Below are 144,179 nucleotides of genomic sequence, written 5' to 3'. Positions count from 1 at the left end.
GGTACTCACTCAGGCACAAATTCACAGAGTCTCTGGTAAACCAAACGGCTGGATGGACGGGTCCCGCAGCCGGCTGCAGTGTCTTTGCTCTCCCTGTACAGGTTGATGGTGGCTGTCTTTCCCTGCACCTGTGTAGAATGTGTTGACTCCGATGGTTTCCCAACGGTAGTCCGCTCCCCGGCGTATAGGTACCGAAAGAGTCCGTTTTGCCCGCAGGCGCTGGCCCTTGGATCTCTAGCCTATTGCGGTGGCTGTGTATCCTCACGGTGTGGACTGTTGCCTTCTGTCGGGTCTTGGGTGTTAGGAAACCCCTGGGGTTCCGGTCACTCTCGGATTTGACCGTTGTCGGCGGCTCCAAGCCTAGTCGGGGTCCGATGGCCCTGCCTTTGTGCTTAGCTTCACTCTGCTCCCCGGTTCGGTACCGGCGGGCCACCGCCCAACCCCGGTCCTACGGTTCCACAGAGGTCCACTAACTCCTGCAGACGGCCACCATCGTCTGCCGACCTTGCTGTTTGTGTCTGGGTCCCTACCCAGACACTGACAGTTCCTGTCCTCTCACTTTCAACTCCAACTCCAAAAACTCTGACTAACTGCTTTTTCCCGCCTCCAGGCCTGTGAACTCCTCGGTGCGTGGGGCCAACCACCTGGCTCCGCCCCACCTGGTGTGGACATCAGACCCTGGAGGGAGGCAACAAGGGTTCTGTTTGACTGGTGTTAACTATCCAGGGGAAGGGGGTGTGTGTGATGTTATGTCTGTGACTACCTGGCTAGTCCAGGGTGTCACATTCCCCCTTGTTGAAATGCAGACCGTCAGCGGGCTGCCCGTCCATCACCGGTTTTATTTTTCTGCAAAATAGAAATTTAACATGGGAAAACATTTAAACATTAGCATATTTTTCATTCTTCCCTTACTGGAGGCTCGGCACTTTAACGTTGCAAACATATGAAAAACATTTTTAATAATAATGGACGGGTTCATGTTCTTTCGCTCTCCCACCCAAGCAACCTACACCTTGATGCTGCCCCTAAGAAATGGGCAGCACCCCTCTTTCCCAGTCCGGAAGCAGGAACTCGGTTCCAGGTCACCCAAGCGGGAACGGGTACGGTGTCTCGCACCCGGCTGTCATTTCAGGGGACCCCACGTCCAGGTGGACCCCTGACCCCCGGAGGATGGCCACCGGTCCTGGTGGTGGCCGGACCCCAGCCTACTCTGCTGCGGGTCCTTCCTCCAATCTGCCTCTCCGGAGGCAGTAACGGAACACAGCCCAGCAAATTATTTACAAGACCACAAGTTCGTGGTTGGCCTGCAAGTTCTCGGCCTTGTCTCTGGAAGGGCTAGTGGAAACACATAAAGTCGCTACGGGGACAACTTGTTTGCAATGGACGGTAAAAGCAACTTGTTGGAAATCAGGTTACGAACTCGGATGATTAATATTCATTCATTCAGCTATTTACACAAGCAACATGCTGCACCCCTAGATGGTAGTTTCCCGATACCTAAGCGGGGGCCTACCTAGGTTGGGACGTGTGGACCTTCGGGGGACAATGTCGCTAGTAGCGGGCGATGGGATAGTGGAGACCATCGGTTCCTCCTCCCGTATGGCAGGTATGGCAGTTGGAGACCTACGGGGGCTTGGTATAGGTGCATCCCTGGGCACTGGTTCAAGCGGTTCACTGGCGGTTATTTCCGTTTCCATTTCTTCCACGGGTTGTGGGAACATTATCACCGGAACAATCACCGCGCCGTTCTGCATAGGCCAGTCTGCTGGAAAGTCACCCATCACTGTGTGGATCACCTCTTTTTCTTTCTCCCCGTTCGGTATGGGAACCGGAACTTCGTTTGCCATTCTCAATGGGGGTGGGCACCTCTTCAGGTGGTCCCTGGAAACTGTAGCCGAGGTCTTCCCCTGGTCGCGGCTAATTAGATAAGTCTTCTCGTTCTCCCATTTGTTGGGCTGTATGACGTGCGGGGTCTTCTCCCACTGATCATCAAGCTTGTGGGTTCTTCTCTTCCGTTTCAGCACTACATCTCCGGGCTCGAAGGGAACGGCTAGAGCCCGCCTGTTGAACCACTGTTCTTATTTTTCTCGACTCTGACGCAGATTCCTTTCCACATATTCTTGGATCCATCGGTACTGCGCTTGCCGCCGGGTATCCCAGTCTGCAGTCGAAGGGAGGGCCTCTGGAACTTCCAAGTCCATTTCCAGGTCCACCGGGAGCCGGTCCGGTCGGGCTCTCATCAGTTATGCCGGTGTGCATTTGGTAGAACCACAGGGGATGTTATTGTACATGTCTATCAGGTCAGGCAGCTTCTCCGGCCACAGGTTCCGCTCTTCTAACGGTAGTATCTTGAGGAGATCCAGAACCAGATGGTTCATCTTCTCACACATCCCATTAGTCTGGGCATGGTATGGCGTGGCCCTGATCTTCTTGCAACCGTATAATTGGCAGAACTCTTGAAACACCTCTGCTTCGAAGGCCGGACCCTGGTCTGTAAGCACCCTTTCCGGGTATCCGTGCGGTCGACAAAAGTAGGCTTGGAATGCCCTAGCTGCAGTACGGCCAGTCAGATCTTTGACTGGAACAACCACCATGAATCTTGAGTAGTGGTCCACGATGGTCAAGGCATAGGTGTACCCACTTCGGCTAGGTGTGAGCTTGACGTGGTCCAGGGCGACCAACTCCAGCGGTTGATGGGTAATGATTGGTCGTAGAGGGGCCTTCTGGCTGGCTTCGTTCCTTCTTCTCAGTGTACAGGGACCACACTCTTGGCACCAGGCCTCTACAGACTCCCGCATCCCACTCCAATAGAACCGCTCTGTCAGCAACATCTCTAGCTTCTTCCAGCCGAAATGCCCGGCGCCATCGTGATAGGCCTGTGGGACTGTGGGCACGCTGGCCTGAGGAACCACCAGCTGGCGAACCTTCTCGTGAGTCTTCGGGTTGATCAGCTCCCTATACAGCTTCCCTTCGTGCAGGTGCAGCCGGGCTCGTTCTTTCCACAGCCGCTGGGCCTCAGAGGGAGCTGCAGGATCCATTCTGGAGGAGCCCTGCTCAATCATGGTCTTGACCAGCTGGACGGCAGGCGCTTGGTCTTGGGCTTCTTGCCATCCCTGACTGGGTAGTGGGTCCAGATTCGCCTGTTGCTGTTTGACATATAGTTTTTCGACCGGTGGCCGATGGAACGCGGGCAACTCGATTTCTTCAAGGTCATCGTCTTCTGGCCCCTCATCCGGCAGGTGGGGCATCCGGGATAACGCGTCCGCGTTGGTGTTCTTGCGGCCGGCTCTGTATTTGATAGTGAAGTCATAGTTAGATAGTCTAGCCACCCACCATTGTTCCTGAGCGCCTAGCTTGGCCGTGTCCAGATGGGTCAACGGATTATTGTCCGTGTAGGCAGTGAATTTTGCCGCTGCGAGGTAATGTCGGAACCTCTCGGTGATTGCCCACACCAGGGCCAGGAACTCAAGCTTGAAGGAGCTGTAATTTTCGGGGTTCCTTTCTGTGGGTCTGGAGTTTTCTGCTGGCGTAGGCGATCACCTTTTCTCTCCCGTCCTGGACCTGGGACAGGACTGCTCCCAAGCCCACATTGCTGGCATCGGTGTAGAGGACGAACGGGAGGCTGTAGTCGGGGTACGCCAGGATTTCTTCTCCTGTCAAGGCCGTCTTCAGCTGGTGAAAGGACTCTTCATGCTTCTCCTCCCACACCAACGGGGGTCCAGGGGCCCTGCCACCCTTGGTCTGTCCCACGAGAATGTCTTGCATAGGTGTAGCCATCTTCGTGTATCCCTTGATGAAGCGGCGATAATAGCCCACCAGGCCCAGGAACTGTCTCATCTCTCTCACTGTGGTCGGCCTCGGCCCGTCCTGGATAGCAGTGATCTTCTCGGGATCTGTGGCGACACCTTCTGCGCTTACCACGTGTCCGAGGTACTATACACTAGACTTCAGTAGGTGGCACTTGGAGGGCTTCAGCTTCATCCCATACTTGGCAAGGGACGCGAACACTTCAGCCAGGTGCTCTAGGTGGGCCTCGTACGTCTGGGAGTATACGATCACATCATCTAGATACAGCAAGACAGTTTCGAAATTGAGATGTCCCAGGCAACACTCCATGAGCCGTTGGAAGGTTCCAGGGGCATTGCACAGCCCAAACGGCATGCTGTTGAACTCGCAGAGTCCCATGGGTGTGGCGAATTCAGTCTTCTCTCGGTCCTCTGGTGTGACCGCCACCTGCCAGTACCCGCTGGTAAGGTCAAGGGTAGAGAAGAAGTTAGCAGTTCTCAGCGCAGCTAGCGACTCTTCGATACAGGGGAGAGGATAGGCATCTTTATGCATTATCTGGTTGATCTTCCGGTAATCCACACACATTCTCATGGTGCCATCCTTCTTCTTCACCAGCACCAGTGGGGCTGCCCAGGGACTAAAACTATCCCGAATGACCCCTGCCTCCTTCATGTTCCTCAACATGTCCTTGGCGCATTGATAGTGTGCTGGCGGGATGGGCCTATACCTTTCTTTGATGGGTGGATGCATGCCTGTAGGGATATGGTGTTGAACCCCTTTAATCCTCCCGAAATCTAATGGGTGCTTGCTGAAAACCTCTTCGTACTCCTGTACTACCCTGTATACCCCCTCTTTGTGATGCGTGGGTGTGGCTTCAGTGCCTACATGCAGTTCCAGGCACCACTCCTCTAACGGTTCGGGGGGGTATATGGTTACTGGCGGGGGGTGCTGAGGTAGGAGGGGCAGCTTCATGAATGGTGTGAGGGTCTAGGGTAAGCAGCTTGGCAAGAGTAGCATAACGGGGAAGCCTAACTTCTTCCTCCCCACAATTCAGCACTCTCACAGGCACTCTCCCCTTTTTGACGTCAACCACCCCTCTGGCTGCCATTACCGTGGGCCAGTGCTCAGAAGGCGTGGGCTCCACCATCGCCGGGTAGTCGCGCCCCTGTGGACCTACTGCTGCCCTGCACCAAATCATCATCTCGCTTTTTGGTGGCACCACCAAGGGGGCCACATCCATCAACCTTACTCCACCAATCTCTCCACCCCTCGAATTCACTTGTTGCCGATATAGGAGGGCCCGGATCTCACGCTGCACAACCCTTTGTCGGCCCCCTCCTGCTGTGGCGGCCAACTGCTGCAACAAACTCAGCACCTCACTCATACAATGCTCCATCATATTAGTCCCTAGAATTACTTTTGGGTTATGGTCACTGGGTTCATTCATCACCACAATCATTCCTTGGTGTTTTAGCTCCGCACGTCCCACGGTCAGGGTCACTTGTTTGTATCCCACCTGGGTCATGGGGAGTCCATTGGCCGCGACAAGGGTCAGGCTATCATCAGGGGGAGCAAGTTCACCAGTACCCCAATACTGCTGGTACAATGTATATGGCATAGTGGTTAACTGTGATCCTGTGTCCAATAGGGCCATGAGCGGGATGCCATCCACCGCCAGAGGGATGATGGGGCGAGCTCCAACGTACCGGTCTCGCCAATCAGGGGGGCCATTGGGTTCTACTCCTGAGGATTGGCCCTTGGCCCCAGGGGTTGCTCGTTTAACGGGCATCGCCTAGAGAAGTGGCCAGGCTTGCTGCACCTGTAACAAATAGGAGGCCCATACCGTGAGTCGTTGGTCCTTCTCCGCTGCATCCAGGGGACGTCCTCCGGGCTGTCGGCGAGCTGGATCTTCCCTGGGGGCTTGACTCTCGCTGGAAGCTGGAGTGCGGCGAGGATCTTGGCGAGGTCTCCATCCATGCGGCGGACCTGGGCAGCCAGTTCCTCCATCATCCCGACAGGCGCTGCAGGGGCCGGTAGACCTGGGAGATGAGGTGCCACCGAGATGGGAGCAGTTTCAGCTGGCCATGGGGCTGCCTCAGGAGCGTCTGGTGTTGGGGCTTGCTGGCCCGCTCTTTCAATACTGCAAAGTCCAGATTGGGGTGTTCCAGGGCCCACAGCCGTAGCTGCTTGCGGTCTTCCGTGGACCCCAGCACTTGCAAGAATTGTTCTACTAGCATCTTATTGCTGTCCACATCGTTAATAGTGTCCACCCGCTTCAGCGTACGGAGGGCTGTTTGCAGGCGCAAGGCATAGTCTGTTATATTATCCGCAGGCCGCTGTCGCCACTGATAAAACTGCATCCGCAACTCCGCTTCCGTGCGGGTCTCAAAAGCGGTTTGGAGTTTCTCAAAAATGGTAGTCACAGAGGCCCGGTCCGCGTCGGTCCAGGTCTCCGTCTCCTGCTCAGCCGCGCCGGTTAGCTGCCCTAGCACTACCGCCGCCCGTTGCTTGTCAGTCAAGGGATACAAATTGAGGACTGGGCTAATCTTTTTCCGGAACACCTGCAAAGCATCAGGCTTCCCATCGTACTGCGGTAGCCAGGTAGCACCAGGCACATAGGGCAGGGAGGACGGCATTACCTGGGCGACCGCTGGACCCGCGGCCTCCCCTGCTCTTGCGCCCGGAGCAAGGGCTGCCCCATTTCCATCTGCGGGCGCCGCTGCGGCTGCGACCGCCACTCCTCCAGCGGTTCCGTCGGGCGCAGACATCTTTATCCCGTCCCCCCTTGGTTCTTTCTAGCACTTCCCTCTTCAGGGGGTGCGGCATCACTTTCGCGCCTTCCCTGATCGGGGAAGACGCTCGAGCGGAAAATCTTCGCGCCAAAGATGGCGGAACTTCAAATTTTTCAGCCGGACGCCGCTGGCAGGGACTGCAAGGCGCACTTCTACTGGTAGGTAGATCGGTTCTATCCTGTTCGTGACGCCAAATTGTCGCGGGCGGAGGGGCCGCGCTCGCTACGCTCGGGTCCGCGGCTGCTGCTGCTGCTCGGTGGCTCGAGCGGTGGGCCGGACCCGGAGACTCGAGCAGCGCTCCTCGCCCATGAGTGAAAAGGGGGTGGTTTGTTTTGGGAGATAGTTCGTGACGCCACCCATGGGTCAGGGTGATAATGGGCACCACCGCTGCTGGTGACGGGGATCCCGGGAGCGATGGCAGGAAGCAGCTAGGATATTGTCCCCTACGTGGGTAGGGCTTGGTGATCCCGGGGCCCGGTTGTGGAACGGGGAGGCTGGATAGCTGGGGTGCAGGGTTGCAGGGGCAGCGCGGCGCGATGCCGGATGGCACTGTGGTACTCACTCAGGCACAAATTCACAGAGTCTCTGGTAAACCAAACGGCTGGATGGACGGGTCCCGCAGCCGGCTGCAGTGCCTTTGCTCTCCCCGGACAGGTTGATGGTGGCTGTCTTTTCCTGCACCTGTGTAGAATGTGTTGACTCCGATGGTTTCCCAACGGTAGTCCGCTCCCCGGCGTATAGGTACCAAAGGAGCCCGTTTTGCCCACAGGCGCTGGCCCTTGGATCTCTGGCCTATGGCGGTTGTTGTGTATCCTCACGGTGTGGACTGTTGCCTTCTGTCCGGTCTTGGATGTTAGGAAACCCCTGGAGTTCCGGTCACTCTCGGATTTGACCGTTGTCGGCGGCTCCAAGCCTAGTCGGGGTCCTATGGCCCTGCCTTTGTGCTTAGCTTCACTCAGCTCCCCGGTTCGGTACCGGTGGGCCACCGCCCGACCCCGATCCTACGGTTCCGCAGAGGTCCACTAACTCCTGCAGATGGCCACCACCGTCTGCCGACCTTGCTGTTTGTGTCTGGGTCCTTACCCAGACACCGACAGTTTCTGTTCTCTCACTTTCAACTCCAACTCCAAAAACTCTAACTGCTTTTTCCCGCCTCCAGGCCTGTGAACTCCTCGGTGGGTGGGGCCAACCGCCTGGCTCCTCCCCACCTGGTGTGGACATTAGACCCTGGAGGGAGGCAACAAGGGTTCTGTTTGACTGGTGTTAACTATCCAGGGGAAGGAGGTGTGTGTGATGTTATGTCTGTGACTATGTTGCGGGCGGGGAGGAGGGTGTCAGCACACCGCGCTCACCCCTTCTGCTCGGGTCCGGCTGCTCAGTGGTGGCTCGAGCCGTAGGCCGGATCCCGGGGGTTTCTCGAGCGGCGCTCCTCGCCCGTGAGTGCAATGGGATTTGGAGTGTTGGGATAATGTCCGTGACGCCACCCACGGTTGTGGTGATGTGTAGCACCACCGCTGCTCGATGCGGGGATCCCGGGGATGGTGAAGGGGAGCAGCTAGGTGTTGTGTTGCCCCTCCGTGGGTAGGGGTTGGTGATCCCGGGGCCCGGTGATGGCTTGGGAGGTGCAGGGCCTGGTGGGCGCAGGGACGCGGGGGCAGCGCTGTGCCTTGCGGCACGGTGGTACTCACTCAGCCTGAGACGTGGACACAGTTTTTACGGTAAACCAAACGGCTGGTAAGACGGTCCCACGGACGGCTGCACCTGCTTTCCCGGTAGGTGACGGTGATGTCCCTCTTCCTTGCACCTGTGTGTACGGTTGGTTGCGATGGGTCCCCACCGGTAACCCGCTCCCCGGCTTCAAGCTGGGCCGGAGGAGCACTACTCTTTGCCCGCAGGCGCTGGCCCTCAGAGACTGGTGCCCTGGCGGTGGCGGTGTCTCTGCTGTACAGGTTGAGCTTTTGCCTTCAATCGGGACTTGGTTGTTGGGGGAATCTACGTCCCCTTCACTGACGGATTCGGCAAATTTGGCGACTCCTAGCCTTGCCGGGGTCCGAGAGGCCCCCGCCCTGGTGCTGACTGTCCTTCGGAACACTGCTCCAGACCACCGGGCACACAGCCGACGGGGTCCTTCCAGGAACGTCCGAACGGTCCCCCTCCAGACAGTCACCGCCGTTGCTGACCTTGCTGGCTTGCCCTGCACACAGCTGGACCTTCAGGCTTTCCTCTCACTGTCACCACTCTTGCTTTCCTCCTTTACCACTTTTCTTTCTTTACTTTCACTTAGTTGTTTACTCCTGGCTAGCCCTCAGCTAGACTTCACTCTTGCCCTCCCCGGGCTAATCTGCCTGGTACTTCCTGCCTCCAGAGCTGTGATCTCCTTGGTGGGCGGAGCCAACTGCCTGGCCCACCCCCTGGTGTGAATCATCAGCCTCTGGAGGAAGGCAACAAGGATTTTTGGTTCAGCTTAGGTGTGCCTACCTGGGATGTGGGGTGTGGTGGTGTGTGACCTGTGTCCCCTGGCTTGCCCAGGGCGACACATTCCCCCTTAGCAAAATGCAGACCGTCCGCGGGCTGCCGTCCTACACCGGTTTTATTTTCTGTAAAAAGAGATAACAGGGTTAAACATAACATATGACATTTTTAATAATCTTCCCTTAACGGGAGGCACTTTTACTTTAACGTTTCAAACGGTTTACGGTCACGGTTTCCGCTCTCTCCCACCCAAGTAACCTGGCCCTGATGCTGCCCCTAAAGCCCAGGCAGCACCCCTTGACCCACAGTCCAGCACACGGTACCCGAGCGGGATCTGTCCTTTCCCTCCAGAGGGTAGCCACCGGTTCCTTTGGTGGCTGGGCCCTAGCCTGCTCTGCTCAGGGCCCTCCCTCTAACCTGCCTCTCCGGAGGCGGCCTGCGGAAAACGGTAACGGTAAACAACATATTTACAAGCCACTAACGTCTGTGGTTGCCCTGCAAGTTCACGGGCTTGTCCATGGATAGTTCCCATGCAAAACTTTTAAACGGTCCCCACGGGGACAACGGTGCCGGCTCCGGCCGGTTGCAAATCACACGGTGAATCAGGTGAAACTTCGGTTATCATCTTTTCATATCATTTTTCAAAACTTTTCAAACTTTCAAACAACAAGCACTCTTTACATTCCCTGACCCCTTTTACTCACAGAACGGTCTCCCGGTACCTAAGTGGAGGTCTACCTAGGTTGGAACGGGTGGACCTTCGGGGCCCGGTGTCAGTGGTGCTAGACAGTGGGGTAGAGGGAACAATCGGTTCCTCCTCCCGGCTATAGTGTGGGGCAGGCGGGGGCGTAGGGGAGCTGGGTACAGGTTCATCCCTGGGCACTGGCACTGGTTCTGGCTCACGGTTAACCGCTTCCACTACTTCTTCATCCACGGGTTGTGGGAACAGTATCACTGGAAGAATCACCGCGCCGTTCTGTGTAGGCCAGTTTGCTGGGAAGTCACCCATTACCGTGTGGATTACCTCTGCTGCCTTCTCCGCTGGTGGAGGAACCGGTACTTCAGCCTCCGCCTTCAACGCTGGGGGGCACCTTTTTAGATGGTCCCGGGAAACGGTGGCCAGGGTGCCCCCTTGGTCACGACTGATCTGGTAGGCCTTCCCATCTTCCCATTCTGTGGGTTGTATGACATAAGGGACTTGCTCCCACTGATCATCCAGCTTGTGGGCTTTCCTCTTCCGTTTCAGCACTACATCTCCTGGCTGGAAAGGACCCGCGGATGCCTTCTGATTGAACCGGTGCTCCTGCTGTTCTCGACTTCGACTGAGGTTTTTCTCCACATACTCCTGGATTTGCCGGTATTGTGCTCTCCTCCGACTTCCCCACTCCACCGTCGAAGGGAGTGCTTCGGGGGCCTCCAACCCCATCTCCAGATCCACTGGCAGGCGGCCAGGCCGAGCCCTCATCAGATACGCTGGGGTGCACTTCGTCGAGCTAGAGGGGATATTATTGTACATGTCGACCAGGTCGGGTAACTTTTCCGGCCACAGGTTCCGTTCTTCCAGTGGTAGCGTCTTGAGAAGCCCCAGGACCAAGTGGTTCATTTTCTCACACATGCCATTGGTTTGGGCGTGGTACGGAGTGGTCCGGATTTTCTTGCAGCCATACAACTGACAGAATTCGTGGAACACCTCTGCTTCAAAGGCCGGGCCCTGGTCAGTCAGCACCTTTTCGGGGTACCCATGGGGTCGGCAAAAATAAGCCTGGAACGCTCGAGCAGCGGTTCGACCAGTCAGGTCCTTAACGGGGACTACCACCATAAATCTTGAGTAGTGGTCTACCATGGTCAATGCATAGGTGTACCCACTTCGGCTAGGGGTGAGCTTGACATGGTCTAGGGCGACCAATTCCAGCGGCTGATGGGTGACTATTGGATGTAAGGGTGCCCTGTGGCTAGTCTCGTCCTTTCTCCTTAGCGTACAAGGACCGCACTCTCGGCACCAGGCTTCCACCGATTCACGCATCCCACTCCAATAGAACCGCTCCCTCAACAGCATCTCCAGCTTCTTCCACCCGAAGTGGCCAGCACCATCATGGTATGCTCGCAGGACAGTAGCGACGTCAGCTTGAGGAATGACCAACTGGCATATTTTCTCATGGGTCTTCGGGTTGACCAGCTCACGGTACAGCCTCCCTTGGTGTAGGTAAAGCCGTTTCCGTTCCTTCCACAAGCGTTGGGCTTCGGCTGGAGCGGCAGGGTCTATTCCCGTAGCACCTTGTTCCACCAGAGTCTTGACAAGGCGAACAGCCGGCGCTTGGTCCTGGGCTTCCTGCCACTCTTGACTGGGCCGTGGATCCAGATCCACTCGTTGCTGATGTACCTGTACCCTCGCAGTAGGCGGCTGGTGAAACGCAGGCAACTCGATCTCCTCGAGGTCGTCATCCTCGCACCCCTCTTCTGACAAATGGGGCATTCGGGAGAGTGCATCCGCATTGATGTTGACGCGACCGGCCCGGTACTTTATGGTGAAATCATAATTGGCTAGGCGGGCTACCCACCGCTACTCCAGCGCGCCCAACTTGGCCGTGTTCAAGTGAGTCAGCGGATTGTTGTCCGTAAACGCGGTGAATGTTGCTGCCGCCAAGTAGTGGCGGAACCGCTCCGTGATAGCCCACACCAATGCCAATAGCTCGAGCTTGAAGGAGCTGTAGTTCTCAGGGTTCCTTTCGGTCGGCCGGAGTTTTCGGCTAGCATAGGCGATCACCTTCTCCTTTCCATCCTGGACCTGGGATAGGACCGCTCCTAGCCCCACGTTACTGGCGTCCGTGTGGAGGATGAACGGGCGCCCATAATCAGGGTATGCCAGGACCTCTTCTCCGGTCAAGGCCGCCTTCAGCTGGCAAAAGGACTCCTCATGCTTGTCCTCCCACGACAGTGGGGCTCCAACGGGTCTACCACCTTTGGTCTGTCCCACGAGGAGGTCTTGCATGGGGGCCGCCATCTTCGTGTATCCCTTGATAAAGCGCCGGTAGTACCCCACCAGGCCCAGGAACTGCCTTACTTCCCTCACCGTGGTTGGCCTCGGCCAGCTCTGGATGGCAGTAATCTTCTCAGGGTCAGGGGCAACACCATCTGCACTCACCACGTGCCCCAGGTACTGCACTCTGGGTTTCAGCAGGTGACACTTAGAGGGCTTCAATTTCATCCCATACTTGGCAAGGGACGCGAACACCTCGGCCAGGTGCTCCAGATGGGCTTCGTACGTCTGGGAATAAACAATCACATCATCCAAGTACACCAGGACGGTCTCGAAGTTTAGATGTCCCAGACAGCACTCCATCAGCCGTTGGAAGGTTCCTGGGGCGTTGCACAGCCCGAACGGCATACTATTGAATTCGCAGAGCCCCATCGGGGTGGTGAAGGCGGTTTTCTCCCGATCTTCTGGGGCCACGGCCACTTGCCAGTATCCGCTGGTGAGGTCAAGGGTCGAGAAGTAGTTTGCAGTTCTCAGCGCAGCCAAAGACTCTTCAATCCGAGGTAATGGATAGGCATCTTTATGGGTTATCTGGTTGATCTTCCGGTAGTCCACACACATCCGCATGGTACCATCCTTCTTGACCAGTACCAACGGAGCGGCCCAGGGACTACAGCTGTCCCTAATAACCCCTGCCTCCTTCATATTCCTCAACATATCCTTGGCACACTGGTAATGTGCAGGGGGAATAGGTCTATACCTCTCTTTGATAGGGGGATGTTCACCGGTGGGGATGTGGTGTTGGACCCCCTTAATCCGCCCAAAGTCTAGGGGGTGCTTACTAAAAACCTGTTCATACTCCTGCACCACCCTGTATACCCCTGCCCTGTGATGTGTAGGGGTGTCATCAGTGCCTACATGTAGCTCTTGATGCCACTCCTTTGTCTCCCCCTGGTGTGGGGAAGTGCTGGTGGGAGGTGGGAGTGTGGATGGACTGGCTTCATGGATAGTGTGAGGGTCCAGGGTGAGCAGCTTGGCAATGGTGGCATACCGGGGAAGCCTGACTTCTTCCTCTCCACAGTTCAGCACTCTCACAGGCACTCTCCCTTTCTTCACATCCACCACCCCTCGGGCGGCCATTACAGTGGGCCAGTGCTTGGAAGGCAGGGGCTCCATCATTGCAGGGTAGTCACGCCCCTGAGACCCTACTGCTGCCCTACACCAGATCATCATCTCACTCCTAGGGGGCACAGTCAATGGAGCAACATCCATCACTCTCACTCCACCAATCTCCCCTCCTGTTGAGCTTACATGCTGGCGGTACATCAGGGCTCGGATCTCACGCTGCACAGCCCTCTGCCGGCTCCCTGCCGCTGTGGCGGCCAGCTGTTGTAATAGGGTTAACACATCATCCATGCAGTGCTCCATCACATTGGTTCCCAGCACTATTTTCGGGTTATGATCACTGGGTTCGTTCATGATCACAATCATACCCTGGTGTTGCAGTTCGGCTTGCCCCACTGTCATAGCCACTTGTTTATACCCCACCTGGGTCAATGGAAGTCCATTAGCGGCAATCAACGTTATACTATTGTCTGGGGGCGCCAGCTCGTCTACGGCCCAATACCGCTGGTACAACGTATACGGTATGGTAGTTACCTGTGATCCAGTGTCCAAAAGAGCCATCACTGGTATGCCGTCCACAGCCACGGGGATGATAGGACGGGCCCCGATATATCGGTCCCGCCAGTCCGGGGGGCCACGATGTTCTACTCCTGAGGATTGGCCCGGGGCCCCAGGGGTTGCTCGTTTAACGGGCACTGTCGGAAGTAATGACCCGGCTTACGGCACTTGTAGCAGATTGGGGGTCTGCTCCGCGGATTGTTAGCACTTTTCCGCTGCATCCAGGGAACATCCTCGGGACTGTCAGCAAGCTGTATCTGTGCTGGAGGCTGAGGCCTGGTCAGAAGTTGTAGTGCAGCCAGGATTTTGGCAAGGTCTCCATCCATGCGACGGACCTGGGCTGCCAGTTCTTCCACTGTGCTGCTCGGGGCTGCAGGTGTTGGAGAGGTTGGTTTGGCTGAGGCCGCCACAACGGGAGCCGTCTCGACGGGCCACGGGGCGGGTTCCAGAACCTCGGTTGCTGGGGGCTGTAGTGCTTTAATGGCCCGCTCCTTCAACACAGCAAAGTCCACATCAGGGTGCTCCAGGGCCCACAGCCTGAGTTGTTTACGATCCTCAGGGGACCTCATCCCCTGCGCAAATTGCTCCACTAACATCTTGTTGCTATCCGCCTCATTAATAGGGTTCGCCCGCTTCAGCGTGCGGAGGGCGGTCTGCAGACGTAGAGCATAGTCCCGAATGCTATCCCCAGCTCGTTGCCGGCACTGGTTAAACTGCATCCTCAGCTCAGCTTCAGTCCGGGTCTCGAAGGCAGTCTGTAGCTTCTCAAAGATGGTGGCTACAGAGAGCCGGTCCCCCTCGGCCCAGGTCTCCGCTTCCTGCTCCGCCGCACCGGTTAACTGACCTAGCACTATCGCTGCACGTTGCTTATCCGTCAGGGGGTACAGCTCTAGCAACGGGTTAAGCTTTTTCCGGAAGGCCTGTAGGGCATCCGGTTTCCCGTCATACTGCGGTAGCCAGGCAGCTCCGGGCGCATAGGGCAAGGAGAACGGCATGACCTGAGCGAGCGCGGGGGCCGCGGCACCTCCCGCCGGTACCTGGGCAGGTCCATTCCCATCCGCGGGTGCCGCTGCGGCTGCGACCACCGCTCCTCCAGCGGCTCCGTCGGGCGCAGACATCTTGTTTCCGTCCCCCTTAGCTCTTTCCGGCCCCTCCCTTCTCGGGGCGGGGTTTTGGCCTTCGCGCCTCTACTGCTCGAGAAGACGCTCGAGCGGGAACTTTTCGCGCCAAAGATGGTGGCTTCTGAAATTTTTCTGCCGGATACCTCCGGCGGTAACAAGGCGCACCTCTACCAGACGGCAGAGCGGTAAGATCCTGTTCGTGACGCCAAGTTGTCGCGGGCGGGGAGGAGGGTGTCAGCACACCGCGCTCACCCCTTCTGCTCGGGTCCGGCTGCTCAGTGGTGGCTCGAGCCGTAGGCCGGATCCCGGGGGTTTCTCGAGCGGTGCTCCTCGCCCGTGAGTGAAAGGGGATTTGGAGTGTTGGGATAATGTCCGTGACGCCACCCAAGGTTGTGGTGATGTGTAGCACCACCGCTGCTCGATGCGGGGATCCCGGGGATGGTGAAGGGGAGCAGCTAGGTGTTGTGTTGCCCCTCCGTGGGTAGGGGTTGGTGATCCCGGGGCCCGGTGATGACTTGGGAGGTGCAGGGCCTGGTGGGCGCAGGGACGCGGGGGCAGCGCTGTGCCTTGCGGCACGGTGGTACTCACTCAGCCTGAGACGTGGACACAGTTTTTACGGTAAACCAAACGGCTGGTAAGACGGTCCCACGGACGGCTGCACCTGCTTTCCCGGTAGGTGACGGTGATGTCCCTCTTCCTTGCACCTGTGTGTACGGTTGGTTGCGATGGGTCCCCACCGGTAACCCGCTCCCCGGCTTCAAGCTGGGCCGGAGGAGCACTACTCTTTGCCCGCAGGCGCTGGCCCTCAGAGACTGGTGCCCTGGCGGTGGCCGGTGTCTCTGCTGTACAGGTTGAGCTTTTGCCTTCAATCGGGACTTGGTTGTTGGGGGAATCTACGTCCCCTTCACTGACGGATTCGGCAAATTTGGCGACTCCTAGCCTTGCCGGGGTCCGAGAGGCCCCCGCCCTGGTGCTGACTGTCCTTCGGAACACTGCTCCAGACCACCGGGCACACAGCCGACGGGGTCCTTCCAGGAACGTCCGAACGGTCCCCCTCCAGACAGTCACCGCCGTTGCTGACCTTGCTGGCTTGCCCTGCACAAAGCTGGACCTTCAGGCTTTCCTCTCACTGTCACCACTCTTGCTTTCCTCCTTTACCACTTTTCTTTCTTTACTTTCACTTAGTTGTTTACTCCTGGCTAGCCCTCAGCTAGACTTCACTCTTGCCCTCCCCGGGCTAATCTGCCTGGTACTTCCTGCCTCCAGAGCTGTGATCTCCTTGGTGGGCGGAGCCAACCGCCTGGCCCACCCCCTGGTGTGAATCATCAGCCTCTGGAGGAAGGCAACAAGGATTTTTGGTTCAGCTTAGGTGTGCCTACCTGGGATGTGGGGTGTGGTGGTGTGTGACCTGTGTCCCCTGGCTTGCCCAGGGCGACACAACTACCTGGCTAGTCCAGGGCGTCACAGAGTAACGTCTGTCAGGGATCTGGGTAGGAGCCCGGATACCCTGTGGCCAGGAGGCAGACGGTGGTGGCCGCCTGCAGGAGCCGGGAAGACAGCCGGTGGAACCGTCAGGGACCGGAACAGGGTAGTGGCCTGCCGGTACCAAACCGGGGAACCGAACGGAAACCGGAGCACCAGGAGGTCTACTCAGACCCAGTACGAGGTCCAGAAGCCACTGGACCGAGTCGAATTCACTGATTGGGGTCTGGACCTTAGGTTCTTTCCCACCCAAGTCCCAACTGAAGGCAACAGCCCAACGAGGGGGATAGAAAGCCACCGCCCAGGCATAGAGATCCCACGGGCCAGCGTCTGCGGGCAAAGGGGCTCCCCGACATCCACTAGCCGGGCAGCGGACTCCCGTTCCTGAAGCGAAGGAAGTCAGCATTCTACTACAGAGGTGCAGGAGAAAGGCGGGAACCACCAACCTGAGTAAGGGGCAAAGCGCAGCCGGCTGCGGGCACCGACCACCATCCTTTAGGTTTACCAGAGACTCCGGTGTATCTGTCATAGTTTATTTGCCTTATGGCCACGCACCGCACCGCACCATCCTGCCCGCACCTCTTTCTCGCCCCAATCGAGTCCCCGGGGCCACCAACCCCTGCCCACGGAGGGGATCAACACCAAGCTGCATAACACCATCCCTGGGAGCCTAGCCAACGGCAGCGGTGGTGCCGACTCACTCACCACAAACCGTGGGTGGCGTCACGAACTTAACCCCCAAACAACCGCAGCCCCCGGCCGTGAACCTCCCCACCGAACACCACCCCTCACGTAGCGCCTGGATCCCTTCAAAGCGACGTGACCCCCCGGGTCCGGGAGGAGCTCAAGCCACCCACCGACGAGCACGGATCCGAGTGGCTCTGCAGCTGGCCGAGCCCCGGGGCAGTACAAAGGCACCTTTCCTAATGGGAGCGTGCTTTAAATACATAGTGTCTCTCAGCTATAGGCTGAGAGGCATTTCCTAGACATAGCACGCTGTCCCTTTAGTGGAGGGCCGGTGTGTTTGCGCTTCTTAGGTTCACTTCTGGGAATCCTGTATGGTATGTACAGAGCCTGGGAGGTGAAGGAGGCAGCAGCACACATAGATGGCTGGGGGAGTGCAGGGGAGGATGTGACCTGACTGGGGCGTTTAGTCAGCGTCTCTGCAGAGACGCCGGCGCTACATTCTGAAAGCAAAAAGAGATCAAACCTGACTCAAGATGGATGTCTCTAATAATGTGGCCATCCGATGAATGTTTATACTTGGTGGAGAGGAAAGGATAAAGCTGATCATAGACACTAGATGTTGTCTGGATCTTCTCACAATTTTCCGGTAATGGAAACTGCTGGTTCCAACAGGTTGGATTATACAGGAGACCTGCAGCTCTGTGACATCTACAGTTGTCAGTTTTGATCATGTTTATTTATGATCTTTTCTGTTCTGAATCATTTCACGCGACTTCTCCATCTGTCTGTGACTTTTACAATATCCGTTTCAGGGTGAAGATCTGACAGATATTAATACTACAGAGACATATGTGAGGGGTGATGAGTGGTGTAAAGAAGAGATTCCCACAGATAACAGAAATGATGAGTATAACCTGAAAAACAATAACCCCCAATGTCAGGGTTATCACCATCTCTACTTCCTTTCAATGACTTATATTAAAATCTATCTCTTTATTCATATACATTAAAAATTCCTCAAACCAAGACAAACAAACAACAATACTTATAAAGTGAAAGTTTAAGAAGGTGTCTAAATCACTTTACTTAAGACAGTTGAGAGGTGGAAGGTAGAGGAAATACAATACTCTTAGGGGCACTTTGCACACTACGACATCGCAGGTGCGATGTCGGTGGGGTCAAATTGAAAATGACGTACTTCCGGCATCGCATGCGACTTCGTAGTGTGTAAAGGCTCGATGATACGATTAACGAGCGCAAAAGCGTCGTAATCGTATCATCGGTGCAGCGTCGGCGAAATCCATAATTCCGCTGACGCAACGGTCCGATGTTGTTCCTCGCTCCTGCGGCAGCACACATCGCTGTGTGTGAAGTCGCAGGAGCGAGGAACATCTCCTACCGGCGTCACCGCGGCTTCCGTAGGATATGCGGAAGGAAGGAGGTGGGCGGGATGTTTACATCCCGCTTATCTCCGCCTCTCCGCTCCTATTGGCCGCCTGCCGTGTGACGTCGCAGTGACGCCGCACGACCCGCCCCCTTAATAAGGAGGCGGGTCGCCGGCCAGAGCGACGGTCGCAGGATAGGTGAGTCCATGTGAAGCTGCCGTAGCGATAATGTTCGCTACGGCAGCTATCACAAGGATATCGCAGCTGCGACGGGGGCGGGGACTATCGCGTTCGGCATCGCAGCATCAGCTTGCGATGTCGCAGTGTGCAAAGCCCGCCTTAGGCTAAGCATTAATGCTAGAGGGGGACAAATGGAAATATAATCATGTCCTTAATCTTACCCTCACAAGGACTTCCCCTGCCTGTCAATGGAGTGTATCCTAACTTGACCGATGCCCCCATTCCTCGGTGGCTCGCCCTTGTGTATCCCTTCTCTATCCCTCTCAAACAATAATCATAAAAAGTCTCTATAGTGAAAAAGACCACCTAGATCTCTGACACCTGGTTCATATGATACATACACATTTACAATATTTCCCAGTATAAGCTATCCCTCAATCGTCTCACTCCTGCCTGGCAATGGAGTACACCCTTATTTTTCCGGTGCCCCCATTCCTCGGCGGCTGGCCCTATAAAAAGCCCTATAGGTCTGGTTATTAGCCACCAGGAAATAGTCAATAGAGATCTTTTTTTCTCAATATTTACAACAATAAGGCTTTGCACTTATCTGGAAATTCTGAGGTGCCTAGAGAATATTCAAATTTTCATATCATGAATTCCTTAAGGTCTCATCTCATCTCAACGCGTTTCACTCCATATGAATAACCAACGGAGCTCATCAGGAGATTTTTACTTTTTCAAAATGGCATAATAGCCTTAGATGTTATGATCTCCAGGGATCAGAGCGGTGTGACACCTAGGTGAAACCTTGTTCATCTGATCTGAACCCCATAGAGAACCTGTGGTCCCTCATAAAATGTGAGAGGGAAAACAGTACACCTCTCGGAACAGTGTCTGGGAGGCTGTGGTGGCTGCTGCACGCAATGTTGATCGTAAACAGATCAAGCAACTGACAGAATCTATGGATGGTAGGCTGTTGAGTGTCATCATAAAGAAAGGTGGCTATATTGGTCACTAATTTTTTGGGTTTTGTTTTTGCATGTCACAAATGTTTATTTCTACACTAGAAGGTGGCCCGATTCCACGCATCGGGTATTCTAGAGTTTACGTATTGTGTAGTTAATGTATGATTTTTGTTATATATATATATATATATATATATATATATATATATATGTTGTTGTGTGTAGTTACCAAGTGTTTGTGTAGGGCGCTGTACATGTTCTGGGTGTTGTCTGGGTGTGGCGGGGGGTGAGAGCGGTGTTGTTTGTGTGTTGCGTTGTTTGTAGAGCGCTGTGTCTGTAGCGTTGTGTGTGTGTTGCGCGGTTTGTGTGGGTGTGGGGTGTGTGTGTGTGTTTTGGGGGGAGGTATGTTTTGTGCAATGTGTGTGTTGTGCGGTATGTGCGTATATTTGTGTGTGCCACGGTGTTTGTGTGTCGGGTGTTGTGTGTGTGCGGCGTTGTCTGTGTGTGTGGGTGTCTGTGTAGGGAAGTGTTTGTGGTTCCCAGTGTGTGTGTGGTGTGTTGTGCAGTGCGTGTGTGGCGGTGTGTGTGTTTTGGGGGGAGGTGTGCACCCCCCATCGTGCTCCATCCCCCATGCTGCGCACCCCCATCGTGCTCCATCCCCCATGCTGCGCACTCCCCATTGTGCTCCATCCCCCATGCTGCGCACTCCCCATTGTGCTCCATCCCACATGCTGCGCACTCCCCATCGTGCTCCATCCCCCATGCTGCGCACTCCCAAAGGTGCTCCATCCCCCATGCTGCGCACTCCCAAACGTGCTCCATCCCCCATGCTGCGCACTCCCCATCGTGCTCCATCCCCCATGCTGCGCACTCCCCATCGTGCTCCATCCCCCATGCTGCGCACTCCCAAACGTGCTCCATCCCCCATGCTGCGCACCCCCCATCGTGCTCCATCCCCCATGCTGCGCACTCCCCATTGTGCTCCATCCCCCATGCTGCGCACTTCCCATTGTGCTCCATCCACCATGCTGCGCACTCCCGATCGTGCTCCATCCCCCATGCTGCGCACTCCCCATCGTGCTCCATCCCCCATGCTGCGCACTGCCCATCGTGCTCTATCCCCCATGCTGCGCACTCCCCATCGTGCTCCATCCCCCATGCTGCGCACTCCCCATCGTGCTCCATCCCCCATGCTGCGCACCCCCCATCGTGCTCCATCCCCCATGCTGCGCACCCCCCATCGTGCTCCATCCCCCATGCTGCGCACTCCCCATCGTGCTCCATCCCCCATGCTGCGCACTCCCCATGGTGCTCCATCCCCCATGCTGCGCACTCCCCATCGTGCTCCATCCCCCATGCTGCGCACTCCCCATCGTGCTCCATCCCCCATGCTGCGCACTCCCCATCGTGCTCCATCCCCCATGCTGCGCACTCCCCATCGTGCTCCATCCCCCATGCTGCGGACTCCCCATCGTGCTCCATCCCCCATGCTGCGCACACCCCATCGTGCTCCATCCCCCATGCTGCGCACCCCCCATCGTGCTCCATCCCCCATGCTACGCACTCCCCATCATGCTCCATCCCCCATGCTGCGCACTCCCCATCGTGCTCCATCCCCCATGCTGCGCACTCCCCATCGTGCTCCATCCCCCATGCTGCGCACCCCCATCGTGCTCCATCCCCCATGCTGCGCACTCCCCATCGTGCTCCATCCCCCATGCTGCGCACTCCCCATCGTGCTCCATCCCCCATGCTGCGCACTCCCCATCGTGCTCCATCCCCCATGCTGTGCACCCCCCATCGTGCTCCACAGTCACACATCAGACAATATACACGCACACACTGATTGCATACACTCACACACACACCCCACTTCTCCCTGTGCCCACCGGTGGGCAGTCCCAGCAGCTGTGCTGCACGCCGTGCTCCTCTGCCGACACTCACAGATCCGATCGCATACACTCACACACACACACACTTACACATCAGAACACACGCACACACACACGATCGCATACACGCACACACACACTGACAAATATCGCACATACGCGCTCACACTCACAACATCCGGAGATACCACATGCTTCTGGCCATGTGATCTTCTGGCAGGTCCTGGAAGTTCACTGCACGCACAGTATCGCCGCCGAGAAGCAAGCGATATCACGGGATGTTGTGAGTGTGTGGATGCGATCTGATGTGTGTGTGTGAGGTGTGTGTGAGAGTGAGTGTGATCTGATGTGTATGCGTGTGTGTGTGTTCCGCCGCTGCAGGACCTTGATGCGCTCACCTGGGAGCCGGTGTACGCTGGTAACCATGCTACAATATTACTCGATGTGTTCCATGGTTAGCAGCGTACCCCGCCCCCCGCTCGCACGGGAGCCCACACCAGTGTACACCGACGTACGGTGAGGTGGGCTCCCGGGGGTACAGCACTCACCTGGGAGTCGATTCGGGGAATGCGTGCGGGGGGCGGGGCCAGAGCGAGCGTGCAATGCGTGAGGGGGCGGGGCGTGGCCGAGTTGCCAATGCGTGCAGGGGGCCGGGGCAAGAGGCCAATCCTTGTGAGGGGGCGGAGCCGACGCGAGGGGCCAATCTGTGTGGGGGGGCGGGGCCATGGCGAGCCCAGCGGCCAATCCGCTGTTTGTCACTGTAAGGACACAATTTTGGAGCAAGACAGACAGACAGACAGAATAAGGCAGTTATATATATAGATTTTGTGCAGTTATATTGGTTTACCTGGTGAAAGTGAACAAGTGAGATGGGAATATATTTGGTTTTTATTAAGTTGTCTAATAATTCTGCACAGTAACAGTTGCCTGCACAAACAGATATCCTCCTAAGATAGCCAAATCTAAGAAAAACCCACTCCAACTTCCAATAATATTAAGCTTTGATATTTATGAGTTTTTTGGGTTGATTGAGAACATAGTTATTGATCAATATTAAAAAAATCCTCTAAAATACAACTTGCCTAATAAGTCTGCACACAGTGTATACAAGTATCTACAGACATTGTACACACACGTCTCTGTTTTATACTCACACCTCGTACACACACGGCTCTGCTCTGTACACATCATACACACGCAGTTCCGCTCCGTACACCTCGTACACATACGGCTCCGCTCCGTACACACGTCAGACACACACGGCTCTACTACATCCACACTGTAAACCCCTCCTGACCCCACACATAACCTTCCCCTCATCCAGCCCCATGACACCTAGCACAGCAGAGTCCTGCACACACTGAGGAGCTGATCATGTGACCCCCCTGACTCCTCCCCTCCATGTGACATCATCACAGGTCCTGGAAGAACAGAGCAGCCATATACGCCTATTAACCAAGCTGGTTACGCCCACTAACCTGGAAGGAGCCCATACATTTTAGCCTCTACCATATATCTAGTGTGCGGCTCTGCAGGAGGAGGTATGTGGAGATTCCCCATTACTGGGCGCAGGTGGCATTAACCCCCTCAGTGCTGCGTTCACACTCCAGGAGACAGAACGTGTTCCCGTCTCAGTTGGTATATCAGGAGATCTGCCTGTATTGGTGTGATGAGGCAGGCAGGGGCAGCAGACCGGTGAACAATCCAAGAATCTTTATGATCACGTGGAGAATATTCCAACAACCATAGATGTAATTCATCAGAGTCTGTAACACAGCAACATGAACAAATCTGGGGATGCTGCCTGGAAGGCCCCCTTCACACGTCCGTGATACACGTGCGTGTTTGGTCCGTTTCCGTATATACCGGAGACACGGCCAAACGTGCACCAATGTTAATCTATGATTGTGGTCACACGTCCGTTATTTCATTATGTCCGTGTGTGCGTGTCCGTGATCCGTATGTGTTTGCGTTTGGCACGGATGCATGTCCGTTATCTGCACGGAGCACGCACACGTGGACACAATGAAAGTCTATGGGTATGTGCACACACGTTAGTAAACACGTATGCATATACCTATAGTCCGTGTCCGTTTGGTGTTTTTATTTCTAGTGATGTCGGCTATTCTTTCTATTTCTGTGTATGTCGGTCAATCTCCCTGAGTCCGTCGGTCAGTCTCTCTGTCTCTCTGTCGGTCAGTTTCCCCCCCTCTCTCATACTTACCGTTCCCCGATCTCCGGCGCAGCGCTGCACGGCATTCACACTGCTGCGGCGGCTTTTACTATTTTGAAAAAGCCGGCCGCCCATTAAACAATCTCGTATTCCCTGCTTTCCCCGCCCACCGGCGCCTATGATTGGTTACAGTGAGACACGCCCCCACGCTGAGTGACAGGTGTCACACTGCACCCAATCACAGCAGCCGGTGGGCGTGTCTATACTGTGCAGTAAAATAAATAAATAAATAATTAAAAAAAAACGGCGTGCGGTTCCCCCCAATTTTAATACCAGCCAGATAAAGCCATACGGCTGAAGGCTGGTATTCTCAGGATGGGGAGCTCCACATTATGGGGAGCCCCCCACCCTAACAATATCAGTCAGCAGCCGCCCAGAATTGCCGCATACATTATATGCGACAGTTCTGGGGCTGTACCCGGCTCTTCCCGATTTGCCCTGGTGCCGTTGGCAAATCGGGGTAATAAGGAGTTATTGGCAGCCCATAGCTGCCAATAAGTCCTAGATTAATCATGTCAGGCGTCTATGAGACACCTTCCATGATTAATCTGTAAGTTACAGTAAAAAAACACACACACCCGAAAAAATCCTTTATTGGAAATAAAAAACACACACAAATTCCCTCATTACCAATTTATTAACCCCGACAAACCCTCCATGTCCGGCGTACTCCACGGACCTCCAGCGTCGCGTCCAGCTCTGCTGCATGGAGGTGACAGGAGCAGCAGAAGACACCGCCGCTCCGGTCACCTCCACACAGCAAATGAGGTGAGTAGCGCGATCAGCTGCTGTCACTGAGGTTACCCGCGGCCACCGCTGGATCCAGCGGTGGCCGCGAGTTACCTGACTGACAGCAGCTGATCGCGCTACTCACCTCATTTGCTGTGTGGAGGTGACCGGAGCGGCGGTGTCTTCTGCTGCTCCTGTCACCTCCATGCAGCAGAGCTGGACGCGACGCTGGAGGTCCGTGGAGTACGCCGGACATGGAGGGTTTGTCGGGGTTAATAAATTGGTAATGAGGGAATGTGTTTGTGTTTTTTATTTCTAATAAATGATTTTTTCTGGTGTGTGTTTTTTTACTGTAACTTACAGATTAATCATGGAAGGTGTCTCATAGACGCCTGACATGATTAATCTAGGACTTATTGGCAGCTATGGGCTGCCAATAACTCCTTATTACCCCGATTTGCCAACGGCACCAGGGCAAATCGGGAAGAGCCGGGTACAGCCCCAGAACTGTCGCATATAATGTATGCGGCAATTCTGGGCGGCTGCTGACTGATATTGTTAGGGTGGGGGGCTCCCCATAACGTGGAGCTCCCCATCCTGAGAATACCAGCCTTCAGCCGTATGGCTTTATCTGGCTGGCTTTTAAATTGGGGGGAACCGCACGCCGTTTTTTTTTAATTATTTATTTATTTATTTTACTGCACAGTATAGACACGCCCACCGGCTGCTGTGATTGGGTGCAGTGTGACACCTGTCACTCAGCGTGGGGGCGTGTCTCACTGTAACCAATCATAGGCACCGGTGTGCGGGGAAAGCAGGGAATAGGAGATTGTTTAATGAGCGGCCGGCTTTTTCAAAATAGTAAAAGCCGCCGCAGCCGTGTGAATGCCGTGCAGCACCGGTGATCGGGGATCGGTGAGTATGAGAGAGGGGGGGACACTTCAGTCAATCGGGGGATTAGCGGTCACCGGTGAATCCTTCACAGGTGACCGCTAATCAGTACTCGACACAGACAGAGCCGCGGTATGAGGATGAAGTCGGGTGAAGTTCACCCGAGTTCATTCTCATCGCGCAACTCTGTCTGCTGTCAGCCGACATTTATAAACGACATTGTGCATCACACACACGGACATTACACACGGACATTACACGTACACATACACGTTAATTCCACACGCACACACGGACGTTCTGCACACAAACACAGCTAGCATACGCAATTCACACAGGTGCCACACGGACCATAAAAACGGACACAAAAACGGGACACGGACCCGAAAAACGGCCCGTAACACACGTGCGTGTTTTTCACGGACGTGTGAAGGGGGCCTAAGGCTGCTTTCACACATCCGTTTTTTTGCAGTGCGGTTCAATCCGGCTGAAAAACCTATGCAACGGATGCGACGAAAAAAACGGATCCGTTGCATGAGTTTTTCCATGCGGCCCGTCCGTTTTTTGACAGATGCGGCTTGATACTGAGCATGCACAGTGCAAAAAAACGCATCCGGCGTCCGGTTGCGGTTTTTGCCGCATCCGGCGATCATAGGCTTGCATTGTAAATCGCGCGGGATTCGGTGAGATGCGGTTTTTTCACTGCACGAAAAAACGTGCCAGGCAACGTTCCATCCGGCCGCCGCATGGGCTAAATATGCCGCATCCGGCAAAAAACGGACGCAATGCAAGGCCATGCGGCACAATACGGCGCTAATGCAAGTCTATGCAGGAAAAAAAACGCAACCGGAGGCAAAAAAAAAACGGTTGCGTTTTTTCTGCAAAGCGCCGTGTTGTGCCGCTCAGCAAAAAACGGATGTGTGAAAGCAGCCTAATCTGATGCCAAGGAAAATAAGACACTGGTCTTTAGAGTAGCTCCTTAAAGGGGTATTCCCATCTCCAATATCCTATGCTAATATGTAGCAGATGTAATAATAATAATAATAATAATAATAATATCAGCAAATACCTCCAATTAGAAATGTAGTAAAGTTCTCCTGATTCACTGTGTTGCTTATCTCATGTTCAGGGCATTACAGGACATTGGGCATCTATGACCACTAGCAACTAAGTAACTGTGACTATATGTGTGATCGTAACCATGGATACCTAAGGTCCTGCAATGCCCTTAACATGAGGTAATCAACATACCTAATCAGAAGAACTATACTACATCTCTAATTGGTGGTATTAGCTAATATTTTTATTATTACACCTACTACATATTAGGATAGGATCTTGGAGATAGGAATATCCTTTTAAATCCAGCAGAATGGTCAAGACAGTGCAAAACTTGAAAAAGTAGAACTCCAATAGTCCAATTGGTAGCAGAGGGATCTGGCTGCAGGAACAAATACTAGCCATTCCAAGACACAACACCAACAACAACCCCCTTTCTACCTCTCTTGGTATTAGTCCCCTTTGTTGGCAGAGGTGATCACACCCCAACCCTTTAACACCTGTTACATTCAATTGAAAGTGTGGTAGAAGGTCACTGAAGTACTGACTGTCGCAGAGTTGTGCATCAGGGAAAACCCTGCACACAGAATCAAACAGGCACACGTGTCCTATCAGATATGGGACAGGGAATCCTAATGGAGGCCTCACTACGTTATGGTTCATGGAGGATGACTGGGGGTAAACACTGCTACAACTGGATTAGATTGCGTCACTTGTCTCATGAAGCTGCTTGCTGCTCTCTTACTGTACAGTCTCTACTTGTGACCCGGAGTTTTGCACAAGCTTCACAGACTGTCATGGCGGCATGGGGCTCTGTTCAAATTTAAGATCCTGACACGCCGCTTCATGGTTTCTCTGGTGTCTGGGATCAATACAGGCAGACTTGGGCATCGACCTGCTGTGTGCTGATAAATAGGCAGGCTAGACAAAGTTAACCTCTGCTGGTCTGCTTGCGCCTTTGATGATCATATGTTGTGTGGAGGCCTATCACATCTGCTCCTCTCCTATTTATGCTGCTTGAATCTTTCCAACCATGCCAGCTATAGTTTGTTCTTTGTTGGTCTGTGAGATGTGGTGTCCCAGACTTTCTGGAAATAGTAGTGCTTATTGCTTGGTGCAGTTGGGGAGTTTACCCCTGTTGTTTTGTAGCTTCCTTCCTGCTCTTGTTTTTCCTCTTGAATCTCTTATTGTCTTAACGTGTGTGTGTGTGTGTGTGTGTGTGTGCTGACAGAGGTTTGGTTTTCCATTGTCTGTCTTTTACTGTGAGTTTCATCACACTCCCGTCTCGTCCCTCCCTGGGGAGGGGCCAATAAGATCAGGACTGGTCAGGAGCAGGGCAGTGAAGGAGATTTCGGCATCTCCACCATCAGGAGTATCCCTGAGATTAGGGATAGCATATGGCTCCCTAGCTTGAGGGACAGCTTAGGAGCGCCAGTTCCTCTCTATCCCATAGTCTTCGTGACACTATAATGGCCGTCGTCCGCTCTATGTTGTCACTTTCAGGGTATATTAATGTTCTATCATTATCTGTTACTAAAGTCCCGATTCTGCCATCCTGATCTCTGTGGATGTTCCTGCACTTTATGGCTTTACAGATCATTAATAATATCATATGTGGAAACAAGAGTTAAAAATAGCACTTCAATATAATATCCTTGAAAACCACAATCTTTAAGTCCCAGAACAAGTTCCTGAAGAAAAGAAGAGAACCATGAACTAATATTAAAGTAGTATATATTTAACAGGTGAAAACATATCGCTAAAAAATACAAAGAAGATAGGCACACAGTATGAGATTGGTATAAATATAGTATTGACTAAATATATAAGCGTAGTATGATTAGGGTAAAATAATATTAGTTGTGGACATGCATAGTCAGCCATTTCCCATCATAACAATAACCTGTTCAGCCTTCATTGTGTAATGTAGCTAACAATAAGGGTCACAATTTAATAAGGATAACAATACCTTTTTGAAAGTCAATCTACCACTATATCAGGCACTGTGTCCCTTTATAACTTTGTGGCTTATTTTTCTGAAATATTTAAAGGGAACCTGCCACCAGTTTTTTTTAGTATTAACCCAAAGGTATCACCTTCTGCAGCTCCTCGGCTGCATTCTATGAAGGTGCACCTTGTTCCTGACTCCCCTTGCAAACCCCAGACATAACTTGGACATACTCTTTTTCAGCACCTGTGTCCCCCTCCTACACCTGTTTGCTGTCCTCCTTTGATGATTGATGCGCCTGACGCCTCTGTTATCATCCACGAACTGGGCTGAATCTCGCGCCTGCGCATAGAATGCAGCCCAGGAGCTACAGAAGGTGATACTTTTGGGTCAATACTGAAGAAAACGGTGACAGGTTCCCTCTAATGAAGATTCAGATATATTACATTTTCCTTTTAGATTAGTTCTGTGTCTTTGTAGTTGGACTGGAGGTATTCTGTGATAAATCTCTGTGTGTGACTATAGTTGGATTGTGTGTTATACCGGGGGAAGGACGGGGACAGGACTGGATGTAGTGATCGGTAACAGCTCTGGAGATTTCTTACATGGGATCTTTCTGATGTTACATTATCATCTTCTCTCCATTCAGGTCCCTACAATATCTGATCCTCTCGGAGATCTTCTATATAAGAGAATTTTCCTGATTGAGCCGTCAAGAATGGATAGGGACAGGGACAAGATGGCGGAGAGGATATTACACCTCACCCTAGAGATCCTCTTCCATCTTACTGGAAAGGTGAGAGATTCTAATGACGTCACATTACATCATTCTTATCTATGGGAATAACAGATGCACAGAACTGGAGAGGTGAGGACTCTGGAAATGTCTGTAGTGAGATTTATTAATGTGTTTCTCCATAACCAGGATTACACAGTAGTGAAGACCTCTGGTGAGCGCTGTCAGGACCCTCTGTCTGAGGGATGGGGAAGACCCCTGAGCCCAATCACAGGACCTTCACCTCATGCCCTGATACATGAGGACATCAATGACCAGAAGATCCTAGAACTCACCTACAAGATGATTGAGCTGCTGACTGGAGAGGTGACACTGCTGGGAATGCTGGGACATTATACAGTAACACTATGAAGGGATTGGGGGATGACGGTATCATTGTATGTGTCAGGTTCCTATAAGGTGTCAGGATGTCACCATCTATTTCTCCATGGAGGAGTGGGAGTATTTAGAAGGACATAAAGATCTGTACCAGGACGTCATGATGGAGGATCCCCAGCCCCTCACATCACCAGGTAATAGACAGGACTAAATACACACGGCCTATAATTATCTGTATGTAAGGAATTAATTCAGTCCCTGTATGTGTTTCTTCCAGTTCTATCCAGTGAGAGGACAACACCAGAGAGATGTCCCCGTCCTCTTCTTCCACAGGACTGTAAACAAGAAAATCCCGATGTTCCTCAGGATCATCAGGTAGATGGAGAGAAGGTGTCATGAAATCTCCCTATGATGTGTTGACGGCTGTGAAGGTCTTGTGCTCAGTCTTAATTTATCCACCAGTATTATACACTGAACAGACAATTTATTAGAGTCGGTGACCCTTTCCCAATTGAAACTTGTTTTTGTATGGAAATTAGACCTCTGACCCCGCAGTACAGCAGAAAATTAAGTGATTTTTTTGTATGAATCCACATTTGAATATGAAGATTGATTAATTTGAGAGTCTTCAAATAAGGAAAATGTTTGATTAGCTGGCCATGATCAGTATATAAAAACTGCTAACGTTTTCAGGGTTTTTTACTTGTAGCGGTTACAAGAGTATTCTAAGAATATTGTAATCGAAGAAAAACATTCAATGAAAATGAAAGGGAAACCTTAGAATGTAAATATCTCGTTGAAGAAGATATTGAGACTCGTTCCGAGAACAAGTATTGCACAGTCATGTCATGAAAAATACAGTACAGCATTATTCAATGCTGGTGTCCAACTAATGTGTGATGCACTTGTGGCTTTGCACCTATGGGTTACAGCAGCACATGATGATTTCTAGTGCCATTGCTGTCAAAAGGAAATAGAAAGAAAACTAACTAGGCAAAAGAGAGCAAAAATGATCTCGTGGAGCAATGTAAACACATTGCTTGGTTAAATGAATGCAGAATTGTGTTGCTCAGAATCTGGGATAAGCAGCATGAGTAATCTATGTACCCTTCCAATCAGGTGTCAAGATTGAAGGATGGTGGAGTAACATAATAATAATAATTAATAATAATAATTTTATTTATTATTATTATCAGGTGTCAAGATTGAAGGATGGTGGAGTAACAGTGTGGGAAATGTTTTTGAGTACACCATAGGTCCTTTAACATCTGTGGATGGATGTTTGGACACTAGGACTTAAAGGGAACCTGTCACCAGTTTTATGGCCTATAAGCTGCGGCCATCACCAGTGGGCTCTTATATACAGCATTCTAACATGCTGTATATAAGAGCGCAGGCCGCTGTGAGAACATAAAAAACACTTTATAATACTCACCTAAACCGGTCGATGTGGTGCTGGTTGGCCCGGTGGGCGGCGCTGTTCTCCGAGACCGACGCCTCTTCTCTCGGCCATCTTGCTCTTCCGTCTTCTGAAGCCTGTGTGCATGACGCGTCCACTTCATACACACTCGCCGGCACTGAGGTCCTGCGCAGGCGCACTACAATACTTCAGACCTCAGTGCCGGCGAGTGTGTATGACGTGGACGCGTCATGCACACAGGCTTCAGAAGAGCCCACTGGTGGTGGCCGCAGCTTATAGGCCATAAAACTGGTGACCGGTTCCCTTTAAGTAGGCATTATGGAAGAGCGAGATCATCCCTTTATGGCAGCTGTTTACCCTATTGCAGAGGGACAATGTACCATGTCATAATGGGCTTATAATTTATTTTTGCTTTTTTGACCTGCACAGTCTCCAGATCTTAGTCCTATAGAGCATCCCTGGGACTAGGCTGGAACGCCTTGTTCAGAGCTTGTCAGTACCTCCATCTAATTGGACAATATTCCTACAGAACAAGCTCAACACCTAGTGGAATCTTTAATATGTTTTCAGAAGACCAAGAAAATCCAAAAAAATACTTGGGTGTCTCCAATAAAGTGGCCATTTAGTGTATGTTTCATACTTGGTGGAGTTGACAGGATAAAGCTGATCATAGACATTAGATGTTGTGTGGATCTTCTCACAATTTTCTTGTTTTGGAGTCTACTGTTTAGAATTAGGAGCCGACAGGTTGGTTGTACAGGAGACCTTCAGCTCTGTGTTAACTACAGCTATTATGTAATTTGTGGTCATCATGTCAATTTATAATCTTTTCTGTCTGTGATTTTTATATTTGTTTCAGGGTGAAGATCTGACCCATGTTAATACTACAGAGACATATGTGAGGGGTGATGAGTGGTGTAAAGAGGAGATACCTATAGATAATCAAACAGGTGAGCAGTATCCAAAAATGTAAATTCTAATAGGTCAGTAGCTTGTGAAATATATGTTGAATATTTTAGGGTTTGTTCATCCAATTTTTTGGATGTGGATTTTACTCTTAAAGAATCACTTCCATCAAAGTTTGTATCCTCTTAGTATAATGCAATCATCATATTATATAGCACTACGTACTTAGATTTGTTCATTTTGCCATTCTATACAGTTAATGCCTGTTTTCCCTTACGTCTGTGACATAACATGATTAAAATCTGACTAGCTGATTCCTTCTAAGCTTTTTGTAGAAACAGAGAGTCAATTTATACTGACTGAGACAAGAGTCACTGCCAACGTCAATGGCAGGGCGGAGGAGGGGAGCAGGTGGGTCAGGAGTTTTGGCGAGAATGATTCATGCAGGGACAAGAGACTTCCTGTTTTTACATAAAGCAGAGAAAAGAAGAATTTACTGGGCAGAAAGGCAAAATGATCAATTGTAAGTATACAGTGCCATGTAATATGATGATTAAGTGTATGAGAGCCAGAATGATGCTCTCACAGACTTATATTGAAGAGTGATCTCAGCTTGCTCTATGAAAACTGGAGTGATCCAAGCAGGTCACAAGCTGCCGGACATCGACTGAAGCGACGCTGAAAACAGATGAAGACATCAGATGGTCAGTATAATACTAGGGAAAAAAATCATTTAGAAAAGTACGCTAGGTGACTGATTACAATTCAAAAACCTGTATTGTATATGCAAAAGAGGTTTAAATCAACGGACAAGCGTACAACAATGAAGTGAGCAGGAGATTATACAGCACAGCAATATATGCCAGTAAGTAGAATCACTTCATAGTTTTCATAAGTGGGTGACAATAATTATACAAGCAATGGTTAGTTTACACACAATGCAACTGCCTTCTGCAAGAGAGGAGGGATAATGATATTATATATTCCAGGCATAAATAATCCACATGAATCTGACCCCACGATATCAGTATCTATATCAAAGACCTGAGGTATATATTGTATACTGCAATCTAATAACTGAACTAAATTTAAAAAAGAAAGTTTTAAACAAGTTAATGAAATCCCTCTATTAAATGACAGTCAGAATGTTTAGTAAAAGTCAGGCTCATGGAAGACCCAAAGGTTATGTTCCTAGGTCCATAGAAAATACTATATGGCCAGTACCATCGTACATAGGGGATGGACTCCCATAGCCTGTCTTAAAAGGTACTATACTGAAAAAAAACATAGTTCAAAGGGTAATAAATACCTGATAAGGTGCTGTAAGGCCCCTCACTCCCGACGCGTGTTTCAGCGTGCTGCCTTCTTCCAGGGGAGAATGGTGGACACGATTCTTTGAATACTATGAAGTGATTCTACTTACCTGCATATATTGCTGTTCTGTATAATCTCCTACTCACTTCATTGTTGTACACGTGTCCATTGATTTTAAATTATTTTGCATAGACAATAAAGGTTTTTGAATTTTAATCAGTTGCTTAGCGTACTCATCTATAGAATTTATCTTGGTCTGTGCTGACTATTTTGTCCTGCATTATAATTTGGCTTTTGCCAAATTAGTGCTGTGTACAAGAGCTCAGTGATGGTGGCCGCACCTTATAGTCGCCAAATCTGGTGACAGGTTCCCTTTAATATTATTGCTTAATATTGAGCAGAATTAATATTATAAACTAATGTTATTAATAATAATATTAATAATGCGCAGGATAATTTCATTAATTGGTCCAGTTCTCCCCAAATTAAGTGTCTCTCAAATGGCTCTTCATGAAATGTAATTTCACACCTCTGATTTACATGAATCTAATTGGTGACATCTGATTGGTGTCTGGTGTCTGTTTTGTCACCCATTACCCTACTTCAACACAATGCAAGTTTGACAAACTAATGTGCTGCCGTGGCAGCAAGGGGCTTTTCGAAGCCTCTCATCGCCGTCATCTTGGTCCTTCTAAGAAGTACATCCTATGGCTGTGGTTCATGTAAGAATTTTATTTTCACTTTATAATGCAATACTAATGTACTGCAGTATCCAGTATAAGCGATTGTAAGTTAATTTATATGTAAAATATGTATAAATTCCAAATCCCCCCCCAAAACTAAATAAAAAGATAAGCATATTTGGTGTATGTTCTATCGAAATACAACATTATTTAACTGGTATTGTAAGTAATACTTTGGCATCCCATTAGTTCGCCAAACTTTCTTTGTGGGGAAGGAGGGCAATGGGCAACAAAACAGACACCAATCAGACATCCATCGGGACCATTTCAATACCTGTTGTTTGTCACAGTTTTGCCACTATTTTAATTGAAAATTTAAATTTACTACAAATTGTAAGATCATTTATATAGAAATGTTATTAAATATTAAAATATACTCTTGAGGCTATAATATTTAAAAAATTCTATTGTTTATATTTGATAGATCACTATACCAAGTGTTCACAGAAGTATCCAATATTTTCATACCTTAAAGCAGATGATCAAGATATCACACCAGATACATGTAAAGAGCATGCCTCTATCCCAGATATACCTTCAGCCCTTAACAGTAAAGATCTAACATTTCATCCTTTACATCAGCTCCAATCTTCTGATTCATTACAGACTGTTGAGCAAAATAAAAATAACAGAAGAGATGGTGAACATCAACGAGCTCTCACAGGGGAGAAGCCATATTCATGTTTAGATTGTGGGAAACTTTTTAGCTTTAAATCAAGTCTCATTACACATCAGATAACTCACACAGGGGAGAAGCCATTTTCATGTACAGAATGTGGAAAATGTTTTACAAATAAATCAAATCTTGTTAAACATCAAAGAATTCACACATTTGAGAAACTGTTTTCATGTACAGAGTGTGATAAATGTTTTACAGAGAAATCAGTTCTTGTTGCACATCAGAGAATTCACACAGGGGAAAAGCCATTTTCATGTTCAGAATGTGGGAAATGTTTTAATCAGAAATCTATTCTTGTAAGACATCAGAGAACCCACACGGGAGAGAAGCCATTTTCATGTCCAGAATGTGGGAAATGTTTTTCACAGAAATCAAATCTTGTTGAACATCAAAGAATTCACACAGGGAAAAGCCATTTTCATGTTTAGATGAGGAAATGTTTTACAAAAATTCAAATGGTTTACAAATCAGGGAAATATTATTTTCGTATTCAGAATGTGAGCAATATTCTAAGAAATCTAATCCACCTAAATGTGAGAATATTCATCTTGGGACAAGTCATTTTTAAGAAATGTTTTACACATAAATCAATTATTGTTGCCCATCAGAGAATTCACTGAATTTATTTTCATAGTTATAATCTTCTTTTAAGGATAAATAATAAAAGAAAAAAATACACCATTACAAAGTATAGTCATTTGTAATAAATAATGACAAACAAAAGTATGCAATTACCAATAAAAATCCATTATCGATAAGAAAATAGAATTGCACTGAAAGGACACTTAATTAGAGACCATGGAGGAGTGAGAGTATTTAGAAGGACACAAAGATCTGTACAAGGACGTCATGATGGAGGTTCCCCAGCCCCTCACGTCACCAGGTAACAGACAGGACTAAATACACACGGCCTATACAGTGGTACCTCGCTTAAGGAGTAACCCTCTTAACGAGAATTTCGCTTAACAAGCAAAGCTTTCTGTAAATTTGTAACCCGCTTTACGAGAAAGCTTTGCTGTACGAGCGAAATTCTCACCGCTCACACTTCCGGTTTCGTCCATCCACCACACTCTGACCCGCACTTGCAGTCCACACAAACACACACATGTACGCACAAACATACATAAACACACACGCACATACAGTATTATGCTCACCTTACCTTCCGTTCCACCGCCAGTCTCATGGTTCTTGTAGTTCCCAGGTACATCGCGACGTCCTCGCGGCGAACTACAAGACCCAGGAGGCTTGCGATGGAACAGAAGGTAAGGTGAACATATAATATAACATAATATGTTTACCTTTCGTTTCATCGCCGGCCTCCTGGGTGCTGTAGTGCGCCGCTCCGCTCCAGTCCACGCTGTGTATCTGCATCCATAGCGACGAGGGAGGAACTTCCTGTCATCGCTAATGAAAGGCAGAGCGCTGGCCAATCAGAGGCAAGCGGCTCTGCCTTTGACGTCAGCGCTCTGGCCGGGAACTTCCTGTCTCGTCGTTATGGTAACGCGTTACACAGCCCGGCCCCATACCAGAGAACAGCAAGTCCCAGGAGACCGGCGATGGAACGGAAGGTAAGGTGAGCATATAATATGTGTGTGTGCGTGCGTGCATGTGTGTTTGTGTGAGTTTGTGTCTGTTTGTGTGTGTTTGTGCATGTGTGGAATGATAGAATAGGGGACCAGGATGGGACATTTTAGAAGTTGTGGAACGGATCGTCAGCATTGCAATGATTTCCTATGGGAAATCTTGCTCTGCTGAACGAGTACCTTGATTAACAAGCACAGTCCCAGAACGGATTGTTCTCGTTAAAGGGAACCTGTCATCATAAATTTAGCTATAAAGCTAAAAGTTCCCCCCTCTGCAGCTCCTGGGCTGCATTCTAGGAAGCTTCCTATAGATTTTGTGTCACCTTTTATCCCAAAATAAACACTTTATAAACTGGTACCTTTTCGTATGTAAATTTCTTAATTTTCCATGTGGGCGGGCTGTCTGATTTACGTTGCTGTTCCTCCATCATATTGACGCCGCCCCCGAACGCTGAACTTGAAAGTTCAGGACACCGCCCCTGGGTGCCCGTGGTCCAGCGCATGCGCTGTTCCACTGTAGCGGTGCCGTGCACTGTGTGCACGTGCGACCGCTGTGACGCTTTGCGCGGGCACGAGGTTATGGGCGGCGCTGTTAGTGTCATCAGTAAGTGCCGCCCATAACCTCGTGACCGCACTTTCCCCTATTACTCCAGCGTTATGCGCAAGCGCTGGAGGAATGATGCCCGGACGTCCCCTCCTTCCCATCATGCTCAGCACGAGGTCACGAGGTTATGGGCGGCACTTACTGATGACACTAACAGCGCCGCCCATAACCTCGTGACCGCCCTTTCACCTATTCCTCCAGCGTTATGCGCAAGCGCTGGAGGAATGATGCCCGGACGTCCCCTCCTTCCCATCATGCTCAGCACGAGGTTATGGGCGGCACTTACTGATGACACTAACAGCGCCGCCCATAACCTCGTGCCCGCGCAAAGCGTCACAGCGGTCGCACGTGCACACAGTGCACGGCACCGCTACAATGGAACAGCGCATGCGCTGGACCACGGGCACCCAGGGGCGGTGTCCTGAACTTTCAAATTCAGCGTTCGGGGGCGGCGTCAATATGATGGAGGAACAGCAACGTACATCAGACAGCCCGCCCACATGGAAAATGAAGAAATTTACATACGAAAAGGTACCAGTTTATAAAGTGTTTATTTTGGGATAAAAGGTGACACAAAATCTATAGGAAGCTTCCTAGAATGCAGCCCAGGAGCTGCAGAGGGGGGAACTTTTTTAGCTTTATAGCTAAATTTCTGATGACCGGTTCCCTTTAAGCAAGGTACCACTGTATAAGGTATTTAGTTAACAATATTTTGATTTAAAAAAAAAAAAAAAAGCATAAAAGCTATCCCAGTGTGACAAAGTGTACCCAATTGTGATGGTCCTATCCTGTTCTAGTATTAAAACCTTACCTTGTGTCAGTTGACCTCAATATAGATAAGGGCAGAGCAGTATAAAGGCACAGCAATTAAGACACCTGCCTAGATGAGCTTTATAGATGAAATGCCTAGCTAATAAAGGGGGCCACTCCCCTGTTTTTACAAAGTACAAGAAATTACAGCAAAACCAAAGAAATTACCTGGAGCGTAAGTTGGTATATGTCCAATGTGTAAGAGGACATTCACACTATGGTCATTTCACAGACAAAACCCAAGAAGAAAAAAACTAAATGAGCATATACAGTGGCATAGAAAAGTTGAGAAAGTTGAAGATGAAATGATCTCTAAAAGGCATATAGTTAAAGATGACACATTTCCTCTGTATATGTGTGTGTGTATGTGTGTGTATATAGATGACACATTTTCTCTGTATATGTGTATATGTATGTGTGTGTGTATGTATATATATATTGTGGGTATGGAAAGTATTGAGACCCCTTTAAATTTTTCACTATTTGTTTCATTGCAGCCATTTGGTAAATTCAAAAAAGTTCATTTTTTTCTCATTAATGTACTCTGCACCCCATCTTGACAGAAAAAAACCCCAGAAATGTAGAAATTTTTGCAAATTTTTTTAAACAAGAAAAACTGAAATATCACATGGTCATAAGTATTCAGACCCTTTGCTCAGGCACTCATATTTAAAGGCCGCTTTACACGCTGCGACATCGCTAAAGCAATCTCGTTGGGGTTACGGAATTTGTGACACACATCCGGTCGCTTTAGCGATGCCGTTGCGTGTAACACCTTTGAGCGATTTTGCATCGTTGCAAAAACGTGCAAAATCGCTCATCGGTGACATGGGGGTCCATTCTCGAATATCGTTGCTGCGCTAGTAACGATGTTGTTCATGCGGCAGCACACATCGGTACGTGTGACACCGCAGGAACAAGGAACCTCTCCTTACCTGCCTCCCGCCCGCAATGCGGAAGGAAGGAGGTGGGCGGGATGTTCATCCCGCTCATCTCCGCCCCTCCGCTTCTATTGGGCGGCGGTTCAGTGACGCAACTGTGACGCTGAACGAACCGCCCCCTTAGAAAGGAGGCAGTTCGCCGGTCACAGCGATGTCGCAGGGCAGGTAAGTAGTGTGACGGGTCTGGGCGATGTTGTGCGCCATGGGCAGCGATTTGCCCATGTCGCACAACCTTAAGTCACATGCTATCCATTTCCTTGTGATCTTCCTTGAGATAGTTCTACGCCTTCATTGGAGTCCAGCTGTGTTTAATTAAACTGATAGGACTTGATTTGGAAAATTATTGAATGTTCTCAGTGAGAGGAAAAAAATGATTTGATTTGGAAAGGCACACACCTGTCTATATAAGACCTCACAGCTCACAGTGCATGTCAGACTGAGAATCATCAGACTAACAGAGGTCAAAGGAACTGCCCAATGAACTCAGAGACAGAGTTTTGGCAAGGCACAGCTCTGGCCAAGTTTACAAAAGAATTTCTGCAGTACTTAAGGTTCCTAAGACAACAGTGGCCTCCATAATCCTTAAATGGAAGAAGATTGGGACCACCAGAACTCTTCTTTACCTCTCTCATCAAGACTCTTCAGGTTTTTGAAGAACCCCAAGATCACTGTGGCTGAGCTCCAGAGATGCAGTAGGGAGATGAGAGAAAGGTCTACAAAGTCAACTATCACTGCAGCCCTACAACAGTCGGGCCATTATGGCAGAGTGGTCCGACTGGAGCATCTCCTCAGTGCAAGACATATGAAAGCCCGCATAGAGTTTGCAAAAAAAACATATGAAGGACTCCCAGACTATGAGAAACAAGATTCTCTGGTCTGATGAGACAAAGATAGAACTTTTTGGTGATAATTCTAAGTGGTATGTCTGGACAAAACTAAGCACTGCTCATCACCTGCCCAATACAATCCCAACAGTGAAACATGGTGGTGGCAGCATCTTGCTATGGGGGTGTTTTACAGCTGCAGGGACAGGACGACTGGTTGCTATTGAAGAAAAGATGAATGCGGCCAAGTACAGAGATATCCTATAAGCAAACCTCTTCCAGAGTGCTCTGGACCTCAGACTTGGCCGAAGGTTCACCTTCCAACAAGACAATGACCCTAAGCACACAGTTAAAATAACAAAGGAGTGAGTTCAGAACAACTCTGTGACCATTCTTGACTGGCCTAGCCAGAGCCCTGACGTAAACCCAATTGAGCATCTCTGGAGAGACCTGAAAATGACTATCCACCAACGTTCACCATCCAACCTGACAGAACTGGAGAGGATCTGCAAGAAAGAATGGCAGAGGATCCTCAAATCCAGGTGTGAAAAACTTGTTTTCATCATCAAGACTAGACTGTACTAGCCCAAAGGGGTACTTCTACTCAATACTGAGCAAAGGGTCTGAATACTTATGACCATGTGATATTTCAGTTTTTCTTGTTTAAAAAAAAATTGCAAAAATTTCTACATTTCTGTTTTGTTTTTTTTGTCAAGATGGGGTGCAGAGTGTACATTAATAAATAAAAAATGAACTTTTTGAATTTACCAAATGGCTGCAATGAAACAAAGTGAAAAATGTAAAGGGGTCTGAAAAATTTCCGTACCCACTGTATGTATGTATGTACGTGTGTGTGTGTGTGTGTATATATATATATATATATATATATATATATATATCAGTGCCTACAAGTAGTATTCAACCCCCTGCAGATTTAGCAGGTTTACACATTCGGAATTAACTTGGCATTGTGACATTTGGACTGTAGATCAGCCTGGAAGTGTGAAATGCACTGCAGCAAAAAAGAATGTTATTTCTTTTTTTATTTTTTTTTTTAAATTGTGAAAAGTTTATTCAGAGGGTCATTTATTATTCAACCCCTGAAACCACAAGAATTCTGTTTGGTTCCCCTAAAGTATTAAGAAGTATTTCAGGCACAAAGAACAATGAGCTTCACATGTTTGGATTAATTATCTCTTTTTCCAGCCTTTTCTGACTAATTAAGACCCTCCCCAAACTTGTGAACAGCACTCATACTTGGTCAACATGGGAAAGACAAAGGAGCATTCCAAGGCCATCAGAGACAAGATCGTGGAGGGTCACAAGGCTGGCAAGGGGTACAAAACCCTTTCCAAGGAGTTGGGCCTACCTGTCTCCACTGTAGGGAGCATCATCCGGAAGTGGAAGGCTTATGGAACTACTGTTAGCCTTCCACGGCCTGGACAGCTTTTGAAAGTTTCCACCCGTGCCGAGGCCAGGCTTGTCCGAAGAGTCAAGGCTAACCCAAGGACAACAAGGAAGGAGCTCTGGGAAGATCTCATGGCAGTGGGGACATTGGTTTCACTCAATACCATAAGTAACGTACTCCACCGCAATGGTCTCCGTTCGAGACGAGCCCGTAAGGTACCTTTACTTTCAAAGCGTCATGTCAAGGCTCGTCTACAGTTTGCTCATGATCACTTGGAGGACTCTGAGACAGACTGGTTCAAGGTTCTCTGGTCTGATGAGACCAAGATCGAGATCTTTGGTGCCAACCACACACGTGACGTTTGGAGACTGGATGGCACTGCATACGACCCCAAGAATACCATCCCTACAGTCAAGCATGGTGGTGGCAGCATCATGCTGTGGGGCTGTTTCTCAGCCAAGGGGCCTGGCCATCTGGTCCGCATCCATGGGAAGATGGATAGCACAGCCTACCTGGAGATTTTGGCCAAGAACCTCCGCTCCTCCAACGAGGATCTTAAGATGGGTCGTCATTTCATCTTCCAACAAGACAACGACCCAAAGCACACAGCCAAGAAAACCAAGGCCTGGTTCAAGAGGGAAAAAATCAAGGTGTTGCAGTGGCCTAGTCAGTCTCCTGACCTTAACCCAATTGAAAACTTGTGGAAGGAGCTCAAGATTAAAGTCCACATGAGACACCCAAAGAACCTAGATAACTTGGAGAAGATCTGCATGGAGGAGTGGGCCAAGATAACTCCAGAGACCTGTGCCGGCCTGATCAGGTCTTATAAAAGACGATTATTAGCTGTAATTTCAAACCAGGGTTATTCCACAAAATATTAAACCTAGGGGTTGAATAATAATTGACCCACACTTTTATGTTGAAAATTTATTAAAATTTAACTGAGCAACATAACTTGTTGGTTTGTAAGATTTATGCATCTGTTAATAAATCCTGCTCTTGTTTGAAGTTTGCAGGCTCTAACTTATTTGCATCTTATCAAACCTGCCAAATCTGCAGGGGGTTGAAGACTACTTGTAGGCACTGTGTATATATATGTGTATATATATATGTGTGTATATATATATATATATATATATATATATATATATATATATATATATATATATATATATATATATTCATGTTTTACATTTTTTTTAAGTTAACAAAAAAAAAGAAACTGGGCACTGCAAAAGTTTGTGCACCCTGCATTGTTAATACCTAGTAGCACCCCCTTGGGCATCATTTATCACAGCTTGTAAACGCTTTTTGTAGCCAATCAAGGGTATTTCACATACTGTTTGAGGGATTTTCATCCATTGTTACTTGAAAAATTCTTCCATTCCTGTGAGATTCTCAGGTCGTCTTGCATGCACTGCTCTTTTGAGGTCTGGCCACAGATTTTCAATGATGTTCAGATCAGGGGACAGTGAAGATCATTGTAAACCTTGAGCTTGCACCTTTTGAGGTAGTCTATTGTCGATTTTGACTTGTGTTTAGGATCATTATCCATTTATAGAAGCCATAGTCACATGACGTGTTGTCACAAAGGTCCTTAAGCAGTCTTCTCTTCAGTATCTAAATGCTGGGGCCCCTAGGAGAATCTGCGCCCTATGAAATTGTCTACTTTGCACTCCTTTCTACCTAATGCCAGTCCTGTATATCATCCTGTCTCCTGTTCAGTTCTTTTAGACTCCTGCCAGAGATCTTTGGTCATGTGACTGAAGTCACCATAGGTCCTTACACAATCTTAAAGTGAATCTGTCACCACATTTTTGCCACCTAATCTAAGAGCAGCATAAGGGCAGAGACCCCGATTCCAGTGGTGTGTCACTTACTAGGATGCTTAGTGTTGTTTTCATAAAATGACTGTTTAATCAGCAGTAGTGGACTACTTGGCATGCTTCTAGGTAGTGCAACATATTCATGAGCTCTCTATAACTGTTAGGCGGGCATTACATGTTGAGACATCGGTAACGATATATCGTCGGGGTCACGTCGTTAGTGACGCACATCCGGTGCCGTTACCGACATCGCAGCGTGTAAACCCTAGGAGCGACGATCACCGATCGCAAAAATGTCAAAAATCGTTGATCAGTGACACGTTGCTCCTTTTTATAATATCGCTGCTGCTGCCGGTACGATGTTGTTCCTCGTTCCTGCAGCACCACACATCGCTGTGTGTGAAGCCGCAGGAACGACAAACATCTCCTTACCTGCATCCCGCCAGCAATGCGAAAGGAAGAAGGTGGGCTGGATGTCATGTCCCGCTCATCTCCGCCCCTCCGCTTCTATTGGCAGGCCGCTTAGTGACGTCGCGGTGACGTCGCTGTGACGCTGAACGCACCTCCCCCTTGAAGGAGGGATTGTTCGGCGGTCACAGCGACGTCGCCGACCAGGTATGTGCGTGTGAAGCTGCCGTAGCGATAATGTTCGCTACGGCAGCAATTACCACATATCGCATGTGCGACGGGGAGCGATGTCGCAGCGTGTAAAGCCCGCCTTAGACTTGCAGCAGAGAAAACATTGATTTTATCAAAATGACAGCAAACAGCTCAGCAAGTGACACATCGCTGGAATCAGGATCTCTGTCTCTAAATTATGCTGCTCTCAGATGAGGTAGCAAAAACATGGTGACAGATGTCCCTATAACCTAGTAACTTTGGGGTCCCTAAGAGAGTGGAGTCCCTAAGGCCTCCAACACACATCCGTGCCACCGGTACGTGTTTGGTACGTTTTTGCACGTACCGGCGGCACAGAGACACGTAGACCAATGCTACCCTATGGTAGCAGGCACACACACGTAAAAACACATGGAACGTGTGTCCTTGTCGTTTGTACGTGTGTGTGTTTTCCAACACGCTCGACATGTCCGTTTTTCGCCGGCATTACGCAGGCACGGACCCGCTAAAGTCAATGGGTCCGTGCCTGCACGGACGGCACACGTAGCATGTCCGTGTGCTACACGTACCGTCCGTGTGCGTTTTTTTTGTGAGCGATGTCGGTCAATCTATTTTTTATGTGGCTGTCAGTCAATATCCCTTTTTTTTGTCAATATTTCTTTGTTGGTCGGTCTGTATCTCCCCCTGTCTCATACATACCGATCCCCGATCACCAGCACGGCGATGAACAGCTGTGCAAAAGCTACGGCGGCTCTAACTATTTTGAAAATGCCGGCCGCTCATTATTCAATCTATTATTCCCTGCTTCCCCCGCCCACAGGCGCCTATGATTGGTTGCAGTCAGACACGCCCCCATGCTGAGTGACAGCTGTCTCACTGCAACCAATCACAGCAGCCAGTGGGTGGGTCTATATTGTGTAGTAAAATAAATAAATAATTAAAAAAATGGCGTGCGGTCCCCCCCAATTTTGATACCAGCCATGGTAAAGTCACACGGCTGAAGGCTGGTATTCTCAGGATGGTGAGACCCACGTTATGGGGAGCCCATCACCCTAACAATATCAGCCAGCAGCCGCCAGGAAAAGCCGCATTCATTAGATGCGACAGTCCCGGGACTCTACCCGACTCTTCCTGAATTGCCCTGGTGCGGTGGCAATTGGGGTAATAAGGAGTTAATGGCAGCACCCCATAGCTGCCACTAACTCCTAGGTTAAACATGGCAGCCGTCTCTCCAAGATAACTTCCAAGTTTAACCTGTTAATAAAATTAAATAAACACACATTCAAAAAATCCTTTATTTAGAATAATTAAAACAAATAAACATCCTTGTTAACCAATTTAATAAAACCAAAAAACCCATCCAGGTCCGCCGTAGTCCATGGATGTCCCACGACGCTCTCAGCTCTGCTACATGAAGGTGACAGGAGCGGCCACACACAATGACCGCTCTCTATCACCTCCAAGCAGCAACTGAAGTGAGCCGCGCGATCACCGATGATGTCAGTCAGGTTACTCGCGGCCACCACTGAATCCTCCACCTGTGACAGCGATTCGTGTTCATCACAATTGATGATAAAAAATGGCCAAACGGCCAGTACTTAGCCACACTCAGCAGCTCATTGCCTGACGCATTAATATGTTATTATTACAGTCGGTAAAACTACCTCACTGGAGGACCGTTTTTGTTTTATTTGTGGATGACAGTATTAGAATATGAGTACTGGATCTTATTATAGTGTATTTCTTTGTCGCTCCATTGGGAGACCCAGACAATTGGGTGTATAGCTATGCCTCCGGAGGCCACACAAAGCATTACACTAAAAGTGTAAAGCCCCTCCCCTTCTGCCTATACACCCCCCATGCATCACGGGCTCCTCAGTTTTCATGCTTTGTGCGAAGGAGGCTGACATCCACGCATAGCTCCACAGCTTAGTCAGCAGCAGCTGCTGACTATGTCGGTTGGAAGAAAAGAGGGCCCATAACAGGGCCCCCAGCATGCTCCCTTCTCACCCCACTTTGTCGGCGGTGTTGTTAAGGTTGAGGTACCCATTGCGGGTACACGGCAGGAGCCACATGCTGTTTTCCTTCCCCATCCCTTATGGGCTCTGGGTGAAGTGGGATCCGAATCGGTCTCCAGGCACGGGGACCGTGCTCCCTCCGCAGCCCCTGGGGTATCTGCTGGACAGGAGCCGGGTATCGTCAGGGACAAGGCCCTGCTACTGTGAGGTACTCTGTCCCCGTGGGGACCGCGCATGGAGCGCTTGTGCCATACACATTACAGCACTGCTGGGTGTGTTAGTGCTCAGGGACTACCGTGCATGGAGCGCTTGTGCCATACACATTACAGCACTGCTGGGTGTGTTAGTGCGCCGGGGACTACCGCGCATGGAGCGCTTGTGCCATACACATTGCAGCACTGCTGGGTGTGTTAGTGCGCCGGGGACTACCGCGCGGCCGCGCTTATTGCCGGCCGCGCTTATAACTTTAGTCCCCGGCTTCTGCGGCCTAGTGTCGTATATTCCCGCCCACAGGCCTGCCAGTCAGGGGAAGGGCGGGACGCTGCACAGATCGTCAGCGCCGAGGGCTGGAGCATACATTAGTATCCTCCTCCCTCCTCACTCAGTACACTGGGGCACTGGATTCCCGCACTTTTCTTGGGCACGCCCACGGTCCCCTCCTCCCCACAGAACGCCGGCAGCCATTCCTGTCAGCGATTCAGACGCTGGAGAGGAGAGACATCACAGGGAGACCCAGGCAGGGATTCTGGTGATCACACAACCGCTCTGTGCGGTCGGTAAGCAGCACCTGCGGTGCTGGCCCCACTGAGTGCCGAAGTGTATATATATATATATATAGGCTTATAGGCTATACATTTGCACTGTACGGTCGCTCTGTTGATTTTTGGCTATATACCCTCCTGGATTGTTCTCAGAGGAGACAACAGCATGTCGTCCGCAAAAAGCAAGGGTGCCAAAGCACAGGCGTACTTTGCAACCTGTACCTCATGTGCAGCTATACTACCGGCAGGTTCCACTGACCCTCATTGTGTGCAATGCTCGGCCCCTGTGGCACTTACTCAGCCGGAGCCTCTGCTACAGGTGGCCCAGGTGGAACCACCTGCTCCCACTGTCCAGGTGACAGGGACGGAGTTTGCAGCTTTTGCTGACAAAATGTCTGAGAGTATGGATAGATGGTCTTCTAAAATACTAGAAGCCTTACAGTCCAGACCGGTGATTCAGGTCCCGGGCACTGTTCAGTCTCTGACCCCAGGTCCCCCTCAATTGGAACAGCAAAGGGACCCTGGGGTGACCCATAGGTCCCAGGGTGAGGTCTCTGACACGGACCGCAGTCCCAGGCCGCTTAAGCGGGCTCGCTGGGAAATTCCCTCCACCTCATCACACTGTTCAGGGTCTCAGCACGAGGACTCTCTGGAGGATGAAGCGGAGGTAACAGATCAGGATTCTGATACTGAAGCCGCTCTCAACCTAGATACACCTGAAGGTGACGCCGTTGTGAATGATCTAATAGCGACCATCAATCAGGTGTTGGATATTTCTCCCCCAGCTCCTCCAATTGAGGAGTCAGCTTCTCAGGAGAAATTCCGTTTCAGGTTTCCCAAGCGTACATTGAGTACGTTTCTGGATCACTCTGACTTCAGGGAGGCAGTCCAGAAAAACCGGGATTGTCCAGACAAGCGTTTTTCCAAGCGCCTTAAGGATACACGTTATCCCTTCCCCCCTGATGTTGTCAAGGGCTGGACTCAGTGTCCTAAGGTGGATCCTCCAATCTCCAGACTGGCGGCTAGATCCATAGTTGCAGTGGAAGATGGGGCTTCACTCAAAGATGCCACTGACAGACAGATGGAATTATGGTTAAAATCCATCTATGAAGCTATCGGCGCGTCTTTTGCTCCAGCATTCGCAGCCGTATGGGCTCTCCAAGCTATCTCAGCTTGTCAGGCGCAGATTAATACAGTCACTCGTACATCTGCCCCGCAAGTCGGGTCCTTAACCTCTCAGGCGTCGGCGTTTGCGTCCTACGCCATTAATGCTATCCTGGACTCTGCGAGCCGTACGGCGGTAGCATCCGCCAATTCGGTGGTAGTCCGCAGGGCCATGTGGCTACGAGAATGGAAGGCAGACTCTGCTTCCAAAAAGTTCTTAACCGGTTTGCCATTGTCTGGCGACCGCTTGTTTGGTGAGCGATTGGATGAAATCATTAAACAATCCAAGGGAAAGGACTCATCCTTACCCCAGTCCAAACCAAACAGACCTCAACCACGGAAGGTACAATCGAGGTTTCGGTCCTTTCGGCCCGCGGGCAGGTCTCAATTCGCCTCGTCCAAAAGGCCTCAGAAAGATCAGAGGAACGCCGATTCATGGCGGTCTAAGTCACGTCCTAAAAAGACCGCCGGAGGCACCGCTCCCAAGGCGGCCTCCTCATGACTCTCGGCCTCCTCAAACCGCATCCTCGGTCGGTGGCAGGCTCTCCCGCTTTGGCGGCGCCTGGCTGCCACAGGTAAAAGACCGATGGGTGAGAGACATTCTATCTCACGGTTACAGGATAGAGTTCAGCTCTCGTCCTCCGACTCGTTTCTTCAGAACTTCTCCGCCCCCCGAGAGGGCCGCGGCTCTTCTGCAGGCGGTGTGCACTCTGAAGGCGGAAGGAGTGGTGATCCCTGTTCCTCTTCAGCAACGGGGTCACGGTTTTTACTCCAACTTGTTCGTGGTGCCAAAAAAGGACGGATCCTTCCGTCCGGTTCTGGACCTAAAACTGCTCAACAGGCATGTAAAAACCAGGCGATTCCGGATGGAATCGCTCCGCTCCGTCGTCGCCTCAATGTCCCAAGGAGATTTCCTGGCATCAATCGACATCAAAGATGCTTATCTCCACGTACCGATTGCACCATAGCATCAGCGCTTCCTGCGCTTCGCCATAGGAGACGAACACCTTCAGTTTGTGGCACTGCCTTTTGGCCTGGCGACAGCCCCATGGGTCTTCACCAAGGTTATGGCAACAGTGGTGGCAATCCTACACTCTCAGGGACACTCGGTGATCCCTTACTTAGACGATCTGCTTGTCAAGGCACCCTCTCAAGGGGCATGCCAACACAGCCTGAACATTGCTCTGGAAACTCTCCAGAGTTTCGGGTGGATCATCAATTTTCCAAAGTCAAATCTGACACCGGCCCAATCTCTGACATATCTTGGCATGGAGTTTCATACTCTCTCAGCGATAGTGAAGCTTCCGCTGAACAAGCAGCGTTCACTACAGACAGGGGTGCAATCTCTCCTTCAAGGCCAGTCACACCCCCTGAGGCGCCTCATGCACTTCCTAGGGAAGATGGTAGCAGCAATGGAAGCAGTCCCTTTTGCGCAGTTTCATCTGCGTCCTCTTCAATGGGACATTCTCCGCAAATGGGACAGGAAGTCGACGTCCCTCGACAGGAACGTCTCCCTTTCGCGGGCAGCCAAAGCTTCCCTTCAGTGGTGGCTTCTCCCCACTGCTCTGTCGAAGGGGAAATCCTTCCTGCCCCCATCCTGGGCGGTGGTCACGACGGACGCGAGCCTGTCAGGGTGGGGAGCGGTCTTTCTCCACCACAGGGCTCAGGGTACTTGGACTCAGACAGAGTCCTCCCTTCAGATCAATGTTCTGGAGATAAGGGCAGTGTATCTTGCCCTAAAGGCGTTCCAGCCGTGGCTGGAAGGCAAACAGATCCGAATTCAGTCGGACAACTCCACAGCGGTGGCATACATCACCACCAAGGCGGGACACGCAGTCGGCAAGCCTTCCAGGAAGTCCGGCGGATTCTACTGTGGGTGGAAGCCACGGCCTCCACCATATCCGCAGTTCACATCCCGGGCGTAGAAAACTGGGAAGCAGACTTTCTCAGTCGCCAGGGCATGGACGCAGGGGAATGGTCCCTTCACCCGGACGTGTTTCAGGAGATCTGTTGCCGCTGGGGCATGCCGGACGTCGACCTAATGGCGTCCCGGCACAACAACAAGGTCCCGACATTCATGGCACGGTCTCAAGATCACAGAGCTCTGGCGGCAGACGCCTTAGTTCAGGATTGGTCGCAGTTTCAACTCCCTTATGTGTTTCCTCCTCTGGCACTGTTGCCCAGAGTGTTACGCAAGATCAGGGCCGACTGCCGCCGCGCCATCCTCGTCGCTCCAGACTGGCCGAGGAGGTCGTGGTACCCGGATCTGTGGCATCTCACGGTCGGCCAACCGTGGGCACTACCAGACCGACCAGACTTGCTATCTCAAGGGCCGTTTTTCCATCTGAATTCTGCGGCCCTCAACCTGACTGTGTGGCCATTGAGTCCTGGATCCTAGCGTCTTCAGGGTTATCTCAAGAGGTCATTGCCACTATGAGACAGGCTAGGAAACCAACGTCCGCCAAGATCTACCACAGGACGTGGAAGATATTCCTGTCGTGGTGCTCTGCTCAGGGGTTTTCTCCCTGGCCATTTGCCTTGCCCACTTTTCTGTCCTTCCTTCAATCTGGATTGGAAAAGGGTTTGTCGCTCGGCTCCCTTAAGGGACAAGTCTCTGCGCTCTCTGTGTTTTTTCAGAAGCGCCTAGCCAGACTTCCACAGGTACGCACGTTCCTGCAGGGGGTTTGTCACATCGTCCCTCCTTACAAGCGTCCGTTAGAGCCTTGGGATCTGAACAGGGTGCTGATGACTCTTCAGAAACCACCGTTCGAGCCAATGAGAGATATTTCTCTCTCACGCCTTTCGCAGAAAGTGGTCTTCCTAGTAGCAGTCACTTCACTTCGGAGAGTGTCCGAACTGGCAGCGTTGTCGTGCAAAGCCCCTTTCCTGGTGTTTCACCAGGACAAGGTGGTTCTGCGTCCGGTTCCGGAATTTCTCCCTAAGGTGGTATCCCCCTTTCATCTCAATCAGGATATCTCCTTACCCTCTTTTTGTCCTCATCCAGTTCACCAATGTGAAAAGGATTTGCACTTGTTAGATCTGGTGAGAGCACTCAGATTCTACATTTCTCGTACGGCGCCCCTGCGCCGCTCGGAGGCACTCTTTGTCCTTGTCGCTGGCCAGCGTAAAGGGTCACAAGCTTCCAAATCAACCCTAGCTCGGTGGATCAAGGAACCGATTCTCGAAGCTTATCGTTCCTCGGGGCTTCCGGTTCCCTCAGGGCTGAAGGCCCATTCTACCAGAGCAGTGGGTGCGTCCTGGGCTTTGCGGCACCAGGCTACGGCTCAGCAGGTGTGTCAGGCAGCTACCTGGTCGAGCCTGCACACTTTCACGAAACACTATCAGGTGCATACCTATGCTTCGGCAGATGCCAGCCTAGGTAGGCGAGTCCTTCAGGCGGCGGTTGCCCACCTGTAGGACGGAGCCGTTTGCGGCTCCATTATGAGGTATTATTTACCCACCCAGGGACTGCTTTTGGACGTCCCAATTGTCTGGGTCTCCCAATGGAGCGACAAAGAAGAAGGGAATTTTGTTTACTTACCGTAAATTCCTTTTCTTCTAGCTCCAATTGGGAGACCCAGCACCCACCCCTGTTCCCTTCGGGCTGTTGTTCTTTGTGTACACATGTTGTTCATGTTGAATGGTTTCAGTTCTCCGATATTCCTTCGGATTGAATTTACTTTAAACCAATTTATAATTTTTTCCTCCTTCTTGCTTTTGCACCAAAACTGAGGAGCCCGTGATGCACGGGGGGTGTATAGGCAGAAGGGGAGGGGCTTTGCACTTCTAGTGTAATGCTTTGTGTGGCCTCCGGAGGCATAGCTATACACCCAATTGTCTGGGTCTCCTAATTGGAGCTAGAAGAAAAGGAATTTACGGTAAGTAAACAAAATTCCCTTCTTTCCCTGATTCTGTGGATAGTGTGGCTACTATATTAATTATGTGTATTGATATTACAATGTGTCTAATTATGGACAGCCCCTGATGAACCTCCAATTGATTGCTCTGGGGGAGAAACGCGTCGGGCAATGAGCTGCTGAGTGTGGCTAAGTACTGGCCATTTGGCCGTTTTTTATCATCAATTGTGATGAACAGAACATTTATATTATATAGGTTGCATACACATAGGGAGGATGGTTATGCTGCCACGACCCTACTAAAATGACTATTGAGTCACAACGATTTACACCCCTAATCCATTATTTCCAGTGATTATTATGATCTACAAAAACTGTCTTGAAAGTAAATACACTTTTTTGTGGATATGATATAAGGAAATTCTAATGGGAAATAATAACTGATCTAGATGGATGTGGTGGTATCACTTTGGATTTTGTAAGGCCCTCAAGTAGACTAGCAGCACCTATAGATATCAATATAGGGTCACGAGGGCCAGTCCTCGTTGAGCAGGGGCGCCATTGCGTTATACATAGGGTGCCAACCTCCGCGGTCAGGAAGGGAGATATTAGGGAATTTTGGCCCGGGGCCCCGTCTCCTGAGGTGTATGCTATAAACAACCTGGTTTTATCTGCACTTTTTGAATTATTTTGTTTAAAATAAAGTTTGATATTTTATGGGTTTCTTTTCTTCTTGGTGGTTTTGTCTTGAATACCCCTTGATGTATTTATGTGAGGTTTTTTTCAATTACATTGGTCCCTTGAAAAAAGGCAGCTACATATTAAAGAGCTGTAGTTCATAAACCCTTAAGGGGGCTTTAAACCCTGCGACATCACTAGCATCGGCTAGCGATGTCGAGCGCGATAGCACCCGCCCACGTCGTACGTGCGATATTGTGTGATCGCAGCCATAGCGAACATTATCGCTACGGCAGCGTCACACGCACATACCTGCTCTGCAACGTTGCTCTGGCCGGCAAACCGCCCCCTTTCTAAGGGGGCGGTTCGTGCGGCGTCACAGCGACGGCACGCATCCAATAGAAGCGGAAGGGCGGAAATGAGCGGGACGTAACATCCCCCCCACCTCCTTCCTTCCACATTGCCGGTGGAGGCAGGTAAGGAGATGTTCATCGATCCTGTGGGTCACACACAGCGATGTGTGCTGCCGCAGGAACGAGGAACAACATCGTTAATAAACAAAAAACTATTTTTTGTTTCAGGACGACCTCTCCGCGGCAAACGATTTTGGCCGCTTTTGCGATCGTTTAAGGTCGCTCAAAAGTGTCACACACTACGATATCGTTAAAGAAGCCGGATGTGCATCACAAACACCGTGACCCCGACGATAATTCATTAACGATATCATAGCGTGTATAGCCCGCTTTACTCCAATTAGGATGTGAATACCTCACATTAAGGCTGAGAGTCTGCACTTTAAGTCCATTTTGATATAAAACTACAGTGCCTTGCGAAAGTATTCGGCTGCCTTGAATTTTTCAACCTTTCCCCACATTTCAGGCTTCAAACATAAAGATAAAAATGTTAATGTTATGGTGAAGAATCAACAACAAGTGGGACACAATTGTGAAGTTTAATGAAATGTATTGCTTATTTTAATCTTTTTATAAAAAAAAAATAATTGAAAAGTGGGGCGTGCAATATTATCAGTCCCTTTTACTTTCAGTGCAGCAAACTCACTCCAGAAGTTCATTGAGGATCTCTGAATAATGCAATGTTGTCCTAAATGACTGAAGATGATAAATATAAGCCACCTGTGTGTAATCAAGTCTCTGTATAAATGCACCTGCTCTGTGATAGTTTGTGTTCTGTTTAGGCTGGTTTCACACTACGTCTTTTTAACATCCGTTGAAAACGTTATTTTAGCGGAAGTACGGATCCTGCTTTTACAGCAAATAACGTATGCAAACGCATCTGTTATTTTGCAGGATCCTGCACTGGATGTTTAGGGGCGGGCATTGGAGTCATGTGATCGGGAGTGAGGGGAACTAGACTGGGAGGAGGCTTCTGACAGCTGCAGACGCTGGTAACCAAGGTAAACATCGGCCTTGGATACCCGATATTTATCTTGGTTACGAGTGTCTGCAGCTGCTAGGAGCAGGGCTGCCTGCACACGTAACCAACGTAAACATCGGGTAACTAAGAGAAGTGGTTACGCGATATTTACCTTGGTTACGAGTGTCCGCAGCTCTCAGGCGGGGAGAGAGGAAGGGAGGGGAGGAAGGGGGAAAGACATAGAGAGAGAGAGGGTGAGGGAGGAGGAGAGACAGATCACACGAGACTGGTTCTGGGCATGCTCAGTACTTTCTGGGCATGCTCAGTACAAAAGCAGGATCCTGTCTATCAGCACGCCAGCGTTCACCTGCGTTCACGTGCTGTTTAGTCAGGATCCAGCAATTTGCAGTATTTGGACGGAGCTCAAAAACGCTACAAGTAGCGTTTTTGAAACATGTTAAAAAACTGCAAGTCACTGGATCCTCACTATAACGCAGGCAAACGCAGGTGAACGGATGTTAACGCGAGTCCATTGCAAATGCATTGAAATGAAAACGCATTTGCACTGGATCCGCTTGTCCGCTAAAAAAACGTTTTCAACGGATGTTAAAAAGACGTAGTGTGAAACCAGCCTTAAAGTTCAGATAACATCATGAAAACCGAGGAACACAACAGGCAGGTCCGTGATACTGTTGTGGAGAAGTTTAATGCCGGATTTGGTTACAAAAAGATTTCCAATACTTTAAACATCCCAAGTAGCACTGTGCAAGCTATCATATTGAAATGGAAGGAGTATCATATCACTGCAAATCTACCAAGACCTGGCCATCCATCCAAATTTTCATCTCAAACAAGGAGAAGACTGATCAGAGATGCAGCCAAGAGGCCCATGATCACTCTGGATGAACTGCAGAGATCTACAGCTGATGTGGGAGAGTCTGTCCATAGGACAACAATCAGTCGTACACTGCACAAATCTGGCCTTTATGGAAGAGTGGCAAGGAGAAAGCCATTTCTCAAAGATATCCATAAAAAGTGTCGTTTAATGTTTGCCACAAGCCACCTGAGAGACACACAAAAAGTTGAAGAATGCGCTCTGGTCAGATGAAATCAAAATCAAACTATTTGGGCACAATGCCAAACGATGTTTGTTTGGTGTAAAAAGCAACAATGATCCCAAACATAAAGCAAAATCTACAATGGAATAGTTCACAAATAAACATATCCAGGTGTTAGTATGGCCAATTCAAAGTCCAGACCTGAATCCAATCGAGAATCTGTGGAAAGAGCTGAAAACTGCTGTTCACAAACGCTCTCCATCCAACCTCACTCAGCTCGAGTTATTTGCAAAGAAAGAATGGGCAAGAATTTCAATCTCTCGATACGCAAAACTGATAGACACATACCCCAAGCGACTTGCAGCTGTAATCGCAGCAAAAGGTGGTGCAACAAAGTATTAACTTAAAGGGGACTAATAATATTGCACGCCCCTCTATTCAGTTATTTTTTTTTTTAAAAAAAAAGTTTAAAATAAGCAATAAATTACGTTCAACTTCACAATTGTGTCCCACTTGTTGTTGATTCTTCACCATAACATACATTTTTTTATCTTTATGTTTGAAGTCTGAAATGTGGGAAAAGGTTGAAAAATTCAAGGGAGCCGAATACTTTCGCAAGGCACTGTATCTTTCATATGTTTTAGTAAACAGCTAAAATGCCAAAACTTGTGTCATTGTCCAAATATTTCTGGATGTAACTGTACTGAGTAAAGTCAGTGACCTGAAGTGAAGTCACTGACATTGCTGAGATCAGGTTACCTGTTATCACAGGTGAAGAACTGTGGGAACCTCCAGCTGTGACTGCAAATAACCTGAGTGACATCACCGCTCATCGCGTGGCTCATTCATTCTCTACCTGAAGTTCACAGCAAGCGGTCATGTTCTATGGCCACGCGCTGTGCCTTCAGATGTAGCAGAGCTGGAATTGTCGTGGGACCTTGTGCGGATTACGTTGGACCTGGGCGGTTTTGGGGTTAATAAATTGGTGAAAGAGGGTGTTTTTTATATTTTATTTCAAATAAAGGATTTTTTGGGTGTTTTGTGTTTATTTCTTTTCCCTCACAAATCAGTAAAGGGGGGGTCTCCTAGATGCCTCTCAGTACTAATCTAGGGCTTAGTGGCAGCCGTGGGCTTTTATTAACCCCTTATTACCCCGATTGCCACTGCACCAGGGTAATTGGTGCGAGCCGGGTAAAGTGCAGGGTTGTCACATGTTATGGGTGCGACAATTGTGGACGACTGCATGGTGATATTTTTAGGCTGGGGGGCTCAATAAGCTTGGGTCTCCCCAGCCTGAGAATACTAGCTCCAGCTGTTGGGTTTTATTATGGCTGGGTATCAAAATTAGGGGGGACCGCACGCTGTTTTTTAAATTATTTCAATAATAATAAAAAAGCAGCATGCAGTTACTCTTATTTTGATACACAGCCAAGATAAGCACATGACTGGGGACTGCAACCTGTAGCTGTATGCTTTAGCTGTGCTGGGTATCATGATACATGGGGATACTACGCCAATTTATTTATTTTTATACCACGATAGTGAAACGCAGACAGCATCTGTGATCGCAAGCAGTCAGAGGCTGTCAGACAGGCTGGGGGCGCATCTGACTGCAGCCAATCATAGACACCAGGACTGCCGGTGGGCGGGGGGAGCAGTGAATATGCTTGAAGGTAAATGAGCAGCCCTGGAAGAAGAGTGAGCGGCCTGAAAGCAGTTACAGCTGCGCTGGAGACTCGGTAAGTATGCTCTAATCCCCCTATCTCTTCTACCACCATTTTTAAGCACCAAATTCTGGTCCCCATACAATTATATGGGGACCGGCGTCTGGTCAGATGTCCAGAATAACTTCCGGACCGGAATCGTGAGTTTTATTTTGTTTTGTTTTTTTTAAGTCCAGTTAGTCTCACTCATCCCGGATATCTGCAAGTTCGCCCATCACTAGAAATGAATTATAGAGATTCAATTCGATTAACCAGTTGTGCAAGAAATGTCTTGGTTTCCTATTCTTATCTGGGAATCAAGTTTTTCACGTGGGATCAAGTTGAAGTCTCCAAAAAATAAGAAGCTTCGGTAAGTTCGTTATTATTACTTTGACATAAAATGATAATATTTCTCCCTTCAGCAATGATAATTTGGTCAATTTCCTGAAAGTTAGTGGTGTTTTGTTTTAGCACCAGAGCGACCCCTGGTTTCTTTTTGGTATTGCTGACAAAATGAATGTGGGGAAAGTTGGGATTGTCATTTGTCTTGTGTGGAGACACGGGGGTCAGTAGGTGCTCTCGTCTTCTGATCCGGCCGCCTTTAGAAAGACCGCATGACCCAGAGCTCATCCCAACTGAGCGCCCGACCTCCTTAACCGTGGACGGAAAACTACTCAGACAACACAGGTTGAGGGAATCACAATATTAAGACTATATTGGATCCCCAAACAATTAACAGCATATGGCACATAACCAGCAAAACCACAGAATGTAATCGGCAACAGTTTCTCACCCTTCCGCTGGCTCACCAGGGAATAGAATGTCCGTGCCTCAGAGCTTCCAGGGCTACTTACTCCAAACCAGCAGCACCCCGCTTTCACCGGGCACCCACCGAGAACGGAATAACGCCGAATTTAGGAAGCTGGCTGAGGACCGTAAAGCCTGTAGTCAGGTGACTGGATTGTCCCAAGCTGGATTCCTTCCTTAGGTAGTCCTTGATATTTCAGCCAAATCCTTGCATTCGATGCTGCAGTCCATGTAGTATTATAGTCCAAGTTTGGTTATGGCTTGCCAATTGGATCCGCAGATTCTAGATTGGTATCATATAGCAAGAGTCTAGCCGGGCAATGGACAGTCCTCCTTCTTATACCCCTGACCTCTCCATTCAGACCATTGGGGTCTTCATGATTGGTGGATAAGACTGGGCTCTTATTGGTTAGATTTCAAGCCGTATACAAAATATCCCTAGTAGTAATGGTCTCTGGCAGAGACTAGGCAGAGACAACTATGTTACATCGCATCTAGCAATACACATAGTAATACAATGGGAGGTTCGCATAATTGATTTGTCTGGGTATCTGACCTTCACTGGCTAAGGCAATTACATGAGAAAACAAGAACTTTAACACTAGATTCCTAAAGGCCCCGTCACACTAAGCAACATCGCTAGCAACATCGCTGCTAACGAACAACTTTTGTGACGTTGCTAGCGATGTTGCTGTGTGTGACATCCAGCAACAACCTGGCCCCTGCTGTGAGGTCGTTGGTTGTTGCTGAATGTCCTGGGCCATTTTTTAGTTGTTGCTGTCCCGCTGTGAAGCACAGATCGCTGTGTGTGACAGCGAGACAGCAACAACTAAATGTGCAGGCAGCAGGAGCCGGCTTCTGCGGAGGCTGGTAACCACAGTAAACACCGGGTAACCAAGAAGCCCTGTCCTTGGTTACCCGATATTTACCTTTGATACCAGCCTCCGCCGCTCTCACTGTCAGTGCCGGCTCCTGCTCTGTGCACATGTAGCTGCAGGACACATCGGGTTAATTAACCCGATGTGTGCTGTAGCTAGGAGAGCAAGGAGCCAGTGCTAAGCATTGTGCGCTGCTCCCTGCTCTGTGCACATGTAGCTGCAGTACACATCGGGTAATTAACCCGATGTGTGCTGTAACTAGGAGAGCAAGGAGCCAGCGCTCAGTGTGCGCTGCTCCCTGCTCTGTGCACATTTAGCTGCAGCACACATCGGGTAATTAACCCCATGTGTGCTGTAGCTAGGAGAGCAAGGAGCCAGCGCTAAGCATTGTGCGCTGCTCCCTGCTCTGTGCACATGTAGCTGCAGTACACATCGGGTAATTAACCCGATGTGTGCTGTAACTAGGAGAGCAAGGAGCCAGCGCTTAGTGTGCGCTGCTCCCTGCTCTGTGCACATTTAGCTGCAGTACACATCGGGTAATTAACCTGGCAGAGATCTAGTGTGAGGTTTCCACAATCAGTGATGGTTTGGGGAGCCATGTCATCTGCTGGTGTAGGTCCACTGTGTTTTATCAAGGTCCACTGTTTTTATTTCTACCAGGAACTTTTAGAGCACTTCATGCTTCCCTCTGCCAACAAGCTTTTTGGATATGGAAATTTAATTTTCCAGAAGGACCTGGCACCTGTCCACACTGCCAAAAGTACCAATACCTGGTTTAATAACCACAGTATCACTGTGCTTGATTGGCTAGCAAACTCGTCTGACCTAAACCCCATAGAGAATCTATAGAGTATTGTCAAGAGGCAAATGAGAGACACCAGACCAAACAATGTGGACGAACTGAAGGCTGCTATCAAAGCAACCTGGGCTTCTATAACATCTCAGCAGTTCCACAGGCTGATCGCCTCCATGCCACGCCACATTGATGCAGTAAATCATGCAAAAGGAGCCTCCACCAAGCATTGAGTGCATTTACTGTATATACTTTTTAAAAGGCAACAACATTTCTGAGTTTAAAATCATTTTTTTCAGTTGGTCTTATATAATATTCTAATTTTCTGAGATAATGACTTTTGGGTTTTTATTGGCTGTAAGCCATAATCATCACCTTTAACAGAAATAAACATTTAAAATAGATCACTCTGTAATGACTCTATATAATATACTGTATGTGCTTTCCCTTTTTGCATTGAATTACTGAAATAAATTAACTTTTTGACGATATTCTAATTTGAGATGCACTTGTACATTCTATTTTGTAAGAATATCACTCTTAGTTGCCATTAGTGTAGTGAAAGCTGCTGGAGAAGGGTTAGTGTATTACCGGCATCTAGGCATTAATTCTAGCCTTAAAAACTTTCTGCTGCTCTGTTAACCCCAAAGTCTTCTTCAGGGCTAATTCAAATTTATTCTATTTTTGCATTCCTTGTTGCTGTTACTTTAATCAAAAATCCTTTTTAAGGGTTAATTCAAATCTATTCTATTCTTTATTAATACAGCTCTTAGCTGCAATTAGTGTAGGGAGAGCTGCTAGAGAAGGGATAATATATTTAGAAACATGTAGGCAGGGATTCTAGCCTTACAGACCTTGCTGTTGCTACATAAAATATCTACTCTATTCTATAATATTACCATTTGTTATGTTCACGGGAATGGATCCACTGTGCTCGGCAGACACTTCGATGACAAAAAGGGTTATTTACAGGGGAGAATATTTGTGACGCCACCTACGGTGTGCGGTAATAAGGAATACCGCCGCTGCCGTATGGGAGTGCCGGGGCTGATGGTGTTGGGGCAGCCTGGTGGTGATTCCCTCCGCAGCTAGGGGCCCCAGGACTCGGTAGGGAATAGGTAGGAACAGTCTATATTGATATAGGGCTGGCAGGGCGCTGGGGAGCCGGGGTACTCATTCAGGTGTGATGACGCATTCGGTGGACACAGACTCTGAGGTAAACAAAGTCTCTTGGTACCGCTGCACTCGGTGACAGCACGTCCGGTGGTCCCTTTCAGTGATTCTGTGGTGGACTGGAGCCTTCCTCCATACACAGTGTACTGTGTATGTCCCTGGCCCCGTTGGCTTGAAACCTTCGGGTCCCGTCCCTCTTTTTACTGGGGACCTGCCCTTAGCAGCTGGCACGTGGGATTTTCTGTGACTGCTCTGTGTGGGAAGTCCTATCCCTCCGTTGTGTTGACACCGCTAATCTCTGAGCCGTTGCAGATAGCATGTGAAGCTACTTCCCGCTGCAAGTTAATTGCAGGGTTGCGTGAAGCTACCTCCTGACTTAGGGGCCTGTCCCCCACTGTGTGCTCGGCCCCCAGACCTGTTACTGTGGATCCTATGGCTGACGGACCTCTTGACCCGTCCAGCCCTGTCCTCCAGTTCCCCGCAACTGGTTCTCCATCTCCTCAGGCACAGGCCACTGTCTGCGACCCAGCCAGACTCTCCTCAGGGAGCTCTTAATCCCCATGTCTTCTCTCTCTGACAGTTACTACCAACTGTCTAACCGACTCCTCCCAAAAGCCTGTCTGACTCATAGGTGGGCGGTTCCTTTCCCAGCTGGAACCACGGCCCCGGTGTGCCTGACAAGTGTAGTGTTTGGGTGACTAGGATTTGTGCTGTTGGTACAGAATCACTGTTGCGGACCCCAGAACCAAGGAGGGTGGGCCCTGCACCAAGGATAGAGAATAGTGCAGTTCCCTGTGACACCCTGGACTAGTCCAGGGGCGTCACATAGACACAGGGAACGGGACCTGACAACTAGCAATGTGTCTCTAGCAATAGACTACGTAGCCTAGGCACCTCCCATAAGGGGAGGATGCCTTAAATAGTAGTAGTGACTCTCAACCATAGGCTGATGGGCATTTCTGGGTTAGGGCATGTAGGATTGGTGCATGTGCTTCAAGTGCACTTCAAGGAGATTTATGCGGTATGTGCAAGCCCTAGGAGACGGAGGCAGGAACAGAATCAGGTGCCACCACTGAGAGCCCAGGATGGGGAGTGTGCAGGCGTGTCCACCGGGAGGGGGGCAGGACAGTGGGAGTAACAACATTATACCGCTCTTATCTGCATGTAGTGTAGAGCAAGCAGCTAGAGAAGGGATACTGTATTAGATGCAGCTAGGCAGGGATTATTGCCTTACATTCTGTGAAGATCGAAGGTTGTGGGTTATATTAATTACCTAGGCAGGTTAACAATGTATCAATTTTTATTTCTTCTACACACAGTCTTACAGCAACCATAGTCCTTATGCTCCTCTAAATTATGGGTATCATGACCATTGCATGGGTATCTATCTCCAATATCTATATTTCATTTATGGGCATCAGGACAGGGCATCACAGCACCAACTACTGATAAAACGTAAACACCAAATTATTGGCCCAATCACAGTAGTGCCCTCACGAAGAAGCCCTAGGCGAAACGGCTGTCAGGGTATTTGTCCTTTCCATCCGCTTCCAGTATGGTTTTTGGCAGTCAGGCATCTGTTCCTAATTGACTGCTTGTGTATTTTGCTCTCTCCTTCCTGCATCTTCCTGGCTGGTAATTTTTCCATGTATTTTACTACCCAGTACCTCTCTTTTGGACAGGATTATCTCTTTATGAATTGTGCTATCACTACCCTCTTATTTATATATTCCCTCTGGGCATTCTTATCTTTGTTTATGCGGGCAAGTGAACTTTAATCCTTATTTTTAACATAATTTCTGTCCACAAGGAAGTTACATCTGAAATGAGTTCTATAACATGTACTGGCTTGTGAATTTTTGCTGCATTGATGGGAGAGTGCAATATTAATTTATTTATTGTCATTCTGAGGTTTTTTAAACCACTGTTTGTTCATGTTTCCTGGGGCTGTGCAATTACTTTCTCTGGGATAGTGCAATACTTTATGGGAGATTTTCTTGCATGGAGCATGTCATTCAATCCCTCCCTTTCTTTGATGCACATTTATAAGTGAAGATCAGTGGTTCATCTGTGATGCACACTGTGAGATAGCGGGGCCATTGATATGTGACGGACGGTACGTATCTCCCAGAATGCGTACAGAAACATATTAGAGCCCTACATAGTGGTCAGTCCAGTAACCTCCAGGCCGGGTTATGCAGGTGGCTCATGTCCACAGTTCTCATTTAAAAGCTCTTTGTAAAGCCTGGGTGGGGCAGAGCCTGTTTTGTAAGCTGCAGAGCAGGAAACTGAAGAGAGTTCAGGCCTGTGTGGAACTATAACACAGGTCTGTGGACCCCCGGGAATAGCAAAACGGAGTATAGTAAGACCGTCTCCTACGGCAAGCAGTGCCTGTGTGACGGGGAACCGTATGGACTGTGAGTAACCCGGCTGTGTTCCGGATGACTTTTCCTGTACAGCGAGGACAATAAAACTGTTTGGATCAGACTGTTTTGGGTCACTGCCTCATTGTCGTCCTGGGGGACCCCCAGCCCGCTACATTATGGTGGAGAATGCGGGCATGGAGCATTGAGGCATACCCCACCGCTGCACCAGCTGAAGTCTGTGACGGCTCTGCATGTCCATAATTAGGCCGGCTACGCTACAGTATAAACCGGCTGATAACATGGAGGAGCTTCTGCGGCAGTTGGTAACAATTCAGCAAAAGCAACAGGAGCAATTGGGTCTGTTCCAGCAGCAGCACCAGGAATCCCAGCGGCAGCATCAGGAATCCCGGCGGCAGCATCAGGAGACCCAGCGACAACAACAAGAGGCAAATGCATTGCTACGGCAGAAGATTGCGGCCCTGCGTGAGACACCGGCAGCAACTGACTCCGACCGACGGGTGCCCCGGGACAGGGTTCGCTCTGCCCTGCGGAAACTAAGCCTGGAGGATGACGTGGAGGTTTTTCTTACGGTTTTTGAGCGCACAGCGGAGCAGGAAAAACTACCGACAGACCAGTGGGCGGAAGTGGTGGCTCCGTTCCTGATAGGGGACTCCCAGAAAGCCTACTTCGACCTCAGCCGGGATGATGTCCTGGACTACAAGAAATTGAAAGGTGAGATCCTTGCACGTCTGGGGGTCAATACCTACGTGAGGGCTCAGCGAGTGTTTTCATGGGCCTATGTGGAGACCTGTCCAGCCAGGTCTCAGGCATATGACTTACTACAACTGGTTAAAAAGTGGTTACAGCCGGAGGTGTTGTCTCCAGCCCAGATGGTGGAAAGGGTGGTGGTCGACCGGTTGGTGCGGACTCTGCCAGTCGCTATTCAACGTTGGGTGGGGCAAGGAGACCCGGGTAACCTGGACCAGATGGTGAGTTTAGTTGAGCGATATACCTCCAGTTGGTCACAGCGGTCTGAAAACTGGAGTGGTTAAAGAACACACTCTTCACTCTCTTAGGCGAGGTAAACTGATGTTTTTCTGCCAAAGAGAGTTGCTCCTCTGACACTGGCGGATTGAGATCCAGCACAGAATTAATAGAAGCAATCAAATCACTAAGATCTGAGTCACCCTCAGAGAAATCGATGGGATACATAGCCTCCGAGCCCCCAGTGAGGGCATCCTCCTCATCTTGAGAGTCAGCTCTTGAGACAGAGCCGTGGGATGGGGATGGGGAGGGGAAGGAAACCCTGCGCCTTCTCGAAGGACGGGGTCTGGGATCAGATGATGAATCCTCCGTGAGCTCCGATGGACGGAGGTCAGAAGATAGGAGTCCTCTGTCAAGAGTATTAGAGGCACCCTGTGAGGGGGGCTGATGCATATTCATCAAAGTCCTGGACAAAAGCCCCATGGACTCAGCAAATGACTGGGATATGGACCTAGAAAAGGACTCTACCCAGGCCGGGGGTTCAATCACAGGTGCAGCAGCAGCCTGAGAGACCACTGGGAGTGAAACTCCAGGCTGTGGCACCGCCAAGTTAGAGCAGACATCACAATGTGGATAGGTGCTCGGCTCAGGCAGCAGGAGCTTACATGCAGTGCATGCAGAATAAGCTTTGGAGCCTTGCTCCTTGTGTGAGACATGCTGCTGGAGTGGGGGCTTTGCAGAGAATGAACCCCAGGGAGAATATACAGAGGTCCACAACCGGAGACTGGCTGTGGCTTACCAGACCGCTGAGCGCGGTGTTGTGTACCCTCCAGATCCCGAAGCCCGGTCCCCCAGTCGCAGCACCTCAGCAGAGGTGCAGAATGCAGGATGTCCCAGAGCAGAGTGAACTCTGCCTGAGAAGAGGGCGTTCCTATAAAAGAGCGGGAACTGGAGGGCTATAGAGACCTGCAGGGAAGGAGGGACGCCCCAGCAGTGGGGAGTGTCCCTCCCCTGTGTAGAACGGCCGCTGGGAGGAGCCGAACCTGTCCCTCTGCATGAGTGACATGCGAGGGCAGGAAAATGAAACTAGGCCTCCGGCGAAGCCGGGGCCTAAATTTAAGCGGCGAGGCCGACAAGCAGGCACCATCGGCGTGGTTCTCAGGCAAAAGCTAGAGAACCCGCCGGAAAAGTTAAAACAATCACATACAGCATACTCTCCCCTTACAATAAAGAACCGGGACCCCCAACATAAACGTCTCAGGTACTTAGCTGCTGAGACGCAGGGCCATGTCCCTGGGGATGAGTGCTCCGGTCCAACAGAATCCTCAAGGGGCTGTGGATGGAGACCGGACTCCTGCCAGGCATGGAGACCGTGCTGGCTCCCACTTCAAGCCAGAGCCCAGAAGGGATGGTGAAGGAGCACGGCATGTAAGGCTGCAGCCTTGTAAATCAACCTTAACAACACCGCCGACACAGTGGGGTGAGAAGGGACATGCCGGGAGTCCAGACATGGACCCGCTTTTCTTCAAACTCTTTCCAAAAGTCAAACAAATCAGATGAGAATGCATGTGTGGATGTATGCCTCCTGACACAAAGCAATAAACTGGCTAGGACTGGCTACCAGGGGGTGTATAAGCTCAGAGGGAGGAGCTACACTTTTAAATGTAGTACTTTGTGTGTCCTCCGGAGGCAGAAGCTAAACACCCATGGTCTCGGTCTCCCAATACGGAACTATAAGAAAAAGAATTTACGGTAAGTAACAAAATTCTCTTTTTTGGATAACGTAGCAGCAGAAAAGTCTTTTAAGGATAGAATTTCTGCCTACATGCCTCTAATACACTATTCCTTCTTCAGCAGCTAGCCCTACACTAAATCTAGAATGGCTTCTTATGTGATGTAGCCGGCCAATCACAGTAATGCCAGTGACCAACATGGCTACGCCATTACCATGATTGGCGGGCAATATTAAGCGACTGAAAAAAAGCTACAAAATATGTGGGGCATGGCGCCCGAGCACAAGGATACTCGATCGAGTATCGACCCTGCTGAGCACCACAATGCTCAATCAAGTACTGAGCAGTACCGAGTATGCTTGCTCACCACTACATATTACAGCTCCTCTTGTCTTCCTACATGTAATATACACACAGCTTCACTCATAGCACTGCTCTGTACACGTCGTATAAATGCAGCTCTGCTCTGGTACACACACAGGTGAGCTCCGTACATGTACACAAGGCTCCGCTCCGTACATGTGTACCGCCCCGCGCTCGGCTGCAGCCGAGCCACTCGGATCCGGGCTCGTCGGTGGGTGGCTCGAGCACCTCCGGACCCGGGGTCATGTCGCTCTGAAAGGATGCTGGCGCTACGTAGGGGGTCGATAGGTAGGTTTACGGTCGGGGCCGTGGTTTGGGTTAAGTTCATGACGCCACCCACGGGTTGTGGTGAATGTAGACACCACCGCTGCTGTTTACTAGGCCCCCGGGGACGGTGTTGCGCAGCCAGGTGTTGACCCCTCCGTGGTTAGGGGGTTGATGGTTCCGGGGCCCGGTTGTGAGGGTGCAGACGGATTGGTGTGGTGCGGGGCGGTGCGCGGCCCGAGGGCACAGTTGTACTCACTCTGACAGATACACCAGAGTCTCTGGTAAACCAAAAAGATGGTGGTCAGTGCCCGCAGCCGGCTGTGTCTGGTCCCGCACCCGGTTTGGTGGTCCCCGCCTTTCTCCTGCACCTTGTTTTGTAGCTGTGGACTGCCTGCGCTTCAGCGACTGGAGTCCGCTCCCCGGCTGTGTGTGTGTCAGGAGAGCCCGTTTGCCCGCAGACACTGGCCCGTGGGATCTCTCTGCCTGAGCGGTGGCTTTCTATCCCCCTCGTTGGGCTGTTGTCTTCAGTCGGGACTTGGTTGGGAAAGGACCTAAAGTTCAGACCTTAATCAGTGAATTAACGTAGTCCGGTAGATTCGGGACCTCGTTTCAGGGTCTGAGTACCCCCCTCTGTGCTCCGGTTTGTAGTCGGTTCCCCGGTTCGGTACCGGCGGGCCACTGCCTTGTCCCGATCCCTTACTGTTCCACCAGGTCGTCTTCCCGACTCCTGCAGGCGGCGACCACCGTCTGCCTCTTGGCCAAAGGGTGTCCAGGCTACGACCCAGACCCCTGTCAAACTTTTACTCCTCTCAACTCCTCTCTCTTTCACCTCCAAAACTAATCTGCCCTGTGTTTCCAGCCTCAGGCTATCCGAACTCCTCGGTGGGCGTGTCCAACCACCTGGCTCCGCCCCAACCGCCTGGCTCCGCCCCCTGGTGTGAACGTGAAGACCCGAGAGGGGTGACCAAGGTTTTTAGGTTGGCTGCTGTTACCTTTTTAGGGGGATGGGTGTTTGTGCAAAGGCCTGTCTATGACTACCTGGCTAGTCCAGGGCGTCACACATGTAGTACACACGCGGCTCCGCTCTGTACATATCATACACACACAACTCTGCTCTGTACACGTCCTACACAAGCGGCTGCACTCCGTACATGTCGTATACATGTGACTTTGCTCCGTATACATGGTACATACAGTACATGGCTTTGCTCCGTACATGTCACACACACACTTCTCAGCACCATAAAGGTCACACACATGGCTCCTCTCCATACACGTTGTACACACACGGCTCCACACGTCATACACACACGGCTCCGCTCTGTACACGTCGTACACACACACACACACGGCTCCGCTCCGTACACATCGTACACACACGGCTCTGCTACATCCACACTGTAAACCCCTCCTGACCGCACACATAACCTTCCCCTCACCCAGCCCCATGACAACCAGCACAGCACAGTCCTGCATACACTGAGGAGCTGACCATGTGACCCCTGACTCCTCCCCTCCATGTGACATCATCACAGGTCCTGTAAGCACAGAGCAGCCATATATCTAGTGTGCGGCTCTGCAGGTGGAGGTATGTGGAGATTCCCCATTACTGGGCGCAGGTGATGTTATTTTAGTTGCTGTAATTCCTACAGAAGCCGTTATTAATTGTAGAAATCCCCATTCAGCAGACAGAGACGAGCAGACACCTCACTGTGGGTTTTCATAGGCTAAGTCTGAGATTTAACACCATAGTAAGGTCATATGCACACGGCGTCTTATAAGGGTACGTCCACACGATCCGTGTTTGCAGCATGTTTTTTTTTTTTTTTTTTTTGCAAAACGCTGCGTTGTACAGTATAAGCACAGTCAATGGGATTTATGGAAATCAAATCCCATGCCCACTGTGCTTCTTTTTTCCGCAGCGTAAACTGATATGTGGCGCTATTTCTCAAGCCACAGCATGTTAATTTATGCTTGAAGAAATACGATTGTTCACATATGGGACAACACCGCAGAAGGCAGTAGCACCCATAACCCTGATCAGGGAGGGATGACACTGGCGCTTACCCATCTCATCTGGATTGCCCTGGTACTGTGGCAATGGCTGAAATATAAGGGGTTTGTCAAAAAATCACAGCTGTCATCAAGCCCAAGGTTAGTAATGGGGAGGGGTCTATGAGATCTCCGTTATTACTAATCTTGTAAGTAAAAATAAATAAACACAATACACTGAGACGAATGCTTTGTTTAAAAAAAACAAACAAAAAACACCCTCTTTCTTTAATTTATTAACTCCCCAAAACACCTCTGCAGGTCTGACATAATTCACAGACACAACTCCTCACAACAATCCCAGGTCTGCTACATCTGAGGTCGCAGTCCAAGGTCACATTGAAAAACGTGCCCGATCACTGCGGCATCAGTGACACACTGACAAAGCCACAGCTGTGAGAGCGGTGACGTCAGTGAGTTCACCTCCGGTCACAGCTGGCGGTTCAAACAATACCCTAGCTGTGACCTCAGGCGAACGCCGTAAACTCAGCTCAGATGAACTCACCTGAGATTAACTCAATGCTCATTACTGGCTTCGGCTATGTGCGCACATTGAGTTTGGTTTCAGAAAGTCTGTTTCTCCTGTCAGAAAAACGCATCAAAATATGTGATGCATTCCACAACTCATTTGCCCAGCCTAAAGGCCGCTTTACATGCAACGACATCGCTAACGCGATGTCTTTGGGGTCACGTATTTCGTGACGCACATCCGGCCTTGTTAGCGACGTCGTTGCGTGTGACCCGTACGAGCGTTTGCTAACGAGCAAAAAAAATCACCTTATCGTTGCTTGTTGACATGCTGTCCAGTTCCCAAATATCGCTGCTGCTATAGGTACGATGTTGTTCGTCGCTCCTGCGGCAGCACACATCGCTGTGTGACACCGCAGGAACGAGGAACCTCACCTTACCTGCGTCTGCCGGCAATGAGGAAGGAAGGAGATGGGCGGGATGTTACGTCTCGCTCATCTCCGCCCCTCCGCTTCTATTCAGCGGCCGCTTAGTGACGTCGCTGTGACGTCGAACGAACCGCCCCCTTAGAAAGGAGGCGGTTCGCCGGTCACAGCGACGTCACTAGGCAGGTAAGTAGTGTGACGGGTGTTAGCGATGTTGTGCACCACAGGCAACGATTTGCCTGTGATGCACAACTGATGAGGGAGGGTACGCATGCTAGCGATCTCGCTAGCGAGATCGCAGCGTGTAAAGCGGCCTTAAGAAGTATAGTCAACCAACGAGCCTCATAAGCTGGAACAGCAGCCACTGCCGATTATCACGCTGTGACATAAGGTCACACAAAAGCAGTGTAAAAGTCTGGTGGAAAGCATGCCAAGAAGCATGAAAGCTGCGACTAAAAATCATGGTTATTCCACAAAATATTGATTTCTGAACTCTTCCTGAGTTAAAACATTATTAGTATTGTTGTTACTAAATGATAATGAACTTGTTTTCTTTGCATTATTTCAGGTCTGAAAAGCAATGGATTTTTTTCTCTTCATTTTTGCCAGAGCTGTAGATAAGGATATCAACGCTGTAGTCAAATAGATGCCAAAGCATTGACCAGCATAGCCAATGAAAGCCGGAACAGGAGAACTACCTCCATAAGATATTCAGCTCCTGTTCCAGTCCATTAAAAGACAGAGAATACGACATGTTAATGTTCTGTCTCCTCATATGTTTCCACTTATCTGCAGGAATTGCATTATAACTTGGGATTATTAATAATGTTAAATCATCATCTTCCCATTCAGGTCCCTACAATATCGGATCCTCTCAATGAAGATCTTCTATATAAAAGAATTCTCCTGATTGCCCCGTGAAGGATGGAAAGAGACAGGGACAAGATGGTGGAGAGGATATTACACCTCACCCTAGAGATCCTCTTCCGGCTTACTGGAGAGGTGAGAGATTCTGATGACGTCACATTACATCATTCCTATCTATGGGAATAACAGATGGACAGAACTGGAGAGGTGAGGACTCTGGAAATGTCTGGAGTGAGATTTATTAATGTGTCTCTCCATATCCAGGATTACACAGTAGTGAAAAAGACCTCTAGTGACCGCTGTCAGGCCCCGGTGTCTGAGGGATGGGGAAGACACCTGAGCCCAATCACGGGGCCTCCACCTCACCCCCTGATACATGAGGACATCAATGTCCAGAAGATCCTAGAACTCACCTACAAGATGATTGAGCTGCTGACTGGAGAGGTGACACTGCTGGGAATGCTGGGACATTATACAGTAACGCTATGAAGGGATCGGGGGATGACGGTATCATTGTATGTGTCAGGTTCCTATAAGGTGTCAGGATGTCACCGTCTATTTCTCCATGGAGGAGTGGGAGTATTTAGAAGGACACAAAGATCTGTACAAGGATGTCATGATGGAGGATCCCCAGCCCCTCACATCACCAGGTAATAGACAGGACTAAATACACACGGCCTATAATTATCTGTATGAATGAATTCAGTCCCTGTATGTGTTTCCTCCAGTTCTATCCAGTAAGAGGACAACACCAGAGAGATGTCCCCGTCCTCTTCTCCCACAGGACTATAAACAAGAAAATCCTCTGGATCATCAGGTAGATGGAGAGAAGGTGTCATGAAATCTCCCTTATGATGTGTAGACGGCTGTGAATGTCTTGTGCTAAGTCTTGTTTTATCCACCAGGATTATACACTGATTGGCCACTTTGTGGCCAATATGTGGGGAATAAAACCATGGAAGAAGAACCGTGCTGCTGCAGACAAATGTAGATCCAAGACACTGAATAATGTTTGAAATGTGGTTTATTTCTCCATGTTTCAAAGTGAATTCCCACTTCTTCAGGAAACCCACCGATTACTAATCGCACTTCTTCTTTCATGGTTTTATTCTGGTTCCAGTACTTCTCGTTTGGCCTTAGGACATGTGAATTCTGTTGCAGCTGCACTACGCCTGTATCACTGGTTGTGTGTCAGACAACCACACAGTGAGCGACCAACCTTCTTGGTCTCTTCACTGTTTTTTAGGTAACACCCTATTGAGCTTGTATATCCACAGTTGAAAAAAGAGAAAAACTAGCTCACCGATTTCAGAAGTCCGGAGAATTCACTGCGTCCGCACGGAAAAAGCCCTGCCAGAATTGAAGAAAGAAGTTATCCATCGGACAGGTAGATAAAAATGAATTCTTTATTTTATACCTTTAAAAGTATAAATGCAACTACCACGGACATGGATACCACGACTAAGACATAAGTTATTGTCGAAATGCGTTGGCTTTTTTATATCTTGGCATAATCTGTTGGTGCTGTAGCTGCATTTATACGTTTAATTGTATGAAATAAAGAATTCATGTTTATCTACCCTGCCTGTGTGCTGGATAACTTCTTTCTTGGTGTCTATCCAGAGTAACCTGTCAGTACTTTGCCATTAATTAGCATTGTTTTTTAGCACCATGCTAATCAGATATTCATATTTTAGTATAATGTCATGATCAGATTGTTGATTTTTTTTTTTACTATATTATGTTCCGATATTAGTTTATTATTAATACTAGTTTGTTGCTGACATTTCATATAACTAAATACACTATGTATTGATTGATACAACTACTTTACATCACAAAAGTGAGTACACCCCACATATTATTGTAAATATTTTCTTATATCTTTTCATGGGACAACATTGAAGATCTGACACTTTGATACAATTTACAGTAGTCAGTGTGCAGCTTGTATAAGGGTATGTGGCCATAATCAGGACTCACTGCATCCTGGATGCAGCAGGTCCTGACCTACGGGGTCGCGAGTCTCCTCCGCAGGAGAAGGCAGGAGACCGCAGCTGCTCGTACCCACGATCAGGGTTCGGTGCGCTGCGGTCTCCTGCTTCTGTTCTTCCTACGGAGGACGCATGCGAATCCGAAGTAAACAATTGACATGCTGCGGTCTGGAAAGTTGCACCGCAGGTCAGTGTTTGCTGTGGAAAAAACAAGCACAGTGGGCACGGGATTTCTAGAAATGCCGTCCACTGTGCTTGTGCTGTACACCGCAGAGTTTTGGATGTGACGCATGGTGCGTCCAAAACGCTGCAAACACTAATCGTGGGCACGCACCCTAACAGTGTAAATTTAGTGTTCTGTAAATAACTCACCACACAGCTATTAATATCTAAACCGCTGGCAACAAAAGTGAGTACATCTATAAGTGAAAATAGGCAGATTGTGCCCAAAGTGTCAATATTTTGTGTGGCCACCATTATTTTAAAGCATTGCCTTAACTCTCTTGGGCATGGAGTTCACTAGAGCTTCACAGGAGCCACTGGATCCTCTTCCATGATGACTTCACGGAGTTAGTGGATGTTAGAGACCTTGCAACTCTTCCACCTTCTGTTTGAGGAGGCACTAGAGATACTGAATAGGGTTTAGTGATTTCTGAGTAAAAATAATGTTCGTCGGCACTTATACATAGTCAATACAGAACTTATGGTAAGCTAATAAGTAGCACACAAGGAATGATATTTGTCAAGTATTGACCAATATATGTGGTCAGCCAAAAAAAACATGTTATATTTCATTCATGTAGAGCAGAAAAATATGCGGCACTCGCCACTGGTTCTGTTTAAAAATTGCATTTTATTAGAACATCATGTGCAGGATGTGGAATAAAAGGAGGGTTAGCTGTTTTGCACGTGACCACGCTTCTTCAGGCTCACAAAAACATTTGAAAGGAAGTCTGCTTATATAGCAGGTCTCCAATCAATACAACACAGGTGTAAAAATTCAGAATGAACATGCAGAAAAATACCATTACAAATAATCATATGTATAAACTGCAAAATAAAACAATCATAACACCATTACTTATGAAAAAGAGGTTTCCAGCGCCAGGAATAAGTTAAAAATCCTTTTTTATTGAAAATAAGGTAATAAAAATCCAGCAGATACCATAATAGATGTCAGAAAGATGGCAGAACAACGCGTTTCGACGCTTCAGGTCTTAGTCATGTTCAGAACATGACTAAGACCTGAAGCGTCGAAACGCGTTGTTCTGCCATCTTTCTGACATCTATTATGGTATCTGCTGGATTTTTATTACCTTATTTTCAATAAAAAAGGATTTTTAACTTATTCCTGGCGCTGGAAACCTCTTTTTCTATTTTCAATTGGATGGTTACCGAGCCTCATTCCCTGCGCAGGATCCCTGACTGCAACCAGCAGGTCAGTCCTTGGTGAGCTGGACTCTCCCTTATCTTCCTGACCTTCCTGACCATTACTTATGTTTACAAGAGAAAAGGACAATTATCCTAAAGGTCCAAGAGATTCTGTTTTTTGAGTAAGGGGAAATTCTTTGTTAAGAAGAGAGTTATGTGGGTGCCTGATTTGATTGGTTTTAATCAATACATATTATTTATTGCTTGCTTTGTTTTTGTAGGATCAATTATGGATTTATACAGTAAACCTGCAGATAACTGATAACTTCTGCCGTCACGTCATTTTTGGTCCTCATAGTCATTTATGATTTTTATTCTTCTTATTTTGACTTCTCCATCTGTGACTTTTACAATATTTGTCAGGGTGAAGAACTGACCCATATTATTACTACAGAGACATATGTGAGCGGTGATGAGTGGTGTAAAGAGGAGAATCCTACAGATGACTACCCAGGTGAGTAGTGACCACTAAATGCCATGTACAGTCACATCATTGCTGATACAAATACGTGTTGTGTTTTTAAATGTACGTTACATATACGTTTTATCTTCTCAAAAATTTTAGCTTCACAAAATCTCAGTGCCCAAATTTGAACTGACGCTTTTGAGAATAGCAATAGTGTGGCACCCTGGACAAGCTAGGGGCCACAGAGAACAACACCCACACACCCCACACTCCCGGTCAGGCACACCGAAGTCAGACACAAACCCTTGTTGCCTTCCTCCAGGGGCTGATGTTCACACCAGGGGGGTGGGCCAGGCGGTTGGCCCCGCCCACCGAGGAGTTCACAGTCCTGGAGGCGGGAAAAGCAGTCTAGATTAGTTTTGGAGGTGAAAGTGGAAGGAAGGAAAGTGGTAGTGGAGCAACTAACTGACAGCGTCCGGGTGTGCGGCCCGGGCGGTACAGCAAGGTTGGCAGACGGTGGTGACCATCTGTAGGAGTGGCCTATCGGAGTCTACCGTAAGGACCGTGGACGGGCGGTGGCCCGGCGGTACCGGACCGGTACACAAAGAGAAGTCAGCACCATCTGGCAGGGGCTTACGGACCCCGGCAAGGCTAGGAGTCGCCGTGAATTTGCCAAATCCGTCAGCGAAGGGAACCTCCTGGGTTTCCCAGCAGCCAAGTCCCGACAGAAGCCAACAGTCCAACCGTGAGAGGGAAACACAGCCACCGCCAAGGCTACCGTTCCCAGGGCCAGAGCCTGCGGGCAAAAGGGGCTCCTCCAGCCCATATCCAAGCTGGGGAGTGGGTTACCGGTGGGAACCCATTGGAACCGTTTACAGTACATAGGTGCAGGGAAAGGCAGTCACCACCAACCTGCCGGGAGAAACAACACTGCAGCCGTCTGTGGGACCCGTCCATCCAGCCGTGTGTTTTACCGAGAACTGTTTCCTCATCATTGGCTGAGTGAGTACCACCGTCCCCCGCGACCCTGCACCTCACCAGGCCCTGTAACCCACCTGTCATCCATCCCTACCCCATCACCGGGCCCCGGGACAACCAACCCCCTACCCATGGAGGGGAGAACTAACAACAAAGCTGCTCCCTGTCACCGCTCCCGGGATCCCCGTCTAGAGCAGCGGTGGTGTTATCAATATCACCACAACCGTGGGTGGCGTCACGGACAATAACCAAATCCCCACAATCAAATCCCCTTTTCACTCACGGGCGAGGAGCGCCGCTCGAGTCCCCGGGATCCGGCCCACCGCTCGAGCCACCACCGAGCAGCGGCAGCCGCAGCAGCAGCGGCCGGACCCAAGCAGTGGGAGAGCGCAGCGTCCCCTCCTCCGCCCGCGACAACTGCAAGCTGATCTCCGTATATTATGATCTGGACGGACAGACGGGATTGCGGAAGTCGATTACTGGTCACAGCAGAGGTGCATCAGTCACTGCTATGATCAATGATTGGGTGAAGCATTCAAACGTTTGGCCAGAGATGGAAGCCCGCGGGGTACTGGAGCAGAGCTGAATTTAAAGAGGAGCATCAGGGAATCAATAAGATGAGTATGCATCATTATTTTATTCTGGATTAAAGATTTTTCAGTCCGTGAAATAACAGTTTTTAACTCTTCACAATCTTTAGGCCCTTGAATTCAGGATCAGTGATATGGGTCTAAGAGAAATTTAATAACCAATAAAGATAGTAAGAGGCCAGCATGTATTCAAGTTGGTCCACCTGTGCATCGCACATGTGGTGAACAAGGACACATTTAAAATACACTCATTTGAATTTCTTGAATCCAATTTCTCTATATCCAACCGCGAGTTCTTCCAATATATTCAGATAAAACATTTAGCACTATTGCTTTATGGTTACATAGTTACATAGGTTGAAAAAACACCTGGATCCATCTAGTTCAACCTTCCTCCTTCAATTATACACTGTGTGCAGAATTATTAGGCAAATGAGTATTTTGATCACATGATACTTTTTATACATGTTGTCCTACTCTAAGCTGTATAGGCTTGAGAGCCAACTACCAATTAAATAAATCAGGTGATGTGCATCTCTGTAATGAGGTGGGATGTGGTGTAATGACATCAACACCCTATATAAGGTGTGCTTAATTATTAGGTAACTTCCTTTCCTTTGGCAAAATGGGTCACAAGAGAGTTTTGACGGGCTCTGAAAAGTCCAAAATTGTGAGATGTCTTGCAGAAGGATGCAGCAGTCTTGAAATTGCCAAACTTTTGAAGCGTGATCACTGAACAATCAAGCGTTTCATGGCAAATAGCCAACAGGTTCGCAAGAAGCGTGTTGGGCAAAAAAGGCGCAAAATAACTGCCCATGAATTGAAGAAAATCAAGCGTGAAGCTGCCAAGATGCCATTTGCCACCAGTTTGGCCATATTTCAGAGCTGCAGCGTTACTGGAGTATCAAAAATCACAAGGTGTGCCATACTCAGGGACATGGCCAAGGTAAGGAAGGCTGAAAAACAACCACCTTTGAACAAGAAACATAAGAAAAAAACGTCAACACTGCGCCAAGAAATATCTTAAGACTGATTTTTCAAAGGTTTTATGGAATGATGAAATGAAAGTGACTCTTGATGGGCCAGATGGATGGGCCACAGGCTGGATCAGTAATGGGAAGAGAGCTCCACTGCGACTCAGACACCAGCAAGGTGGAGGTGGGGTACTGGTATGGCCAGATATCCTCAAAGATGACTTATTGGTCTTCCATCACATGCATCCAACTACTCCACAGCGTGGCTGGCCAGTAAAGGTCTATAAGATGAAAAAATAATGACATAGCCCCCTTGTTCACCTGATCTGAACCCCATAGAGAACCTGTGGTCCCTCACAAAATGTGAGATGTACAGGGAGGGAAAACAGTACACCTCTCGGAACAGTGTCTGGGAGGCTTGGTGGCTGCTGCACGCAATGTTGATCGTAAACAGATCAAGCAAGTGACAGAATCTATGGATGGTAGACTGTTGAGTGTCATCAGGAAGAAAGGTGGCTATATTGGTCACTCATTTTTTTGGGTTTTGTTTTTGCATGTCAGAAATGTTTATTTCTAAATTTTGTGCAGTTATGTTGGTTTACCTGGTGTAAATAAACAAGTGAGATGGGAATATGTTTGGTTTTTATTAAGTGGCCTAATAATTCTCCACAGTAATAGTTACCTAAGTTAGTAATAGATGTCCATCTAAGATAGCCAAATCTAAAAAAAAAACCACTCCAACTTTCAAAAATATTAAGTTTTGATATTTATGAGTCTTTTGGGTTGATTGAGAACATAGTTATTGATCAATAATAAAAAAAATCCTCTAAAATACAACTTGCCTAATAATTCTGCACACGGTGTACATTTTGTCATTAAGTCATTTATAACCAGCAATGTTGTATGTACTGAGGAAATCATCCAGCCCTTTTTAAAAAGCTGTTATAGTATCTGCCATTACTACCTTTTGTGGTAGGGCATTCCACAGTCTTGACTGCTCTAACTGTAAAGATCCCTTTTTTATTTAGCTGCCAGAATAACTTTTCTTCTACCTGCAGTGAGTGCCCCCCTGGTCCTTAGTATTGTCTTTTAAAGGAATAAGTTATGTGCCAGTCCTTTATATTGACCACACATGTATTTATACATATAAATGAGATCTTCTCCAAGACGTCTTTTTTTTTTAAGCTAAATAAAGCCAAGTTTCTCAACCTCTCATCATATGGGAGGCCTTCCATTCCTTGTAGTAGTCTAGTTGCCGCCTTTAAACTAACTCCAAAAGGGGCTTTACACGCAGCGATATCGCTAGTGTCGTCCCGCCCCCGTTGTTTGTGCGTCACGGGCAAACCGCTGCCCGTGGCGCACAATATCGTTAGGAGCTGTCACACGGACTTACCTGCCTAGCGATGTCGCTGTGGCCAGCGAACCTCCTGCTTTCTAAGGGGGCGGTTCGTGCAGCATCACAGTGGCGTCACAGTGGCCGCCCAATGGAAGCGGAGGGGCGGAGATGAGCGTCCGTAACATCCCGCCCACCTCCTTCCTCATTGCCGGCGGCCGCAGGTAAGCTGTAGTTCATCGTTCCCGAGGTGTCACACATAGCGATATGTGCTGCCTCGGGAACGACAAACAACCTGTGTCCTCAACAGTCAACGATTTTTTGAAAACGAACGACGTGTCAATGATGGACGATTTGGTGAGTATTTTCCATCGTTAGCGGCTGCTCGTTGGTGTCACACGCAACAACGTCGCTAACGATGCCGGATGTGGGTCATGGAATCCGTGACCCTGGCAAATTATCGTTAGATACGTCATTGCGTGTAACGGGGCCTTAACTTCTGTATTTCCTTTTTAACATGTGGAGCCCAATTCTGGATCCCATGTTCTAGATGTGGCCTTACAAATGATTTTTAGAGGAGTAACAATATGTTGGGCTTACGGGATCTAATCTCTCTTTTTATACACCCTAAAATCTTGTTTGCTTTAGCAGCTGCTGCCTGACATTGAGTGCTGCTGCTCAGCTTATTTCTAACCAGAATACCCAAGTCCTTCTCCTGTTCTGTAGTCCCGAGTTTAATTCAATTTAATGTATACGCAGTTATAGGATCACTCCGTCCTAGGTGTATTACTTTACATTTATCAACATCATTTATCAACTGCTGCCAGGGCTAATAAAATAATGGGATGTATTAAAAGAGGTATAAGTGTTCATGAAAAAAATATAGTTCTACCTCTGTACAAGTCACTAGTGCGACCGCACTTAGAATACTGTGTACAATTCTGGTCACCGATATATAAGAAGGACATAGCTGAACTGGAGAGGGTGCAGAGAAGAGCCACCAAGATTATTAGAGGAATGGGTGGGCTGCAATACCAAGACAGGTTATTAAACTTGGGGTTATTTAGTTTGGAAAAACGAAGGCTTAGGGGGGATCTAATCACAATGTATAAATATATGAGGGGACAGTACAGAGACCTTTCCAAAGATCTCTTTACACCTAGGCCTGCGACTGGAACACGGGGGCATCCGCTACGTCTTGAGGAAAGAAGGTGTAATCATAATCACAGACGAGGATTCTTTACTGTACGAGCAGTGAGACTATGGAGCTCTCTGCCGCATGATGTTGTAATGAGTGATTCACTACTAACATTTAAGCAGAGCCTGGATGCCTTTCTTGAAAAATTTAATATTACCAGTTATGTATATTAGATTTTATGACAGGGTATTGATCCAGGGAACTAGTCTGATTGCCGGATGTGGAGTCAGGAAGGACATTTTTTCTCCATTGGAACTTGTTTGCCACATTGGGGTTTTTTTGCCTTCCTCTGGATCAACATGTTAGGCTACGGGTTGAACTAGATGGACTTAGAGTCTCCCTTCAACCTTAAAACCTATGATACTATGATACTATGAACATTAAATCTTGTCTGCCCATTCTGCCTGAAGATTCTATGTCCCACTGTATGTCTGGATAGTTGAAATCCCCCATAATAAGGTCCCGATTATTATTTGTTGACTTTTCAATTTGTTGCAGCATTTCATTCTCTACCTGTTCTAGTATGTTAGGAGGCTTAAGCTGGTGTCACACTAAACGACAGCGACAACGACGTCGCTGTTACGTCACCATTTTCGGTGACGTAACAGCGACCTTGTAAGTCGCTGTTATGATCGCTGCTTAGCTGTCAAACACAGCAGAAGCAGCGATCATAAGGTCGCTGTGCTACATGTTCAGAGAGCAGGGAGCCGCGCTTAGCGCTGGCTCCTTGCTCTCCTGCAGCACACATCGGGTTAATTAACCCGATGTGTGCTGCAGCTACATGTCACAGTTCAGAGAGCAGGGAGCCGCGCTTAGCGCTGGCTCCTTGCTCTCCTGCAGCACACATCGGGTTAATTAACCCGATGTGTGCTGCAGCTACATGTCACAGTGCAGAGAGCAGGGAGCCGCGCGCACTGCTTAGCGCTGGCTCCTTGCTCTCCTTGCTACAGTATGCATCGGGTTAATTACCCGATGCATACTGCAGCCACATGTCACAGTGCAGGAGCCGGCACTGGCAGCAAGAGCGGAGGCTGGTAACCAGCGTAAACATCGGGTAACCAGGGAAAGGTCTTCCCTTGGTTACCCGATGTTTACGCTGGTTACAGCTTACCGCAGCTGCCAGTGCCGGCTCCTGATCGCTTCATTTCGTCGCTCTCTCGCTGTCACACACAGCGATGTGTGTGTCACAGCGGGAGAGTGACGACCAAAAAATGAAGCTGGACATTCAGCAACGACCGGCGACCTCACAGCAGGGGCCAGGTCGTTGCTGGATGTCACACACAGCGACAGCGACGGGACGTCGCTGCAACGTCACAGAAAATGGTGACGTAGCAGCGACGTCGTTGTCGTCGTCGTTATGTGTGACACCAGCTTTAGGCTTAGGAGGCTTATAGGAGCTTTCCATTATTCCCCTCCCCATTTACATTTTCCCATACTGACTCTACATTTTCACAGGTCCCCCCTACGTGGTCATTGAGTACAGGTCTTAAGTTAGATTTAACAAATATACACACTCCTCAGACTTCTTGCATTTGCCAAGAGACATTTAATACTTAACACATTCCTTACTCCTTGCCTCCCTACATACCTTCCATGTCTCAGCCCGCCCAAAAACTTCATTGACCCCTACTGTCTCACTGTCTCTATCTGCTCTATCTATCCCCTTATTTGCTCTACTACTCTCCCTTCCCCCAGATCCTAGTTTAAAAGCTCCTCCATCCGTCTGACCATTTTCTCCACCCGGCATAGCCGCACCCTCCCCATTGAGATGCAGCCTGTCCCTACTGTAGAGCTTGTAGCCGACTGTGAAGTCAGCTCAGTTTTCCATGAACCCAAACCCTTCTTTCCTGCACCAATTTCTAAGCCACAGATTCATCTTCCTAAGCTCCCGCTGTCTTTCTAGTGACGCTTTTGGCACCGGTAGTATTTCTGAAAACACCAACTTGGAGGTCCTGGACTTCAGCTTCTTTCCTAGTTCCCTGTAATCATTTTTAAGGACCTTCCACCTGCCTCCAACTTTGTCATTGGTACCAATGTGCACCATGACCACTAGGTTTTCCCCAGTCCCACCCAGCAATCTGTCTATCCGATCCGCAATATGCCAAACCCAAGAACCCGGCAGACAACACAGTGTTTGGCATTCATGATCTTGGCGACAAATGACCCTGTCTGTCCACCTAATTATAGAGTCCCCTATCACCAACATCTGTTTGGCTTTTGCTGCACTCCTATTTCCCTCCTTCCTACAGCAGTCGTTTTCCTGGTTGAAAAGCTTTGTAGGAGAGGCCCGTCAACAAAAGGGTTAATATCAGATATCTATAGGTTAATTAATTCCCCTCAAATCAATCCTTTTAAAAAAAAAAATGTGGCTAGGTGGAAGTCTTTCCTGGGGAGGGAGCTTTCCGCCCATACACGGCAGTATATTTGGGATAAGGCGGCTAAAACCTCCTTATGTACCTCAGATAAGGAGAATCAATATAGGATCATGATGTTTTGGTATCATACCCCAGAGTTCCTAAATAAGTTAAATCCTCAACTCCCGAGTGTATGCTGGCGTTGTGGTTGTTAGTTGGGTCACACGTTCACATATTTTGGACCTGCCCCAGGCTGTCCAAGTTTTGCAACTCAGTGAAAAGGCTGATACAAGAGGTGCTTTTTGTGGAGGTGGAGCTGGATCCAGCAATCTACCTTCTTAATGTCACTGCTAGAGGGTTGGGGAAGAATTAAGCTAAATTGTTACTACACGTTCTAACAGCAGCCACATGCATGATTGCTCTCCATTGGAAAAAGTCCAATCCCCTGCCCTATCTAACTTACTACGGGACTTACTTATAGCATTTCTGAGATTCGCAAAATGGAATATTTGACGGCACTGCTGAATGCTACAGTTGATCGTTTTAAAAGTACCTGGGCTCCCTAGGCTTGCTCATCACTAAAGGCAATTTATTTAGGTGTCAAAGAAATTGACCTCTGATGCCACTTCGAATCTGTAGCCATTATTGATGACCAAACCTGAACGGAAAAGTTTGGCATTCGTACCGGACACCTAGTATCTGTGTCTCGAACACGGACTTCTCAGGGAATTCCGTGTTCAAGTTCAGAGGCTGAACAGTTTGTTTTTTTATTATTAAGGGCTGGGGAGGGCAGGGAAATCAGTGAAAAGGTAGGAAACGGTGCTCAGGAACTGTAAAGAACAGCTATTCACATTTGCAGGGTACTTACTACGACTCTGATCAGAGCGGTGGCTTAACTCCATGCCGGGCGTTGAGCCTCAACTCCGATGTGAGCTGTTGTCAGTACCTGATAAATGTTAATAACATGTTGTTTACTGTTCCTATTCATTTGAGCACCATTTCACTGATTTACCTGCCATCCCAGCCTTAATTTTTTTTTTTTTTTAAATGACATGGGGTCCCCCCTATTTTGATAACCAGCTAAAGTAGCAGCTGCGGGCTGGTATCAGGCTGGGAAGGGGCCAAAATACATGGCCCCTCCCTGCCTGATAATATCAGCCCTCAGCTGTCCGCTTTACCTTGGGTGGTTATCAAAAATAGAGGGAACCCCACGTCTTAAACAAATAAGTAATTGAAAAAAAAAACGGCATGAGGTCCCCCTATTTTTTTTATAGACAGCCAAGGTAATGGAAACAGCTGGGGGCTTATATTATGAGGGTGGGAAGGCCTATGGTTAATTGGCCCTTACCAGCTTACATATACCAGCCTGCAGCAACCCCAGAAATAACGTATCACATTAGATGCGCCAATTCTGGCGCTTTGTCCGGCTCTTCACGATTGCCCTGGTGCGGTGGCAATCGAGGTAATTTTTTGGGGTTGATATCAGCTGTGAATTGACAGCTGACTTCAAGCCCAGGGATTAGTAATGAGTCGGCCTCCATACGGGACCTGTGTGCCGTGTTGCACTGCTTCAATACTCCACCAACTTGGCCAGCGCTAATGACGCCATCAGCATTACCATCCCACTTCTATGCCTCCTTGAAAAAACAATTCTTGTAATGATGGATGAGGTGGTGGCACAAGAAGAAGAGGAGCAGGACCATTCACACTATCAAGACTGTCGTCCACACTTTGCTCTGAGGGTTTGTAAGAGTGGCCAGGTACACAACTGTCCAGCCCAGAGACAGTTTTGAAGGAGTAGGAGGAACTGTGTTCACAGCAGAGTGGCACCCATAGCAGGTCATGGACATCACTGGAGTGTGGCTGGGCAAAAGAAGGATCGACACTCACATTAATTCATTTGATGCTTTCTTTATTCCATAAATCTAAAATTTTCTTTATATGTTTTAAATAAATGGAACATGGCTGGGGGGATGCTGAGGAAACACACAAGACACTACTCACCAAGGACAGCTTGTTGTTGCCTATGGGCAGCCTGGCACACATGAGCTAATACATGATGCAGTGCCTGCGCAACGCCCACCAAGTTGACCGTACTTTTACCATTGCTGATTACTGAGTGGTCACCCTGCTGGATCTACGCTACAAGGAGAACATTTAATCCTTACTTCGAACACTGGAGCGTGATGGGAAAATGTGTGAATATAAATGCACGCTGGTAGATGCACTATTGATGGTGTTTCCAGCAAGGGCTCAGTGGAACTGCAAGACAAGGGAGGAGGAAGTCACCAACACAGCTGGGGCACAGGCACTACCTCAGAAGGAAGGGTTAGCATGGCCGAAATGTGGAAAAATTCCTCAGCGTGCCACAACATCCTGCACCACCATCTAATATGATCCGTAGTAGCAGGAGGCAGCGTTTTAGCAACATGGTGGAAGAGTATGTTTCCACACTCCTCCATTTGCTCAGTGATGGTTTTGCCCCATTTTGCTCTCGGTCTTCAAATTAGACACAAGGCTTGAGCATGCTCTTTACGCCTTGGGGGTGATGGCCTGCCCTGATAACCATGCATTTAGCAAGGAAGAGGGTATGATCATGCAGAGGTGCATCCGCTTGTCTACAGCCAACGTGGACATTTTTAAAAATGAACCAGGTGTTGATCCCACAGCACTTGTCAGTATCTTTGGCTGAGTAGTAATTACAGAACTATAATAGCTGCACCCAGCCAATGTTATACTCCTCCAAGGTTTGCGCAGTTTGTCATTTGTATTTACAATTCCCAATGTTTTGTGTGTTCCCCAAATTAAAAAAAAAAAACAAAAAACATTGTTGGCCTACAACCTTCACTTCCACCTAGTTCAAGATTATTTTTTTTTAATTGAACTTTTTTTCTCTGTTATTTTAAGTCATATTCGTATTCTCATTTGTTTTCAGGGCAATTATCCTGCTCTTACCCTGATTTTGCAACCCCCTAGCTCTGACTAGTAGTCTTAAATCCATAAGGCTATTTACAAAAAAAGCTTGAGATCCCCTCCATTTTGGATAACCAGCCATGGTAAAGCACACAGCTGGGAGCTTATATTTTTAGGCTGGGAGGAGCCAATATTCATGTCCATTCTCAGTCTGATTATATCATCCCTGAGCTGCATTGGCAGGTTAGCCAGTTGGGGGGACACGTCTTAAATCAATAAACAAATTATAAATGAAAAAAAAAAACAACTTGGGGTCCACCCCATTTTTTATAACCAGCCAAAGCAGACAACTGGGTGCTGGTATTATCAGGATGGGAAGGCACATGGTTATTTTTCACAGCCTAAATATAGCAGCCATTAGATGCGCCATTTCGGATGCTCTACACAGCTCTTCTCAATTGCCCTGGTGTGGTGGCAATCCAGGTAACCCTTTTGGGGTTGATGTCAGCTGTGTAATGTAGCTGGCATCAAGCCCATGTGATTTTAATGGTAAGTCACCCCATTACTGAGCCCATAAGTATATAGTTAAAAAAACAGACACAGTGAAAACATTTTATTTTAAAAACACTCCCCGACTCCCTCAAACAAAAAACAACCCCATGAAGATCAGACTTAATTAATGAAATCAGATGTAGTCCTATAATGGTAACCTGAAAGACATAAAAAAAAGGTTAAATAAAAACAAGGCACAGTCCCTCATTCACCACTGTATTAGTGCCCCCCAAAAAATCCTGCTTGTCCGATGTAATCCATAGCAAATAGCGATCTCACAACGTCAAGTGAACGATGCTTCATAGGTCACTTGCGGCCATTTCTCTTGAATGACGTTAGTAGTTCACTGACGTCACCGCTCATGAGAAATTGCGGATCTTGTGATGCCCTTCATGAGATTCGACAGGAGCGGTGAGGACATGTAACGTTACTTACGTCATCACTGCTCTCGCCAAGGGGAAGTGGGGGCGGTGATGACATCAGTAACCTTACATAACCTCATTGCTTTTGCCGGGTATCACGGAGGGCAGTACCAGGCCCAGATATTCACATGGCCACTGAAGTGAGTGAGTTACTGACTTCAGCACTCATGAGAAAATCCGGGGCTGGCACTGACCGAGAGTAACCTATGGAGCCTTGATCTCAGAACCAGGTTCCATAGCTTTTATTAGAGAATCGCCGGACATCATGGGATCACTGTTCGTTATGGACTACATCAAACCTGCCGGATTTTTTTAGGGAGCTAATGCAGTGGTGAATGAGGGACTGTGCCTTTTTTTATTTAACCTCTCTCTTTTTATGTCTTTTAGGTTCCTATTATTGGACTACATTTGAGTTCATGGATTACATCTGATCGTCATTTTTTTTGTTTGTTTTTTTAAATAAATTGGTAAATGAGGGAGTCGGGGGGTGTTTTTTAAAATATTTTAAATAATTTTTATTGTCTTTTTTATAACTCCTACTTGCCGGATTACTAATGGGAGTGTCTGATAGTCTCCTCTCCATTACTAACCCTTGGGCTTGACTTCCGGTCATGTGCACTATGAAGCCAGGTGTATGCGCCCCATCTTCAAACTGATGTAGTGCACATGACCGGAAGTCCCAGGGACTTCTGATCATGCGCACTGAGCCGAAATCCAGCATGGGGCGTGGTGGCAGCAGAGAGGTGAGATTGACCATGCCTCTGATGCTGCGTATTCATTAGGATGTTAGCACGCCCACAGAGGCATGCTCACATGCTAAGGAGGCCAACTAGCCAAGGGAAGTAATACCCTTGTGACTAGTCGCTGGTCTCATTATCATATCGTAAAGGATCTTTAGGAAGTATAATACTTTTTGTAAAGATCTCTTTATGTATGCTACTATAGGCTGGGACAGTTAGACAGGGATTAGAAATATGCACCCAGACCTGCTATTGGTTCTGGATGTATATAGGACCTGAAAAACCCATTAGCTGTATTTATTGCACCTGTTTGAAGTCGTTACCTCTATAAAAAAAACAACTGTCCACATGCTCAATCAGTCACACCCCAACCTCTCCACAATGGTCAAAACCAAACAGCTGTCGAAGGACACAAAAGGACAAAATTGCAGGCCTGCACAAGGCTGGGATGGGCTACAGGACAATAGGTAAGCAGCTTGGTGAGAAAACAACAACTTTTGGCACAATTATTATAAAATGAAATAAAGGCACGATGACTGCTTGGTTTATGGTCCCAGGCAAGATCTCGCCTCATCGGGTAAGGAAAAGTCAGGAATTAGCCTGGAACTACCCAGGAGGACCTGGTCAATGACCTGAAGAGAACTGGCACCACAGTCTCAAAGATTACTGTTAGTAACACACTATGATGTCATTGAGTAAAATCCTGCAGGGCAAGCAAGATTCCCATGCTCACTCTAGCACGTCTAGGTCCATTTGAAGTTTGCCAATGACCATCTGGATGATCCAGAAGTGGCATGGTTAGAAGGTCATGTGGTCAGATTAGACGAAAATTACCGTACTTATTTTGTCCACTGTATATTGGAATTCATATGTGTCTTAGAGGCAGTGTTATTAGATGATGATAATAATAATAATAATGGTTTCATTTTTGGCAGATTTCTGTACCAGGAGCCCAAAAGAACATATGATATCACACCTTAAAGTAGATGATCATAATGTTACAGCGGACACATATGAAGAGTTTGCCATTATCCCGGATAAACCTCCTGCATTTCACAACAAAGATCTATTATGCAATGCGTTTTGGCAGATTGTTTCTACTGATTCATCACAGACTTCAAAGTATATTAAAGTTAACAAAAGGAATGGTGAACATCAAAGAGCTCCCTCCAGGCAGAAGCCATTTTCATGTTCAGAATGTGGAAAATGTTTTCTAGGTAACTCAGCTCTTGTTATACATCAGAGAAGTCACACAGGGGAGAAGCCATTTTCATGTTCAGAATGTGGGAAATGTTTTGCATTCAAACAAAATCTTGTTACACATCTGAGAAATCATACAGGGAAGAAACCATATTCTTGTTCAGAATGTGGGAAATGTTTTACAGTGAAATCCAAACTTGTTGAGCATCTGAGAAGTCACACAGGGGAGAAGCCGTTTTCATGTTTAGAATGTGGGAAATGTTTTAGTCAAAAAGCAAGTCTTAATATACATCAGAGAATTCATACAAGGGAGCATTTATTTTCATGTTTAGAATGTGGGAAATGCTTTAATCAGAAAATGCATCTTGTTACACATCAGAGAATTCACACAGGGGAGAAGCCATTTTCATGTTCAGAATGTGGGAAGTGCTTTAATCAAAAAATGCATCTTGTTACACATCAGAGAATTCACACAGGGGAGAAGCCATATTCATGTTCAGAATGTGGGAAGTGTTTTTCAGACAAATCAGGTTTTATTCGTCATCAGAGAATTCACACAGGGCAGTAGTTTTCATATTTTCAATATGGGATTTGTTTTTACTAAGAAATCAAATCTTGAACATCAGAGAATTCAAAGAGTAAAATCTATTTTTATGTTCAGAATGTGGGAGGTGTTTTAAACAAAATCACTTTAGAGCCCTCACATAGGGAAATAGCTTTTTTTTTTTTTTAAATCATTTTATTGACTAAATAAGCAAGGTACAAAAATCAAATTAATGTCATACAAGTGCATCTCAATAAATTAGAATATCATCAAAAAGTTAATTTAGTTCATGAATTCAATACAAAAAGGGAAACACATATAACTGATATTATATAGAGTCCTAACAGAGTGATTTATTACAAGTGTTTATTTCTATAAATGATTTGATTTGATGATTATGGCTTACAGCCAATGAAAACCCTAAAGTCATTATCACAGAAAATTAGAATAATTACCACAAAACACCTGGAAATGCTTCTTAAGCGTTTAAAATAGTCCCTTAGTCTGGTTCATTAGGCTACACAATCATGGGGAAGACTGCTGACTTGACAGATGTCCAGAAGGCAGTCATTGACACACTCCACAAGGAGGGTAAGCCACAAAAGGTCATTGCTAAAAAAGTTGGCTGTTCACAGAGTGCTGTATCCAAGCATATTAATGGAAAATTGAGTGGAAGGAAAAAGTGTGGTAGGGAAAGGTGCATAAGCAACCAGGATAACTACAGCCTTGATAGGATTGTTAAGAAAAGGCCATTTCAAAAATTTGAGGGAGATTCACAAGGAATGGACTGCTGCTGGAGTCAGTGCTTCAAGAGCCACCACACACAGATCTATCGAGGACATGAACTACAACTGTCGCATTCCTTGTGTCAAGCCACGCATGACCAATAGACAATGCCAGAAGCATCTTACCTGGGCCAATGAGAAAAAGAACTGGACTGTTGCTCAGTGGTTCAAAGTGTTGCTTTCAGATGAAAGTAAATTTTGCATTTCATTTGGAAATCGCGGTCCCAGAGTCTGAAGGAAGAGTGGAGAGGCCACAATCCAAGCTGCTGGAGGTCTAGTGTGAAGTTTCCACAATCAGTGATGGTTTGGGGAGCCATGTCATCTGCTGGTGTAGGTCCACTGTGTTTTATCACCAAAGGCAGTGCGGCCGTCTACCAAGGAAATTTTAGAGCACTTCATGCTTCCATCTGCCAAGCTTTTTGGAGATGGAAATTTAATTTTCCTGCAGGACTTGGCACCTGTTCACACTGCCAAAAGAACCAATACCCGGTTTAATAATCACAGTATCACTGTGTTTCTCTGGCCAGCAAACTCACCTGAGCTAAACCCCATAGAGAATCTATGGGGTATTGTAAAAAGGAAGATGAGAGACACCAGTTCAACAATGTAGACGAGCTGAAGGCTACTATCAAAGCAACCTGAGCTTCCATAACACCTCAGCAGTGCCACAGGCTGATCGCCGCCATGCCTCATTGATGCAGTAACTCAAGCAATAGGAGCCCTGACCAAGTATTGAGTGCATTTACTGTACAGACTTTACAGTTGTCCAACATTTCTGAGCTTAAAATAATTTTTTCAGTTAGTCTTATATAATATTCTAATTTTCTGAGATAATGACTTTAGGGTTTTTATTGGCTGTAAGCCAAAATCATCAACATTAACAGTAATAAACACTTGAAATAGATCAGTCTGTTTGTAATGAGTCTATATGATATGTGTGTTTCCCTTTTTGTATTGAATTACTGAATAATTAACTTTTTAATGATATTCTAATTTATTGAGATGCACTTGTAGAAGAGAAGTGGAAAGCAATTTAAAGCACTAAATGATTAAGAAATATATGCAATTATCAGTGTGATACCAAAAAGAAAATTGAATCTAGAGATGTAGTCATTGTTAAGAAAACGGGCACATTCCGTTAACCCAACAGAGTAAAGGGGGCTTTACACGCTACGACATCGCTAATGCGAACTCGTTGGGGTCACGGAATTGGCGACGCACCTCCGGCCGCATTAGCGATGCCATTACGTGTGACACCTATGAGCGATTTTGCTTCATTGTAAAAACGTGCAAAATCGCTCATCGGTGACATGGGGGTCCATTCTCAAAAATCGTTACTGCAGCAGTAACGAAGTTGTTCCTCGTTCCTGCAGCAGCACACATCGCTCCGTGTGACACCGCAGGAACGAGGAAGCTCTCCTTACCTGCCTCCTGGCTGCTATGCGGAAGGAAGGAGGTGGGCGGGATGTTGGTCCCGCTCATCTCCGCCCCTCCGCTTCTATTGGGCGGCGGTTCAGTGACGCAGCGTGACGTCGCTGTGACGCTGAACGAACCGCCCCCCTTAGAAAGGAGGCAGTTCGCCGGTCACAGTGACGTCGCCAGGCAGGTAAGTATGTGTGACATGTCTGGGCGATGTTGTGCGGCACGGGCAGCGATTTGCCCGTGTCGCACAACAGATGGGGGCGGGTACCCACGCTAGCGATATCGCAGCGTGTAAAGTAGCCTTAAGTCTATGTTCTCACACAATGTTTTTGCAGCCTTTATTTCTGCAGCCAATACCTGGTCTCTTTAGGCTAAGCTCACACAGGGCATCTTTTGCTGCGTTTTTGAGGTAACAAAGATACATCAAATTACATGCATTTCCTTCTCCCAGCAAAGTCTATGAGATTTTGATTTTGCTGTCCACACTGGGCATCTTTTGTTCGCTGCATTTTGGCTGCGTTTTTCAAGATGCAGCATGTCAATTCTTTTTGGGTTTTTACCACGTTTTTGAGCCCTTCCAATAAATAGATTTGACTAAAAAAAAAAAAAGAATTGGTCAAAACACGGTTAAAACGCATTGCGTTTTAAATGCGTTTTTGCCACGGTGCATTTTAAGATGCACTCAAGATGCACTGACAAAAAAGATGCCGCGTGTGAACATAGCCTTATAGTAAAAATTCTGCAGATTTTGTTGCTTTTTGAGTGGTGTTGGTTTTTTGGGGGTTTTTTTAGCCGCGTTTTTCGGTAAAGATTACATGTGATTTGTCTAATGTGCATGTTTATTACTCACCCAAAATACTGCAAAGGTGCAGCAAAACCTGTTTTTATTTTTTACGGGTGAAAAATTGCTGTAAAAAAACACAGAATTGACATGCTGCAGACTTAAAAAACACTACAGTTCACAAATTCAAGTCAGGAAAAATTTCTGAAGTTGCATAGCTTTTGCTGGTACTGTAAAACGCAGCTTATTTGTATAAAAAAAAAAGCAGCGTGTAAACATAGCTAACACATTATAGGTAGGGATGAGCGAATGTATTCAACACTATTCAGTATCCAACGGATAACAGGCTATTCGCACCATTCGGTATCCGACGGATAAAACAACATCCGCTCCGATACTTTCATTTTCATTTCTGACTTCCTGGCATCTGATTTCCAGCCAATGGATGTTGCTTGGTCTCACAGTAACACCGCAGCCATCTTAGTTGTGGTGTTACTGTGATTGGTTTGGCTGCACAACATCATCTACATACACGTTGGCGCAGCTTCCGGGAACGATACATATCCCCGCTGCTCCAACTTCCAGCTCCACAGAGGGGGGGGGGGACTTCCCATCCATTTTGGCCTTTTCCTTAGTCACCACAGCTCGCCGTTAGGTCCAACATGAAATTATTCGGGTTTCCCATAGACTTGCATTGCGCGTCGAATATTTGCGAATAGTCGAATAGCGGTGGGCTATTCGTCGGATATACGCAAAGTCGGATATTTTGGTATTTGACCATCCCTAGTTATAGATGACTAGATGTCATACAAAACAATACTATTGAATTGCATATACAGTTACTTGTAACATATGGTATCATTTACAATTTGTACTGACTGCTTTTTTTTGTTATATGCCTATAGGAGAAAAAACAAATAAAATTATGAATTATATAATAGCATTAGTGATGAACAGATTCATGGAAGTTCGGGTTGGCCGGACTTTAAATGAAACTAACGTAGCAGCAGCATCAATGAGGTCTGTAAGGCTAGAATCACTGCCTACAAGCCTCTAATACACTATCACTTCTCCGGCAGCTTGCCCTACATTAAATGTAGATAAGAACAGTATTATTATAGAATAGATTTTTTTAAGTAGCAGCAGCAAAGTCTGTAAGGCTACAATCCCTGCCTACATGTCTCTAATATAAGCAAACTACAGAGGGAAACTTACCACCTTGTTGCTTCATTACAGCTCTCAGAATCTTGTTTAGGAGACTGAAAAACCCATCAGCCACAGCTGGGTAATGACACAAATCCAACAAAAAAAATATTTCGGTGCTCCTTAAAATCCAATTTATTTCAAATTCATATAAACATCTTTACAGGTCAGGGAAGGCAATCTGTGTTGACGCGTTTCGATCTATCGATCATAATCGTAACATGACTATCCAAAAGAGTGCAGCAAATAAAGGATCGGGGCACCCCAAACTTCATAAACAATTGTAAAGAATTTATTCCAGAATTATTCAGGATGCAAGCAAATAAAAGAACACATTTTCGGCTAGTAAGCCTTTTTCAAACACATCTAGTCTTAAACTATATCCACATGTAGAATCACTATCCACCTATGCCTGTTAACCCTTTTAATGGCGCTGTCAAAATGTTACAGCGTTATTTTAACGGCGATCGCGGTAAAGTTTACTTACCGACCACCATCGGAAGTCACTAGACGTGATCACAAGGATCCGATGGTTGTCATGGTAGCACAGAGTTATGTGATGACTTCTGTAGGTCACATGACTCAGGTCCTGTAACAAACAGCCGAGTACTGCATGTTACAAGAGATGAGCATTTCTCCGGATCTGAGCAGTGCTGCTTTGATCGGGAGAAACGGCAAAATTACATTTTTTGGTCACCACAAATTTTGAGCAAAATGTAATAACAGGCGATTAAAACGTAGCATCTGCACAAAAATGGTACCTTAAGAACAGTTCGAGATGCAAAAAATAAGCCATAATGAGCCATATATCCCGAAAAATGAGAATGCTATAGGTCGCAGAAAATGGCACAAAATGTGCGCCACTTTTTTTGCACAAACTTCTGATTTCTTTTAACCCCTTAGTTAAAAGTAAACCTATAAATGTTTGGTGTCTTCGAACTTGCAATGACCTGAGGCATCACACTGACACATCAATTTTACTATATAGTGAACACTGTGAATAAAATATCTCAAAAACAATCGTGCAATCACACTTTTTTTTGCAATTTCTCCGCATTTTGAATTTTTTTGCCGTTTTCCAGTACACTATATGGTAAAACTCATGGTTTCATTTAAAATTACAACTCATTCTGCAAAAAACAAGCCCACACACGGCAAGATAGATGGTAAAATTAAGTTACGGCTCTCGTAAAAAGGGGAGCGAAAAAAAAAACAGAAAATCGGCCGGGGGGAAGGGGTTAATAAAAATACAAATCATGGTGGTAAATCAATCCAAAGGGGATCCTAGTATTGAAATTAAGAATCCATAAAGCCTCTGCCTTTACTTATACTTTTTTCCAATTACCACCTCCCCGTTTGGGGTTGTTAACCCATAGGAAACCCATACAGCTAAAATCACTCAAATCACCTTCATGTTCTTGTGAGAAATGCTTGGCAGCCCCTGAAGTGTTAATAGTTTTCTTTTTCTTTATATCAGCAAATAAGGAATGTTTGGAACACCATTCTAAGTCTGAACTGGGTGCAAAAACCTAAAAAAACATCACTATGGGGAGATAAGGTATGCACACCAGTGACTATGTAAGGGGAATACATGAAATAGCAGAAACTGCTGTGTGAATACTGACTTGAAAAATCCAATAGCTATATGTAAGAGTGAAAATGTGAAAAATGGAATCTGCATTACTGCCATGAACATATGAATCAAGAGAAATTTAGCTACTGAATTGATCAATGCAATAGAGCCCCAACACTACGCCAAAGTATTTCCCTACATTGGGGTCCCTAGCTTGTGTGTCCTCTCATGCAGTTAAAAAAACTTACCGTGTATGGGAAGCTGAGACCCAGGCTATTTATGCGTATGATATGGATTGGCAATAGGTGTGGTTGGGGAGGGTTCACAAACGAAAAACTACTAACAAATAAGGAATAATTCTCTTGATTCATATGTTCATGGCAGTAATGCAGATTCCATTTTTCACATTTTCACTCTTATATATAGCTATTGGATTTTTCAAGTCAGTATTCACACAGCAGTTTCTGCTATTTCATGTATTCCCCTTACATAGTCACTTGTGTGCATACCTTATCTCCCCATACAGACAAAGAGACAGACTGACAGGGAAAGAGAAAGAGAGGGAAAGAGAGAGACAGGTTAAGAGACAGACACAGACAGGTAAAGAGACAGACACAGGGAAAGAGACAGACAGGGAAAGAGAGGGAAAGAGACAGACAGGGTAAGAGACAGACAAAGACAGGTAAAAAGACAGACAAAGAGACAGACACAAGGAAAGAGACAGACGGGGAAAGAGGGAAAGAGACAGACACGGAAAGTGACACAGATAGATAGACAGACAGGGAAAGAGATAGATGGACAGACAGGGAAAGAGATTGAGACAGACTGAGAAAGAGACAGACAGTCAGAGACATAGGTCTGTCTCTTTCCAGGTGTTGAAATATATGTTGTGAAATGCTTCTATTAGCTTAGTTTTTGCCTTTTAATAATTACATTTCTATTTGTTTTGTGGTTTTTGTGTGCAGAATACATTTTTGTTAATACATTCTATTTTGTTAACAGCAGTTATTAACCTGGGCGAAGCCGGGTAGTACAGCTAGTACTGTATAAACTCCGACACGGTCATTCTGTCACCAATCCAGATGATTAAAGCGTCATCCAAAAAGCAATCGTACCAGAGAAGACAGTCTGCATAGGGGTTACTATTACTGTAAATGTACATTTGTTTCCCCCAGGAAACATATAAGATCGCCAACGAAGAGGAAATTTAGACCCCATCGGGATACCCCTAATTTGCAGATAGAACACCTGGTTGAATAGGAAAAAATTATGTTCCAATAGATAGTGGATAGACATAAGGAATTGTTTTAATTAACTCAAAAAAATCATTTATTGTGCTAGAAAATGTGTAATAGTTGGTATAACAGACAGATGTGGAATACTGGAATACAGATTTGATTATATCGTAAGACACGAAATTCATGTTATCCTTCAAGACAAATCCATCAAAAAATCTTAAAACATCCGATCCATCTTTAAGATAACCTGGTGTGACCACAGCCATAGGTTGTAAACTGGTGTCAACCCAGGTACTGAGTCTCTCATTGAGACCCAATGGCTGAGATTATCGGCCTGAGAGGTGGAGGGAAAATGTCCTTGTGAAGCTTGGGGAGCCCATGGAAAACCGTAGAGACAGGATGGTCCACCATTAAATATTCGGTCTCTTTTTTTTTGTTAATACACCTTTTAGACCCGCAACACACATCCATTTTTTTCGTACGTGTGCGGTACGTATTTGCACGTACCGGAGACACGGAGAAACGGAGACCCATATTATTCAATGGTAGATGGCACACACACGTAAAATCACACGGAACGTGTGTCCGTGTGGTAAGTACGTGTGTGCACTTTTCTACACGGACGACATGTCCATTTTTGTCCGGCAGCACGCAGGCACGGACCCGCTTTAGTCTATGGGTCCGTGCCTGCACGGACCGCACACGGAGTATGTCCGTGTCCGTTTTTCATCACAAAATTTGAAACACTTGTTTCCAATCTATCAGATCAATTGAAAGCAAACAACACCAGGAGCTCATGATGAATGATTAAAATCGTTAATTGGGTAACAATGCGGGCCTTTAAAAACGGACTGCACACGTACGTATTTAATGTCAATACGGACATTCCACACGCACACACGCCTCGCATACGCCATCACACGGATGCCTTACGTGCTGGAGAAACGCCCCTAAAAAACGGAACACTGACCCGAAAAACGGACCGTGAGACACGTACGTTTTTTTTGCGGAAGTGTGTTTTAGGCCTTATTGAAACCGCAATACAATATCTCTACAAGTGACTTTTAAAATATTTGAGTGGGGTCTGCATCCAATCTGCAGTAAATTTCCCTGTCCCCAAAAATACCCATGACCTGTTTGTTGTGAAGTTCGACATCCAACACTACTACCTCCCCACACTTGTCAGATGCCCGAGTTCGACCAGACGTTAAATAAAACTAATGTAGCAGCAGCAGCAATAAGGTCTGTAAGGTTAGGATCCCTGCCTACATTCCTATTAGGGCATGTGCGCACGTGTGCGTATTGCATGCATTTACGGTGTGTCTAGCACTGCAGCGTAAATGCATGCGTCCTGCGTCCACTAAACAATCTATGAAGATTGTGCATAATCCTTGCGCACATTGCGTTTGAGAGTACAGCGATTTGCATGCTGAAATCTTGATCCAAATCACTGCGCTCAAAAAAGCAACATGTCACTTATTTTGTTCACTTTGGATGCTGCTCCCACTCTGTCTATGGCCTCCTTGACACGTCTGTGTCTCAGGTACGTGTTTGGTCCATATCCTCACGTGCCGGAGACACGGGCACACGTAGACCCATTAAAATCAATGGGTCTGCGCTCATGTCCGTGTTTTGCCATGGATCACACGGATGTGATCCGTGTGACACGCACCGGAGAAAACACACGTGTCTGTGAAAAAAAAAAGAATTTCTATACTCCCCTTCTCCAGCACTGCTGTCACTTGCTTCCGACCCCTGCTCATTATGCTCATTGCATATTCACTCCACTGTGGGACAGAAGCAGCAGCAGCTGGGAGTCGGCAGGGCTGGAGACCGAAGATCAGCACCACGGACAGCAACTCCAGGGACAGGTGAGCAGAATGTTTCCGTTCTCCGTGTGTTATCACGAATAGCACACTGAGAACACACGTGTGCCAAAATCACGGCACACTGAGGGCAATACGCACCTTTGATACGTCCGTCAAAAACGTGCATGATTTTCACGGACAAGTGAAAGAGGCCTATGGGAGAGGCAGCATCCAGAGCGCGTGAAATTGGCATCTATTCTGCAGACACACTGCATCCATTACGCAGTGTTTCTGCAGCGATTTCAAGCGCACATGTGCCGCCCCGCAGCGGTCGAACCGCTCGGATCAGGGGGTGATGATTACTCCTGGCTCGAGGGTCTCTGGACATGGGGGCTAGGGGCCACGCTCAAATGAAGAAGGGGATTATTTACAGGGGATAGGTATAGTTTGTGACGCCACCCGTGGTGTACGGTAATTGGGAGTACCGCCGCTGCTGTTGGTAGTACCCGGGGTGATGGACTTGGGCAGCAAGATGACGTTCCCCTCCACGGGTAAGGGAAGGCCCCGGGACTCTGGATGGAGGTGTGGGATGCAGGGGGAGCGCAGGTCGCTGGTTGCAGGGGTCAGTCGGGTACTCACTCAGCAATGAAGCAGATGCTGACAACAGGGTAAACCAAGTCTCTGACTGCTGGTGTCTCTTGAGGGGAGCTCGTCCGGGTCCCGTCCCCTGCAGCACTGCCTGGTGGTCTGTGACCTGCCTCCTGGCACAAATTTAGAGTGTCATTTGTGGTCCGTTAGCTTGGAGCTTTCCGGGCCCCGCTCCCCACTATGGCTAAGTGAGGGAGCCTGCTCTCAGGGGCTCATGCCTGGGATTTCAGTGGGCCGCTTGTTTGGGAAAGCCCTATCCCCCTCGTTGCTAGTGTGCTAGTGCCCCCAATCTCTGAGCTTCATGGGAACAGTCCATAAAGGCCCTGTCCTCTGCAGGTTAATTGCCGGGTCGGCTGAAGCTTCTCCCCGACCTAGGGTCCGTGTACCCCGACCTAGGGTCCGTGTACCCCGACGTGCCTTCGGTCCCAGACCGGTGATTAGGCCCAGGCTGCTGACCGTCCTCCAAGACAGGTCCCAGGCACCTAGCCTCAATCCCCTGCGACCGGGGGTTCGACTCCTTTAGGTCCAGACCACCGTCTGTGACCTAGTCTACTTCTCCCCTGGGAGCTACAACTCCCAGCTTCCTCAGAGCTCCTCACAGCTCGAAGGCTACCACTGAACTGACTTGACACCTCCCACCTCCCTGTCTGACCCCTAGGTGGGCAGCCATATTCCTGCTTAAGCAGCCCACTGGTGTGCCTGACAGGTGTGGTGCAAGGTGTATCTAGGATTTGTGAATGCTGGTGGAGGCAGTACTGCAGAATGGACATCCAGAATCATGGCGGGTTGAATCCTGCACTAAGAGAAAGAGCGTGCAGAACCCTGTGACGACCTGAATAGTCCAGGGCGTTACATTCTCCCTTGGTTAAACGTAGCTCATCTCCGAGCTACAGGACATCCAGAGGTTTATTTTTGTCAACTGAAAAGAGAAAGAATAACATTTTCATTAACATTTTCCATCCCTCACAGGGGAGGCGCATTACTTAAACGTTACATTTAAACTCTTAGGGGTACTTTACACGCTGCGACATCGCTAGCATCTGCTAGCGATGTCCAGCGCGATAGTACCCGCCCCCGTCGCACATGCGATATGTGTTGAACATTATCGCTACGGCAGCTTCACTCGCACATACCAGCTCGGCGTCGTCGCTGTGACTGCCGAACAATCCCACCTTCAACGGGGAGGTGCGTTCGGCATCACAGCGATGTCACCGCGACGTCACTAATCGGCTGGCCAATAGAAGCGGAGGGGCGGAGATGAGCGGGACATAACATCTCGCCCACCTTCTCCCTTCCGCATTGCCGTCGAGACGCAGGTAAGGAGATGTTTGTCGCTCCTGCGGGTTTACACACAGCGATGTGTGGAGCTGCAGGAGCGACAAACAACATCGTACCTGCGGTCGATCCGACATTATGGAAATGAACGACGTTACACAGATCAGCGAGATTGTATGCTTCTGTGCTCGTTCATTGTTCCATCTAGGATTTACACGTTGCGATGTCGCTACCGGCGCCGGATGTGCGTCACTAACGACGTTACCCTGACGATATAGTGGTAGCGATGTCGCAACGTGTACAGTACCCCTTAGAGTTAATTTTTATTGGTAGAAACCTGGGAACGCTACCGGTTGTATTGATAGTGGAGGCTCATCCTACTCCGTTGCAGCCTCTTCTTGCGACAGTCCAGTTCCAACGTCCCGGATCCCATTAACCCGCTACCCAAACAAACCTGACCTGCTGCATTCCTACTTGGGGTCCATGACAGGGTTAAAGTCCTGGGTTTAAAAGGATGACTGGTAGGCACAGGAGGTGCTACTTATTTACAATAGCACAAGTTCATGCTGGCCGCAACCAGTCCCGCAGCCATGGTCCATTTTTACTACTAAAATATGGGGAAAGAAAACACAGTTCATGTACCAGGTGCAAACATCATATAACTTCTTCAATGAGATGAGGTACTCAGTTGATTAAAACCCGGTAATCATTTTGCATATAAACATTACTTATCATCTTTCAAGAAAATAAACTAAGAAAAATAATAAAAGAAAACACTGTATTAACATGAACGCTAGATAGCCTGGTACCGCTACCCTTAATGCTTGTAATCCACGGCGGAGGCTGGCATGACCTGCTCATCTATCATAACAAGCCTTTTCACATCCAAGGCATACCAGCCCTACTCTCCACAGTGGCGGGTGTACGAAACCACCTCTCCCGGCTCCAGGTTACGGCCCAGGTGTCCCCTCGAGAGATGCTCCTCTACATCTCTCCGGGAGACAAACAACCCCGCCGTGAGGCCCGCTTCCCGGACAAACTCCCATCCTCGGTTAGGGTCAAACCGCTCTACAAGACCTCGGTACCGCGGCTCTCTGACTCGGGAGGTGGCATTTCTCAGTTTCTCTTTCGGTACGGGTAGCAATCTCCCGTCGACGCTGATCTCGGGTCGTCATTTCCAGATTCAACTTGTGCTGTTGTCGTACCCAGTAGGGGGCGTCAGCATCTGGCCTCGCCTCCCTTACCGGTATGGGTCGTAGGTACACTTCTGCGGCCCCAGGAGCAGCTGGGATGCTGCGTGGTGGCAGAGATGGTATCTCCACAGGCTCCACCCTGGCAGACAAAGGAGCCGACTGCTCCGCAGCCGGGGATGCAAAGTCCGGGTGCTCCGTATCAGGGTATGGGCCCGGTGATACGGCCCAGTCTGGTCTGGCTGTGTTGGGGTAACCGCTGTCGTGGCCTGGTCGGGTGGCTGGGTCAGAGGGTCTGCAGCTCGTTCCTTGCAAATGGGGACTGAAGGTTCCGCTGCTGGTGTTGGGGTTGGCAGCTCGGCATCCGCCGAGGATGAGGGTGACGGTGGCGGAGTGCTTGCAGAGGACGGGGGCAGACCGGACCTCGCAGCCGTATAGGCCAGGTCAACCGGGGCTGGGTAGCTGCTTTCCCGCTCCTCGCGTGGGACTGTAATCTCACGGGCTCGCACAGCCATTGCCAGGCTCCTAATCTCTTCCCTCTAATGGTCCAGGATAAAGAGGAATTGCGTCTGCATCCTCCTGCAGAGTTGTTCAGTCTCCTGCTCGATCCAGGTCGCGGACCCAGGAGCAGCTTGCTCTGGTGACCAGTCTCGGGCTGCCATCTTGCCTCTGCGGTGCCCAGGAACGTTATGGCAGAGTCCTGGCTTCCCTGCTCCACTTCCAGCTCAGCGGCGCTGTCAGCTGACCGAGCACCACAGACGCTTGCTGCCGGCCAGTCAGGGCGTACATATCAAGAACGGTGCAAATCTTCCGCTTGAATCCCTGCAATGCATCAGGTCGGCCATCATATTGTGGAAGCCAGGCAGCTCCAGGCACGTAGGGTAAGGTGATCGGCATGATAGGTGCGAATGCCTCGGCCCTGGGTGCTGCCGCTCCTGCGTCCGGAGCAGCACCCCTGCACTCGCATTACCCTGGTCTGGCTTCCATCATCCGGCGCGGACATCTTCACGTTCCCCCTTGGTTTTCCCCAGCCACTCACTTTCGTGCTCGGGCACTATGGGAAGTTCCGGTTCCAGCCAAACTCTCAGGACGAATGGCGGGGCTTCGGCTTTGCGCGCTTTTGATCTGGAAGATGGCATTTTGGCGCCAAAGATGGCGGAAAATGGCAGGAACGGGATCTTGACACTGCAGCTTTGCGTTTCAAGGCTCACGTCACCCAGGTTAGTGGGCCCAGTTCGTATCCTGTTTGTGACGCCAGAAATTTGAGGTGTGCCGCCCCTGCAGCGGTCGAACTGCTCGGATCCGAGGGTGATGATTACTTGTCGCTCGAGGTTCTCTGGACCCGGGAGCTAGGGGCCACACTCAAATGAAGAAGGGGATTATTTACAGGGGAAAGGTATAGTTCGTGACGCCACCCGTGGTGTACGGTAATTGGGAGTACCGCCGCTGCCGTTGGGAGTACCCGGGGTGATGGACTCACTCAGCAATGAAGCAGACGCTGACAACAGGGTAAACCAAGTCTCTGACTGCCGCTATCTCCTGAGGGGAGCTTGTCCAGGTCCCGTCCCCTACAGCACTGCCTGGTGGTCCGTGACCTGCCTCCTGGCAAAAATTTAGAGTGTCCTTTGTGGCCCGTTAGCTTGGAGCTTTCCGGGCCCCGCTCCCCACTATGGCTAAGTGAGGGAGCCTGCTCTCAGGGGCTCACGCTTGGGATCTCAGTGGGCTGCTTGTTTGGGAAAGCCCTATCCCCCTCATTGCACTAGTGCCCCCAATCTCTGAGCTTCGTGGGAACAGTTCATAAAGGCCCTGTCCTCTGCAGGTTAATTGCCGGGTCGCCTGAAGCTTCTCGCCGACTTAGGGTCTGTGTACCCCAACGTGCCTTCGGTCCCAGACCGGTGATTAGGCCCAGGCTGCTGACCATCCTCCAAGACAGGTCCCAGGCACCTAGCCTCAATCCCCTGCGACCGGGGGTCCGCCTCCTCTAGGTACAGACCACCGCCAGTGACCTAGTCTGCTTCTCCCCTGGGAGCTACAACTCCCAGCTTTCTCAGAGCTCCTCACAGCTCGAGGGCTACCACTGAACTGACTTGACACCTCCCACCTCCCTGTCTGACCCCTAGGTGGGCGGCCCTATTCCTGCTTAAGCAGCCCACTGGTGTGCCTGACAGGTGTGATGCAAGGTGTATCTAGGATTTGTGAATGGTGGTGGAGCTGAATAGACCTGAATAGTCTAGGGCATCACATTCATGCGGTGACAAATTGTTGCAGATTTTTCAGCATGGACACCACGCAACGTGCGCACACAGCCTCATACACTATCCCTTCTCTAAGAGTGGACTATAAGGCTAGAATCACTGTAGTACACTATCCCTTCTCCAGCAGACACACTCTCAACAATATTTCTGGGGTACAGTGCACTGAGCATGCTGTCTTGTATAGACCCCCAATCACAGGAATGCCAGTAGCCAAAATGGCTATGGCATTCACTTGATTGGCAGACAATCACCACATGTGTAGTGGCTGAAAAACATGGATACTCAATTGAGTACTGAGCATTGCTGAGCACGCAAGCTCACCACTACATACTGCAGCTCCTCTCCCTACATGTAATACACACACGGCTCTGCTCTGCTCCGTACATGTTGTACACACAGGGCTCTGCTCTATACATGTCGTACACACGGGGCTCTGCTCTATACATGTCGTACACACACGGCTGCACTCAGTACACATCATATATACACTGTTCCGCTCTGTACATGTCGTACACACACAGTTCTATTCCGTACACACACACACATGACTTTTCTCCGAACAAACATGGCTCCACTCTGTACACACACTGTTACGCTCTGTACGTGTTGTATTCGCGAGGCTCCACTTCTTACATGTGAAGGTCCACTCCTTACACGTTGTAGACGCACGTAGATGAGCATCGTACACACACATGACTCCGCTCCATTCACAAATGATTTTGCTCCGTACACAAGGTTCCATCGAATACATACATCTCCACTACGTGGCTCCGCTCCGAACTTGTACAATGGCAGCTCCGGTTGGTATACTTTGTACACACGCGGCTCCGGTCCGTACGCTTCGTACACACGCGGCTGCGGTCCGTACGCTTTGTACACACGCGGCTGCGGTCCGTACGCTTGGTACACACGCGGCTGCGGTCCGTACGCTTCGTACACACGCGGCTGCGGTCCGTACGCTTCGTACACACGCGGCTGCGGTCCGTACGCTTCGTACACACGCGGCTGCGGTCCGTACGCTTCGTACACACGCGGCTCCGGTCCGTACGCTTCGAACACAAATGGCTCCGGTCCGTACGCTTCACACACAAGTGGCTCCGGTCCGTACGCATGTCTTTCTGCTCCGTAAGTGTCGTATACACGTGGCTTAGCGCGGTACATGTCGTACACACGCGGCTCCGCTCGGTATGCATCGCGCACACGCGGCTCCCCTCGGTACTCTTAGTATACATGCGGCCCCACTCTGTAGACGTCGTACACACGCGGCTCCGCTCTGTAAACATCGTACACATGCGGCTTTTATCTGTACAGACACAGCTCCACTTGGTACACGTTATACACACGCGGATCCGCTCGGTACTCTTAGTATACATGCGGCCCCACTCTGTAGACGTCGTACACACGCGGCCCCACTCTGTAGACGTCGTACACATGCGGCTTTTATCTGTACAGACACAGCTCCACTTGGTACACGTTATACACACGCGGATCCGCTCCGTACACACACGGGTCTGCACCGTACACATTGTACATACATGGCTCCACTCCGTACACATGCGGATCCTATCTGTACAGATGTAGCTTCACTTAGTACATGTCATACACACAAAAGCTGTGTACAACTCGCACACACACAGCTCCGCTCCGTACACACGTCATACACACACCTCTGCTCCATCCACACTGTGTAAATCCCTCCTGACCCCACACATAAATTTCCCCTCATCCACCACCATGACACCCAGCACAGCAGAGTCCTGCACACACTGAGGAGCTGATCATGTGACCCCTGACTCCTCCCCTCCATGTGACATCATCACAGGTCCTGTAAGCACAGAGCAGCCATATATCCAGTGTGCGGCTCTGCAGGAGGAGGTATGTGGAGATTCCCCATTACTGGGCACAGGTGATGTTATTCTAGTTGCTGTAATACATACGGGAGCCGTTATTGGATGTAGAAATCCCCATTCAGCAGACAGAGATGCGCAGACTCCTCGCTGTGGGTTTTCTTATGCTGAGTCTGAGATTTTACGCCATCGTAAGGTTATGTGCATACGGTGTCTTATAAATCTTTTACCTAAAGCGTCTCCTTTTGTTGTCTCTTTTATCATTTTGTGGTGGAAGCCGCCTAATGAATGGTCGGGTGACTTCTAGCTGCTTAACCTGAAATGTTTAAACGGACTCTGTCACCAGGTTTTTGCACCTAATCTGAGAGCAGCATAATGTAGTGGCAGAGACCCTGATTCCAGCGATGTGTCACTTAATGGGCTGCTTAGTGTAGTTTTGATAAAATCACTGGTTAATCAGCAGTTGATTATCATTACAGGACTACTTGGCGTGCTGCCAGTTAGTCCAGCGTATTCATAAGATATGCAGCAAAAGAAACATTGATTTTATCAAAATGACAGCAAACAGCTCAGTAAGTGACACATCGGTGGAATTAGGATCTCTGTCTCTACATTATGCTGCTCTCAGATGAAGTAGCAAAAACCTGGTGACAGATTCCCTTTAAAAAAGTCATTTCGATATTGCTGAGCGTATGGTCATTTTTAATGTTCAGTGAATGTTTTTTAATGCGGAATCTGACAGAAATAAAGTCATGTGCACATAATCTGAAGATAGATTTTACCCATGAATTGATCATTTTCAGACTGAAGGATCCGTCTATAAGTGGAAAGAAATAGACCTTTTCTCAAACTCGAGCAGATGCTTCTTATGACGATATTGAAGTTAAGGCTTCTTTACCTTCTTTTCGAGCCACCATTCCAGACTTGTGTATCATACGTTCACGGTGCTTGTATGGACATGTGTAATCTCATGAATACGAAGCACAAGAGCCTCCTCCACTGCAGTGTTTGTCACAACAGAACAGACCTTGTGATGAGCCGACTTGTTGACTCCGATATTTTGCCTGGACGTCCACTTCTTTGATGGACAGATTTCATTTCATATTCTTCCAACTGTCACATGGTGTCGTTTGGCAATTTTCTTGGCTGAGGGACCGCTATCGAGGAGCTGGATGATGCTGTTTCTCTTTTCTTGGGAAATTTTCTTCATGGCAGCTCCTCGATTCAAACCAGTGATCTTTCGCTTGGGAATCAAACTAATAACACACTGAGTTATTAGGTAATGTGAGAACAGGATGTCAGGAATAAAAATATTTTCCCCCCTGCAGGAGCAAAACAGTAACAATGCAATGACATGACAAGAATCTGCATAACTAATCATATTTAGCAACTATTTAGCATAAGTCATATTGATGTATGAGATTTCCAAGATGATTGTCTACAAAAGGATGGTAGTCTCATATTCGAGGCTGTAGGGAATGGGGGATAGATAGATATATAGATTATATACAGTTAGGGCCAGAAATATTTGGACAGTGACACAAGTTTTGTTATTTTAGCTGTTTACAAAAACATGTTCAGAAATACAATTATATATATAATATGGGCTGAAAGTGCACACTCCCAGCTGCAATATGAGAGTTTTCACATCCAAATCGGAGAAAGGGTTTAGGAATCATAGCTCTGTAATGCATAGCCTCCTCTTTTTCAAGGGACCAAAAGTAATTGGACAAGGGACTCTAAGGGCTGCAATTAACTCTGAAGGCATCTCCCTCGTTAACCTGTAATCAATGAAGTAGTTAAAAGGTCTGGGGTTGATTACAGGTGTGTGGTTTTGCATTTGGAAGCTGTTGCTGTGACCAGACAACATGCAGTCTAAGGAACTCTCAATTGAGGTGAAGCAGAACATCCTGAGGCTGAAAAAAAAGAAAAAATCCATCAGAGAGATAGCAGACATGCTTGGAGTAGCAAAATCAACAGTCGGGTACATTCTGAGAAAAAAGGAATTGACTGGTGAGCTTGGGAACTCAAAAAGGCCTGGGCGTCCACGGATGACAACAGTGGTGGATGATCGCCGCATACTTTCTTTGGTGAAGAAGAACCCGTTCACAACATCAACTGAAGTCCAGAACACTCTCAGTGAAGTAGGTGTATCTGTCTCTAAGTCAACCGTAAAGAGAAGACTCCATGAAAGTAAATACAAAGGGTTCACATCTAGATGCAAACCATTCATCAATTCCACAAATAGACAGGCCAGAGTTAAATTTGCTGAAAAACACCTCATGAAGCCAGCTCAGTTCTGGAAAAGTATTCTATGGACAGATGAGACAAAGATCAACCTGTACCAGAATGATGGGAAGAAAAAAGTTTGGAGAAGAAAGGGAACGGCACATGATCCAAGGCACACCACATCCTCTGTAAAACATGGTGGAGGCAACGTGATGGCATGGGCATGCATGGCTTTCAATGGCACTGGGTCACTGGTGTTTATTGATGACATAACAGCAGACAAGAGTAGCCGGATGAATTCTGAAGTGTACCGGGATATACTTTTAGCCCAGATTCAGCCAAATGCCGCAAAGTTGATCGGACGGCGCTTCATAGTACAGATGGACAATGACCCCAAGCATACAGCCAAAGCTACCCAGGAGTTCATGAGTGCAAAAAAGTGGAACATTCTGCAATGGCCAAGTCAATCACCAGATCTTAACCCAATTGAGCATGCATTTCACTTGCTCAAATCCAGACTTAAGACGGAAAGACCCACAAACAAGCAAGACCTGAAGGCTGCGGCTGTAAAGGCCTGGCAAAGCATTAAGAAGGAGGAAACCCAGCGTTTGGTGATGGCCATGGGTTCCAGACTTAAGGCAGTGATTGCCTCCAAAGGATTCGCAACAAAATATTGAAAATAAAAATATTTTTTTTGGGTTTGGTTTATTTGTCCAATTACTTTTGACCTCCTAAAATGTGGAGTGTTTGTAAAGAAATGTGTACAATTCCTACAATTTCTATCAGATATTTTTGTTCAAACCTTCAAATTAAACGTTACAATCTGCACTTGAATTCTGTTGTAGAGGTTTCATTTCAAATCCAATGTGGTGGCATGCAGAGCCCAACTCGCGAAAATTGTGTCACTGTCCAAATATTTCTGGACCTAACTGTATATACACATGTATGTGTGTGTGTGTGTGTGTATGTATGTATATATATACACACACACACACACACATTATATATGTGTGTGTGTGTGTGTATGTGTATATATATATATATATATATATATATATATATATATATATATAAAGAATGAGGGGTACATCTTAAAATCCGAATGTAGCTTACCGGGTGCTGACGGCGCTTGTCAGTACGGCGCTGTTGTATGCATCGGCTCCACTCTGTTCGGCTCTGCTCGGCGCGCGGCTGCTTTGTGCTGCTCGGCGCGCGGCTGCTTTGTGCTGCTCGGCGGGCGGTCATTCTAAAGATATCGGTGGTCAGGGATTCAAATAATGGTGCCTAGAGTCAGTGCCTGCGCAGATGGAGCTCTCAGCTCAAGCTGTCATCTGCGCACACGCCGACTATGACCGCCATTATTTGAGGCCCTCACCGTAGACCGCCGACATCTTCAGAATGGCTGGTGACTCACTGCCCACCGTACAGAGCAGAGCAGCGTCACCAGCCCCGCACAGAGCAGAGACCGCAGTGAGTTTCTGGGCTGCATAACCCCGCTCTGCTGCTGCCCCGTCTCCCTGGTAAGACGCCACCAGATTGTTTTTTTCACCTTTTTTTTTTTTTTTTTTCTTTCCTCCAAATTTGGGGTGCGTCTTATAATCCGGTGCGTCTTAAAAAAATAAAAACAACGAAAAATATGGTGTGTACATACTGTGTGTGTGTGTGTGTGTGTGTGTGTATGTGTATGTGTATGCATGTGTATGTGTATGTATATGTATGTATATGTGTATATGTGTGTGTGTATATATATATATATATATATATATATATATATATATATATATATATATATATATATATATATATATATATATATATAATCTCAGAATCTTGGTGTATGTGATGTGTACACAACACCTTGTGATCAGAGCACTGTGGGGTGCTGTCCCATAAAGGGACTACGTGACAAAGTTAAGTTAAAAAAATAAAATTATTTTTTTAAAAATCTGAAAATAAAAAACTAAAAAATAAATATTCCAATAATTTACTTACCGTATTTTTCGTTTTATAAGACTAACCAGGTTATAAGACTCACCCCAAATTCAGACCAAGAGAAGGTGAAAAAAAAAATGGGGTCCATCTTGTAATCCGACGGTGTCTTACCAGAGGGGCAGTAGCGGTGATGGAGGAGGCAGAGGCTGGGGCTCGAGCTGCGGCGGAGGCTGGGTCTCGAGCTGCGGCGGAGGCTGGTGCTGTCGTGCTGGGGCAGCTGTGCTGGGGCTCAGGCTGCGGCTGCTGTGGACGGAGAGGGCTTCAAAGAAATGACACTCGGCATCAGCGCACATTGAGCTCTAGGCTCAGTGGCAAGCCGAGATCTCATCTGCGCAAGCGCCACTTCCGGGTGCAATTTTCCTGAAGTCTGCTGGACAGAGATCAGTGGGCGGAATCAGCGCCTGCGCAGTTGGAGCTCTCAACTCAAGCTCTCATCTGTGCAGGCGCCGCCTCCAGCCCACTGATCTCCCTCCAGCAGACTTTGGGCGGCATGATTTGAAATCCTCACTGCCCGACCTGCAGCGCCAGTAAAACCGCCGGAGAGTCCGCACAGCAGACCAAGCACCAGCCAATGGAGACCACGCGCAGACCCCGCACAGCCGCTGCAGAAGCCGGAGACCCCGCACAGCAGCTGCTGACACTGCACAGCCGCGGCATCACCAGCCTCCGCAGACCCCTCACCAGCCCAGCCACCGCAGCCCCTACACAGCTGCCGCAGCATTCTCCCAGCATCTTGCGACCCCCTCTCCACCACCCCGGTAAGCTACATTCAGATTATAAGACGCAGCCTTCACTTTTCTTCCAAATTTTTGGTAGGAAAAGTGCGTCTTATAATCCGAAAAATAACGTATATTTGTGTACAATAAATAAAAAAAAAGTACACATCTGGTATTGTCAAGTCCATAACACTAGCTAATACCTTCAGTGAACACTGTAAAAAAATAAATAAAAAAAGTAGGCAAAAATTGTCCCCGATGGTGGACCCGTAGAAGCCTATTTACAGGCGAAACGGCCGTCGTCCTCTGTGAGGGGCCGGTATCCAGGTCTCCTCCCGCCGCGATTTTTATCCTGCACAAAGATTGAATAAAGAACGTCCGGTATAGCAGCTGTTTTGCGGTCATTTTTCATCTTACCCTGTTGATTGGATGGTATCTCCATACTTGACCAGCACGCTGTGTCCGGAGTAATTCTTATACTGGTGCTGAAAGCTCCTGCAAGTGAAAGTTCATCATCCGGGTAACGGAGACACACGAGTGGTGCAGGACTCAGCTTCTTATTGCACTGTGGGAGCTTGCTCTCAGGGTTCAAGCTTGGGATTTTCTGGACCATTTTGTAGAAAGTACTATCCCCCTCGTTGCGCTAGTACCCCGATTTTGGAGCAGGTGGAGAGCGGATCTTGAAGGCTCCGTCCTCGTCGGGTAAATTGTCAGGTTGCCTGAAGCTACTCCCTGACCTAGGGTACACGTACCCCGTCGTGCCCTGGTCCCAGCCCGGTGATGGTACAAGGCTGCCGGCTGTCCTCCTCGACAGTTCTGTGACTCTTGTCACGATCCCCTGCGACCGTGAGTCCAGCTACTACTAGGCCCAGACCACCGTCTGTCACCTAGTTACTTCCAAGGATCCCGGCCCCTGACCTCTCTCCTTCACTTCCTCTACTTATGACTGACTCCTGACACTCCTGACCTCCCCTTAACCAACCCCCCAAGTGGGTGACCCTATTCCACTCAGGCCGTCCACTGGTGTTTCTGGTGGGTGTGGTGCAGAGTTTTCCTAGTATTTTTATTGACTGCTGTTGGCAACACCATAGTTGGGAACCCGTAACAAAGGAGGAGGTGGATATTGCACAGAAGGGCAGATTGCACAATACCCTGTGACGACCTGCCAGACCAGGGCGTCACATTGCACTGGGATTACATGTAAGGGTATGTGCCCACAAACAGGAATAGCAGCATATCGAACGCTTCATGTTTTCACTGCTTCCAAAATGGTGCATTGTGCGGTACAAGCACAGTGGGTGGATTGATAGAAATCCCATTCCCACTGTGCTTTTTTTTTTTTTTTTCTCTGCAGCGTTAACTGACCTGTGGAGCGGCTTCCCTAGATGCAGCATGTCAATTTATGCTGCAGAGACGCAAGTGTTGTCAAATGGAAAAACAGAGCGAAAGTCCATAGTGCCCCAAACCCTGATAGTGGGCACGGGCTCCTGTGGTCTCTTGAGTAGAACACTTGTGTCTCTGCAGAAGACACTCTGCATCCAGGACATAGTGTGTGCGGATTGTGGGCATGTACCCCAAATCTCTGAAAAACGTGATTCAGACAAAATTCACTACACAATATTTACTGTAATGAGGCAGAAGGAGTCAAATTGACCTCACGTCTGGCCTGTGATCCGGCAGTGTCCATCTTTTTATGCCTCTTTTTAGGTATGCACAAAAGTGAGGCCATCAACAGTTTTGTTCACCTTTGAAAAGATGGACACCGCTGAACAGAGGCCAAATGGAGTATGGAGTATCTCTGCTGTCTCATTAGTGAATGGATAAATTGCCGATTTCACCTGAATCATGTATTTCAGAGATGTAGATGTAAGTGCTCAGCATAGAGCACAAGATAAATGTGAACTGATCCAAAATGTTCTCTACCAAAATCATCTCCAAATAGCATTCAACTCACCCCACAAAAGCACAAGTCCCCACTCAGGTCCGTCACCGGTTATCCAAAATATAGGGGGCTTCCACGTTACTGGTAGTACAAAAGCTCTCAAAAACCACTATGGCTTCCCCCTCAAAAAAAGAAATCCTGCAAAATCTGTGCTCCCAAATCCAAATGCCCCCCACTCTTCTGAGCCCCACAATGCACCTAAACCACATTTAGCGTCCACATGTTTGGGATTGTTGTAGTGAGAAGAGCCCACTTAAATGTACGGGGTGCAGGTTTACAGAAGCACGAGCTGAGCACAGTGTATGGGCACTAAAATGTACTGGGCACAACAAGGGTTTATTTGCAATTTTTAATTCTTAGCTAACAAAGAATCTTTCCTAAAAATATCTCTTTAATATATTACATTAAAATCCAATAGACGACAAGCAATGAATAATTACTATAATCAATTCTCAAAATTTCAAAAATTATCACAGAGAGGCAGTCTTAAATTAGTGCACAGATAAGGGAGGAGAGATAATTATACCCTATAATGAATCCTCCCTCCTGTACACTACCTAGCAGCGGAGGTCGGCAACCTATAGGAATCGATATGGTGTGATTCTATACATCCAAATTATAAGTAGTCCCCCTTATTTTTATATTTTATGCCGTTTTTTGGTTGAGCACTGTTTGCACTTTAAATTAGGCATGAGCACTTTTTCAATTTTGGTCGGGCGAATGAGGGGTAGCTACGGAGAGTTGTCGAGGAGTGGGGGCGCCATATCGATTCCTATAGGGTGCCGACCTCCGCTGCTAGGTAGTGTACAGGAGGGAGGATTCATTATAGGGCATAATTAGCTCTCCTCCCTTATCTGTGCACTAGTTTAAGACTGCCTCTCTGTGTTAAGTTTTGAAATTTTGAGAATTGATTATAGTAATTATTCATTGCTTGTCGTCTATTGGATTTTAATGCAATATATTAAAGAGATGTTTTTAGGAAAGGTTCTTTGTTAGCTATGGTTTATACACTTTCTATTAATTTTTCAATTTTTAATTCTGCAACATTCACTGTGATTGACAACATGGGTGTTTTCCAAAGACTAAATCGTCACTACAGCCATAGATGAATTCCCAGAGGGGTGTGATTTCCAAAACGTGGTCACTTGAGGGGGATTTCTTCTGTTCTGGCACTTAGGGGCTCTGCAAATGGAGTCCGCAACTATTTTAGGAAAATCTGTGCTCCAAAAATCATATGGTGCTCCATTCTCTTTGAGCACTGTGGTACCAAACAGTACTGTACAGTCACATATTGCCACATTCTGGAGATATTGTGTAACACATTATGTGGCATTTTTATACCTAGTCTTCTTGTGAAAATTGGAAATCTGTGGTTACTTAATTACATTTTTACTACTAAAATGTTGTTTTATTTTTTGGTCACCTTCAAAATAGTATAACATTTTGTGACACACCTGTAGTGTCAATATGCTCACTGCACCCCTGGACTAATTCATTGAGGGGTGCAGTGGGGTGCAAACTGGGGTCACTTGTGGGGGATTTCTGCTGTTCTGGCACCTCCGGGGGCTGTGCCAATGTGATATGGCACCCGCAAACCATTCCAACTAAATCTGCACTTCAATATGGTGCTCCTTCCATTCTTCATTTTATACTGTGCCTCCAAAAGTAGTTTTTGACCACTTATGGGGTACTGGCTTACTTGGGAGCAATTGCACAACAAATTGTATGGTTTACTATCTCGTGTTACCCTAGTGAATTTGAAAAATTCGGCAGTAATGCAACATTTTTGTGGTTTACAAATTTTTTTTTTTTCGTTTTCACAGCTCAACATTATAAAATTCCGTGAAGCCCCCAGGGGATCCAGGTGCTCACCAATAAAGATGAGTCAACCTTTGGTTCGGTTTGCTGGCAGCAAATGAACCACTAATTGGCAGTTTGAGTCTCCTCCCACATGCAGCCAGCCATAAGCACATCACTTCCAGAGGAGGGTGGACAGGAATTTTCAAATTTTTGTTTAGGGTTGCACACTACATGTGATCACTCTGTTATACTCCCAGTGCGAGCTGTTCAAACACTGCAAGCTGCTCACACAGGGATGAGCACCAAGCGTAACTAAGCACAGCGTTGGATGTGCAAGTTAAGTTCGCACGTAAAGCATTCAAACTCCGAACCCGAGCCCTGTTTTTTTAAGTTGGTGTTCGGTTCGAAAACTGAACCACAGGTTTGCTCATCTCTACTCACCAACCATCTAGGTAAATTCCTTGAGGGGTCTAGTTTCCAGAATGGAGTCACTGGTGGGTAGCTCCACTGTTTAGACACATCAGGGGTTCTCCAAACGTGACATGGCATCCACTAATGAGTCCAGCTAACTTTTAGCCATATGGCACGCCTCCCCTTCTGAGCCCTGCCGTGCGCCAAAACAGTTCATTTCCATGACATATGAGGTATCTGTGTACTTGGGAGAAATTGCACAATAACTTTTATGGTGCATTTCTTCCTAATACCATTGTAAAAAACAAAAACAAGCTACCTGGTTGAAGTAACAATTTTGTGGTAAAAAAAAAAATATATATATATATATATTCACAGATCAACGTTATAAACTTCTGTGAAGCCCCTGGGCATTAAGGTGGTCACCAAACATCTAGATAATTCCTTGAGGGGTCTAGTTTCCAAAATGGGGTCACTTGTGGGGGAGCTCTATTGTTTAGGCACCTCAAGGGGTTTCCAAACGCGACATGACGTCCGCTAATGATTGCAGCTAATTTTGCTTTCAAAAATTCGAATGGCGCTCCTTACCTTCAAAGCCCTGCTGTGAGCCCAAACAATTGATTTCCACCACATATGAGGTATCAGCGTGCTCAGGAGAAATTGCACAACACATTTCAGGGTGCATTTTCTCTTGTTACTCTTGTAAAAATGCAAAATTTTATGGCTAAAGTAACATTTTTGTGAAGAAGAAAAAAAAATTTTCATTTTTTCCTTCCACATTGCTTTGGGTCCTGTGGAGCACCTACAGGATTAATAAACCTCTTGGATGTGGTTTTGCGCAGTGTGACGGGTGCAGTTTTCATAATGGTGTCACTTTTGGGTATTTTCTGTCACCTCGGCCTCTCAAAGTCACTTCAAATGTGATGTGGTACCTTTTCAAGAAATGGTTTTGTAAATTTTGTTGGAAAAAAATAGAAATTGCTCATGAAATTTAAACCCCCGCCGGTCTTTGTACTTCTTGCTCGATATAGACAAGCATATCAACGCTTTAGTCAAATGGATGCCAAAGCATTGACCGACATAGCCAATGAATGCCAGGAGCATTGCCTCCATAAGATATTCAGCTCCTGTTCCAAGTCCATTGAAAGACAGAGAATATGACATCTACATGTTCTGTCTCCTCATATGTTTCCACTTATTATCTCCAGGAATTGTATTCTTACATGGGGTCTTTACGATGTTACTTCGTCATCTTCTCCCCATTCAGGTCCCTACAATATTGGATCCTCTCATTGGAGATCTTCTGTATGAGAAAATGTTCCTGATTTTACACATCAAGAATGGATAGGGACAGGACCAAGGTGGTGGAGAGGATATTACACCTCACCCTAGAGATCCTCTTCCGGCTTACTGGAGAGGTGAGAGATTCTGATGACGTCACATTACACCATTCTTATCTATGGGAATAACAGATGGACAGAACTGGAGAGGTGAGGACTCTGGAAATGTCTGTAGTGAGATTTATTAATGTGTCTCTCCATATCCAGGATTACACAGTAGTGAAGAAGACCTCTAGTGAGCGCTGTGAGAACCCTGAGGGATGGGGAAGACACCTGAGCCCTATAATGGAGCCTCCACTTCACCCCCTGATACATGAGGACATCAATGACCAGAAGATCCTAGAACTCACCTACAAGATGATTGAGCTGCTGACTGGAGAGGTGACACTGCTGAGAATACTGGGACATTATACAGTAACGCTATGGGGAGTTGGAAGTTTCGCCCCCAACATTTTGCCCCCAGCAGTTCGCCCCCAGGTACACTTCGCCCCTGAACATTTCGCCCCCGCACATTTCGCCCCCGCACACTTTGCCCCCAGCAGGTCGCCCCCGGATGTTTCTCCCCCAGCAGTTCGCCCCTGGATGTTTCGCCCCCAGCATTTCGCCCCCGGACGTTTCGCCCCCAGCAGTTCGCCCCCGGACGTTTCGCCCCCGGATGTTTCGCCCCCGCACATTTCGCCAACAGCAGTTCGCCCACGGATATTTCGCCCCCAGCTTTTTGCCCCAAGATGTTTCGGCCCCAAATTAGGCAGGGAATTTTGGCCTGGTGTTTTAGCCTTAAGACCTCTTTCACAGTAGGCACTTACCCAAGTGCTAAGCACTGGAAAATCGCTAAGAAGATGTTTTTCCCCCAGCAGTTCGCCCCCGGACGTTTTGCCCCCGGATGTTTCGCCCCCGTACGTTTCGCCCCCGTACGTTTCGCCCCCGTACGTTTCGCCCCCGTACGTTTCGCCCCCGGACGTTTCGCCCCCGGACGTTTCGCCCCCAGGATGTTTCGCCCATTTTGCCCCCGCACATTTTGCCAGCAGCAGTTCGCCCACGGATATTTCGCCCCCAGCTTTTTGCCCCCAGAATTTCAGCCACAAATTAGGCAGGGAATTTTGTCCTTGTGTTTTAGACCTAAGGCTGCGACCGCATTGATTTGACCAAAGTTGCCTTTTTCTGAATTTTAGCGCTGAAAACGCATGCGTATTTACCGCATTTTAGATGCATTTTCAGCGCTTTTTACATGCTTTTTCACATGTGTTTTGAACATCAAGACACTGCTAAATAAAGATTAAACAGTCAAACCCAATGAAAAAAGGGAAAAAAAGGGAAAAAAAGGAACAGCTATAGAATTTTAGAAATAATTTAAGAAATAGAAATATTTAATGAAATTATAGCGGTAATATACTATTTATTAGAAAAATAGCTAAAAATTAGTAATTTTCATAAATTTAGTTGTCGGACTATGTGTGTGTGTAAAGTGACATATGAAATCATTATTATAATGTTCAAAAAGCATGCGTTTTGGTAGTTCAATACGCTTGTTTTCTGCACATAAAAAGCAGGTAAAATGCGGGAAATTTGAAGTTTCTTGGTTTTTGCCATTTCTCATTGACTTCAATGTTAGCAAAACGCACCTAAAATGGCAAAAACAATTGACATGCTGCTTCTTTGAACGCATGCTTTTTGCCACGAACTATGCAAATTAAACGCAGTGTTTAGAAACGCTAAGTGCGGTCTAGAAATCCCCAATTTCCATAGACTTTGCTGTAAAATCAAAACGCATGCCTTTTGGTATGAAAAAGGTGCTTCTCAAACTGGACCTAAAAAGCAGCTGAAACGCAGGTGGAAACGCAAAGTTCGGTCGCACCCTAAGACCTCTTTTACAGTAGGCACGTACCCAAGTGCTAAGCACTGGAAAATCGCAAAGAAGATTGCCAATTTTAAATATATAAAGCCTGCTTTACACATTGCAATTTCGCGATTTGCAACGCCCCCATCGTATGTGCAGCACGTTCAATTTGTTGAACGTGCCGCACAAACGATTAACCCCCGTCACACATACTTACCTTCCATACGACCTCGATGTGGGCGGCAAACGTCCACTTCCTGGAGTGGGAGGGACGTTTGGCGTCACATCGACGTCACACGGCAGCCGGCCAATAGAAGCGGAGGGGCGGAGCTGAGCGGGACGTAAACATCCCGCCCACCTCCTTCCTTCCGCATTGTGGGCCGGGAGCCGCAGGAGGCAGGTGAGATCTGTTCATCGTTCCCAGGGTGTCACACACTGCGATGTGCGCTACCCTGGGTACGATGAACAATCTGACGTTCAATTCGTCAGGAATGAACGACGTGCATGCGATGAACGGTTTTTCGTTCAATCGCAATTGCACGTCGCTGTCACACGCTACAACATACCTTACGATGCCAGATGTGCATCACTTACGACGTGACCCCGCCGACACATCGTAAGATATCTTGTAGCGTGTAAAGCAGGCTTAAGTCAATGGCTGGAAAAGCGAGGTGTTGTTTCGGCCAGCTCTTTTTATTTTATTACATGAGCTATTTTTGAGCATTTAGCATTTATCAATAGCCTGTATCTTATGGGTCATTACCGAGAGCGCTCACAAAAGCGCTCTCAAAAATGCTAGTAAAGCACGTGCTTTGGAGTTCTAACAGTGGCAGCATAAGGGTGCTTTCACACTTCCGCTACATATGCACTATAGGCCGCCCGTTCGCTTCTGTAATGCTGCCGTTCCACTAACCTGCAGCGGAACGAAAAGAAGAAAATGCTCTTCTTTTTGTTCTGACACTGACAGCGGATTGCGGCATTAAGAAAGCGAACGGGCGGCTGCAGATCGCGGAACCCAGCCGTTCACTTCTATGGGCCATGCAAGCGCAATGCCAGCATTCCGCCAGCATTGCCCAGGGGTCAGCTGGATGTCAGATCCAGAGCGGATTGACCTCTGGCGGCCCCAAACAAACACAAGTGTGAAACCACTCTAAAATTACAGTGTGCAAGAGGCCTAAAATCAAAACAATTTTGAACTTTTAGGCTACTTTCACACTTGCGTTGTTTTCCTTCCGTAACAATCCGCCCTTTTGTATAACAGCAGAATCCGTTAACGGATTCCGCTGTTTCCCATAGACTTGTATGGATGACGGATTGTGCCAAAAGTACCTGCGTTGCTTCTGCTGGCCAACACTGTGTTGCTTCCGCCGAGCGGCGATGCTTAACATTACTTGCTTGTGTTAAAATGACGCCGAGCGGCGGATTCCGTTACATCCATCAATAGTTATAATGGATCCCTATGGTGGCGGATTCCGTTGCAAAGTGCTTTATAACGGAATCCGCCGCTGGATTCCTCTAATTTCTACTGAGCATGCCCAGAATGAAAAAAAAAGAAAAAAAAAAAAAAGAGCCGACGCATTCCGTTAGACGGACGCCTAACGGACGCCAAACGGATGCAACGGGTCCGTTATTTCACAGGAATCAGCTAACGGATTCCTGTGAAATAACGGACCTGTTGCATCCGTTGACAACACAAAAATAACGGATGCGTCAGCAACGGACCCAGCGGATTCAAGCCAACGCAAGTGTGAAACTAGCCTTACCTGACTCAGCACTGACCTGCTTTGTTGCAAGTTTTGTTGCAGATGTAACAAGTAGCAGGTCAGATGTCCTGCAAGTTACATTAGACTAGCTTTTATTCCATCTGTATATAGAATCTCTGAAATCTCCACAAAGAGAGAGGTGTACTGCCACAAAAAATCAATCAGCTTCCACAGCAATTCACTTTCTACAACTATGAATTTAGTTTTGTCCAAACGTGGAAGGGGGAAGTTGGTCCATGAGAATCACATTTACTTCTTTTCCAAAAGAACCACTGATGATGTCCATTCCATCTGGGTATGTGAAAAACGGTGGGTACCAGGACAGGAATGGAACACTAAAGGCTACTTTACACACTGCGATATCGGTCCCGATATCACTAGTGTGGGTACCCGCCCCCATCTGTTGTGCGACACGGGCAAATCGCTGCCCGTGCCGCACAACATCGCCCAGAGCCGTCACACATACTTACCTGTCTGGCGACGTCGCTGTGACCGGCGAACTGCCTCCTTTCTAAGGGGGCGGTCCGTGCGTCGTCACAGCGACGTCACTGAAGCGTCACTGAACCGCCGCCCAATAGCGGCGGAGGGGCGGAGATGAGCGGGACGTAACATCCCGGCCACCTCCTTCCTTCCGCATAGCAGCCGGGAGGCAGGTAAGGGGAGCTTCCTCGTTCCTGCGGCGTCACACGCAGCGATGTGTGCTGCCGCAGGAACGAGGAACAACTTCGTTACTGCTGCAGTAACGATTTTTAAGAATGGACCCCCATGTCGCCGATTAGCGATTTTGCACGTTTTTGCAACGATGCAAAATCGCTTATCGGTGTCACATGCAACGGCATCGCTAATGCGGCCGGATGTGCGTCACAAATTCCATGACCCCAACGACTCTGCATTAGCGATGTCGCAGCGTGTAAAGCCCCCTTAACTTAGTATTCCAGACACTTTTAGGATGGCAGAAAAAGTGTCAGCTCTTTGTGCAAATAAAATAGCGTGGCAAAAAATGGCTAGGTGGGTAGAGTGCCTGGGTTCTGTGGCTACCAGGACAGGAAAGGAAGCCTCACTTTCTATCCCTCCTAATGAAAAAATGCAGCAAGGAATTCCCTGAGCTGAGGTACACAGACGCTGTTATCTAAAGCTGTACACAGCGTTTGCACGGACCTGCCTAGCAGCTATGGCTATGTACACCTGAAAATCTGTCCTGAAAAGGGCTGAAATAGCCTGCAGACCCTCCCTAATCCCTACAGCGCTGTGTAGCTTGCACTATGTCTATTTGTGCACACAACAGGATCAGCGGCGGCAGCAGCAGCGTGAGCGGTGACTGTCACCCACACGCAGAAGGCAGATAATGACGGCGTGAGGGAAAATGGCCATATTTATAAGGCAAGGACATGTGACATTCACAGCCTATGACACATGCCCTTGCTTGTCTGGCAAAAATCCACTTAGCTGTGTGTGTGTCTGGGATTGGCTGACATGCTGGCCCGCCCCACTACACGTGCGCTTAGGAAAAAGAAAAAAAAAATGGCGATTGGCATTCTCTCAGCAGCACAGATCTAAACCGCGCCCCCCCCCGCACACTATATGCTGAAATTTGATAATAGTGTGAATCACAGTGACTCACACTATTACAGTGAAAAGCCAGCTAGTAACTAGAGAGGCTTTTTGCTGATCGAACTGTTCTCGAACGTAACTCGAGCTGTCGAGCTTTTAGCAAAAAGCTCGCGTTCGAGTTCGATCTCGAGCACCCCCAAAAATCACTCGAACATGAAATTGGCGAACCTCGAACATCGCTCAACTCTACTGAGGACTCAGTGTGCTGCTAGAGCAGGGTTTGGCTTCCGCCCGTACGTAACATGCATCCATGAAGAAAGAGCTCCGCGCTGCTGAAGTCCTATACAAATCCTTTATTGCATTACAAAGTTCCAAAAGTGCCAGACCACCATCACCCACCCACATATATATACACACACACTGTTCAGGCGTACAGTGTGCATATATATATCTAGCTCTGGAGATTGGATCGGAATTAATTCCAATCTTTCGGTATGATCGGCCCGATCTGATCCTATCTTTCCAGTGATCGGCCAACACTAGTTGGAATCAGTAGGCCTCACTACACTATATTACCCTCAAAGTTTCCCTTGAAGGCAAAAATCACATAGTATTTTATATCAGCACCTTATAGTGTAGCATTTTTCACATTTGTGCAAAAGAAACTTTGCAATAATTATGCATAATGGAATTGTTTTAATACAATGTTAAATGGTTAACCCTAGAATGCATACCTGGGGCCTCGCAGGCCTGCTAGGTCATTTGTTTTCTATGGTAGATTGAATTGCTTGCGCGTTCTAGGGTTAAGTAGGTTACCAGAGTCATGCAGAAGGAACTGCTGCTGGACACCATCAATACTGATCTCCTGGAACTCCAGGGGGATAACAAGTTTATCAAGGTTTTGAGGTAACCTTGGGATATTGCCAAGTTGCCTTGCTAATCGTATTGTTCTCTTCAGTGATGCTTTCCTTGGGAGAAGTGCTACAACATTAGAATGGGCTCCTGAAATGACGTCTGTAAGAATCTGTTGTGGTGTCTCCTGTGTTGTCCTTGCCCTGGTGACTGCCTCATCAACAAGTCGGATTGCTTCAGGTCTTGCAGCTTGTGATGCGTGACTGTGAAGATTGACTACTTTCACAACTTCGCCAGATTCTTCATTGGTCCAAACACGTCCCTTGCAAGTCGACCGTTTTTCACATACCCAGATGGAATGGACATAATCAGCGGTTCTTTTGGAAAATAAGTAAATGTGATTCTCATGGACCAACTTCCTCCTTCCACGTTTGGACAGAACTGAACTGAATAGCTGTAGAAAGTGAATTGCTGTGGAAGCTGACTGATTTTTTTGTGGCAGTACACCTCTCTCTTTGTGGAGATTGCAAATGAGAAAGCCGCGGAGACACCATCACATGTTTCTCAACGCTGGCAGGAAACTAGCCAGGTCTTTCACCGGGAAGGAACAACCACGGGAAGGGCAGTCTCCAGTCAAGGAGACCACCTATACCAAACATGGTATCCATGGTATCCAGACAGCCGTTTCGGGGTATTTGCCCCTCATCAGTGTGGAGTAGGAATCTGGCTAGTGGGGGCAATGCCTAGTAAAAGACTACTTAAGCAAGCATTGTTGACCTTAGGGAGATCAACATATCCACTGCGGAGACACCATCACGTGTTTCTCAACGCAGTGATTCTAGAGCAAAGCCCCCTGGGAAGTATGCAAATGAGAAAGCCGCGGAGACACCATCACATGTTTCTCAACGCTGGCAGGAAACTAGCCAGGTCTTTCACCGGGAAGGAACAACCACGGGAAGGGCAGTCTCCAGTCAAGGAGACCACCTAAACCAAACATGGTATCCATCCACAGACAGCCGTTTCGGGGTATTTGCCCCTCATCAGTGTGGAGTAGGAATCTGGCTAGTGGGGGCAATGCCTAGTAAAAGACTACTTAAGCAAGCATTGTTGACCTTAGGGAGATCAACATATCCACTGCGGAGACACCATCACGTGTTTCTCAACGCAGTGATTCTAGAGCAAAGCCCCCTGGGAAGTATGCAAATGAGAAAGCCGCGGAGACACCATCACATGTTTCTCAACGCTGGCAGGAAACTAGCCAGGTCTTTCACCGGGAAGGAACAACCACGGGAAGGGCAGTCTCCAGTCAAGGAGACCACCTATACCAAACATGGTATCCATCCACAGACAGCCGTTTCGGGGTATTTGCCCCTCATCAGTGTGGAGTAGGAATCTGGCTAGTGGGACATTGCCTAGTAAAAGACTATGTGAGCAAGGATGGTTGACCTTAGGGAGATCAACATCCACCACTGCGGAGACACCATCACGTGTTTCTCAACGCAGTGATTCTAGAGCAATGCCCCCTGGGAAATATTCAAAGCAAGAAGGCCTGCGGAGACACCATCACATGTTTCTCAACGCTGGCAGGAAACTAGCCAGGTCTTTCACTCTTTGTGGAGATTCAGACACTGCTATATTCTGATGTACAGATGGAATAAAAGCTAGTCTAATGTAACTTGCAGGACATCTGACCTGCTACTTGTTACATCTGCAACAAAACTCGCAACAAAGCAGGTCAGTGCTGAGTCAGGTAAAAGTTCAAAATTGTTTTTATTTTAGGCCTCTTGCACACTGTAATTTTAGAGTGGTTTCACACTTGTGTTTGGGGCCGCCAGAGGCCAATCCGCTCTGGATCTGACATCCATCTGACCCTGGGGCAATGCTGGCGGAATGCTGGCATTCCGCTTGCATTGTCTATAGAAGTGAACGGCTGGGTTCCGCTGGGTTGGCTGGGCTGGGTTCCGCGATCTGCAGCCGCCCGTTCGCTTTCTTAATGCCGCAATCCGCTATCAGTGTCAGAACAAAAAGAGCATTTTCTTGTTTTCGTTCCGCTGCAGGTTAGTGGAACGGCGGCATTACAGAAGCGAATGGGCGGCCTGTAGTGCATATGTAGCGGAAGTGTAAAAGCACCCTTAAGGCTACTTTACACACTGCGATATCGGTCCCGATATCGCTAGTGTGGGTACCCGCCCCCATCTGTTGCGCGACACGGGCAAATCGCTGCCCGTGTCGCACAACAGCCGTCACACATACATACCAGTCCGGCGACGTCGCTGTGACGGGCGAACCGCCTCCTTTCTAAGGGGGCGGTCCGTGCGGCGTCACAGCGACGTCACTGAACCGCCGCACAATAGCAGCGGAGGGGCGGAGCTGAGCGGGACGTAACATCCCGCCCACCTCCTTCCTTCCTCATAGCGGCCGGGAGGCATGGAAGGGGAGCTTCCTCGTTACTGCGGCGTTACACACAGCGATGTGTGCTGCCGCAGGAACGAGGAACAACCTCGTTACTGCTGCAGTAACGAGATTTGAGAATGGACCCCCATGTCGCCGATTAGCGATTTTGCACGTTTTTGCAACGATGCAAAATCGCTTATCGGTGTCACACGCAACGGCATCGCTACAGCGGCCGGATGTGCGTCACGAATTCCGTTACCCCAACGACTCCGCATTAGCGATGTCGCAGCGTGTAAAGCCCGCTTTATGCTGCCACTGTTTTAGAACTCCAAAGCACGTGCTTTACTGGCATTTTTGAGAGCGCTTTTGTGAGCACTCTCGGTAATGACCCATAAGATACAGGCTATTGATGAACGCTAAGTGCTCAAAAATAGCTTCTGTAACAAAATAAAAAGAGCTGGCCGAAACAACACCTCGCTTTTCCAGCCATTGACTTATATATTCAAAATTGGCAATCTTCTTAGCGATTTTCCAGTGCTTAGCACTTGGGTAAGTGCCTACTGTGAAAGAGGTCTTAGGGCTAAAACACAAGGCTAAAATTCCCTGCCTAATTTGGGGCCGAAACATCTGTGGGCAAAAAGCTGGGGGCGAAATATCCGTGGGCGAACTGCTGTTGGCGAAATGTGCGGGGGCGAAATAAGCAAAACATCCTGGGGGCGAACTGCTGGGGGCGAAACATCCGGGGGAAAATGTCCGGGGGTGAACTGCTGGGAGTGAAACATTCGGGGGCGAACTGCTGGGGGCGAAGTGTACCTGGGGGCGAAATGCTGGGGGCGAGACTTCCTAGAACCACGCTATGAAGGGACCGGGGGATGGCAGTATTAGTATATGTGTTAGGTTCCTCTAAGGTGTCAGGATGTCACTGTCAATTTCTGCATGGGAGAATGGGAGTACTTAGTAGGACAAAGGACACATGGCCTATAATTATCATGAAATCTCCCTATGATGTGTAGACGGCTGTGAATATTTTGTGCTTAGTCTTGTTTTCTCCACCAGTATTATACACTGAATGGACCGTTTATAATAGATACTTTTCAGATGAGAGTGTGAAAGTATTAGACAGATGACCATTTAGTACATCATTCTTTTTATGAGAATCTAATCTAATATATAAAGCTGTGTGTGTGTGTGTGTGTGTGTGTCCGGGATTGGCATCTGCACCATCGCAGCTACAGCCACAAAATCACTCACACGTCTGGACCCCGAGAGCGTCATAGGCTGTGTTGTGAGGCGAAATTTTAACCCCGTGCGTTCCAATTTACCAATCAATTTTGCCCCATCTACATAATGGGGGAAAAAGTGAAACAAAAAGTGTATTCTGCACCGTCGCATTTACAATCACGAAGTTTTGCACAGACACCTCATGTGACCCAGGGAACGTCGTAGACTATGTTTTGACAGGAAAATTTAACCCTCCGCTTTACAGTTACTCTCCAAAAAACATGCCTCCATTAAAGTAAATGGAGCCTGAAACTACAGGTTATTAGTAGGAGCTGTGATTGGTTGCTATAGGAACAAAAGGCATTCATAGTATAAGACGCTTATATGTGAGGTAATAACATGTCGGTGGGGAGACGGATAGAGAGAGACAGACGGTGAAAGAGACAGACGGTGAAAGAGACAGACGGTGAAAGAGACAGGCAGACAGGGACAGAGACAGGCAGACAGGGAAGGAGGAGACAGTCAGAGAGACAGACAAAGATAGATGGGGAAAGACATAGACCTTGATAGAGACAGACAGAGACAGGCAGACAGAGAAAGAGACAGACCGGAAAACACACAAAGACTGGGAGACAGACCTGGGAAAGAGACAGACCTGGGAAAGAGACAGACCTGGGAAAGAGACAGACCTGGGAAAGAGACAGACCTGGGAAAGAGACAGACCGGGAAAGAGACAGACGGAGCACATTACTTGGCCAATTTAGTTAAATCTGTGTGGAATATCTGTGGTGTTGAAATATATGTATATTAGCTTAGTTTTTGCCTTTTAATAATTACATTTCTATCTATTTGTTTTGTGGTTTTTGTGTGCAGAATAAATTTTTGTTAATACATTCTATTTTGTTAACAACAGTTATTAACCCGGGCGAAACCGGGTAGTACAGCTAGTAATAGATAAACAGAATTGGAGAGGTGAGGACTCCGGAAATGTCTGTAGTGAGATTTATTAATGTGTCTCTCCATAACCAGGATTACACAGTAGAGAAGACTTCTAGTGAGCGCTGTCAGGACCCTGTGTCTGAGGCATGGGGAAGACCCCTGAGCCCAATCACGAGGCCTTCACCTCACCACCTGATACATGAGGACATCAATGACCAGGAGATCCTAGAACTCACCTACAAGATGATTGAGCTGCTGACTGGAGAGGTGACACTGCTGGGAATGCTGGGACATTATACAGTAACGCTATGAAGGGATCGGGGGTGACGGTATCATTGTATGTGTCAGGTTCCTATAAGATGTCAGGATGTGTCCATCTATTTCGCGATGGAGGAGTGGGAGTATTTAGGAGGACACAAAGATCTGTACAAGGACGTCATGATGGAGGTTCTCCAGCCCCTCACATCACCAGGTAATAGACAGGACTAAATACATATAGACTATAATTATCTGTACGTAAAGAATAAATTCAGTCCCTGTATGTGTTTCCTCCAGCTTTATCCAGTAAGAGGACAACAGCAGAGAGATGTCCCCGTCCTCTTCTTCCACAGGACTGTAAACAAGAAAACCCCAATGTTCCTCAGGATCATCAGGTAGATGGAGAGAAGGTGTCATGAAATCTCCCCTATGATGCGTAGACGACTGTGAAGGTGTATTATTTATTTTCTCCACCAGTGTTATACACTGAAGGGACAGTTTATTAGAGACACTTTCTCACTATCCTCTGAAGCGTTTTAGACATGTGATCGTGTACTGCATCATTCTTATCTATGGGAATAACAGATGGACAGAACTGGAGAGGTGAGGACTCTGGAAATGTCTGTAGTGAGATTTATTAATATGTCTTTCCATAACCAGGATTATACAGTAGTGAAGAAGACCTCTAGTGAGCGCTGTCCGGCTTCTGTGTCTGAGGGATGGGGAAGACCCCTGAGCCCAATCATGGGGCCTCCACCTCACCCCCCGATACATGAGGACATCAATGACCAGAAGATCCTAGAACTCACCTACAAGATGATTGAGCTGCTGACTGGAGAGGTGACACTGTTGGGAATGCTGGGACATTATACAGTAACGCTATGAAGGGATCGGGGGGATGACTGTATCATTGTATGTGTCAGGTTCCTATAAGGTGTCAGGATGTCGCTGTCTATTTCTCCATGGAGGAGTGGGAGTATTTAGAAGGACACAAAGATCTGTACAAGGACGTCATGATGGAGGTTCCCCAGCCCCTCACATCACCAGGTAATAGACAGGACTAAATACATATAGACTATAATTATCTGTATGTAAAAAATAAATTCAGTCCCTGTATGTGTTTCCTCTAGTTTTATCCAGTAAGAGGACAACACCAGAGAGATGTCCCTGGCCTCTTCTTCCACACAACTGTAAACAAGAAAATCCCAATGTTCCTCAGGATCATCAGGTAGATGGAGAGAAGTTGTCATGAAATCTCCTTATGTTGTGTAGACGGCTGTGAAGGTCTTGTGCTCAGTTTTGTTTTATCCATTAGTATCATACACTGATTGGCCACTTTATTAGAAACACTGTTCATTTCATGATTGGACCTGTTTAATTGTGATCCTCCTTAGAATGGGAAAATCTAAGCAACTTTAAATGAGTAACAGTCATCTGTGATAGGAAATGGGGACAGTATTTCAAAAATTGCCAACTTTGTGAGGTTTTTACATGCAGTAGAGTCAAGAATATACTGGGAATGTTGTGATCAAGGAAAAACATCCAATCAATCGGTGGACATAAACAACTCGTCGAGATGACAGGAATTGTTCCGAGGAACACGTGATACACAATCATGTCAGTTACAGTTAAAATATAAGCAAGTGATCCTTAGCAAAGCTGGAAAATCACTAGTGTGCCATTTTTTTGGACAAACTTCTGTTTTGTTTTTTTTAACCCCCGTAGTTAAAAGTAAACCTATATATCTATGGTGTCTACGAACTTGTACCGACCTGAGGCATTACAACGACATATCAGTTTTACCATATAGTGAACACGGTGAATAAAATATCCCAAAAACAATCATGCAATTGCGCTTGATTTTGCAATTTTTCCGCACTTGGAATTTTTTTTTACTGTTTTCCATTACACTGTATGGTAAAACTTATGGTTTCATTTAAAAGTACAACTTGTCCCGCAAAATGAATGCCCTCATATGGCAAGATTGACGGAAAAATAAAAAACTTACGGCTCTCGGAAGAAGGGTAGCAAAAACGGAAACTCGGCTGGGGTGAAGGGGTTATATTGTGAAGCAGTGTAGAAATATTTCCTGGTCAGAAGAATCCAATTTCTGTTGCAGTATACTGATGGATAAACTTGGCACAAGCATCATGAATCTATGTACTCTCCATGTGAGGGGTCATCTTTTAGACTGGTGGAGGTGGAGTAGTGGCGCGGGGCATGTTTTCTAGGCTCATCCTGGGTCCTCTGATACTCGTGAGTGAACATTTGGAAACTAGGGCTTATCTAAGCATTGTGGCTGACCAAATTCATCAATTCATTGCTGGTGTTTATGATAGAAGTACAATGTACTACTTGCTGTCACAAGAATTTGTGAGAACTAGTGATAAGTGGACACGTTGAAATAGGGCTCAACGGGTTCAGCTGGACTTAAGATAAAGTTCGGTTATGGACCCGAACTTGACCTAAACCCTAATCGAGGTCGGTGATTAGGCAGTTCTAGTCTCCGTCTACATACAGCCAGCCATAAAAATTTTGGTGCACAGTACATCCGATAACTCTCTTGTTGCTCCCCCAGTGCGAGCCATTCAAACACTACAAGCGGCTTGCACTGGGCTGGCACCAAGCGTACCCGAGCAGAGTGGTGCTTGAGCGAGTTGTTAGCGTATGTAAAGCACTCGAACACTGTTTTTCTGGTATAGTACATGTTCAGTACGAACACCGAAGTTTACTTTTCAGATTCGCTCATCTCTAGTTAGAACGTATCCTGTTGATATTCCTGCAGAAGTATTTCAACACCTCATACAATCAATGGTACCACAAATTGGCTGAGGTTCTGAAGGGCGACACAGGCCCAACAAGCTACTAGATGGATGTCGATGTCTGTAATAAAGTGGCCATTCAGTGTATGGTTTATACTTGGTGGAGATGACAGGATAAAGCTGATCATAGACATTAGACGTTGTCTGGATCTTCTCAAAATTTTCTGGTTATGGAGACTACTGGTTACAATTAGGAGTTGGCAGATTGGATTATACAGATGTAATACATGACTGATGAGAAAAAGTTACTCCTTAAAAAGATTACAAAATGTGCATCGAGGTGCTCACACCTGTCGGTACTTTGCCATTAATTAGTAATAGTTTTTAGCACCATGCTAATCAGAGATACTCATATTTTAGAATCACGTCCTGATTAGAGATGAGTGATGTTCTAAGTTCGCCAATTTCATGTTCGAGTGATTTTGGAGGGTGTTCAAGCTCGAGCTCGAACTCGAGCTTTTTGCTAAAAGCTCGACAGTTCGAGTTAGGTTCGAGAATGGTTCGATCAACAAAAGCTGGGCTTTTCACAGTAAGGCTATATGCACATGTTGCTATCTGCATGCATCCTGCGTCCCCAGCACAATCCCTCTCTCTTTTCTACTCACCGATCACGGGCGTATCGCTGCACGGCTGTCAGATATCTGCGGCATCTTTTCTTATTTAGAAAATGGCTGCCGTTTCATTATTCAATCAGGTATTCCGTGCTTTCCCCGCCCACTGGTGCCCATGATTGGTTGCAGTCAGACACGCCCCCACGATGAGTGACAGCTGTCTCACTGCAACCAATCAAAGCCGCCGGCGGGCGGGTCTATATCGTGCAGTAAAATAAATAAATAATAATAATAATAAAAAAAAATTCGGTTCCCCCCATATTTGATAACAGCCAGGATAAAGCCACACGGCTGGAGACTGGTATTGTCAGGATGGGGAGCGCCACATTATGGGGAGCCCACCACCCTAACAATATCACCCAGCAGCCGCCCGGAATTGCCGCATCCATTAGGTGCGAGAGTCCCGGGACTCCACCCAGCTCATCCCGAATTGCCCTGGTGCGGTGGCAATCGGGGTAATAATGAGTTAATCATAGCATGCGTCTCCCTGAGACACCTTCCATGATTAAACTGAAAGTGAAAGTAAAGAAACACCCACAGCAAAAAATCCTTTATTTGGAATAAAAGACAAAAAAACACCCTGTTAAACCATTTTATTAAAATTCCCAAATACCCCTCCAGGTCCGACGTAATCCACACGACCGTGTCAGCTCTGCTACAGAACACGAGTGCTCTGTATCAGCTCCACGTAGCAATGAAGTGAATTGCGCGGTCAGCAGAGACTTCAGCAATGCAGACTTCAAGATTACCAAATCTGCCTATCTTTATCATTAGAGGCAGTAGCTCAGTGGATGGCGCGCTCGCCTAAGAAGCATAACTTCACGAGTTCTAGTCTCGGTCCCGATAAAGAATATAATTATAATTTAATTATGCACTGAGGGGAGGAGCCGGACATCATCTGTGAGCCGCAGGACACACCTCTAAAATCGGACAGTTCACGGAATGAGGCTGCATTGCTCTCTCCTCTCTCTCTCCCTCTCCTTCTCCTTCTCCCTTCTCCTCCTCTCTCCCTTCTCCTCCTCTCTCCCTTCTCCTCCTCTCTCCCTTCTCCTCCTCTCTCCCTTCTCCTCCTCTCTCCCTTCTCCTCCTCTCTCCCTTCTCCTCCTCTCTCCCTTCTCCTCCTCTCTCCCTTCTCCTCCTCTCTCCCTTCTCCTCCTCTCTCCCTTCTCCTCCTCTCTCCCTTCTCCTCCTTTCTCGCTCTCCTTTCTCGCTCTCCTTTATCGCTCTCTTTTCTCGCTCTCCTTTCTCGCTCTCCTTTCTCGCTCTCCTTTCTCGCTCTCCTTTCTCGCTCTTCTTTCTCGCTCTCTCCTTTCTCTCTCTCTCTCTCCTTTCTCTCTCTCTCTCTCCTTTCTCTCTCTCTCTCTCCTTTCTCTCTCTCTTCTTTCTCTTTCTCTCTTTCTCTCTCTCTTCTTTCTATTTCTCTTTCTCTCTTCTTTCTCTTTCTCTCTTCTTTCTCTTTCTCTCTTCTTTCTCTTTCTCTCTTCTTTCTCTTTCTCTTTCTCTCTTCTTTCTCTTTCTCTTTCTCTCTTCTTTCTCTTTCTCTTTCTCTCTTCTTTCTCTTTCTCTCTTCTTTCTCTTTCTCTTTCTCTCTTCTTTCTCTTTCTCTCTTCTTTCTCTCTCTCTTCTTCTTTCTCTTTCTCTCTCTTCTTTCTCTTTCTCTCTTCTTCTTTCTCTTTCTCTCTCTTCTTTATCTCTCTCTTCTTCTTTCTCTTTCTCTCTCTCTCTCTCTCTCTCTTCTCTCTCGCGATGATCAGCTGATATGGTCACCTGACGGAATCAGCTGACACTATAAGTCGAGCGGTGTGGCCGGCTTTTTACCGGCCAGCCGGCTAAACTATCAGCTGATGCTGTCGAACAGGAGTCTGCACTGAAGTGTGTAGTTTGTTTGGTTTTTTTTTGCACTGATGCATTAGCTGATTGTATAAAAGCCGTTTATACAATCAGCTGCTGTGTCATGTGATTCAGGCCCTTGAACCTGACACATCATCTGATCGCTTTGCCTTCCAGCAAACCGATCAGATAATATTGGATCCGGATTGGACGGCGCGGGACCCTTGACCCAGGATTACTGCGGAGGGGGGTTCTTTATTTCAATAAAGATGGAGTCACTAATTGTGTTGTGTTTTATTTCTAATAAAAATATTTTTCTGAGTTGTGTATTTTTTTATCTGTACTAGAAATTCATGATGGCCATGTCTAATATTCTCGTGACACCATGAATTTTCGCCTTGTAGTTCTGCAGCAGTTGTCTGTCTGTATGAAGGAGAGCAGACAGCAGCTGCAGAACTACAAGGCTCAGCATACTCCATCCAGGACTGCATGCAGGAGTTTTTTGCCCACCAAAAAAATTACGTGGGCTTCGCCATATTTTTGTATGCTAGCCAGGTACAGCAGGCAGGTACGGCTGCCCCCAACCCCCAGCTGCCTATTTGTACCCGGCTGGGAAAAAATAGGGAAGCCCTTTTTTTAATTATTTCATGAAATAATTAAAAAAAAAAAATCGACATGAGCTTCGCCCCATTTTTGTGTCCAGCCAGGTACAACTAGGCAGCTGGGGATTGGAATCCTCAGCACAGGTTAGCCTGAGCTTTCTGGGCCCCTCTGCTGCGAATTGCAGTCCGCAGCCGCCCCAGAAAATAGCGCTTTCATAGAAGCGCCATCATCTGGCGCTGTATCCAACTCTTCCAGCCCTGCCCTGAAGCCGGGTGGCTTGCTGAGTAATAATGAGTTAATACTAGCTTTGTTTTAATAGCTAGTATTAAGTCAGAGATTCTTAATGTCAGGCAAGTTTGACCCGGCCATTAAGAATCTCCAACAAAGGGTTAAAAAAAAAAGACACCACACAGAGAAAAAATACTTTAATAGAAATAAATACACAGACACACTTCGAGACTCCATGTTCATTACTCCCTCGCATCCCTCCACAATCCATGGTCTTCTGTCTTCTTTCTCCTTCAACCCATGCAGCTCTGCTACACCAGACAGCACTGAATGGGAGGAAGACGCTGCTGCTTCCCGTGCAGTCTATATCACTCAGTGAGTAGCAGAGGCTGCAGGCTGTAAGCGGTGACGTCACCGCTGACAGGCGCGTTACAATAGCAACAGTGATCTCCGTTATTGACCGGCTGTGGCAGCCGGTGAATAACAGAACGGGGAAGCAGAACGGGGAAGCCGGCCGTGTGCCAGAGCATCTCGCCGGTACACAGAGATACACAAATGATCACCGCGTACCGGAGAGATGCACTGACAGGACCTAGCATGACGTCTAGCCATGTGACCAGTCTGTAGCCAATGAGATAATAGACACGTGACTGGTCACATGCTATTTTGACGTCACGATAGGTCCTATTATCAATGCTGGTTACCGGGAGGGTGCAGCGATTATCGGAAGGAAAAGCGGCGGGAGACAAAGTGCAGGACGCATAGCGGGGACATGTAAGTGTTATGGCAATGTTTATTAACTGTATGTGTACATTTCTAATGTGTTTTTATGTGTTTGTGTTTGCCTCCCATTGTTTTCAATAGGGTTCGAGAGGTTCGTTGAACTGAACTCGAACGCGGCCTCCGTTCGACGAACCGAACCAAACCGAACTCGAGCCTTTAGAGGCTCGCTCATATCTAGTCCTGATCCGATTGTTGATTTTTTTTGTTTATTGCTGACTTCTGATATAACTAAATACACTATGTATTAATTGGTACAACTACAGTACATAAAAAAGTGAATACACCCCACACATTATTGTAAATATTTTAATATACTTTTTCATGGGACAAGATTGAAGATATGACCCTTTGATACAATGTAATTTTAAAACAATGTAAATTTGGTGTGCCCTCTAAATAACACAAAGCCAGTAATGTCTAAACCGCTGGCAATAAAAGTGAATATGTCTCTAAGTGAAAATGGCCAAATTGTGCCCACATTGTCAATATTTTGTGTGGCCACAGTTATTTTCAAGCACTGCCTTAACTCTCTTGGGCATGGAGTTCACTAAAGCTTCACAGGAGCCAATAGATCCTCTTCCATCCTCCATGATGACCTCACAGACCTGGTGGATGTTAGAGACCTTGTGCTCCTCCACCTACCATTTGAGGTGGTCCCACAGATGCTCAATAGAGTTTAGGTCAGGAGACATGCTTGACTAGTGCAGCACCTTTACCCGCAGCTTATTTAGCAAGGCATTGGTCATCTTGGAGATGTGTTTGCAGTATTTAAACATAAAGATCCCAATGTGACCCAACTTCTGAAAGGGGGGGATCATGTTCTGTTTCAGTATGTCACCGTACATTAGCATTCATGGTTCCCTCAATGAACTCTAGCTCCCAATAGCCAGCAGCCCCAAACCATGACACTTCCACCACCTTGCTTGACTGTAGACAAGACACACTTGTCTTTGTACTGCTCCCCTGGTTACCACTACACATACTTGCCACCATCTGAACCAAATAAGTTTATTTTGTTCTCATCAGACCATAGGACATGATTTCAATAATTCATGTCCGTAGTCTGCTTGTCTTTACCAAACTATTTGCAGGCTTTCTTGTTCATCAACTTTAGAAGAGGCTTCCCTCTGGGACCTCCGCTATCGAGACCAAGTTGATCTTGTGAGCGGCTTATGGGCTGAGCCCTGACAGGCTGACACCCCCCAACCACCAACACCACCACCCCAGTACCCACTGCAGCAATGCTGGCAGCGCTCATACGTCTATAGTGAAATGACAACCCTGGATATGACGCTGAGCACGTGCACTCAACTTCTTTGGACGACAATGGCGAGGCCTGCACTGAGTGCAACCTGTTTTGTTAAACCGCTGTATGGTCTTTTCCACCATGCTGCAGCTCCGTTTCAGGGTGTTGGCAATTTTCTTATAGCCTAGGCCATCTTTATATACAGCAAGAATTCTTTTCCTTCTTCCAATTCTCTGAGAATTCTTTCCCATGAGGTGCCATGTTGAACTTCCAGTGACCAGTATGAGCGTGTTTGTGAGCGATAACAAATTTACCACACCTCTTCCCCTTTCACACCTAAGTCCTTGTAATAATAAGTCACATGACACCAAGGAGGGAAAATGGCTAATTAGGCACAATTTGGCCATTTTCACTTAGGGGTGTACTCCCTTTTGTTGCCAGCAATGTTGACATTCATGGCTTTGTATCCAGTTATTTAGAGGGCACCACATTTACACTGTAAAGGCGGAGCCACATAGGGACTAATGCGATCCTCGCATGATGTTCGCGCTGGCAGCACAGCGGGAGCCGAGTGTCATGCGAGTGCGACTGAGGACCGATCATGCGATCGGACCTCGGCTGCGGGGGTCGGGCCAGCACGGAGGAGGTGAGGGAGGGATTTCTCTCCCTCTCTCCTCCGTAGCCGGCTATTGACATTTTCGCCCTGCACTCGCGGTATACCGGTGTACTGCAAGTGCAGTGCAATCTTTCTCTCGCCCCATAGACTTAAATGGGTGCGAGAGAGAGAGTCTTGCATTACAATCTCAGCATGCTGCGATTTTTTTCTCGATCCGATTGGGGCTAAGAAAATAATCGCTCATGGGTGCTGATACATAGGCGAATATTAGTCCGAGTGGAATGCAATGCTTTATCGTATTCCACTCACTCCGATTTTCATGCCGTGTGTCTTAGGCCTTATACAAGCTGTACACTGACTACTGTACATTGTATCAAAGTGTCATATCTTCAGTTTTATCCAATAAAAACATATTCTAAAATATTTTCAAAATTATGAGGGGGTGTACTCACTTTTGTGGTATATTGGATATGTATTATTGGTTGTGCCATTTTATTGCCTCCTGTCTTTTTTTTTTTTTTTTTGTTTTGATGTGGGGGTTTTTTTTGTTCTACATTGGGATTTTTATTTGAATTTTTAAAAATTGACTTTTATTTTTTTAATCAATTTAGGTATTAAATTTGTTTAATTAGATTAAAGGGTACCTGGTTTGATTGCTTTTAATTTCACATTTTTTTTATTGCTAGCTTTGGTTTTTTTTTTGTAGGCTCTATTATGGATTTATACAGTAAACCTGCAGATACTGTAACTGATATATTCTTCTGTCATGTCATTTTTTTGTCATCATATTCATCTAGGATTTTTCTTTTTCTTTTCTTCACCTCTCCATGTGTCTGTGACTTTTACAATATTTGTTTCAGGTTGAAGATCTGACCCATATTAATACTACAGAGACATATGTGAGGGATGATGAGTTGTGTAAAGAGGAGATTCCTATAGATAACCGCACAGGTGAGTAGTGACCACTAAATGTAGTGTAAGTCGCATCATTTCTGATACATTTGCTGATACAATTACATTTTTAATTTATTAAGGTACATTCCATAGAATTTTTATCCCTTTCTTTTTTTTTTTTTTTTTTTTCTTATTGATGCAATGTTGGGGCAACATCTCCGTACCCAGATTAGAATTTATACTTTACAGATTAAAAAGTTAGCAAGTTGCTCTCCATATGTTATGACCTGGACGGACAGACATGATTGCTGAAGTCAATTTTTGGACACAGCAGTGGTGCATCGGTCAATACAATACTGTCATATTGCAATGTATAGCACAAGTGAGCAGTACTACAAAAATAAAATGTAATTTAAAAAGTTTTTAAATTGTTTTCATTCTAAATTACCTACTTTTTCCCCCCAAAACATCAGTTAAAAATAAAATCATATTTGATATTGCCGCATCTGCAAAATTTAAAATGTTTTAAAATATCAAAACATCTCCCATTGCATTGTACCCACTACCACTACTACTAATTATATTGCACCCACTACTCGTAACGAATATGCGAGTAGCGGACAGTACTCGCTAACAGCATAGCGAGTACGAATTGTTAACTACTCGTCCAAGACTAGTCTTGAAATACCTTTTACAACTTTGACCGAAAAGCACATACAAGTGAATCTCAATAAATTAGAATATCACTAAAAAGTTAATTTATTTCGGTAATTCAATACAAAAAGTGAAACACATATATTATATAGTGTCATTACACACAGAGTGATCTATTTCTAGTGTTTATTTCTGTTATGTTGATGATTATGGCTTACAGCCAATGAAAATCCAAAAGTCACTATCTCAGAAAATTAGAACAATTACCACAAAACACCTGCAAAGGCTTCCTAAGCATTTAAAATGGTTCCTTAGTCTGATTAAGTAGGCTACACAATTACAGAGTGCTATATTCAAGCATATTAATTGAAAGTTGATTGGAAGGAAAAAGTGTGGTAGAAAAAGTTGCACAAACAGCCGGGTAACCGCAGCCTTCATAGGATTGTTAAGAAAAGGCCATTCAAGAATTTAGGGTTGGTTCACAAGGAGTGGACCTCTGCTGGAGTCAGTGCTTCAAGAGCCACCACACAAAGATGTATCCAGGACATGGGCTACAAATGTCAAATTCCTTGTGTCAAGCCACTCATGACCAATAGACAACTCCAGAAGTGTCTTACCTGGGCCAAGGAGAAAAAGAACTGCACTGTTGATCAGTGGTCCAAGGTGGTGTTTTTAGATGAAAGTAAATTTTGCATTTCATTTGGAAATCAAGGTTCCAGAGTCTGGAGGAAGAGTGGAGAGGTCACAATCCAAGCTGCTTGAGGTTTAGTGTGACGTTTCCACAATCAGTGATGGTTTGGGGAGCCATGTCATCTGCTGGTGTAGGTCCACTGTGTTTTATCAAGATCAAAGTCAGCACAGCTGTCTACCAGGAAATTTTAGAGCACTTCATGCTTCCCTCTGCCAACAAGCTTTTTGGAGATGGCAATTTTATTTTCCAGCAGGACTTGGCACCTGTCTACACTGCCAAAAGTACCAATACCTTTTTTAATAACCACAGTTTCACTGTGTTTGGCCCACAAACTCGCCTTACCTAAACCCCATAGAGAATCTATAGGGTATTGTCAAGTGCAAAATGTGAGACCCCAGACCCAACAATGCAGACAAGCTGAAGGCTGCTATCAAAGCAACCTGGACTTCCATAACACCTCAGCAGTTTCACATTGCCACATTGTGATTGCCTCCATGCCACGCCACATTGAAGCAGTAATTCATGCAAAAGGAGCCCAAACCAACTATTGAGTGTATTTACTGTACATACTTTTCAGTAGGCCAACATTTCTGAGTTGGCATCATTTCTTCAGTTGGTCTTATATAATATTCTAATTTTCTGAGACAATGACTTTTGGGTTTTCATTGGCTGTAAGCCATAATGATCAACAGTAACAGAAATAAACATTTGAAATCGATACCTCCTGTGTGTAATGACTCTATATAATATATGTGTTTCCCTTTTTGTATTGAATTACTGCATCAAATTTACTTTTTGATGATTTAATTTATTGAGATGCACTAGTATGTATTGGTAATCTCCAGAAAATTAGTCAGATAAACTGACCTTGACTTCAGGCTCTAAAGCTGCAGCATAAAACAAAGGTTTCAAAGTATTGGTTACTTCATGATCTAACCATGAGAATCCATGAACTTGATCTATCAGAAATTGAAGACAGTCTATCTTAACACTTATAGCCAGTTATTCTTTCTATGATTATGCTGACTAACAGGGCGGGGGAATAAAGCGCAGTTTGGGGCTGGTCATCAAGGCCAACAGGTTCAAGGGTTCTCCCTTCAACAGTGATTTGGTCTTTGCTACAGGGAGTTCCTAGGTCATTCCAAGGATTACTCACTGATCGTCAAGTTACTTCTTATGAGTTGGGTCACACCCAGAAATCAGGCAAGTAGACATCAGAAGCAAACCAAGGTAACCTCTAGCAGTGGTACAAGGTCTACTGTAGCTGCCAATGTTTGAATCAGTTGAAGATCAAATTTTCTACAAATGTTATAGACATTTTAATGTAGAAATCTTATAAAATGTATAATACATTGGGATTAACATGTCTAAAAGGCAGTGTTATTGAATAATAATTGTTTAATTTTTGGCAGATGTTTGTACCAGGAGCTCAAAGGAACATATGATATTTCCAAACGTTAAAGCAGATGATCATAATGTTACAGCAGATACATATGAAGAGTGTGTCATTATCCCGGATAAAAATCCAGCATTTCACGACAAAGATGTATCATGCAATGCGTTTTGGCATGTTGTTTCTACTGATTCATCACAGACAACAAAGCAAAATAAAGATAACAGAAGGGATGATGAACATCAAGGAACTCACACAGGGCAGAAGCCATTTTCATGTTCAGAATGTGGGAAATGTTTTATAGGTATCTCAACTCTTGTTATACATCAGAGAAGTCACACAGGGGAGAAGCCATTTTCATGTTCAGAATGTGGGAAATGTTTTGCATTCAAACAAAATCTTGGTACACATCTGAAAAATCACACAGGGAAGAAACCATATTCTTGTTCAGAATGTGGGAAATGTTTTGCAGTGAAATCCAAACTTGTTGAACATCTAAGAAGTCACACCGGGGAGAGGCCGTTTTCATGTTTAGATTGTGAGAAATGTTTTAGTCAAAAAGCAAGTCTTACTATACATCAGAGAATTCACACAAGGGATAATTTATTTTCGTGTTTAGAATGTGGGAAATGTTTTCATCGGAAATCCCTTTTTGTTAACCATCAGAGAATTCACACAGGAGAGAAGCCATTTTCATGTTCAGAATGTGGGAAATGCTTTAATCAAAAAATACATCTTGTTACACATCAGAGAATTCACACAGGGGAGAAGCCATATTCATGTTCAGAATGTGGGAAGTGTTTTTCAGACAAATCAGGTTTTATTAGTCATCAGAGAATTCACACAGGGAATTAGTTATGTTCATGTTTCGAATATGGGACTTATTTTATTTATTTTTACTGAGAAATTAAATCTTCAACATCATAGAATTCACACAGGGGAGAAGCCATTTTTAGGTCCAGAATGTGGGAGGTGTTATAAGCAAAATCACTTTTTGATGCACAGCAGAGCACTCATAGGCATGTAGCAATTTTTTTTTTTTAAATGAGCAAGATAGAAAAACCAAACCGTTACAGTTAAAATAAATTCACATCATAGAAGAGAAGTGGAAAGCAATTTAATGCACTAAATGATGAGTAAGAAATATATGCAATTATTAAGGAACATCTGATTCCAAAAAGATAATTGAATCTTGCCATTGTTGAGCAAACAGGCACATTCCTTTAACCCAACACAGTAAGCCTATATTCACACGCAACGTTTTAATTGCATTTTTATGCTGTCAAAACCTGGTCCCTTCATAGTAAAAATGCTGTAGGTTTTATTGCTGTTTGGTTTTTTTTTTTTTCTGCGTTTTTTGGTGATAATTACATGTGATTTGTGTACAGTACATCTTTATTAAATTTTTCACCCAGTTTGATAGTGGTTTTGCACTGTTTTATTGCTGTATATGGGTGAAAAATTTCTGTAAAAAAAACCCTAAATGAATTGACTCACCAACAAGATGGTGGAATTGATATTAATATTGTTGAAAAAAAAATATGTATGGTTGGGATAATGGAGACCTGGCTGGATGAGAGCTATGACTGGGCTATTTACAGAGATGTAGACTGTTCAGGAATAAACATACAAATATATAGCCTATGGGAATAAACAAGCTAGAAATAGAAGGAAATCACTATGGCTAAATAGAGCTGTAAGGGGAGCAATAAATGAGAACAAAAGTATTTATAGAATTAAAGCAAGAGGGTAGTGGTATGGCATTAAATATTTATAAAAAAATTTAATAAATTCTGTAAGACAAATAAAGGCAGCAAAGATTGAGACAGAGAGACTCATTGCAGGAGAAAGTAAAAATAATCCAAAATTATTCTTCAACTACATAAACGGCAAGAAACTTAAAAGTAATAGTGTTGGCCCCCTTAAAAAAGTCTGCGTGAAATGGTGAAAGAAGATGAAGGAAAAGCCAATCCGCTACGTTTTAACCTCTACTGTAGGTAAAACGAGGGTTTCCTTAGAGATACCATCTTGGAGTATCTCAAGATGAATAACCTCATGACACAGTATCAACATGGGTTTATGAGGGATCGGTCCTGTCAAACTAATTTGATCAGCTTCTATGAAGAGGTAAGTTCCAGACTGGACCAGGGAAATGCAATAGATGTTGCCTACATGGATTTTTCAAAGGCGTTTGATACAGTGCCACACAAAAGATATATACTTAAAATGAGATTAATGGGAACAGGGGAAAATGTTTGTAACTGGGTTAAGAACTGGCTCATTGATAGGAAACAAAGGGTGGATATTAATCAAACACTGGCACTGGGTCACAGTTAACAGTGGGGTTCCACAGGGGTCAGTATTGGGCCTTCTTCTTTTTAACATTTATTAATAGTATTGTAGGAGGCATTGAGAGTAGAATTTCAATATATGCAGATGGTTCTAAACCATGCAAGGTAATTAATACATAGGAGGATAATTTAATATTGCAGAGGGATTTGTGTAGGTTGGAGACTTGGGCTGAGAAATGGCAATTGAAGTTTAATGTGAATAAATGTAAGGTCATGCACTTGGGTAGAGGAAATAAAATATATAATTATGTATTCATTTGTAAAACACTGGGTAAAACTGTCACTGAAAAAGACTTGAGTGCATGGGTGGATGGCAAACTCAACGTTACTGACCAGTGTCGCTCAGCTGCTGCCAAAGCTAATAAAATAATGGGATTAACCCTTTCATGACGTCCAATTTTGCGCTTTTTGTTTTTCTTCATCGTTCCTTATGGGAGACCCAGACCATGGGTGTATAGCTTCTGCCTCCGGAGGACACACAAAGTACTACACTAAAAAGTGTAGCTCCTTCCTCCGAGCATATACACCCCCTGGATGACACATCTAACCAGTTTCAATGCTTTGTGTTCAGGAGGTCACACACACACATGCATTCTCTGATTTTTGATTTTTAAGATTTTTGATTTCAAAGATTTGGAAGAAAAGCGGGTCCAGTCTGGACTCCTGGCATGTCCCTTCTCACCCCACTGTGTCGGCGGTGCTGTTAAGGTTGACTTTACAAGGCTGGAGCCTTCACATGCCGCGCTCCTTCACCATCCCCTGAGGCTCTGGCTTGAAGTGGGAGCCATCACGGTTCTCACTGCTTTGCAGGAGACCGGCCTCCATCCGCAGCTCATTCAGGATCCTGCCGGACGGAGCGCTCACCCCCCCCCCCCCCAGGGACCTGGCCCTGCGTCTCAAAAGCTAAGTATTGAGACGTTAATCAGGGGTCCCGGGTACTTTTATTGTGGGGAGAGTGTGTTTTGACACTTTGCTGTAATTTCCGGCCGGTTCTCTGGTTTTTTCCTGAGAACCGCGCCGAGGGTGCCTGCTCGTCGGCCGCATGGAAAAATCTAGGCCCCGGCTTCAGTTGCGGCCTAGTTTCGTTTTCAGTTCCCCTGCATGCAGGGGAACAGTGCGGCGCCGCCCACTGGCCGTTCAGCAGAGGGGAGGACACTCCTCTTTGAGGAGATGTTTCCCTCCCCTGTATCTCTCCTTGGCCCTCCGGTTCCCGCTCTTGGGCTAATCCCCCCCCCCTCCTCACTCCAGCGCCATTTTATCAGCGTTCACTCACTGATCGGCGCTGGCTGCTGCAACTTATGCATCCACTGGGGGTCCGAGCTGGGAATCCGGAGGACACACAAGAATCGGTCTGGTAAGCCACAACCTCTGGTTGTGGGCTTTATTATACACTCTCTGGGGGTCATTCTGAAGGAGTGTATTTTTACTGCAGAGCCTCCACCTCAGCAGCATGTCTGTCACTAGGAGCAACGCTGCAAGGCTATATGCTATATGCACGGCATGTCAGCTCATTCTGCCTGAACCGAGCACATATCCGCATTGTGATGCCTGCTCTAACATGGTGGTGCCTCAGCCTGGAGCCTCCTCAGGGGTCCCTCCGGCTGCTCCGGCCCCGGTGGCTGAACCCCCGGCTTGGGTAGCATCGTTTTCTAATGCTATCTCCCAGTCCTTTGCCGACTCCATGGGACAGCTGTCCCGGACTCTGCTGACCATGCATCAGCCCCCTTCTCAGGGCGTCTCTGCTGCTCCGACTCGCTCTGCAGAGCTAACAGAGCATGTTTTAGGACCCCGTCCTCCTAAACGGAGACACAGGGACTCTTCTCCTTCCTCGTCCCACGGCTCTGATTCACGAGCTGAATTGCAGGGCGAGGAGGATACTTTTACTGTGGGCTCAGACGCTACCTCTATGTACCCCATTGATTTATCTGAGGGTGATGCGGATGTTAGTGACTTGATTGCATCCATTATCTCCGTACTGAACCTCAATCCACCAGTGTCAGAGGAACAAGCCTCTCTGGTAGAAAAACACCAGTTTACCTCACCTAAGAGAGCAAGGAGTATGTTTTTTAACCACTCCAGTTTTCAGGCCACTGTGACCAAGCCCAGGGCCTGTCCTGACAAACGCTTTCCAAAGCGTAGTTCTGATGACCGTTTTCCTTTTCCACCAGACGTGGTCAAGGAGTGGGCTCAGTCACCAAAGGTAGATCCTCCGGTGTCTAGAATCTCAGCCCGGACAGTCGTATCTGTGGCCGATGGCACCTCTCTTAAGGATCCCACTGACCGCCAGGTTGACCTTCTGGCCAAATCTGTATATGAGGCGGCAGGAGCCTCGTTCTCCCCGTCCTTTGCAGCAGTGTGGGCTCTTAAGGCAGTCTCTGCTTCTCTGGCGGAGATACATTCCCTCGCCAGGGACTCTATACCCGAGATGGTTGCCTTAACCTCCCAGGCTTCGGCTTTTTCATCCTATGCCATGTCTGCCATTCTGGAGGCTTCTCACCGCACTGCGGTGGCTTCTGCTAATTCCCTCGCGATCCGCAGGATCTTGTGGCTTCGAGAGTGGAAAGCAGACGCTTCTTCCAAGAAGTATCTTGCTGGGCTCCCCTTTGCTGGGTCCCGGCTGTTCGGTGAACAATTTGATGAAATAATTAAGGAGGCTACTGGCGGGAAGAGTACTTCCTTGCCACAAACTAAAACCAGGAAACCTGTCCAGGGCAGGAACCAGTCGAGGTTTCGTTCCTTTCGTTCCTCTAACTCAGACCTGGGCAAGGGGCGGCCCGCGGGCCACATCCGGCCCGCCTGCTCTCTGTGACCGGCCCGCCCGTCTTCAGCCGGTGCAGTGGAGCCGGGCTGCAGCGTGCCGAGCAGGGAGAGATCCTGTGCAGGTCCGCACAGTCAGTGCAGGAGAAGAAGCAGCACAGCAGAGGAATAATTCATCTTCCAGGACCTGCGATGATGTCACGCCCATGTGACTGTGTGGGAGGAGACACAGGATGCCGGGCAGAAAGCAAAGATAGTGAATCCTGAAGGAGATGTGGACACATGATGACTGGTAATAAGAAAAGAGGGGACATGAGGGGGAGGGGGGCTGCAGGGTGAGTGCATATGAGGGCTGCAGACTGACAGAAGGATGTGAATGGGTGCAGAGTGTTTGAGAGGGGTAAGTTGGGGTACAGGCAGGGTGAGATATGTGGGCATGGTGTGTGACATATGGGGGTGTAGTGTGTGTGATATGGGGGTGCAGGCTGTATGGGGTGTAGTGTGTGTGATATGGGGGTGCAGGCTGTATGGGAAGCAGGGTGTGTGACATATGGGGGTGTAGTATATTACAGGTGTGCTATATGGAGGTGTAGTATATTACAGGTGTGCTATATGGAGGTGCAGTATATTACAGGTGTACTATATGGAGGTGTAGTATATTACAGGTGTGCTATATGGAGGTGTATATTACAGGTGTGCTATATGGAGGTGCAGTATATTACAGGTGTACTATATGGAGGTGTAGTATATTACAGGTGTACTATATGGAGGTGTAGTATATTACAGGTGTGCTATATGGAGGTGTATATTACAGGTGTGCTATATGGAGGTGCAGTATATTACAGGTGTACTATATGGAGGTGTAGTATATTACAGGTGTGCTATATGGAGGTGTATATTACAGGTGTGCTATATGGAGGTGCAGTATATTACAGGTGTACTATATGGAGGTGTAGTATATTACAGGTGTGCTATATGGAGGTGTATATTACAGGTGTGCTATATGGAGGTGTATATTACAGGTGTGCTATATGGAGGTGCAGTATATTACAGGTGTACTATATGGAGGTGCAGTATATTACAGGTGTACTATATGGAGGTGTAGTATATTACAGGTGTGCTATATGGAGGTGTATATTACAGGTGTGCTATATGGAGGTGTAGTATATTACAGGTGTGCTATATGGAGGTGTAGTATATTACAGGTGTGCTATATGGGATGTAGTGATGTAGTATATTACAGGTGTGCTATATGGAGGTGTAGTATATTACAGGTGTGCTATATGGAGGTGTAGTATATTACAGGTGTAGTCTATGGGGTGTAGTGATGTAGTATATTACAGGTGTATATAGGGGTGTAGTGATGTAGTATATTACAGGTGTACTATATGGAGTTGTAGTATATTACAGGTGTGCTATATGGAGTTGTAGTATATTACAGGTGTGCTATATGGAGTTGTAGTATATTACAGGTGTGCTATATGAGATGTAGTGATGTAGTATATTACAGGTGTTCTATATGGAGGTGTAGTATATTACAGGTGTAGTATATGGGGTGTAGTGATGTAGTATATTACAGGTGTATATAGGGGTGTAGTGATTTAGTATATTACAGGTGTATATAGGGGTGTAGTGATGTAGTATATTACAGGTGTACTATATGGAGTTGTAGTATATTACAGGTGTGCTATATGGAGTTGTAGTATATTACAGGTGTGCTATATGGGATGTAGTGATGTAGTATATTACAGGTGTGCTATATGGAGGTGTACTATATTACAGGTGTAGTATATGGGGTGTAGTGATGTAGTATATTACAGGTGTACTATATGGAGGTGTAGTATATTACAGGTGTGCTATATGGAGGTGTAGTATATTACAGGAGTAGTATATGGGGTGTAGTGATGTAGTATATTACAGGTGTAGTATATAGGGGTGTAATGATGTAGTATATCGGAGGTGTATTATATAGTGGTGTAGTATAATACAGGTGTATATGGGGGTGTAGTATATTACAGGTATATGGAGGGAGTGTAGTATAATACAGGTATAGTATATAGGGGTGTAGTGGTGTAGTTTATTACAGGTGTAGTATATGGAGGGGGTGTAGTGATGTAATATATTGGGTAGAACTGAGGTAATTATATTAGTCCGGCCCTCTAAACCAATCCCAATTTCTCATGCGGCCCCATGGGAAAATTAATTGCCCACCCCTGCTCTAACTGGTCATCCTCTAAGCCCTTAGCTTCGTCCACCAACTCAGCCAAGGATAGAAAACCCAGCTGGCGCGCGAAGCCGCGTCCTCAGAAGAACGGAGGAGCCGCTGCCACTAAGGCAGCCTCCTCTTGACTATCTGGCTGCGCCAGCAACGTCCTTGGTCGGTGGCAGGCTCTCCCACTTTGGCGACGTGTGGTTTCAACACGTCTCCGACCAGTGGGTGCGGGATATCAGCTCCCACGGCTACAGGATAGAATTTTCTTCCAGCCCGCCAAACAGTTTTTTTATGTCCACTCCCCCCTGCTCCAAAGCCGCCGCCTTCTCACAGGCCGTTGCATCCTTGCAGGCCAACGGAGTAATTGTTCCGGTTCCCGCCCGGGAACGGTTCAGAGGTTTCTACTCAAACCTCTTCCTAGTCCCCAAGAAGGACGGTTCCTTCCGGCCCATCCTGGATCTCAAGCTTCTCAACAAGCATGTTCAGGTGCGGCACTTCCGCATGGAATCTCTGCGATCGGTCATTGCCTCAATGACCCAAGGAGATTTTCTAGCATCCATCAACATCAGAGATGCCTATCTGCATGTGCCAATTGCAGTTTCACACCAGCGTTGGCTACGTTTTGCAATCGGAGAGGAACATTTCCAATTCGTGGCTCTCCCCTTCGGGTTAGCCACGGCTGCTCGTGTTTTCACCAAGGTCATGGCAGCAGTGGTTGCGGTTCTGCA

The 144,179-nt window shown here is 47.4% G+C and overlaps 1 protein-coding gene across 1 annotated transcript; it reads left to right on the top strand.

Moving 5' to 3' along the window:
- Window positions 1–22,914: 22,914 nt before the first annotated feature.
- On the top strand, window positions 22,915–138,758 carry LOC142312875 (uncharacterized). Its single transcript, XM_075351859.1, has 18 exons — window positions 22,915–22,960; window positions 28,929–29,075; window positions 29,205–29,381; window positions 29,464–29,587; window positions 29,671–29,768; window positions 31,673–31,763; window positions 34,201–34,877; window positions 85,924–86,510; window positions 112,933–113,023; window positions 113,153–113,326; window positions 123,593–123,769; window positions 123,851–123,974; window positions 124,058–124,155; window positions 124,421–124,600; window positions 124,684–124,807; window positions 124,891–124,988; window positions 133,360–133,450; window positions 136,151–138,758. The coding sequence occupies exons 2-18, from the start codon at window positions 28,998–29,000 to the stop codon at window positions 136,984–136,986; spliced, it is 3,825 nt and encodes a 1,274-aa protein (XP_075207974.1). The 5' UTR covers window positions 22,915–22,960; window positions 28,929–28,997; the 3' UTR covers window positions 136,987–138,758.
- The last annotated feature ends 5,421 nt before the right edge of the window (window positions 138,759–144,179 follow it).

Source organism: Anomaloglossus baeobatrachus, chromosome 5, assembly GCF_048569485.1.
Source record: "Anomaloglossus baeobatrachus isolate aAnoBae1 chromosome 5, aAnoBae1.hap1, whole genome shotgun sequence".
Lineage (NCBI taxonomy): Eukaryota > Metazoa > Chordata > Amphibia > Anura > Aromobatidae > Anomaloglossus > Anomaloglossus baeobatrachus.
Note: the sequence above shows the minus strand (reverse complement) of the source record. Positions and strands in the feature narration are given on the sequence as shown.

Excerpts from the sequence above, each read along its gene's own strand:
- LOC142312875 (XM_075351859.1), top strand. The coding sequence starts at position 28,998 with ATGGATAGGGACAGGGACAAGATGGCGGAGAGGATATTACACCTCACC. Across the intron at positions 29,076-29,204 it reads TCTTCCATCTTACTGGAAAG|GATTACACAGTAGTGAAGAC; the intron begins GTGAGAGATTCT and ends CTCCATAACCAG. Across the intron at positions 29,769-31,672 it reads ATGTTCCTCAGGATCATCAG|GGTGAAGATCTGACCCATGT; the intron begins GTAGATGGAGAG and ends TATTTGTTTCAG.